Source organism: Cyprinodon tularosa, unplaced genomic scaffold (assembly GCF_016077235.1).
Source record: "Cyprinodon tularosa strain WSP-4 unplaced genomic scaffold, ASM1607723v1 ctg581, whole genome shotgun sequence".
NCBI lineage: Eukaryota > Metazoa > Chordata > Actinopteri > Cyprinodontiformes > Cyprinodontidae > Cyprinodon > Cyprinodon tularosa.
The window spans coordinates 8720-152898 of NW_024039320.1; the positions used below are offsets into that span (position 1 = coordinate 8720).

The following is a 144179-nucleotide window of genomic DNA, read 5'->3' on the forward strand; positions in this document are numbered from 1 at the left end:
CGCTATTTAGCACGTTTTAAAGACCAAATCCTTTTAGCACGCTGTTGATAGATCAGTTTGTACATTTTTTAGCGTGCGCAGTGAAATAGCTCACGTTTTAATACACGCAAACCTTTGATAGATCCGGCCCTAAATGTATTGCTCTGTCAGCTAAAGATCTGTTTTGGTCTCTATACTTTAATTAAATAAATCAATTCAAGCTAAAATGTAAGAGGCTATACCTGATCTCTTTGTATCAGAGATTTTGCATTTGTATAGATCACAGCATGTTCATTTACATGTTAAAGCCTCCCCTAGAATTCCATGGGGGGGAGGCATGGGGGGAACACTGCCTAAGAAATTCCACGTCAATTTCTGACAATTTACGGGAGTTTTCGGCGAAGCCTGCAAATTGCCGTAAACTGCCGCTAACCTGAAGTTCCACGACAATCTACAGTGCCGTATATTGACGAAAATCCCACTTTTCATGCAGTGATATTGGGAGTATACCCACAGCAGCGGACCCGGTGGCACAAACCACACACGTCAGGTCTCCTTGGCCTCCACCGCTGGCACCAGTAGTGAATTTTTGGAGTGGTGGAGGTGGGACAGCATTGGTGCCGCCTGTGAGCCAAAATGTGGGGGGTGCCGCTGCGGAAAATGCCAGCCTGGAGGAAAGGAGATGTCTCTCTGTGTCTTATTCAATGGGAGACCACCAGTGTGCCGAGGCCCAGGGGTGCAACTGCACATTTTTGAGGTTGATGCGAAAACACAAAATCGGCGGCCCCCCCACCCCCCGTACAGTAACCAATGTTGTTCAACTTTCTCTCCATTAGACAGTAAATGAAAACAGTATCCTTTGGAAAAACACCTCTTACTCTTCTCTGCTCTTGGATTTGGGCCATCAGAAACTTTCGGTGGGCCATTTTTGACCATGTACTGCCTAAATATGTCCCCCATTTTGTGTGGTAAAGGCCATTCAGATGGATCTTCTGAATAAAGCCTTGCGTCAGCACTCTCCTCTGCAGCTCTTCGCTCCTCTCCCTCTTCATCATCTGAACCTCTATGCTCCTCTCCCTCATCTGCACCTTTCTGTTCCACATTCTCCTTTGTGGTGATTGACTCACCATGTTTGCCTGCACCAATTTTCCCAAAAAAGAACACAATGAGAGATGGTCATCAGAAATTCAAACTATTATGGTATATAGGTTTTTGCTGCCTCCCAAATGTATTTATTCCTACCTGATGTCCTCACTTATCTCTTCTATCACCGACCTCATGTCTGTCTCCTTCACCCCTTGTCTGTGGCGTTCTCCACTAAGTCATATGGTCAAAAAGCATTATATATTAGTTGTAAAAATTACAGATCTTAATACAGTTTTTAAAAATAATGTTTAAACATTAACGATTGGGATTAGGTAGCTGTTCCCTCACTTCCACCTAATATTAGACAACCCGTCGCTTTCCCCTGTCTGTCCTGATTCTTCCTCTGTCATCTTCTCTTCTTTCTCTCCATCCTCACAGCTGAATAAATAAAATTTATGTTAATTAGGGTTAAAAATACAGCAGTCAAACCACAATAAAAATTAATCTTTAAATTTGAATGATCTTCTCGTTGGATAACAGTTACTGACTGGACACTGCATTTGATCTGACTTATCAGATACATCACAACACCAATGTAGTGACACTCACTGCATGAAAAGTGGGATTTTCGTCAATATGCGGCACTGTAGATTGTCGTGGAACTTCAGGTTAGCGGCAGTTTACGGCAATTTGCAGGCTTCGCCGAAAACTCCCGTAAATTGTCAGAAATTGACGTGGACTTACTTAGGCAGTGTTCCCCTCATGCCTCCCCCCAATGGAATTCTAGGGGAGGCTTTAACATGTAAATGAAAATGCTGTGAGCTATACAAATGCAAATCAGAGTTGCAGGGGGAGTTTTGCCCCAAGTGACATTTTTCTAAAAGGTAAGAAAATCTCTGATACAAAGAGATCAGGCTCAGTATAGCCTCTTACATTTTAGCTTGAATTGATTTATTTAATTAAAGTATAGAGACCAAAACAGATCTTTAGCTGACAGAGCAATACATTTAGAGCAGTAATTTTATTTATTTTTTATTTGCATTTAAGAGAAAAAATAAAATGTTGTCTGTCAATATGCTCAATTCACAATTACTTAAGTGGAAAAGTTTCAAGAAATGAGTCTGAGATGATTCACTTTATAACATGGCGCATTATCCTGTTGGAAGTAGCCATCAGAAGATTGGTACACTGTGGTCATAAGGTCCGGCCAGGTCAAGATCCGCAATTGCAATCGCACCAAACAGGAAAAAGAACATCGACAAATTCCGGTTCGTCAAATTATAATATAGCAGCAACAGATCGGTGACTGGAAATTATAGCACAATTCTTATATATATATAAAAAAAAAACTAACACCGTTTATTTAAATGATTAGATCCAAACTATTGGTTATTCACCAACGAGGAAGCAGATTTCTCACCTCCATCAAAATATTTATTTTATACCGAGGGACTTAAACTTTAATCAAATCCATTCAAAAGAAACTTCTTATTACAGGAATGTAAAGAGATGCTGAGTTTGGGAGTAGAGAACAAGTTCATTAAAAAAAAGCAGTTTTGAATTATCCTTATCCCCGTTACAAAAATCTACAAAAATATATATATATTTGGGCAGAAACTGAACATATGCTGGATGATGGTGGGATTTTTTTAATATGTCATATTAAATGAGTGACTCTAATTTAATGCTATTTTAATGCTATTAGAGATGATTTTAATGCCATCAACAAGAACCATGTACACAAGTTATTAGTGTACATGAAATATGAAGGAGCTGTAAGCACAGTTCCATGACTCCTGTATGTATGTAAACACACACACACACACACACATATATACGTATATATATATATCCTCTAGCTTTTTCTCCGCCTGGAGCTTCCTTTCCGAACATACGGCTTTATGATCAGTTCCACGCAAATTAATAGCGATATAATATATCTGACGAAATTGTTTTTATAAGCATTTTTTAATAAAGAATTATAAATACTTCGATAAACATATTTAAATAATTTTAGTGCCAATTAAGGCCTTGATTAAAAAAAAAAAATGAATGAATTGTAAATATTTTTTATGATCCGCGGAAACCCTGGTTCATCTCGCGCATTCTCTCTACGATCTCCAAGAAACTCAGAGCGGAGCGCAGTCTGGAGCCACAGCGGAGTATGTATGCTTTGCTTTGTGCAGGCGGTCTGGAGCGGAGTATGTGGGATTTCGGGGTAAAACTCCTCTTGGACGCGATGGCGACTCTGCAGTCGAAAAAGACAAACTCAAAGAAGAGATGCTAGCGGTAAATATATGTTCGATTACTGCCTGCTAAGCTAAATCAAGCCTAGCGTAAGCTACGGCTAATAGCAGCCTAGCCTAAAGCCAAGGCTAATAGCAGCCTAGCCTAAAGCTACGGCTAATAACAGCCTAGCCTAAAGCTACGGCTAATAGTAGCCTTGCAAGAACAAGCTTTATTAAAGTGTATTTTTTGTGATTCACAGGAAGCAGTACGCCGTCTTCACAACTCGGAGACTAATTGCAGGCACTATGAACTGGAGCAAGGGTAAGATTTAAAGAATATGCTTTCATTCTGCGGTAAAAGGAAATGGATACGGATAGATACCGATCATAGCTGTACATTTTGTTTTCACAGACTACTGTCGCCTCACAATTAGGCGGTGACCTCCTATTTGCTCGGAGCAATATCAGCAAGTCCAGATTTGCACGATGTTGATAAAGACGACATTGTGTGTAAGTGACTTGTTTTAATGTTTTCTCCTTCCTTGTTACTGTGACTTGCGTTTGATTTTTTATTCATACCACTCTCATTTAATTGTTTTCCAGCTGCCTGTAAGACGTATTTTGAGACGGTACGCAGGAGCTTCAGATATACGCAGCCTGAGAACACGTTGCGTGCGGAGGCTGCCAAGCAATCTGCTCGGAGTCGGGCTAGAAGAAAGAGGGTAAGACTTTATTTGGTGACTATTTTTCAGGTGCGTTGATAGATGTGTTGTGTCCATACGCAGTGCGCTGATTCATTGTTTTTTTTCAGCTGCTGAAAGCGAGGCAGAGTGTGCTAGCAGATGAGGAAGTGGAACTCTGGAAGTCCGCCACCGTCGACCTCATGTCCGACGAAGAAGATGGCGTCGTTGGCGGTGTCTCTGGATGGATTGTACGGTTGCCGCCATTTCGTAGGCCGGATCTCACTGAACTCTGTGTTAAGCTGCAGTCCCGAAGCGATGCCGAAGTACAGGGCCACGCACAGTAGGCGTCTGCACATCGGACCTGCCTCGAAGGGAATGCTGCCAGTTACCTCAAACCCCGAGGAAGCAAACGGACCGTTCACAGACTTGTAATTTTTAGATACGCATGTGTTTGGATATGCGTTGTATATAGTTGTGTGTGTTTTAATAAAGCTGTTTCTTTGCATAAACAGCTTCCTGGCAAATGTTCATTTCCTGTATAAATTCATTCATGTCCTTGATGGTAGCCTAATAATTGTGTAGTAGTGTAGGATAACATAAATACACAGCATATGAATGAATAAATATATGAATGAATAAATATATATATATATTAGTGCTGTCAATCGATTAAATTTTTTTAATCGCAATTAATCGCATCAATGCCTGAGTTAACTCGCGATTAATCGCATTTTAATCGCACATTTTTTTCCTGATTGAAAATCATTTAAATACTCTCGATGACATACAAAAAAATACATACAGGCTAGGTTTGTGCCAATGTTCTTTTTTTAAAATGAAAACAGGTCACAGATACTGATTTATGCCAAAAAAAACAAATATGTAGCCAAAAAAAAGGCCCTGAAAACAGGCTGATGTAAAAGACAGTCTTTACAGTTAATACAGTCTTTTGAACAAAGACAAGCATTTTACCCTACTGCTATAAAATTTAGTAGAGTTAACATTAGATGTTAATTAACCAAGATAATAATGAACAATTTTCAATCCATCAAAATCAATAGACCGACATCACTAGATGGAGGTAGTCTATGCTCTAGAAAGTTACTTTTCAGCCTCTTAACAAAAATGAGAACACACACACACAAGCACCCACCCACCCACACACACACACACACACACACGATACCGACCTGTGGGGTACACAGACAGCAAAAGTGCCGTAGCAGATTCCATTTCACCTTAGTCATCTGTTTTCTCAGCGTATTTCAGGTTGCTACTAGTTACCAGACACTCATCTTGTTTGTTGGTGGTGGGGCTTAAAGAAAAGGCACTAGCGCTACCCAGTGTATGAGCGTCTTTTTCCCTTGAGGAGGTCCGCTCTCGAAGCCTATGAGAAATGCATAGACTGGGGGAAAATAGCCCCGCCTTCCCGCAGGCTGCAGCGGGATGTACTTGGAAAATTGTACCATAAAACCACATAGCGTTAATCTCACGTTAAAAAAATTATCGCCGTTAAAATGGCCTCGCATTAACGCGATAATAACGCGATAATTTTGACAGCACTAATATATATATATATATATATATATATATATATATATATATATATATATATATATATATATGTGTAAATTTATATGTAAATATATATATATGCCAACCAATCACGAGTGACTTTACTTGTTTAAAAAGAAGTGGTTCCGTCCAATACTCAGTAAGAAAATTAAAGCCTGGCGTGGCCACGTGTGGTTTTGCTGCCAATCACGAGCGATTTCACTTGTTTGAGAATAGTGGTTTCAGCCAATACTGAGTAGGTTATTCAAGCCAGACCTGGCCAGCCGCGTGGGCTTGCTGCATTCATATGCTAATTAGGGCCATTAGTACAGCTGATCGCTCTCCACATACGTCAGAGTCCGTTTCCGACAATTTGTGGCACGACAAACGCGGACAAGCGCGGGTTGCAAATTGTCGGAAACTGACGAAAATCAGGGAGATCTGCGGGAGTTTACGGGGACGAAAATCTCACTTTTCATGCAGTGACTGAATAAAACATTTAAACTCAAGTGTCCCCCTGCCAAAAAGGTTGGTAACATGGGTCACCGAGTCTAAGGGCTATAGTGACACTGCATTAATGTGTCTGACACACATAAACCTGTACAACTCATCTTTCATTAAAAAAAAATCAATAATAAGAAATGTACAATTGCAGCTAAGCATTGGACCATAGCTGGGCACTGGCCAAGACATTTTAGCTTTCCTGTGTTAATATTTCACAAGTTTCATTTTCGTCATTCTTACACTTAGTGTGTGGATATGTGTGTGTTACAGGCGTATGTATCAGATAGTCCCAGAAATACGGAACAAATCGCGTTCCTTATCGCTTCAAAAGGGGAAGCAACATTTAATAGCCAAATATGGGACGACTCTGTATTAGGTTAGCTTTATCTAACCTGAATATTTACAACCCTGCTGTCCTGTTGTCGATACACTGACAGAACTTACCTACTGTCTTTCAACCACATTGAAAGGCTTTTTTTCATCCCGCCAACAACTTTATCCTTCTCCCTTTTTCTTTTGCTGTTTTGCGCCCCGGATAGTTTGTTTTTCTGGCGCTCCATCTTGCTGTTAAGTGTGCACCACGAGTGGTAGTCGAAGATAAAAAAAAAAAAAAAAGGTGCCTGAGTGCGTCTCTTAGGGGTGCGTGCACAAGCCACCTGTGTGGGAAGGTAGAGCGACAGGAGGGGAGGTGAAGGGGGCGCATAATCAGTGGGGGCGCATCAGAGGGGCGCATAATCAGTGCTGTCTCTCTGTTATTGATCGTTTTATGCTATTAAATATAGAAAATGACAACTAGAAAAAATTATTTTCTAGAGGGGTACTTTGACGCCCCCTGGAGTGCAACGCCCCTATGCGTTGCATGCACTGCATACCCAGTTTTTGCGCCACTACTTGTGGAGATGTACAAGTAGTGATTATTACAAAACAACGTTCCTCTATATCGAGAAGTAGGCCTGTTTCTTTGTCCCATTGAAGGTAGGAAAGCTTATGGGTCATTTCATTTTGAAGTTGTCATTGCGAAAGAGCATTGACTCTGAAATGAGGGCAAACACAGAGACAAAGAATTGATAAAGACAGTTTATTTAAAAAGAGCATGGATGGACCAGAGAAGCAAGCCAGCCCACTGGATCGCCTCTTTTCTGAAGAACAAAACGAGGATACTGATGAAAACAAACAGGAGCCGACGAGCGATGAGGACAGGGAGAATTAAACTGAATCCGAGTTGCACTAGTTTATAACACTAGTGCCTTGAAGTCCTGGGTTAAATTCCTGGCTTAGGATCTTTACGCATGGAGTTTGCATGGTCTCCCTTTTCATGTGTGGGTTCTCTCTGGGTACACCCACAGACTTCTGAATATAGCCAGCAGCCCCACCATGACCCGATGGGTATGCGGAAGAACATTGATGAATTGAATTGAACGACATTTTATCTTTCTGCCAAACAGGTGTTGCTAGTGCTTTCTGCAAGGATCTTTTTTTTTTAAGTTCTGCTTCAGCAGTCATACTCCCAATAGAGCAAAGCAGTTTTTAAACTTAATGGTGGGAATTTAATCATAAACCAGCCTGTGTTGTGTCTGTATGAGCAGAGATGTTCAAATCCAAGGTAACAACCAACAAATATTTTAGTAACTGAGTAAAAACAGCTTCTTGGTTCAAGCACCTTTCTTTGTACAGTTTGAACTATTAAGTTAATCACAGAGAGTCTAAATCCGCTGTTCCAAAGAAAAATCTGTGTAAATTGGAGCTTGAGTTTTAAATACTAAAAATAATGCAAATTAGTGGTGCCAATAATTGTCAGGTTGACATTTTGGTTGTTTTTATTCTGCATTTTTTTTTTTAATCAAAAAGCTTAAACATTATCTGTGCACAGCTTATAGCTGCACAAATGCACAGGTGCAGAGTAGCAAACAAACTTTAAAATCTTAAACACTCTTCCTCCTTAAAAGAAAAATTTGAAAGAGCTTATGGAAAATATTTACATCCGTGAAAGAAAAATATGTAAATAGAAAAGCAGCATGTATTGTTTAAATAAAGTGCAGCTTGTGCCAGAGCATCTCTAAAATTGTCGGCGGTCTATTTGATTTTCAGCATGGGTGTTTATTTGTAAGTTATAAATGTAATATATTTATATGTGACCATGTTATGCATGTCTGAGCTGCGTTTTTGTGTCTGTGTGAAGGTGAGTGTCATTTTCACTTTGGATGTCAGAGAAATAGTCCATTGCCCTGAACAGAATTGAAACCATTTTGTTGTGCAAATCTGATATGTATTTTAATAAATTATCACTTATTTTGCATCATTATTGAACAAATATCTGGAAAAGTCCCTGCAGGCTGCATACAACAAGTCTAACTCTTTCCTTCTGCACCATTAACTAATGCACCCTCATGTTTCAAACATTTCTTTGATTCATCAACCCAGATTCAGGCAGTTGCAGTTTTTGTATGAGAGCCAGCTAATCAACCATCAGCTGGAATCAGGTGTGCTGATGCTGGGAAACTTGTAAGACATGCAGGCCATTATGTCTCGAGGATGAGGGTGGAAAAACCCTGTAAACAATATAACTTTTTAGATTATTCCTTTATCAATGCAGTGTCTTAGTGTGAGCATTGTCATGGGGTCAGCTGAGGATTTAGAAAGTAGAGCCAGGATCACTGTCAATCATGGCATCCTAAACTGTCCTTAGGCGTGAGTGTGTGTGCATGGTTGTGTGTTTTTTTTTTTTTTTGTGTTCCTGTGTTGCCCTCCAATAGACAACAGATTGGCGACCTGTCCAATGCGTACTCCCCTTTCACCCAGAGACTGCTGGATGGCCCCACCATGACCCGATCGATAAGCAGAAGGAAATGGATGGATGAGTAGATGAATGCATTGATAGACATTTTGTCTTACTGGCAAACAGGTTTCCAATGCTTTCTGGAAGGATCTTTATCTTGTTCCATCCAGGAAACTTTCAGTTCAAAACGTCTGGATTAGCGCTGAGTTCCAGGCTTTATAGAGACCCTAACAAAGCTTCCTGTATTGGAAACGGAATTATTTTTTTTTTTTACCTTTTAAACTTTTTTGGAATGACTTTGACCTGGATGGCTGATAATCTTCACCAGCATATGAAGAGGAGAGAAATTAAATGAAAAGATGATAAAAAGAAGCTACTCCAGCAATGCTGAAAAATTGAGAGAGAAGGAGGAAAGCAGGGATCTACATTTGGAGGTACCAGAAATTATTAGCTTCAATTTTGCAGCAGCTAGCTGGCTAAAAGAGGAAACCATTATGTCAACACATGTTAGTGAGAGTCCGTCATGTGGAGATGTAGAAGTAGTGAGTATCAAAAGACAATTCCCCATATTGATAAGTAGGCCTGTTTATTTGTCCCATTAAAGGAATAGTACACCCAAAACATGATTAGCCTTCATTTTCTACTCACCTCCATGCTGAACAACACTCTGGAGTACTTTTTTGATATCTCAAATGCATCTGGAGATCTGGGAGGCTTCTTGCTGTCTGCTGACATTCAAATAATGGAGGTCCATGGCGCCCGAGACAGAAAGGTCCATAAAAGTCCACAAAAACGTGTCAATATTCCTCCATACTGCTCGTCCAATGTAATCCAAGTGTCCTGAGTGGGTAGCATCCAGAATTTACTCGAAACGAAGTCATTTAGAATGTTTTTAGAGCATAAACAGTAGTGTATAGGATTTCCTAATAGCGCCCCCATGCGCGCTCACGATTCTACAGAAGCCGGCAGACCAAACCGGAAGAAAGTGCGCATTCAGCGTCTGGTCTGCCGATAATGCAAGCGTAGAAGAAGAAATGTGCTGTTTACCTGTGCAAAGAAAGAAACAACGAAAGAAAAATGTCTGAGGACTTCAGTGTTGAGGAAGAGCATGAGTTCTTTGCCGAGCTGAATGCGCTGGTTTGGTCTGCCGGCTTCCGTAGAATCGTGAGCGCGCATGGGGGCGCTATTAGGAAATCCTATACACTACTGTTTAGGCTCTAAAAACATTCTAAATGACTTCGTTTCGAGTAAATTCTGGATGCTACCCACTCAGGACACTTGGATTACATTGGACGAGCAGTATGGAGGAATATTGACAAGTTTTTGTGGACTTTTGTGGACCTTTCTGTCTCGGGCGCCATAGACCTCCATTATTTGAATGTCAGCAGACAGCAAGAAGCCTCCCAGATCTCCAGATGCATTTGAGATATCAAAAAAGTACTCCAGAGTTTTGTTCAGCATGGGGGTGAGTAGAAAATGAAGGCTAATCATGTTTTGGGTGTACTATTCCTTTAAGTACAGGAAAGCTTATGGGAAATTTTGAAGTAATCTTTGAATTTTGTCATTTTTTATTGCAGAGGATGAAAAAAATTATAATTTAGACATTTTTAAATTGTTGTTTTTTGTGTTAAATTTCCTGCAAAACCACATGCTTTGGGGGTTCTTTCTTTGGGGTGATTAAATTAGTGAATATGAATCTCTCCTAATTTTCCAAGTTGAAGTCTCACAAAAAAGATTTCAGGGACAAAAAGGAAAAAATTCAATGAGTAAGAAAAAGAAAAAAAGAGGAAAAAATAAAAACAGGAGAAGAAAAAATGACTAAAGTTCAAACAAATAATGCTTGTGTTTTCTGTAAAGATGTCTGTGACCTGCTGTTTTTTGTGTTTTCTTCTCGTCCCATGCCTGCTTTTGCCTTGGGCCTCAAATTTCTAACATCCATCACTGGACATTGTGTGCAGACCTGAACGAACTTATCAAGCACAGTGTAGTATATTGCTCTCGGGAGCAGGATATCTATTTGTCATTATTAGCATGCAGCACGTGCTCATTTTCTGCGACCTCTCCCGCTTCACTGTCCAGTCTAGACCCGAAAGTTGCTGCTCAGTGTGACGTAATTAAGGCTAGGCGCCTGACTACAGCCAAATAGGCAATCAGAAAAGTTCATCCGAGGAGCCCGCGTGTGTGTGAATAATACACAGACAGGTAGTAAGTTTAAGTTATTGTAGTCAAACGTATATTTTTACATATATTTACGAAGGTACTCAATATTTATATTTTCCTATAAGTGTAAACAATAAACACAAGGAAGATGAGAAAAAATAAACCCTGACAACACCCAAGATTTTTTGTTCTCTTCTTCAAGTCCGTTCTTTTTCTTTGCAGAGTGATTAACGTAACAACTACAACTAAACATTCATAAGAAAAATAGCTATATTCCATATGTCATGGCTTTTTTATGTTTGACCCACATGCAGATTACAATCAGGAGGCAGAAAACGGTTTAAGATGCTTATTTAGGAACGGGCGACTGAATGGAGAACAGGCTGACAGAGACGCAGGAGCGGGACCGATCGCACTGTGGATAAAGAAGAGCTGATAAGAGGAAGATCAGTTAGCTCAGACAACGATCCGCTCCAGCTGACAGAGCCTTTATTAATGCCTCAGCACGGAGCCACCGAACGAGCCACAGGTGCTCACCATGCCCACCTGTCAAACTGCAATCACCTGTGAGAGGGGGAGAGAAGAGAGCAGAATCCTGACACCATATAGTATTTCTCAGGAATTACTAAAGTTAATCACATTAATATTAAAGATCAAGTAACAGATTCAGTAAAGTCAGATATCAAAGTAAAGTGCACTTTTAAGTTCTATCCAAGTTTAATTAAAATTTATAGTCAATTAAACTTAATTTACTTAAATACTGTTTCAAGAAACATTGAATTGGTTTCTAATTTTGTTGCGCAACTCCAAAGAAATGAACCGATTCCAGAGTTTTATTGGCCATTCACAAAATCAATGAAAAGTAACTAAAGTATCCTTAAAAGAAGCATTTACAAAAATCAAAAGGCTTATTTAATACATGGAGGACATATCTTCAATTTTGCCTCAAAATTAACAAAAAGAGAATGATCTTTTCGTCTACAAGACCATTTTAAAATAAAAATGTCACTTGAAAACATTGGAATGTTTTTTAAGAGCTTTTCTTGTGGAAAAAACACGATCTGGTGGACTGCTTTGCTTTGTGGTGCGGAAAGAATCATCTGGTCCTTAATGTGAACAAAACAGGGGAGACTACTGTAGATTTCCAAAGTAACAGGAACAAGTTAAAACCTATTAAAATCATGGGAGAAGTGCAGGAATATAAATACCTTGGTCTTCACCTGGAAAACAAACTGGAATAGACTTGACTACAAGAAGGGACATAGCAAATTGCACTTCCTAAGGAAGCTTAGTTTCGTCTGCATTTGCAGTCAGCTGTTACATATCTTCTATAAGTCTGTCGTATGTAGTTTTTTTTTTCTTTTTTCGCCAACCATCATCTGCTGGAATAACAGGATCAGAGCAAATGACTTAAGGAAGATCAACAAGCTCATAGATAAGGCCCGCTCTGTTCTAGGAAATCCTCTAGAACCTCTCTAGTTGATTTCACTAAGAAGAATTATTCATAAAGTTAAGATCATTATGGACAACAGTGAGCCTCCTCCTAAGACTATTAAACAACAGAATTCTTCAGTTCTGGTGCACGACAGACCACAAAATAAATCTGTCCTTCCTACAGCTATTAACATCTACTAAAATTCTAAAATAAGTACTAATACGTTCTTCACCATTTAATTAAACTGATTCTGGGCTACACGGTGGCACAGTCCATCACACTAGTGCCTTGCAGTAAGAAGGTCCAGGGTTCAATTAATGGCCCAGGATCTTTGTGCATGGAGTTTGCATGTTCTCCCTCTCCTTGTGTGGGTTCTCTCTGGGCACCCATGCTACCTCCCTCAGTTCAGAAAACATGACTGTTAATTCATGTCTTTAAATTTTCCTTAGGCATGTGTTTCTCAGCGTCTCTGTGTTGTGTCTGTGTCACAGACTGGCGATATGTCAAGGGCGTACCCACCGGTTACCCACAGACAGCTGGATATAGCCAGCAGCCCCACCATGACTCGATGGATATGCGGAAGAACATTGATGAATTGAATTGAAAGACATTTTATCTTCCTGCCAAACAGGTGTTTCTAGTGCTTTCTGCAAGGATCTTTTTTTTTTTTTTTTTCTACATTAGCAGTCATGGTCCCATTAGAGCAAAGCAGTTTTTAAACTTAATGGTGGGGATTTAATCATCAACCAGCCTGTGTTGTGTCTGTATCAGCAGGGATGTTTAAATCCAAGGTAACAACCAACAAATATTTCAGTAACTGAGTAAAAACAGTTTCTTACTTCAAGCACCTTTCTTGTTACAGTTTGAACTATTATGTTAATCACAGAGAATCTAAATCAGCTGTTCCAAAGACAAATCCATGTAAATTAGAGCCTGAGATTTAAATACTAAATATAATGCAAATTAGTGGTGCCAATAATTGTCAGTTTGACATTTTGGTTGTTTTATTCTGGGTTGTGAAAAATCAAAAAGCTTTAACATTATCTGTGCACAGGTCTCATATTAGTTTGTTCTTCTCAGCTGCTCACCATAAACCCTTTAGATAAAATACTCCACTGCTTTTTAAATAGTTCAACTTGTGCCAAAGAAACTCTGAAATGGACAGGAGGTATATTTGATTTTTAGCATGGGTGTTTATTTTTAAGTTATAAGTGTAATAAATTTGTCTATGATAGTGTTATGCACGTCTGGGCTGTGTGTCTCTGTGAAGGTGAGATGGGATGTTTATCCTGTGTCATTTTCCTGTTGTATGTAGGACAAATCATCCATTGCTCTGAACAGAATCGAAACCATTTTGTTGTGCAAATCTGATATGAATTTTGGCAAATGATCACTTTTATTGCATTATTATTGATAAAATATCTGGAAAAATCCATGCAGGTTGCAGACAACAGGTCTAACTCTTTCCCCCTAATGCATTGTTATTCAACTCTGCTTCTCAAACATTTCCTTGATTCATCAACCCAGATTCAGTTGCAGATTCGGTTGCAGTTTTTGTATCAGAGCCAGTTAATCAATCATCGGTGGAAATCAGGTGTGCCGATGCTGGGAAACATGTAAAACATGCAGGACATTGTGGGTGGATGAGGGCGGAAGAGCCCTGTAAACAATATAACTTTATAGATTATTCCTTTATCAATGCAGTGTCTCAGTGTGAACATTGTCTCGGGGTCAGCTGGGGATTTAGAAAGTAGAGCCAGGATCACTGTCATGGCCTTAGTCATGATCATCCTACACTAACAGTTATTGTCCACAACAGTGCACTACCTCTTCCTTTGGGGACTACAGGGACACAATAACTGAGCATGTATTCCTGAGAAAGTAGTTTTCAAACAAGTGTTTGACCACTTACACCATAAAGATCTTTTTGAAGAGTTTCAGTCTGTCATTAGAGCTCCTGATAGCACTGAAACAGTTCTGGTGAAAGTCAGTAATGATATTCTCATGGCTTTAGATAATGGACTTGTATCTGTGCTTGTCCTCTTAGATCTCAGTGTTGCATTTGATACAGCTGATCATAGTATTATTTTAGAAAGATTGGAATATTTGTTTTTAGAAATTAAAGGAACAGCACTAGACTGGTTTAAATCTTGTCTACAGTATCTGACCCATTTCAGTTTGTTCACATTAATGATAAATCTACCTCATGCTTCAGGGTTACCTATGGAGTACCACAGGGATCAGTGCTAGGGCCAATTCTCTTTACTATATATATTCTCTCCTATCATATCTCTCCTATTCTTGCTTCTCTTCATTGACTTTCTGTTAAACCAAGAATAGAATTTAAAATCCTCCTTCTCACATATAAAGTCTTAAATGGCCAAGCTCCATCTTATATCAGAGGTCTGATTGTTCCTCATGTTACTAAAAGAGCACTTTGCTCTCATTCTGCTGGTTTACTATTGGTTCCTACAATTTCCAAAAGTAGAATGGGAGGCAGATCTTTTAGTTATCAGGCTCCTCTCCTGTGGAACCAACTACGAGTTTTAGTCCATGAAGCAGAGACCCTTTTTGATAAAACTTGGAGTGGCACAGGTTATCCTGAGCTATCTCTATATTTATGCTGCTATAAGCTTAGATTTCTGGAGGACATAGGGATTCTTTTTCATCATTCTGCTTCATTCTATCTCTATTCTCCTTCTCTGTGGAATCTGTTAGTTTAATCTGGAAAAAGCAGAGAGAACGTTATGCTCTCTCTGCTTTTTCTCATAGTAGCTTCCCCTCATCTGTTCCTGTTTGGCTGTGACACCATCTTAGAGAGAAATATCAGCTGTGCTGCTGCCATCAACACTTTTGTTTATACAAGTTGGAGAATGGCCTTTTTTTCAGTGTATTCCTGTTTCTCTGACTGTGACTGGCTGGATGTGCTCTCCTCATCCTCTGACAGTCTGGCTGTGTGTTTCCTGGAAGGGGGCCACCTTTTACAGTTGTCTTTTGTATTTCTGCTTCTTTCTGTATCTCTGCTTCTGTCTCCTTGAACCCCAGTCGGCCTCAGCAGATGGCCACTCACACTGAGCCTGGTTCTGCTGGAGGTTTCTTCCTGTTAAAAAGGAGTTTTCCTCTCCACTGTCACTACAAGCATGCTTAGTGTGAGGTGTTGCCTTTGAGTCAATAAGCTGATGCAATCAATTGGTTTTCCTTAGATAGAGAACTTTTAAGCAATTTGACTGGATGATGTGGTGAACTGTAAAACTGCCTGTAGATGACATGTGTTGTGAATTGGCGCCTTATAACTAAACTGAATTGAATTATATCCCACAGAATATAACAGGATTGTGTTTTTTATTTATTTATTTATTTTTTTTAAGTATGTAAAGTTATAAGAGAATAATGAAGCTCAAACCTTTTGTTAAATATGTTAGCATTGTCCTATAACAGCTTATAAGCTCAGGCCCTTGGAAAATGAATTAAATAAGTTTTAACACCGAGTGACAAAATTCCTCTCCTCTGTTACATTCCTGAATGGCACTGCTGATTTAAAATTTTTGCTGAGTAGAGCAGCGCGGTGCTTGAGATGACATGCTTTGTGAACTGGTGCTATATAAATGAACCGAAATTAATTGAATTGCACAGTTCCTTTCATGCCTTCTAAAACTTTCATAAAACTTTTTGTATTTTATGTTGGATATTTTCAGCCCATGTATTGAATTTAGTGCACTAGTTGATCTTGTCTCGACTTCACAGTAAGCACAGCAGAATATGGCCTTTTTTGACCTGCTGTATATCAGCCAGTCCCTAACTATTTTTTCCCTTCCATCGTGGGAGGTAGAATAGGAATTCTCTGCCCTCTGAATCTGCTGGCAGTTCATTTGCCATCTATAGAGAAGGAAAGGGTGGGAAGACATACAGCAGAAATGGTCTGCTTTTACCACTTTACCGACTTTACAGTGAAGCCACCTTTGATTCCGTGTTATTTTGCAATCTGACAGGTTTCTTGCTTACAGCTGTCACGTTGAAGTGCCCTTAGGAAAATACCTGCAGCCCTGAGGGAACAATTTGCATTTTGGTTTTTATAATATTCAAACACAGACAATTTAAAGATGTTGTCAGTGTCAGATGTCACAGTAGTAAACTTCTAAAGCGCTGCAATGCGCACCACTAAAGAAAAACTGTGCATGTGACCTTAACTAAACACAGGAGATTAAAAGGAGCCTTATTAAGTGATATAACCACAAAATACAACAAAATGCTTAATAAAATAAACAGTATATTTCAATAACTAAATTCTAATCAGATATATATTGTAGAGATAAACATAATTACTATATGCTCTTACAATTATCTAACAATGTCTCATTTTATGGATACTAATGCAGTGATGGTGACTTAGGGACGTGACGTTAGCTCACGATTGGAAAACGTTTTTCTTAGAAGAGTGATTTTTCTCTGACCTCTTTTCTAAATGGTTGAAAATGTACAGAAGATGCAGCTATATCTGTCTATAAATGTCTATTTTAAAAACATCATCATTATTTTTTTCTTGCAGGTAGACTGCACTATTTATGGTTGATGCAGGATAATATATTTCTATTTGATAACTAAGAATAAAATTGTAATTGTCCATCCATCCATCCATCCATCCATCCATCCTGATGCCTATCTCCAGCGGTCAATGGGCGAAAGGCGGGGTACACCCTGGACATGTCGCCAGTCCATCGTGGGATTTTTTCTTGATTTTAATTGAAATTGGTCTGCAGGTAGACTGCACTATTTATGGTTGAAGCAGGATAATATATTTCTATTTGATAACTAAGAATCAAATTGTAATTGTCTTCAAAAATTATTTATCTCCTCAACATGTTTTATTTTATATTGTTCTCCTAGATCCATTGTCTGCACAGTCCCTAAAACCTTGGGGTAACGTTCGAAAAAATCAGATTGTGCAACCTTTGTGTTGCAGCTCATAATTTAGAGAGACATTAAACATACTTACGTGTCACATTACAGTCAGTGGCTAGACCAGTTTGCATGGACTGCTGTTGGTTTTCAGTAAATGGGAATAGCTTTATCTAAACAGCAAGAAGTGAAGCATGCATTTCCTCTTTTTGAGTTAGCTAAGAATCCAAAAGGATTGGCATAGCTCACGAGTGTCAAGGGATTTTACAGTATTTGGCTATCACCCTTTTAGTGGCCCCACTGATCAAAGGGCAGCTGCACTCTTTTAGTCAGAATCAACAGAGGGGTGATTGCAATAAGCAAATCTTAAAAATTCAACATTGTTTAATGTTCTGCTTCTTTCATGTGATGTTTTTAAGATTCAATCATGACATTGTGTCTTCTCAGGAGAGCTCTCCTTGCAGCCTTGACATTTGTATGCTTATTATTCCACGTTTAAAAAGACCACAAAGAACCCTTAACTATTTTCAACGCTTCTGTACTAAATTTTTAATAAAGGTCAGACTCTGACTAATCAAATTAACCTAATGCAAACTTCAAGTTAATCTTTCATGCTCATAGTTAAACCTTTTCTGCTGATATCTATCTATGAGTATCTTATTTCCCATAATCTTGTTGGATTAGGTGATGTTAAAGTCAGATTATTATAAATGCCGATTAGATTTAGTTTTAAACGAATCCAACTAATCCTCATTTTGGTCTGAAACTGAATATGAACTTTTTAAATATAGGATGCTTCCAGGATTACATAGCCTTGGTTTCATTGGATCTTTTAAGTAGAGCCCAGAACTTATTTGGCATTTACTGTTTTTTTTTATCTCAGTGATGACAGAAACCATTAGAGAAGGAATGGTGGGTAGACATACAGCAGAGATGGTCTGGTTTTTCCACTTTACTAGCTTTCCAGTGAAGCCACCTGTGATTGCGTGAGATTTACAGTTGAGGTTCACCGCTTACTGCTGTCACGTAGAAGTGCCCTCAGGAAAATACCTGCCGCCCAGTGTGCAAAAAGTTTTTCATGAAATTCAAACCACAGTTTAAAGATGTCACAGTAGGCACGTTATGCTCTGAGAAAACCTGAAGAAAATTCCCTCCGCAATGCAGTATGATGTCGGATTAGTTCAAATCTGTTAAAGTATTCTCTCACTTAAACCTTTGCCTCCCTGTTATTTGCTTTGGCTAAAACTGTGTGATAACTCAAAGATTGTAACTCAAGGAGAATTTTCCCACACAGTTGAACAAGGCTATAAGAAACCATATTCTGCTGATAGGTAACAGCGCTTCCTTAAAAAACCACTGAAAAGAGAGCCATGATCTATAGTTACCAATGTCACCAGCAGGTTCTCATTCATTAACTATTAGCAATCTGAAGGATCTTTCCTTATTTGGGGTCAGACACCAAAAGGCTAATAAACTCATGAAAAACTAAGAAAAGATTTTTTGCATATGTTCTCAGCATGATGTAAAACAGGACAAAGGATTCAACCCATCAGGCTAATTTTACTAGCTTCAAGAAATTTCAGAAATTTGCTGCAAGAGGTGAGGCTAGAGCGCTAGCTTTGAGGCAAACAAAAACGGGTTAATTTAGTAATTTCTTTCTAAACGGTTGGGTTTAAATGCCACAAAGCAACACATTTGAAAGCTTTGGTTAAATCATGACAGTGATTTACACTGAAGTATAATAAAAAGGCGAAAGCAAGAAAGGTTGTTTGAGATTTTAAACAGCATTTAAAAAACACACTTAAACACATTATCAGGGATCTTAAATGTTTTAATAGATAAAATAATTAGATTTAAACATTACAGATGGAAGCTTTTAACAATCACAACAGGCTTCACAGAGAATACAAAAACACTTTATCCTCAGTTTCCTGTATTCTCATATCAAAAATAAACAGAAGAAAAGCAATTCCTCCTTCAGGGGTTTTAAGTTCATCAGTGAAAATACCAGAATAAAACTGGAATAATTCTAATTGGGCAATAGCTCATCTGTCTTAAACTTTTGCATACAATAATGTAAAAAAATATATATATGTTCATGAAGTGCAAAGGCTTTTTTCTGTATATACACACAAGATAGATACATTAAGGTTTATTTTCCTCACTCTCTTCTAATCAGGTTTTACTATAAGAAGTAGAAAAAAGTGCTTGGTCATTCAAGCTTAGTGTTTTTCATATCATTTGATTTAATCAGCTTGGCTGATAGGACCGAAACCTTTGTGTCAAAGTTAAACCTTTCAAGGAAATTAGCTAAAATTTCTTAGAATTACTGATAAAATAAATTTTTATTAAGGAGTTTATTACACAAATTACACTGTAGTTGGCTGTAGTACTCTTGTATAAATAAGTAACTGTTCTGCGTTTAAAACCACATCTGATCAAATGTAGGATTTAAGTCAGATAGCGCAGCAATAATCCAACCTCTGACAGACTACTGCAGACGGATTAAGGAATAAGCAGCAGGAACTTAAACACCTTTAAGGTTACTCAAGTTTATCACTTAGTTTTGATAAAGATAATCAAGTTATTGTAGCAATATTATCTAACAATGTCTCATTTTATGAATACTAATGCAGTGATGTTGACTTGGGTACGTGACGTTAGCTCACGTTTGGAAAACGGTTTTCTTCGAAGAGTGATTTTTCTCTCACCTCTCCTCTAAATGTTTGAAAATGTACAGAAGATCCAGATAATGTGCTGTGAATATAGTCTAACAGGCTGTGTCCAGTTAAAGCACAGAGGCCAGTAAACAGCCCTAACACAACCAAATATAAAAACAAAAAAAGACAGAAGTTAACTGTTCGTGTCAGCTGACAGATTTTATATTAAGGCTGGAAATCTGAACACAAAAAAAACAAAAGAAGTGTGCTCATTGGCTCAGAGCACAAAGCGCTGCCATCTCTGCCAGCTGTCAGTGACCGTTGATGATGCTCTGAGACGTGGATGCGGCTGATGATGGAGAGACTGGAGACGAGTTGGTGGTGCTGGTGAAGAAGTTGTCCTCTTTCAGTTTGCTGTTCTCTGGGAGATCCAGCATAACCTTGGCCTGCTCAATGTCACTGTTGATGGCTGCAATTAGGTCCTCTGATGGCACCGGTGAAAAGGCAGCAGAAGAAAAAAGGGAGTTGAATTATTTGGATTCTTCTACATAACTAGAGTAAAAATGTCTAAAGAAAACCTCTGAGTCAGATAAGCGTACCAAGTGAGGGATAGCTCTTCTCTGAGCGGATGTAGCCCACCATAACCACACTCAGCATCTCTCCATAGAAGTCTTCTTTAAACTTATGAATGATGTGCGTCTCCTAGAATCCAAAAAAATATAAAACATTTTGGTGACAAAATCTATGGAACTACTTCATCGTGTAAAGCTGTTTAGGGAAGTGCTCTCTGAGACTGCAATGCCTTCTCTGTGTGGTTAGTGGGAATAACAAACTAGAGGCCAAAAAAAACACTACTTGGCAATAAAGCCTATTCTTTTCAATGTAATAAAAAAGAAAAAGGCGTCTAAATAAACAAGAATGTGCATACCCAAGTTTTTAGTTTCTTTTCTTGTCCAGTTTTTAGTTTCTTATCCCCTCATTGATATTTTAATGCAAAACTGATCTTAGCAGTTTTTTAGTTCCCCATTAAACAAGCATAAAAATCTTAGCAAGAAGGTTCTTGGGAAACCCATCGTACAAACAGAAACCTAGTCCCTCTCCTTGGTGCACTTTGTCAGCCTTATGAAGGAAAACCCTCCTAACATGAGGATTATTTAAAATTACAAAGACAAACCACAGAATCTTCAGTACTTATGGGTAGCTTTTCATAATTTTGGCCACCGTAAAATATTTGACACCACCTTAAGTGCACAATGACCTCTTCCCTGCATGCTTTTCTGATATATTTTTTATCCATGTAACCGATGAGATCTACAGTAGGCCTTTATCCCCATTGTTACAGTCAGCTTTGCACCTACTCCTCCATCTTTTAAGGAAGATTTATTTTGTAATGCATCAGTCCTGCTGAATGCTTCTGTGAAAATGAAAATAAAACCTAGACATTTTTATTAATCGCTTAATCTCTCCCAGAAAAATAAATAAACAAAGAAAATAAACTTTACTAACTGTCCTCTAGCCTAAGTTTTTCATGTATCAATATTTATTATTATCTTTGTTTTGATGCAGAATAAAGCTTAACTTAAAAATCTGTTTTCTAATTAAAACAGTTTTTAAAGGCAACATATACACACACACACACACACATATATATATATATTAAATGTTTTATTTTCATTTGGTTTACTCTGAGAAATACTGTTCTAAATGGAATGGAACGGAGAAGTGAATTATACAACTGTGGATGGAGATATGTCTAATGACCACTGGAACGCCATCAGTTTAAAAAAGAAGAAATACCACATTCCATCTAGCAACTGCAAAACGGTTTTAAAGTGAGGGTGGTTTCTTTATGATCTTAACGTCTTGGATAAAAGCCAACCAAAGTTCTTCCTACCATGGATTTCTTTGTATTTTTGTAGTAAGGGTTCCAGCCGATGCTCATCACCATTTTGTAAACATCGCCATTCCCGACACAAGCCCAGCCATAATATATTCCTGTGCTAATATCTGCTGGAAGATTGTCCACCACCGAATCTGGGAAGTTGGCTGGAGATACGAGAGAAGGGACAGAGGGAGGGAAGAGGAATAAAAACAAAATAAAAGGCAGAGGTAAGCAAGCAGATTAACAATGTGGCTTATAAAAAGGTTGAATTTAGGCGTTTCTGCAGGGGAACAAGTATATTTCTAATTAAAACCAGAGTTAATCTAGAAAAGATGCTGTTTGCAAGTCTGTGTTATTTGGTTTGCTTTAGATCTATTGTGACCCAGCAGTGATAAAAAGCGTGCTTTACAAAGATATTCTACTATATTATGGAAAATAAGACAAGAGAAACCTCTGAGCTCAAGAAAAATAAATTGCAACTGTCTCTTGTTCTGCTCATTTTTGTTACTAAACAATTTAACATGCAGTGGTTACAAGTTTTTGAACCAACTTTTATAGCCTGACTTTATGGCTGTACATGTAGGCTGATAATAACTAATAAAGTATAATGAGAAAACTGAATCACTGACAAGAGTCATCGAATTTTGATCAGTGTGAAGTTAACTGAGTAAATAAGGCACCAGGATTTATCTGGAGAAGCTGGCTGCCCTGAATAACTTGCGTGTTACCGCTTTGGTTAAACTGACGCCCATCTTTACCAGAATATCTGTAAAATCCCTGCTTTATCTGCTTACTTGGTTTTGTGAAAACAGCCCTCAAATATCCCGAACATCATGTAGTAATATATGCCTTTAACAACAACAAAAATAGTCTTAAATACCTTGGGAAATATACAACTTGATGTTTTCAACTTCTATTGTGTTCAAAGCTACGGCCTCTGGATCCTTTAATTATTGTTCGATATTTGGGAACTTATGTTAAATCCTGTAAATGCTTTATTGTGTAAAGATGAATTTGTTCCTGTTTTCAGAGACTAGGGCAGTCCTAGAGAGAGCTAACTGGTATGAAGAAAAAAATTAAAACGTATCACAGAGAAGAAAAATAACTATTGTTAGAAAAAGAAAAAATGTTAAACTTATACAATGATCATGAAGAGCATTATCTATAAGGTGACCAGAGTTCTTCACTCTAATCTGGGGACATTTCCAGCTCATAGATAAAAATAAATATATTTTATGAAAATTAAAATAGGAAATGGGGATGGTGATGTTTTCATCCATTTTTACAAATTTATTTATATTTAAATATAACGTTAAATAAATAATAATAATAAACAGGTGTGAAATGCAGAAATGTTCCATTTCTTAAGATAAATAATATTAATCAATCAATAGTGTTTATTAGTGACATTCAGTGTTCTCTGTCTTCTTCCCTTGTGTGCAACAGAACATTGTGTTCAGAGACAGGAAAGTTTGCATTAATACAGTCTGTGGGAATTTTTTCATTCCAAAAAATTTAAATGAAACTTATATATATATATATATATATATATATACATACACAAATTGAAAAACATATATATTTTTTCCAACAAAATGATAACTATAAAATGAAATGGCTTCTAGTAGTTTCTACTGTATCCTGGACAGCTGGATGGGGTAGCCTCTAGCAGCCTGGATTTAAATCTGTGTCACTATTAAAAAAGTGATGTTCGATTGTTATTTTCAGATTAAATTACAACAATGAAATCATCTATAAATCTGGATCATTCTTATGAGCCGCTTGAAGCAGCCCCACCAAAAAGTTCTGTCCTTTAATAAATTTATAGTGAAATCTAACAGGAATATATTTTCACAATCCTTTTTTCTATTCACAGATACAGCTCTGCTTTTTTTTTTTTTTTTTGTTAAATAAACTGTTATTATTTTTGATAGGATGTAAATGTAAAGATGATATAGTCCTAGTTATCCCTGTTACAAAAATCCATAACAAAAAGAACATATTTGGGCAGAAGGTGGTTTTCCAGCTGCCGTCACCAGTTGATCTCCTCCCCAGTTGATCTGTCACACCTGTGACCTGTAACGTTTAACTTGTGTCTGAGATCTCTGCGTCACGTAAGCGTTGCAGATGATGTCACTGACCCCGTGACAGGGACCGCAGGAGAAGTCTCATGGTGCTTTTAGGTGCTGTGAGAAATAAAATGAATAAAAAGCACGGATTTATGTTTGAAATATGACGCTGACTTCTTTTTCTTCGTTTCTGAACCTGATGAAACGGGTTCCAATACGTGTGTATTGGAGAGATGAGTGGCTGTCTCTGAACCATTTTTAATAAAAGTTATTAGGTTTCCACATTGGTTATATCGCTGCACCGTGACGCCACCTCGTGGAGTGAAAATGAACTGGTTTGAGAGAACAGGTAATTGTAAATAAAGTTCTGTCAAGCTTCACTACAGTATACATCGCTAAATCAAGCAAATATGCACATGCTAATAAGTAAAAATATGATAAAATAGCTCCTTGTTTTGGCCGTTTTACACACCTTTACCAACATCATGCTTACAAAGCAGTATAATTAACAGTGCTGAAATGCATTTTATAATTACATAGACTGTAATAAAAGTAGCTTTGCATACTGCAGTTGGTTCTATTTCCCGTTCAGACTGTACTATAATAAAACCAGTACAATATTTCTTCTTCTGCTTATTCATTCATTCATTATTGTTTGAAATGTTTCAGTTGAGTTGTTGCCTCTGCATTTTCCCCCCAAAGCATGACTGGTTGCCAATACTACCCATTTACTTTGCGAAAATTAATGGGACTCATAATCTTAATTTGAGTCTTACATTGAATCTAATCTGACAGCTTAAAAAAATAAATTGACACATTGTCTTAAAGCCAGTCAATCCATCTAAAACTGTAGTCTGAGGTGGCTGATGACGAGGGTGCAATCATTTATATATATGTATATACATATGTATACATATATATGTAAATATATGTATATATAACTATATATGGAATAGAATAGAGTATCCCTTTACTGTCCCACAATGAGGAAATTCTGGTGTTACAACAGGAAACAAATGTAGATCACTTAAAAGTGTAATAGTGAGGAGTAAAAAAATAAACACATAAAAATACTGTACTGTTTTATAGCTGCTGGGAGGAAGGGTCTGTGATAACGCTTCCTGGAGCATGTAGGGTGCAGCAGTGTGTCACTGAAGGAGCTCTCCAGTTCTGCAACAGCTTCTTCCATGGTGTGGGAGACATTATCCAACAGAGATGTTATTTTTAGTAAGGATCCTTTTGGTTCCCACCTCCTGCACTGAGACCAGAGGGCATCCGATCACAGATCTGGCCTTCCTATATATACATATATATATATATATATATATATATATATATATATATATATATATATATATATATATATATATATATATATATATATATATATATATATATATATATATATATATATATGTATACATATACATAGATCGGTCGAGGCAAGGTCTGCTGTTTTATAAGTATGACTGTGTCTAAAGCATACAAGACAGGGGGTCCCAAGAACCTAAAGAGCTAGATGATACGGAGGAGGACTGGGAAAACGGTGATGCAGTTTGATTGGATAAAAAAGAGTTTTATTTTATTTTTTTATCTTAACTTAAGTATTTGGAAGAAGGATAACTATAATACCAATGCAATCCTTCCTTCCTTCCTTCCTTCCTTCCTTCCTTCCTTCCTTCCTTCCTTCCTTCCTTCCTTCCTTCCTTCCTTCCTTCCTTCCTTCCTTCCTTCCTTCCTTCCTTCCTTCCTTCCTTCCTTCCGAAGTAATGAAACCCAGGCTTTTATTTGCATCTGTCACTTCGCTGTGCAAAACTAGATTTTTCTTGTATTTTTCATTTATATGCAGTTGATTCTGTTCCCCATAGCATGAAAAAAGCTCAGAGGTTTGGTGCGTGTATCTTTTATGTTAGAGTTGGGTTTGGCCTGAACAAGTCTCCAGTCCATATAGGGCTATTTTGATGATGACGATTCGTATAAAGTCATGTCACATACTATCTAACTAACTATACAAAAAAAAAAAAAAAAAGATTTTTTGGCATTTAAGGAAGTGGTTAGATCATTGCGCTTGGGTTCCTCAGGTCACGAGCTCAACTCCCGCAGAGGGCCACGCACCCTGAGCAAGACCCTTATAACCTCACTCTGCTCCCTGGGCGCCGCACCCTGACAGCCCACCGCTCCCCAAAGGGATGGGTTAAATGCAAAAGTGAGTTTCTCCATTGTGAGATCAATAAAGTTCCTAAATGTAGGCCTAATATGTCCTTTAAAATTAAAAGCACTATACAAAAGAAAATGGACATATACATATTTCTGACTACTGCACCATTGTATGAACCACACACTTTTAGCAGCTTTCAATGATAGGCCTATACACAATGATGGCTGCTAGAGCTTGGAATCCTGAGGTTCTGGGTTCGAGCCCCACTCCCAGAGTCTGCCACTCTGGGTCCCTGAGCAACACCCTTAATCCCGGGGCGCGAAAGGATGGCAGCCCTCTGCTCCCCAAGGAAATGGGTTAAATGCAGAGGTCAATTTCTCTAATGGGACATCAATAAAGTTCAGTTATTATTATATGATTTAAACTGTTGCAGAGTCAACTTCAAACGATGATGCTCACAGGATAAACATGTTTTATTCCTCCTGTTAATCTGATCATTTTGGCACACTTTTAACCAGCGCTGTGTGATCACTAGAGGCACACTGCTTCTTCTCATTCTGCAAATAGGGAAGTGACAGAGATGGTGTGAGAAGCGCGCAGGTAAGAGGCACGTTTGTCTTTAGCGGATAATAAAAACAAAATAACAATTATAATATATTAGGTTTGATGATGATCTCTCTAAAAGATTTATGAAGGTAATGTCAAGATCTGAACTCTTGTCATTGCGCAAAAAGTTTTGGAGCATTTTTCATCCTTGCTCAGACTTTAAATAACTTTTATGATGCAAATAAATAGCTGTACTTTTCACGCCAATATTACATCATATAATGCTGCACATTTCTGTGGCATAAATCCAACGCTCACGCGTTTAGTTAGTTTGCCCCACGCCGGATTTGCTGTTAAAACTATTCTTTTTGGTTTAATCTCTTATTTATGAGAGATGATGTCGACATGTGGGAAACTGCCCCGTATTTAGAAACACAAGTATGCATCTAATTAAATTAAGGTTCAAGTCAGATGTTTACAAAAATATTTTCGCAAAAAAAAAAAGAAGAAAGAAATTAAAGAAAAAAAAATGTTGGCACAGTAGAAGAACGTTTAAGATGTGTCCGTTATTTATTTTTAAAGGAACTGTTGACCCTGAAACGACTGATTTAGGTAAAGTTAGAAAGGTATTCACAGATTCGGCTTTTCCGGATTAATAATCCAGGAACATTGCCTCTGGATTGTCCTCTATATGCGGAGATCACGGCTTTTCAAATGCGCAGGTCTTCAAATGAAAACACCACAAAAATAATATAATAGAGTATTTATTATAATCGCAATATGTGGCTGTAGGCGATATGGTCTCAAATCTACTACAGGATTGGAAAATAGGTTTATTCGAGGTATTTTGCACACCTGACTTTTGGAAAATGTATTGGGTTATAGGTCTATACAAATATTTTGTGTGTGTGTGATATTCTTTCCCCCCCCCTTTTTTTTCTTTTATTTGATTATATTTTTTCCCCTTCATTGGAATCAATAATACACTGGGATTAACTGCATACCGTAATGCCGTCAAACTTGCAGTGCACCGTAAGCACCTCATCCAACTGTTACTTTGGGAATGTTAAGAGTTTTCTATCCTAAACTACTGTAAACACCTGAATCAACCCCGATTATCGTTTTGGCCCCGAATGTGCACAGGGGCCCAATGGCCACAAGGACCCCTCTTTCCTGGGGTCCATCACATTCTCCTTTATTTTATATTATTTTGCAAAGCGAACCCACTGGACAAAACGCGCTACCTCTCTATGACGCCTGGAATTGAGCGGAAATGTACGAAGAACTGAAAGCAAATTGTCATCTGAGAATAAAATGAAAACTGTTTTACAATCAGAAAGAGGACGGAAAATTGTACGCATCTCTGAGTTTAACGGTCTAAAAGGGCAGAGTTGGATTATTTGTTGTAGTTTAGGGAAGCGAATAATTTAATCAAAAAGGAATTCATATTCATATAAGCATTTTCCCCCCCTGGTAAATGTGTTATTGGATTGAATGAAAGTTTAGCTAAAATCATTCTGAAGAAGTCTGGCGGATGCAGAGCGCTCGTTGTTGATCAAAAGTAGATTCTCCAATGATTTTTATAACCTTGGAGCTCAGTGCCACGGACAGACCCGATCATTATCTCCAGAGCTTCATCTCTAAGGGAAGCTGAAAGGGCTGCCATGCAGATATCAGCTCTTCTGCAAAAAGTTGGTTTTACCAAAAATTCTGATCAAATTAATATGTAATTTAATCTCCTGCTTTAGGCTACATGTAGTTTAGTCCCCTGCTTTAGATTACATGTAATTTAATCACCTGCTTTAGGCTACATGTAGTTTAATCCCCTGCTTTAGACTGCATGTAATTTAATCCCCTGCTTTAGGCTGTGGGTAGTTTAAGCCCCTGCTTTAGACTACATGTAGTTTGATCCCCTGCTTTAGGCAAGATGTATTTTAATCCCCTGCTTTAGGCAAGATGTGTTTTAATCCCCTGCTTTAGGCTACATGTTGTTTAATCCCCTGCTTTAGGCAAGATATATTTTAATCCACCTGCTTTAGACTACATGTAATTTAATCCCCTGCTTTAGGCTACATGTTTTTTAATCCCCTGCTTTAGGCTACATGCAATTTAATTCACTCCTTTAGGCAGGATGTATTTTAATCCCCTGCTTTAGGCAAGATGTGATTTAATCCCCTGCTTTAGGCTACATGTAGTTTAATCCCCTGCTTTAGACTACATGTAATTTAATCCCCTGCTTTAGGCTACATGTTTTTTAATCCCCTGCTTTAGGCTACATGCAATTTTATCCACTCCTTTAGGCAAGATGTAATTTAATCCCCTGCTTTAGGCTACATGTAGTTTAATCCCCTGCTTTAGACTACATGTAGTTTGATCCCCTGCTTTAGGCAAGATGTATTTTAATCCCCTGCTTTAGGTTACATGCAATTTAATCCACTCCTTTAGGCAGGGTGTATTTTAATCCCCTGCTTTAGGCTACATGTTGTTTAATCCCCTGCTATAGGCTACATGTTGTTTAATCCCCTGCTATAGGCTACATGTTTTTTAATCCACTCCTTTAGGCAGGATGTATTTTAATCCCCTGCTTTAGGCAAGATGTGATTTAATCCCCTGCTTTAGGCTACATGTAGTTTAATCCCCTGCTTTAGACTACATGTCATTTAATCCCCTGCTTTAGGCTACATGTTTTTTAATCCCCTGCTTTAGGGTACAGTACATGCAATTTAATCCACTCGTTTAGGCAGGATGTATTTTAATCCCCTGCTTAAGGCTTGATGCTGTTTAATCCCCTGCTTTAGGCTACATGTAATTTAATCCCCAGTTTTAGGCAAGATGTATTTAGTCTAAAAAATAATTTAGGTTCTGTATTTTGTTCCCAACTCTGCAAGTTTAAATGTGATTATAAGGGAGTTACGCAGAGGAGCTCCAAATTCCTAAATACAGGTTTATAATAGGATTTTATTTTGGATTTATTTTGAGATGGAAAACATTAAAAGCCTAAGAATAAAATGCTTAGGTTAAAAGATTAAGTAAAATAATTTGTATTTTATAATGAGTTATTGAATGTTCCCCTTTTGGACAATCATCAGTAATTTTGATTGATGGTACGACAAAATGCTCAAATGGGTATACAAGGAAAAAAAGGCTGGGAACCGCTGTTCTAGAAGATAACAGATTTCAGTTTTGTTAAGTTCTGCCATCAGAGTTGGCAGAGTGTTATCAATTTGAATCCACTGCAGCCTAACAGCTACGGTCTAAACTGAAAGGAATTTCAACACCATTCAGCGTTGCTTCACATTACAAATAATCAGCAGCTTCTTCAAGTCAAAAACAAACCTCTGGATTCATTTTACAATTACCGTACCAACCATGGCTGCCTCTCAGTGCTTTTATATTGTTATCTTCCTTTGGAAATGGTTGTAAGAAAAGTTTAGCAGCATCTTTGAAGAGAAAACTTAAAGCAAGATAGATAGTATCTTATTATTCTCCTTATGAATACAAAGCATGCAATAAAAACCTTGTCATTTAACAGCCCGGCCATTCCTGTGCACCAGGCAAACATTGGTTTGGACATGTTTAATTTGTGCTGGCAGAAAATAAAAGTGTCAAGGCTTTCTTTGAATAGCACTTTTCTTGGTTAACGGGTTAGTCCACAAAATGAACTTACTCTGCAATGAAGCAAATCAAACAGTGAAATGAAAGTAAGTTGAAATGGAAAAACGTTAACTACACATGGGCTCAGTTAAGTGAATTTGAATCAGGTTCATTAATTAATGGAAGTATTTTGTTACCGTTATGCAGGTAAAAAAGTCTTATCAGCTTTATGTTTCAGGTTTGAGAAATCACTTTATGGGTGGTAAGTAGTTGTGGATGAAGTATTCACTTTAGTACTTCTGTAAATATATTGATACTCTTGGTCAAATATTACTCAACTACAAGAAAAGCTGCTCGGTCAAAAATCTACATAAGTACTGAAATACTCATGTTTGAAAATATTTAAGTATTCAAAAGTACAAATTACATTTCCTAATATCAGTACATTTTTGTGTTATTTTTAGAATACCTTTACCGAACCTCATACCTTTCAGAAACCACCTGATTTATTGACATGTAGAACCATTCTGCGTTAAAATTCTACACCACCTGTAAAGATCTCCAGCAAAAGCAGATTTCAAAGCTAAGCTGAGCCAAAAGGAAGGAGTGACAACTATCAGCTTTCTAGAAAGGATATTGGAGTAGAAACTAAAATATTTGACTTTTAAGTGTAATGGAGTGAAAGTTATAAGTAAGTAAATAATCAAGTAAATGTACTCAATTACTTGAAACCACTGATGGTAAACTGCGAACATATGCGAAAGAAGTACAAAATCACATGTTTACATAAGTGCAACATAAATCTAAAAGCATGGTAAATACCTAAAATCTAGCCTAGTAAACTAGCCCCATCCGCCAGCGACCTAAATCTTTTTTGCCTGCGATTGGTCAACCCTCGATCAATGCCCAAGGCCCTAGAACATCACCACACAGAGATGTGTTCTGGATGCAAAGCAGGCAGGGTTTTGAGGGCGTGACGACAAAGCTGAACAACCCTGGAGAAAGCACAACAAGGAAGATGGCAACAACTATTGAACAGTTCTCATTTGACTCAGCTTTGGAAGGATTAGACTTGGGGTTTTCCTTGAAATGTGACCAGGAAGGTTGTTTACATCATGTAGATGCTCTCTTTGTCCATTTATTTGTGATGATCAGCCATCAGGGAGTTATAGCAGTCACTTTTGCAACAGTTCGTCTGAGGAGTTGAAGCAGGGTGGGACTTAAACTTTTCAATATTTCCCAGCCTATCATCCATTTTCTATGCCCTACCACATTCTCCTTTCAGTCCTTTTGGAGAGTTAGTTCCTGTCTTAAGCTGCTATTGTATGAAATACAGGGAGTAGTTAGGGCAAGTTGCTACTTCATAGCATGAAATGTTGTTTTTTATACAACCCTTCTTTTCCAGTAAAACTGGAACTAATTAGTTATGCACTTTTTATTTCCCTGGGTGGGAAATTAGTTATGCTTAAATTCTCTCTAAAGTTTTCATTTGGTTTTTGTTTGTCGTTTTACAGCCTGACCAGGGATTCGGCCCATAAGTCAGCCTTATAACAGTAGATCAAGGGCGACTGATGGGTGCAGTTATAAAAATTTAACATAAATCTATTCCGTTTAGATCACTTGATAATCTGTCTGTCAGCTTTCAAAAATAATTTAGACACTAGTCCCTATGAAAGAAATCAGTTTAAATGTACAATTATCATTAAATGGGTTATTAAACAATTTTTATGAAACAAAGTGTAGAGTCTTGTTAGATTTATGTGGCAACTGTCAAGATAACTAAGAGGCATTTGGCTGTTTACCAGACATAGCTATATAAAATGTTTTTAGATTTTAAACCCATGTTTTCACTTTGGAAAAAAGTATACTTATTTATAATTTTGTTTTTAGTAATAGTATAACATACACTGTACAGTTAAAATTTAAAACCAATATTAGAAACGGCACAGCTTCTATTGCTAGTTCAGCAGTATGGCGGCGGAGTGGTTAGGGCAATGTGCTTTGAAACCAGAGGTTCTGAGTTAAAGCCCCACTCCCACAGATTGCCACTCTGGGTCACTGAGCAAAGACCCTTAACCCCACACTGCTCCTTGGTGCCGCACGATGGCAGCCCACTGCTACAAAAGGGGATTAATAAAGAGTTCATTTTGTTGCTCAGTTCTTGTGACGGTGTAATGACAACGAAGTTTAATTCTATTCTAGTATAGCAGAGACGAAATAGTAGAATTCGTTCAGCATTCTATCTTTGTATAGTGTTTTCAGTTTGCAAAAATTTGACCTGCTAGAAAAAATTTAATCGTTAATTAATGAAAAGCGACACAGATTTTCTTGTTTTTTTTTTCTCTCTTCTCTGTTATTTTAATTTTACTCTTCTTTGTAAGAAGAGTTTTTCAAATTTGACACCATATCCTGTTTTATTGCTGCCTTAATTTTGCTTGTCTGCTGTACAGTCAGGTGAAGAGAATGAATTTAAGAAGATGATTTTTTTTACAATCAGACTATAATGTATGTATTGTCGAATGCAACTCTGTTATCAGTCCTGTAGGCTGTTAAACCGTAAACCTAATCTGGCCTCTGTGGCTGCCCCTTTAGTCAGAAATATGTTGGCCTGCAATAGATAAGAATATGCCCAAAATAATCTACAGGATCTGAATATCAGCTTTATTGAATCCAGTAAATGGTTTAGGTTACACATTTTACAGTACACTACAAAGAATGGTATTACGTGCTGTAAATATATTTATCAGTGAACACTGGTCACTTGTGAGTAAATTACATTTTATAATGTGATGCGCCTGAAGTCACAATCAATAATATTATGAGTAATCTTTTATTCCTTAACAGTCCTATCAGTAACAAGTAAATCTCTGAGAGGACCTTTTATCCTGTATTGTGTCCTGGTAGATGAGGAGTTATAAACCCAACTCCCCACCTCTAGATTGTCTAGTGTGTTGTCCACACTTTGCTTCATCTTCTGGCACAAGTTTACTCTGCATACCCAGAACCAAACATGGAGAAATAGCATTCAGTTCTTTATACTTAATAATCTTGAATAAGCTCTAAGAAAACAAGGATGCTGAGAACCTAAGCTGCTTTGAATCAAGGTTTAAAAGTAATTATAGTGGCCTTTGGCTTGGCTAATTAAACTATTGGATTATACACCTTGTATTTTAGTTTGGATATGCTTTATCTTTTCTCAGGTTTTGTTTATGTATTAAATTTAGATTTATCTTTTTACTGAATATGTGCTACTGGCCTCACCTTTTACACACAAAATAAGCTTAACGGCTTACAGGACTGATAACAAAGTTGCATTAGTGTGTTGTGCAACTTGAATGTATTTATAGCCCAACCCAGTAGGGGTGGTAAATATGTCATATAATCAGATCATATTCAGACTGTCATATATTGTTTATGAACACACGCGCTACCGGCTGTGTGTTAGATCCGTCATGGTTTGGTGGGGGTTTTTGAGGACCCAAATGCAGAGACCAGGAGGCTGAGGGGGAGTCTTTAATGAAGCAGAAATCCAAAATATATAAAATACAGAAAGCCAGGTTCTAGGTAACATCAGGGAAATCACACATAATGAGCCAGGGAAAGATGAGGAAGCAGCACAGACGAACTGCACAGGGAGAGTATATATGGGAGACAGAACAAAGACTGGACTGTGGATGGAAGCAACTAGAAGGAACCCAAGGGGAAAGGAAACAAACACAAAGGGGCAACTGAGAGTAACTCAAGAAATAGAAGAATAATCAAAAATATAACCAAAAACAACTAGAATAACACAAAATGCAAATAATCCAACAGACTAGAAAACACAGAAAGACAAGAATAAAAAGCATAATTGAAAACTCAAAAAGAAAACTTAAATAAAACCAAAAAGTGCTGAGTCATTACAAGAACAGCAAGTGAAAGTGTGAGTGGAGCTCAAATCATGCTCAGGTAACTCTGCACATATATGGAATAAATTCACTACAACTTCCATTCATAATATAAGAGTAATTAACAATAATCTTTCAGCTCCAAGTCAAACTTACTTCAGTTGAAAACACTTGACTGAAAACTAGTGAAACTCAACTAAACTAAGCTACTATGAACAGAGAAGAAGGAAAAACATGACATTTCGGCATGGATTTTATGTTTGAGGATCAAAGTTTATCTTGAAGAATTTGGTATGTAATCAAATTAGCTTTTAACTCATTTAGAGAAACTGAAATGTTTTCAAACAAATTCCCAATGCAAATCCAAGAGGTGATCAAAACAATAATTTGGCCAGATATTTTATTTAATAAGTTACTTAATCAGGAAACAAGAACCTTTAGGATTCCATTAAATGTCTTTTCGTCACAACTTGGTAATCAATGTAATGTGTAAATGATGAAACAGCAAATGATGACTAATTTGAGAAAAAACTTCTTACAAGAATCCGTCTTTATTTGGTGATTAACTAATAGATTCTACTTAAATGGGATTTTAGCAAAGATAAAAATATAAACTGCACATTTTCCAAAATGAAAAGAAGATTTGAAGACCTAAAAAGACCTAACTCTGTCTGCCCCAGTAAACAATCAGATATAGCGTTTTTATTACTGTACTGTCAATCTGCCATTGCAAAATGACTGAAAGGAGAACGTGGTAGGGCATAGAAAACGGATGACAGTCCCCCTGAAGGCGATTACACCTCGGAACGTCCCCTCCGGTTCTTTTCCTGGGAGCAAGCTACTTTGTATAATTATTTTTAACTCAAAACTGGGTAAAACTATATAAAAAGAGTTTATTCCATTTCGGATCAGAGAACAGTTACTGGACAGAGAAATTGCTTGGAGTCAGCACAGCTGTGCCATCCATACCCTGACCTTTGTGCCTCTTGCCTCTATGCCTCAGGATTACAGATAGCTCTTCTCTGTCAGTCTGGCTACAGTAAAGGATGTATCCTTAGCCTGTGTTTGTTCTACAGACAAAAAGACTGTCTTCATTAGATGGCCTCTGTATACACAATGGGATCCACCGTGTGAAGGAAGGCCGTCCACCCCATCTAATCTGGCTAGCAGATTACTAATACACATGACTAATAAAGAATAAACCTAACAGTGGAAAAATATTTCTACTCTGCTTCAACTCCTCAGACGACCTGTTGCAAAGGTAACTGCTATAACTCCCTGAGGGCTGATCATCACAAATAAATAGACAAAGAGTGCATTTACATGATGTAAACAACCTTATTTTTCCTGCAAATCGGTTTCATGCAAATCCAAGGACTTGATAGGTATCTCTATTCATCTTAGTCTCCACCCTTTGCATCAGGGTGACTATGTCTTCCGTCTTCACAGTAGTGTCTTCAGTAGGAGAGGTGAGTAGCCCAAATTATAATCTTGATCCAGTCATTAAAGGTAGAGTGATTATATTTAAAACTTTAATTTTCTCCTCTTTTATAGATAAACTCTCATAATTCCAGGCAATGTTGGGAATAATGCTGTTTTTCTTATTAAAAGTAGAGTAGTATGTTTCTACATATACATAGAGACGAGACACCATCTATGACAATTGGTTAACGTGTGTGTGTGTGTCGGTGTGTGTATGTGTGAACAAGAAAAAATTTGGTTGATGGTGAAACTCAGAAATGTTGATAAAATTCGGCTACTTTCTCTGAGTTAAGGGTTGAAGTGTGGGTGTAAAAATCCGATTGTTTCTTTGTGCGTGAGGTGTTCAAGAAAGTAGAGAGATGCTCCATTTAATGGAAAAGTTTCTGTTAGCAGGTCAAAGAATGGTCTTAAGACATTTTAAAGCTTGATTAGCGACAGTAAACTCATTTAGGAAATGCTGCACAAAGGCACATTGTTATTATGACGCTGGAAAAGGATATAGGAGCAGAAGGGAGATTAGGGTCATAACTGGACCACAAAGGTCATACATTTTTATGGGGGTCATAAATATAGCAGTTGACATAAGATGTCTACTTTATGTGGTATTTTAGAAATTTATCTTAGAAACATTAAACAATGGTACAATCCTGTATAGCTTTTCCCGACACCGGTGGTGATAACTTTGCTCTTGCTGTCTGTACATTGTAATACTGCAATTCTAAATTAACATTAGTTGGTGACATGATTCATTTGTTCCCTGCAGATTGTTTTCAAACATAAAAGCATCAAGCATGTCTTTAAATAGCACTTTTCTTGGAGTCCACATATAAGCAGTAATAGATTCCATGGCCACAATGACCTCTGCATTCAAAAAAACAAACAAAAAAAAGGTCCCAATTATCATTAACCCTTTATCCTTATCTTATTTTATTCTTAGATTTTATTTTACACTGTTTTCTTTAATGGGAAGGGTGTAATTTTACTGTGTCGGCTATAATTTGACCTACTTTAGTCTGTCTTATTATATTTTATTTAGCTCTATTGTACTTACAATCTTATTTTTCTCTATTCTGTAAACGGATGCACTGCAAGAAAATAATTTCCCACAAGGGATTAATATGATTATATGGCACACATTGAAATAATTTGAAAATCCAAATTTTAAGCCCAGAATGTTATTGGAGGACAGTTACTTTTGTAACACTCAACAATAATGTATTTTTGATTGCAAAATTAAGGCCAATGTACAAGAAATGCCGACTTGCCCTAATATATTAAGAAAAAAAAAATAATAAAAGTGCTTCAATAAGAAATTCATGACAAACACAGAGTGAAAAAAACACATTTTGTTACAACATCACCTTAGTGCTTTAACGCTGATACAAGCAGTTACATCTTTTACTTTTCGAACTTCTCTTATTAACTTTATTATCTTAACTTTTTAATTAGGTATTTAACTTTTTTAACTTAGCATTTTAGTTTAACTTATTGACTTTTTTCAACTTAATTTACAGTAGGTAATAAATCATTCAAGGCCTGGTCTAAGGGGTATGCACATCATTCAAAAACGGTAACTTTCACTATAAAGGATTAAATTTTCACAGTTAAAATGGAACAATAGATCCTTCAGAGGTAAAGTAAATATTTCAAAGAAGTATCTTTTTCATTTGCTCATAGCACTTTTCTTGGTTAAACTGAATCCATAAAAGGAATTAATTACAGTGAAATGAAGAAAATTGAACATTATTAAGACGAAAGTAAGTTGAAATGGACAAAAATGAACTCCACAGTGGCTCAGTTAAATGAAACTGATTCAACAGATTCCATATTTTTTCTAATTATGATGTCAATTTAACGCAGCTAAAAATGTCTAAACAGCTTTGGTTTTTCAGGTTTCAGTAAATCACTTTATGGTTGTAAGTTAGTTGTAAACATGTGCAAAGTTAAAATACATCGATGTTCACATCAATGAAACCTAAAAATAAACCTATATTAACTAAATAACTAAAATACACCACGAGACAACTTACTTTAGTATCCTTGGCATTAAATACTTCAAGGGGACAGTGGATCAAGGACATACCCTATAAAATCGGATTAGTGTTTTAATGTCTAAGTTCAAAGTTTTAGTATAGTGTGTTTTATGTACCGTAACTTGTTTTTCAGTACAAAAGAGGTATAAGGAGTTAGAAAAGTGGATAAAATATGTTCAGATTCAGCTGTGTTAATTATTGAATTCACTTGGCTTTATTTAAACATGTTTCCACTTGTCTGATACAGAACTGTGGAAAGCTGTGGTAATTGTTCTCTCGGAAAATTACAGCTCTACCTCTTCTCATCACTCTAAAGAAATGCATCAATATAAAATTTTATACCTACACTTTTGCTGAAAGGACAATATAAACAGCAGAGCAAACAATGCGTTTTATTGCCAGGAAAAGTGACTAGGAGGTGTAAAGTCAACCCTTAGTGCCAATAAAGCATCATCATCTCCATTACAAAAGATTATCGACATTTTAAAAAGTTATGCGTATTATAAGTATTATACGTATCATACACAAAAAATACTTGCAGAAAATATTACGCACCCTTAGAAGAAGATGTGTCACATAAATGTGCAATAACCCTATATAATAATCCTACTGAAAATAAAATGTGGACATACTGTATATACTGTAAATGTCCCATGCACCTTTTTCTTTCCTTGGCACCTTTTTCTTCTCCTTTGACTATTTGAGTTGATGTAAAGAGTAAATTTCTCCACCGTGAGAAAAAAAATAAAGTCAATAAATCAATCAATAAGTGTAGTCAATCAGGCCAAGAAATCGTCTGATCTTAAGTTTGATAGTTGATAGGATGTGTGCGTTAGGATTATTTTAATTGATGATGTGTAAGTCTGTTAAACACTAATATCTGCCTGTTGTGTCAAAACTAATGTTTTCCTAAGTAGTTTAATTAGGACAGTCCCTCTGTCAGGATAAAAAGTCCTTTTAGTATGTATTTGGCAAAGATTTGGGAACGGAATAAGAGCGGTGTCCTTGTCTAAAATAAGGCTGGAGCCATGCATGTGTCCTGCTGATGATATGGCAGACTGGAGTTGTATAAAATGCTTCTCTAACTTTGAATTGTGGCCACTTCATGAGAAGTGAGCCCGGTTGGTAAGCACTACCTTCTGTAACTCAAAGCAACTTCTCTGATCTGAATAAGCTTAAAATGTCTGTCAAAATCTGTTGTCCATTCTCATGGTTTTTAAATTACACATACAACATTAAGCGTTATTTTAAGAGTTTGTCCCGAATGATCTCTTCGCAGGAAAAGAACTGAAGAGAGAAAGCTTCAAGGTGTAAACACAAAGCTTTCCATTACAAGTGTCTGTTCCTTAAAAAAAATTCAAGTTTTACTAAAGATGTTGTGATTTTATCGATCTTAAGTTTATCTTCAACAGGTGGCACTATAAACTCTATATAACTCTGCCGGTTTCCTTGCAGGAGTCTTCCTTTTGAAACCATGCCGCTGTGCAAAAAAAGCTCAAGGCAACTGCTGTTGAAGCTCAGCATTGCGCTGGGATCTGTATGGATGCTTTTTCTGGTCCTTCAGCCGGACATATCCCCTACCTCTGAGCTGGTTCAGAGTAACAACTGGTTGGTGTACAGGGATTATGATTTTGGCCCAGAGAGAGTGTGCGACTGCTCAGCAATCAGACGGGGACAGTGGGAGGCACTAAAGCAAGCAAAATTATTAAGCATCACAAGAGACTTTCGGAAGAGTATCCAGGTCCCTGATGAGTATTACATTAATGAAACCCGGGACTGCAGGTGTGTTGCTTTAATCCACAGTGCCTTGCAGAAATAATCACAACCCTCTAACTTTCACCGCTGGGTCAGTTTACAACCACAATCATACATTTATTTAGTTAGGGTTTTATGTGAAGGACCGACACAATCTGCTTGAAAAGCAAGTTTATCTACACCCTTTTATGGCTTTTGAGAACAGAACAATTTATATCGAGAAAAGGTTGGGCTCTTTAGGGGACTTCCAAAAGCAACAGATTGGAGATGATTTTATTTAATGGTGTCAGAAAACTTGCTTGTTTTCAAGCTTATATATATAAATATTTGATTGTGTTGAACTTAACTCAAATGCACCATTTTGCTTTTATCTCTATCACAAAAAAAGAAATAAAATCTATGATAAAATGCATTATGGCTTGTGGTTGTTAGGTAATAAAATGTGAAAAGTTATATATCAATAATATTGCAAGGCACTGTATCTATTTAAGTAGATAAATAGTTTGAATGATACTTACCAACATACAACAATGTTACAGGAATTACAAAACAAGGAGGAAATACATTACATTTCCTTTAAGCAAAGAAGAGGAAGAGTTTCCTCTGGCTTACTCCATCGTTGTTCATCACAAGGTAAAAACATTTTAACATCTATATGAAAGTGCATTTTAGATTAAAACACTTAATATTTGGTTTGAATAAATGTCTTCTGTATCAGATTTTACTTTGGAATCACCCATCCTCACATATATTTATGTTTTTTAGAAACAAATATCTATACTCTGAATTCTTTTTTTACACAATGCAGGTGCAGAACTTTGAAAGACTGCTCCGAGCCATCTATGCACCTCAGAATTTTTATTGTGTTCATGTGGACAACAAATCCCAGCCCTCCATAAAAGCAGCCATTGAGGGAATTGTTTCCTGTTTCCCTAATGTTTTCATGGTTAGTCAGCCTGTGACTGTGGTCTATGCTGCTTGGCCAAGGGTCCAAGCAGACATTAACTGCATGGCTGACCTGTATAAAGTCAGTGCAGAGTGGAAATACTTCATCAACCTTTGCGGGCAGGACTTCCCTCTGAAAACCAACTTGGAAATGGTAAGGGTGCTGCGCTCGCTGAAGGGCGCCAACAGCATGGAGTCAGAAAACATGCCTGAGGGGAAGAAGTGGAGGGTGTCAAATGCTCATGAAATTGTTAATGGAGAAATCAAGGTAAATTTAAGAACAAATGTTTGTGTTGAAGCTGGCATTAATTATCTTTCTTGTCACATTTTTATTTTTTTTCATTTGTTTTTTTTTTTTAGTCAACAGGAAAGTCAAAGAGTCCACCACCCTTCAACCTGCAGATTAAATCAGGAAATGCCTACATTGTGGTAACTCGGGGCTACGTCCGCAGTGTTTTGAAAGACACCAGAGTAAAAACTCTTATTGAGTGGAGCAAAGACACCTATAGTCCTGATGAGTTTCTGTGGGCGACCATTCAGCGAATGGCTGGCGTACCGGGGTCATCGAGACCCCACTCCAAGTATGATCAGACGGACATTAATTCCATTGCAAGGCTGGTGAAGTGGGCGTATCATGAGGGATCAGAGCATTCAGCTGTATATCCTGAGTGTCATGGCAACCATGTAAGAGCCGTATGTGTATATGGAGCTGGGGACCTACAGTGGTTACTAGAGAACCACCACCTCTTTGCAAACAAGTTTGACACATACAGCGATCCCATTCCAGTGTACTGCTTAGAGAAACATCTCAGGCAGAAAGCTCTGATAGAATCAGAAATTGAAGATACCTTTTTGTTTACATAGACCACATACAAAATAAGTGCTGAAGGTACTTACCTGTGTCCCACTGTAATACTCCTCTCCCTGCTTGTCAAAACTGATCATGTATCAAATCATTTTATCCACATTAATAAAGGAATCTATTAGATAATTTTTGTTTAAGATCAGATTGATGGATTTTTAATATACCTTGGCAGGAGGTCCCTAGATTAATCCCCTTGGTAAAGGTCTTAAATACTTATCAAAATTGATACTTTTTGGTTTAGTTGAGCCAATTAGTGTTCAGGCTATTAACCCTTAAAGATTTGAAAATAACAGGTTGGGGGATATGAATGATTTACTAAATTCCTGATGTTTGTGATTTGGCCTAGAATTCTTGACATGCTGAAGTGGGACAACACACCTGGTGTGGCAGACAGAGATTATGGACAACTTACTCTCTGATCTCAGATTTTTAACAAAAGGCACAACAAACCCCATATTTGAATTGCAATGACCATGTTTTGATTTTCATTTCATAGGAAACAGGAGCACCGCTGTCCAGTGACCATTGTTTGAAAGAAGACATATGCTCAACAGTTCGTTAGACTAGGCTAAATGGGTAAAATATTTTAGAAGATGGAAAATTCTGTCCTTGTATATGAATATGTGCTTCTTTTTTTTTTCTATTCCAAGAAACAACAAAAGAAATCCACCTAAAAGATTCAGCTAGTCAATAAGCTTTCTTTTAGACTTAAACAACTTTTAAAGTAATTTTGTATACACAGTGTATAAAAAAAGAAATTTAATTTTGAACAGCTCTCGAGACATTTTCATTTCAGCAGTAATTATGGTACAACGGTACTATTAAGGTACGGTGTATTTTACTAAGGTAAACATCCAAAACCCTTTTGTTTGATCAACAACTATTTACTGTCACAAACTCCCTTCGCAATGAAATTAAAATAGTTCCTTTAATTAATAGAAATATTTCAAGTTTAATTTATTGCAAAAAAAGCAAAACAAATAGTCAAATATTAAAAGAAGGAAATCTGTTTTTTATTTTTAAATTGAATTCCTAATTTTCTTTTCATAAAATTTTATTTTTCTGCCATGCAACACTTTCAGCAAAACCCAGTAAACTGAAGGTTCTGGAGCGGCCATTTAAGTCCACATTTCAACATATCACGGAGAAACTTTTAGGGGGAACATTGATGCAGCCAAGCCCATTTATTTAATAGTTTTTTTTTTTTACGAAAAAGAACAGGAAGTTTTGTGATCAAAGAAAATGATTTCCTTTGTCCATAGCTCACCAGACTAAGCTCCCATTCATCTTCAAGTGGTAATACATGTTAACCTTTCGTCGGGGTCAAGGAAGTTTTATAATATCCATCATCGTATGTATGAAAAGCTTAAACAAAATTGTTTTATAATACCCTGCTTCACCCAGCCTTTAAGAATGGACAAATATGTTGCATAACTTCTACTCTCTGAAGAAGGGCAAAAAAAAAAAAGAGATTAAGATATTATATACTATCAACATTACAAGAAAACTTAAGAAGGGGGATGAGTTTCCTGCACTAAAATTGATTTTGCCTGATTTCATATTATAGAAAAAACGTCAATGCCTTCCGATAGTCACAATAATTTTCAAACCTCGACAATGTGGCAGAAATTTTAAAAAAGGGTTAAGAAAAACCCACAGCGAGATATAGCAAAAGTATTTATTAGCCACTATTTAATTTGCTCCTCTTGCCATTGGTAATTTGAAAATGATACATCATTTAGATAATTTTAAACAAATAAAAACACTGCCTTTTTCCTATTGTGTTTGCTATAATCAGCAACTATAAATATATTCAGGTTCATTATTTTAAAATATATAATGTCAAAAAGAATTGCAAATACAATAATCAATGATCTAAGGTAAGTTTGAACATTCAAAAAGACTTGGTGCTCAAAACACAAATATAGAGAAGCAAAAGACTGCTGGTTGGGAGGAAAGGCATTTAATGATGTGCACAATCGTATGACCTCTACAACAAATGAATAGAAAGAGTTAGCTACATATTAACATGTACAAGTAAAAGCACACATGACTCAACCTCCACTGTGGTTGCTAGTTTGTATAGCGTAAAATGAAAACACTTTCTGTCGCACATTAGTGTTTGAATTATGCACACATTTCACATTTACCATAGCAGTGGCACCAGTTGTGAAGCCCCGTCCCCTTTGGTTTCCAAGAAAACATGCAACATATTTGAAACAAGGAAAAAAAAAATCGAATTTGTTGTTCTCAGAGGCTTTTGTTTCGCAACACTCATTTTTGCAGACTCAAGTGTCATTGGCAGGTTTTCACAGTGACCGGGTGGTGTTGGATGAACGGCTCTGTTAATAAGTGTTCATTTACAGGTGGGCACTGAAAAAAAAAAAGTTAAATTCTCACTCAACACAACCTCTCTGTTATGAAGGCAACCAGTCTTGACTTTCATATCAAGCAAGTGCTGATTACACTGCTAATAAAATAACACCAATTTACTGTTTTATCCACAAGCTGATCAACTGAAATTAGAAAAAAAAAGGTTAAATGTCTCCTTAGAGAGCTACATCAGCACAACATCAAAGCATATTAAGTCTGAATTCCAATCGTGGCGTCAGAAACTACACAAGAGTATAAAAACTGTATTGTATAGCTGTAAACATGTGAATTGTATTTAAATTAACTGAAAAAGATGGTGAACACAGGTGATTTGTAAACAGTACAAAGTCCCTCCCTTTCAGCACAGTGACAGTCTCAGCCATCTAGGTAGGCTACCAGACAACCCTCTCCCAAAACTGAGCGTGCTCAGAAGCTCTCCATAAAGAGGATGTTACGTTGTTATTCTGGCACACTCCTTTCTAAATCGCACTTAGTTGTTCTGCAACAGCCATGTGCTGTACTCCTCATGCTGCAAGCTTTTATACTCCAACATGCTGTGGCAGACGGTACAGCAAAATGCAGGGAGAAAAGAGGCAGCGTCCAAGTGTCTTCTCACACTGTGGATTTCCCTTTGTCCACTCTGCAGGAAACAGAGGACAAGAAAGAACTGAATTTACTGCAAGGAAATTATTTGCTTTAAACGGTGAGACAAAGGATCAAGTAAGAAAAAGAAGGTGTTCCCCTCACTAAAAACAAACGTGTTGGTTTCAGTTTAATGTAAAGGTATGAATGAAGACCAGCCCTCTCCACTTAAAAAAAAAAAAAAGCACTTGCACAACCCTGTACCTGTTCCAGAGAGTGAATGCGTATTAAACTCATGCAAGAGCCCATTTCTCCTCGGACACGCTCTATTTAAAAGTTGCAGTTTGCATCACTCATGCAAGCGTACTTAATTCCAAAAGAAGATTGAAAATTTTTCCACAATGTCAGAATCCCCCCCGGTAAGTGGAAATGGTGATGAGCACAGAGGATGTGCCTTACGTAAACATATCACCAGAATAAAATCCTTTGGTAATTCTTACACTGATTTAAATTTTGGTTAAAGGTAAAGCCAATATCAGTAAACATAAAATTATGGCTTTAAATTAAAGTTATTGTAAATAGAGAAAACTAAATCTTCTAAAACGTACTTTTAACCAGTGTATATACAAGCTAGATCAGCCTAACCCAAATATATTGGAATGTAACCCATTTTTTATTGGATAGAAGCATTTGTATAATTAGTATTAGTAGTACTATAAGGACTTAAGAATACAACCATTTTAGTCACATTTAGGCACAAAAAATAATTTGTGGCACTTCAAAATGTATGGAGGTGAAATTTCAAAGGATTTTCCTTTATGTTTATCAGTAAATAATATTTATTGTCCATTTTCTGTGATGTGTATCCCTGCTGGGGCCATGAGGCTTGCTGGTGCCTATCTCCAGCAGGTCTACGGGCAATAAGCAGGGTAAACCCTGGACAGGTCGCCAGTCCATCACAGCACAACACAGAGACAAACAACCATTCATTCACGCACTCACACCTAAGGAGAATTTAAAGAAGCCAATTAATCTAACAGTCATGTTTTTGGACTGTGAGAGGAAGCAGTTTACCTCGAGAGAACCCACGCATGCTCGGGGAGAACATGCAAACTCCATGCAGAAAGATCCTGGGCAGGAATAGAACCCAGAATGTAGCACTGCTGCCTTGCAGGAAGAATGTTCTGGGTTTGATTCCTGCCGGGGGTCTTTCTGCATGGAGTTTGCATGTTCTCCCTGAGCATGCGTGGGTTCTCTCCGGGTACTCCGGCTTCCTCCTGTTAGGTTAATTGGCTTCTCTACAGTCCCCTTAGGTGTGAGTGTGTGTGTGAATGGCTGTTTGTCTCTTTGTCGCCCTGCGATGGACTGGCGACCTGTCCAGGGTGTACCCTGCCTCTCGCCCATTGACAACTGGAGATAGGCACCAGCACCCTTCGTGACCCCTCTCGGGATAAGCGTGCTAGAAAATGGATGGATGGATTGATGGATGAAGAAATTGTAAAGAGTCAGACAGAAGTAGATGCTTAGGGGGGAAAACAGATCAACAAATATACTTCCTGTGTTTATATTTTACTGTACTGAAAATCTAATGGCTGTTAAAACATTTACACAGTAGGTATTGTATTTATATTATTATATTTATTGTATTAAATTGTTTCAATGCTATTAAAGAAATTCAAGATTTTAAAGAAGGCATTTTGTTTAATCTCTCAAACACTGGTCTAATGATTTACAGTTTCGATGCAGGAAAGCAAAATACAAAACAGAGGAATTAAACTTAATAAATGGCAGTAAAGGAAAATTCGTATTGAATCAAAGCAATATGTTTTGCGAAATTAGAAAAAACAAGAGAAAAATATGCCTATTTATTTCCACACAGATCAGATTGATTTGCATTCGGTGAGGAAAGAATAATGGGAGGAAACAAAGGATACTGATAAATCAGTTACCTCTTCCACTACTTCTGTGCTTAGGTCATATGGTTGCAGCTTCCCCCATCAGAGAGGTTAATTCTGACATTTAAGAAGTTGTTGTGTCCTAAAAAATACTCTTAAGTACAGTCTACCTGTAGCAGCAGCGCAGGGACATCTATCCAATTTGGTTTCACAAGCAGCCAAAACTGGGGACACATTCCCCCAAGTACCCAAATTATTCCAGCTATGACTGCACAAAGAATAATCCATTCATGTTAACCCAGAGGTTATCTCTTTAGCTGCAAGAAGCAACCACGTTCCTACCTAGTACCATTGGGTTGAGTACAGGGATCAGCACAAGACTAGTAAATGTTTTTAACTACAGTTTTATTTTGAAGCAATCTGTCTTAATCTTTTAGGTTTAAATATTTCACTCAAAGAGTAGAAACAAACATACAAACAAATATAAACATAAACGAATGGGTGCAGGATCTTAGATGGAGAAACAGGAGATCATTTGGAAAACCCGATAAGATTCTGGACATTGTCTTGTTATATAATATTATATAATATTGGATTCTATTTAGTCTCATACAATGATTCGTGTGTAAGATGCATTTACCCCAACACAGGGAACACCTTAAATATTTCCAGATTTTAGAGGATTGGTCAGTAATTTGCTTATAGGAATGAAGCCTTGCAGTAAGAAACAGGTTTCTGTTTTAAATTGGTCCCAAAAATAATCGTTCTCTTTATGAATAACTTCCCCTTCACTGTTATCGCCCAATGCAGCTAAAACATGAGGAAATAAAGGCAGATAGTTGGAACTCACTTAAAACCACAGCAGATTTAATAAACTGTTGTTTTTTTTGTTTTAACAGGAAAGATTTCAATAGAAAGATAAATATAAACATATGAGAAGTCTTTTTGTTTCTTATTGAAATGACTCTCATAGAGCTGCCAGGGTTTACCATTTCATTAAAAGAGCTGCCACAACCTGAACTGTGTGTCAGTGAACCCGGTGCTCTTGTTCACACTTCTTCCTTGCTTTTTTACTTTCAATATAGACTTGTTTTAATGATATTGTTCTAACTTTTCAAAAAAAACCTTTTGGCAGAGGAAAACTTCATTCTCAAATGCATAAAAAGAGGCAGTGGGTTTTTGCCGTTTTACTATGAAAAAGTATTTGTTGTCTCAATTAATTTCTGTAAAATTTTAAAACAGCTGTGTGAAATACACAAAATTGTAACAAGTTAAAAGACTAAGCAGAAGTAAAATATCACTTTTTCTACACTGTGGTAGAATTTCAAAGTGAGTTTTCTTTCTCTGTTTGGATTTCATTTTCCCAGGGACAGCTTTGAAGTTCCACAGAAACCCATGGAAATCCTTGCTTTGTATATGATGATGACTGTTTCCAGTTATGGGAAACAATATGAGGCTTGTTTGAATTCGGAGGGAGTTTTGTAAATAAGGCACGATCAAAGCTAGTGGACTGAGAACCATAAACATAAAAAGAGGGCGTATTTGGTGATGCATTAAGGAACTTGGAAAGCTTATCCTTTTAAAGAGGTTACATATTAAAATCTCTACATGCAATTGTCAAATAGTTTATCAAAAAATAAATCCAGTGATTGATGATCTATCATTAATGTTTACAGATAAGGACTGCCAGATGGGAGTGTGAGGAAATAATTTACCTTTCAAATTATTCAAAGTGGTTATCAGAGTTGACTTATCTATTTTTGACACAGACTCACTTCATGATGCTGGGAGGAATGTGAACGTATTCCATTGGGATTATTTCTCCTAGCTCCTGCAGGCTGTGGACATACTTGATCTTACTGCTGAACTTTGAACTGCAAAAAACAAATACCATAACAATTAGTTAGTGTAGGTCTTCATCCAGCACTGTGTGATGCTTCTGTCTATTCAGTATTTGATGCTTTTTATGCGTATAGGGTACAGTAGTAAACTGTAACCTTATGAAGGGTCGAGTCAGTCCCAGCAGAGTCCGAATAAACCAGGAAGGATGAACAATGATGAACATCTTCAGGTTTTTCTTCAGTCTGTAACAGAAGGAGGGAGAAAAGTAAAAAAGGATTTAAGTGATTTTGATCAATAAAAAAAGGAGTAAAACAGAGGGTTGAAAAGGAAGTGTTAGGGCAAAATGTTTCAACAGCATCTATCTGTTACATAATAATTTAATGTTATGAATTTCAATGTAAATAAGAAAAAAATCCACAGAGAAGCACAGAGATGCTGCTGTTTGGCAGGTTTTTAATTTTGACTATCAAATGTTTGGGACAAAGCCAGGCCTTTTCTAGTGTGAACTTTAACTTCTTTCTGCTGGTTACTTCAAAATGTCCTCATCTAGTCCACACTACTATTTTCCTGTAGGAGGCTAGTAGGGTTGTCAAAAGTATCGATACTCAAAAAAGTATTGATACTGAAACGTTGTATCCGGATACAATACTCGTTTTTAAAAGTATCGATACAGTGCCACCACCAGTGGCACCTAAACAGTCATTCATCTAAAGTGCAGAATATAGGTCAATGCACTTTCAGGACACTGTTTGATTCAATAATCCTTTGCACTTTTCAGTTTCAGACTTTTTTTTTTGTAACAGGTGCAGCTGCTGAGAATTATTTTTGTTTTTTAACTGGTTTGGCTAGTGTCATTGTTATGTGTGCAAAGCATAGCCAAGGAAGGAACACTTAATTTTAATTTTGTAAGTTTTTTATCAAGTTTGCTTAATATTGTGCACAGCAAACAACCTCAAAATATTGTTCTTATTGTTTATTGTATTTATTTATTGTATTTTATTTATTAATGAAAATATTTCTGTAGAATTTTGGAGTCTTTTCTTTTATCCTTGTGGTATCGAAAATGGTATTGAGTATCGAATATTTTCCTTAGTATCGGTATCGAGTATCTGTCTCCTTGAACCCCAGTCTGCCTCAGCAGATGGCCGCTCACACTGAGCCTGGTTCTGCTGGAGGTTTCTTCCTGTTAAAAGGGAGTTTTTCCTCTCCACTGTCGCTACAAGCATGCTTAGTGTGAGGGATTGTATTTGAGTCAATGAGTCAATGCAATCAACTGGTTTTCCTTAGATAGAAAACTTTGTATCAATTTGACTGTATGATCTGGTTGAACTGTAAAGTGCCTTGAGATGACATGTGTTGTGAATTTGGCGCTATATAAATAAACTGAATTGAAATTGAATTGAGTTGAAATGTTTAGTATCGTGACAACCCTAGAGGCTAGCAGATTGTCTATAATGTATTAATCCTGCAAAGCATTAATTAAGGATTTGCTCTCAGTGAGTTTGTTTCTGTGCGCTCCAGCTTCTGATCCATTGCCTTCATCCTCTAGCCGTAGCTCCTTTGCAAGATGCTTTACAGCTTCAGACTGAGAACCTGCTCCTTATCATTTCATTTGCTTCACTTTATTGGCTTAGAATAAACATTAGTAAAGATTTTGGTCATCTCCATTCTGTCTGTTGCTGCTCCAGAGCCAGAGGAGTAACAATGAAGAAGTTTTTTATATGGCTCCAAACACCTGAGAAGGTTTTTTGTTTACTGAACTTAAACTAGTTTAATTGATGAATATACTCTAACTTTGTGAGCATAGCAATTCAGATAACTTTATAGATTACTCTTAAATGAGCAACTGGTAATACTGATTGAGAAATGCACCAATATCTGAATGTGATTCTGTACTTCATTCAGTGAAATAACAGCATGCTTTAATACTCAAGTGCCTTGATCATCCATTAAAATAAACAATTCGGGTTCTTTCATAACTTCCAAAGCCAGAGGTGTATAAACACAGATGAAAGAAAGACACAAGTGGAATACTTTGTGGTGAAATATCCTCACCACAAAGTATTCCACTGTTAGTGCCAGTATAACAAGGACAGACTGACTAGCAACAACAACAGTAATTTGGACACAAAGTGAAATGTCATGTAAAATCCCAGAGGACAGGGTTTATAGTGGCCCGTATGGACAGGTTAGCAAGTTTATGTAAAGCCAGTAACTAAAGACCTCCAAACTTCATGTGACTTTCAGAAAAGACAAGGTTGTTACATAGCTGGGCCATCTTGTCCAGCATCAAAGTTTGATCTCAAAAATACTCTCCTGGAATAATGGGCAGATATTCCTATTAACATACGTCTAAACTAGAGCAGGGAATATTAGCCCGAACCCGACGGGACCCGAGAGGTCCTGCCGGGTTCGGGCTGTACTTTTTATTATTTCATTCGGGCCGGGCCGGGCTCGGGCTTTAAACCGTTATATGCGCGGCAAATAAATGATCATGTGATAACGTTCGATCTATACGCGATGAATGCAAATGAATGCAAAATGGATGTTACAGAAGTGAAACGGAGATTAGCCCTTAATGCGCACAATTGAAAAATGTCGGGCTGCAAACGGGTCGGGCTCTACGAAGCTGTCAATCATAATGGGTCGGGCACGGGCCTGGTTCTTTCGGACTCGGGTCGGTTTCGGGCTGACTTTCAAGGCCCGTTTCAGGCTCTAGTCTAAACCCTCTAGACTTTAAGGGTTAACGTTGTTTTAACAGCAAAGAGTCCAGCAACTCCATATCTAATCCTGTGTGTTAAACATGTTTGTCATTTTTTAAAATAATATATTGGTAATGGAATGCAAAAATAGGCAGGAGTTGTTAGAAACCTCTGGACGAGCCGCTGCTTGGTACCTGTCTTTCGAAGGGTATCTACAGTATAAGCATTTATGACAGTCATGGTATTTTCTACAACCTATTCATAGTTTCCATAGAGAAACTATGGCTTTGTGACTGCGATACATTTTAGATGCCACTCATAATTCCTGTGGTTTGGTCAGGCTCAGACACTGTTATTAGAAAGCAAGCATTTGTGTAATGATTACCTTCGATCTATCATCTGGTAGCACCTTTTCATCCAGGAAAAGCCTGGCATTCTCCTTCGAGGGGTGGCTCCATTTAGGTACACAATCATATAATCCTCTGCCACCATTAGCTCTAATGTACTAATTACATACCTACAAGAAAAGGCAAATTAAAAAACTTTAATTGTATTTACTCAAAAACATTGTTTTGTCCAGTTTTCTAATTAATTAAATCCAACAGTTTACTCTGAGCTAACATTTGATCTTGTTATTCTGATCTTGGTATAATTTTGTTATTATTTTGACATTTAAAATAAGATAAATGCTTATAAAGTCAAAATACATCCCAAGAAATCAGGGCTATTTCAAGAAATGGTCAAATTTAGAATCCCAATCTTCTAAAGCTGAAGCAACGATGAATATTTTGTTGACATGGTGGCTAATCTGAACATTTAAATAAAATTGGGGATAATGGAAAACTTAACTTACAGAAAAAGGTTTTCCATGACATAGTTATAATTATCACAGTCGCTGTCTGGTAGGAAACAAGCAGCAAACACGATGATGGCATTTTTTTCAGCATAATAACCTGAAAAACAAACAGAGAATTTTGGTAAAATAACTTCCTCTCTATTTCCTCATTTTGTCAGGCATTGTAATGAAAGGGAAGTTCAGGGAGCTGAACTTTTTAGCAGACATGAATAACTCTTAAACCTCACTTAAAAAGGCAGAGCAGAACCAGGCAACACAGAAGAGTCTCTGATAAGCAAATTTAAAAAAGCCTCCTTAGTGTCACTGAATAATCAAATAAATATACCTTCCTAAAATAAATAAATACATGGAAATAACATAATCAGACATTGGTTAATTTAAATCAACAGAATCCCTATGCTACACTGGTGGAATTTTTTTAAAGGGACAAATTAACAGAACCAACAAGTCTTACAACTAGTGTCAATATTTTTGTTTCCATACCTCCATGAGAAATGACTCTCTTGTATGGCTGGATACACTTCATATCAATGCGATGCTCCTGCTCTCCAATCACCACACTCCTCCACAGCCGGCCGTCTCCTTTTTCCTCTGCTCGATGCTTTGCTGCACCCTCACCTGCAGCTGCTTCTGCACCCAAACCGGTCTCCTCTGACTCTGTTGTTTGTGATGTTAATCACACAAGAGACAAATCAGTTTAGCATAAAACAATCCCCAATATTATTCTTATTTTGTTGTAATGAAAGATAATTTTCTGTCCCTTAACTTTTTTTTTCTTTACAGTAAATACTGAAAGTAAAAGTAGGGTGTATGCAATTTAGGTTTCCACTCTATTTAATTCAAAATACCATTAGATAGCTGATCAAATAGTCAAGTAAAGATTTGTTGCATCCCTATAAGGGCTTAATTATATCCTAACAAATGTAAAGCTAAACACCTATTTGGGATATCAGACATAATGCATCAGAGTAACAGAAAATTATTGATTAAAATAGTCTCCAGAATTACATTAAAGCTACAGTGTGTAATTTTTAGCGACATCTAACATCCAGACTGCAGAACGCAGCAACATGAACATCTCCCCCCCAACAGTACGGCGAGCGTTACGGGACAAAATGTCTTCCACGACGTCCGCATCACCTACCTTCTCAAGTGATGAGGTTTGTTTACATAGATAATTTTACAGATAGTATTCTCAGGCATAATACTGCCATCTATTGTTCAGTACCGTCTCAGTTCATCTCTCTCAACTTGCCGTAGTTACTTTCGAGCGTAATGGGCGATCTCGCAATCGCTAGTTTGTTGGCTCTGCGCTGCCGTAGCGCAAAGATGTCTGCCTCCATGGCTGCGAGACCCGCTCCTATGTAATTATAAATAACGAATTCTAAGGCAACGCAAATATTAAGGTTAAGAGGCTGAGCTCGTAGATGATGATAAATAACATAGTTATGTATAATATATTAAATTTCTGACTGTATATCCCTGTAATTATTACACACTGTAGCTTTAAAAAAAATTTCATAAAGAAATTGCTGCCACTTGAGCTTCTTAACCAGTCATACTCTGTGAGACTGGTTATCTGCGTCAGGGTTTATTCACATTTATCTACCGCGATTTTCAAAGGACACTTTCAATGCATTAAACCTTTATCTAATTGACTAGTGCTTATTTCAGCAGTGTTTAGTGCCTGCCTAGTTATTACAGTAGATGTAATAATACTATGATAGGGATTATTAGCTAATAAGGTATTATTGTATTTTGACCCTTGGTCATTTGTGGTTATCTTATACGGGGAACGATTTATCAGGCCAGATTCACTCTTCCTTGAAAAATATCTCAGTCCAACCTTGCAAATTGCAGTTATAATCATTCAACTGATAACATTTTATTGGTTTTACCACCGATTTCAATGACCTATTAATTAGCTATAACTTCCTGTTCTATTTATTTAATATATTCATAAACTTCTGATAACCTAGCTCAACACTTGTTGCACAATGAGAAATTTAGAACCGACAAGTTCATAATTCTGTATGCTCTTCTCCATGCTTGCTTTAAATCCTTAGACTTATATCTTACCATGGATATATATTTCAAGTGAGTCTGCCTCATCAGGTGTTTCCATCCCATCAACATCAAGGTCATCCCCGGTATCCAAGGTATCATCATCTGTGTCCAGAGCATCCTCTGACAGAAGAGACCCCTCACTGTGTTCCAGTGACAAGTTCAGTGGCGGTGCTGAAAGCTTCCTCCTTTGGTTGGACCCAGCTGATGTATCTGCTGATGAGGAGGGGTCTGTACAAAGATTTGACAGATATTGAGCATCTCCACAAATAATGATCAAAAGATGTTAAAAACCCACAGATAGTTATATGATAGTTATATGAGCTTCTATGTCTAGCTGTTCCAAGTCTATGTGATAGAGTAAAAAGAGTACATTGGTTGTCATCCAACCACTGTCAACATAGCTATGATGCTTCTGAAAAATTTTACAGAACATTTTAGCAAAATTTCAATTAAAAAAAATCTACAAAGAACTAAGAAAATTATGTTCTAGGCTTCCAAAAATGCCACCTGGTCATGCATATTGAAAACTTAGCTTGAATGACTGCAGAAGAACATATTTTCCTGTGTGGGACCTTAGAGTTTTAGTAAATGATATCCATCACTGGAACTGAAGATTATGTGACAAGCCTGTTACCGCGGTGACCAAGAAGTGGATGTGGTTCAACACAGATACTTTAGTCCTGAATAATGCTGAGTAGTTTTTACTAAAATGACTGTGTGGCATCATGTGGAGCTCTGCCACAGAGCCTCATATTTCCCAGATTATTCAACTAAAGGTCACCTTCCTTTTTGGTCACTAGCTGGTGACTTAAGTAGGAGGTTGTTCTTGCAAAGAATTTGGTGCTCTATGCATTGTGAGAAGTTGGACACTGTCCACAATGTTTATCCACATCGGTTTAAGGAAATAGCCTTTGCTTAAGGGAAGATGTCAAAAATCAAATAAATCAGAGAATCAGATTATTTTTCTTCAAATGTTCCTTTCCATCTGTTTGGGACAATCACGTTGGACTCTTGAGTGTGCAGATAAGTGTAGCAACTGGAGTTTGTGTGATAAATATTGTCTATTAATTCTGCAGACATGTCCACTGCAAACTGAGATGCTAGACTAGCTCTTACATAGTTAGATTGTGCTATATGCTGGTGGATGCTCACACGTTTTAGTCTCTCTAAACTCTATGCTGGGGTTTTAGAGCAAAGGATATTCAATTCAAATTCCTGCAACATTTGACTTTCTTGGTAATATTTACATTAAAAATGTATGTAATCCTGAGGTGACTATTACTTTGCACTTTTGCATTTTCTGATGCAAAATTTCATCATGCAGAAAAAAGCTCTTTTTCAAATATTTTTTATGCTAAAAAATGGTTCAAACTGATCACAAATCAAATAGATATTTAATGTGTTTTTCATTAATCTGCTCATCATCTACAATAAAAAAAATATGATTATGTGACTCCTATTTGTCTAACTCCATAACATTAATTGTTAGTTATGTTATGGAGTTAACATAAATACCCCCCCCCCCCCCCAAAAAAAAAAAAAAAAAAAACAACTACAAACATAAACAATTCATCCCTGTTAAGAGTTTCTTTTATGGCACAATGCTTGTTTACAGAGTAACATATAAACCAAAACACATGCAAACAAAAAAATGTCAGTTTTGTTTTCTGTTTAATTACCTTCTCTGTTTTCCTGCTCCTCTGCTGCTTCTTCATTGGGGTTTATCTTCTTCATCATCGCTGCGTCATCCTCTCCCTGCTGGGAGTTTCTGCTCAGAGGCACAAAAATACAATAATGAACCATAACATAAACTATCATTGCTATGGTCAGTGCTACCAGAGGCACAACCACACACAGCAAAGGGCCAAACAAGGCAAAGACAACCATCTATCTCCAAAGCAAATAACAGTTCCCATGACATTAAATGAAAGAGTTTAAAATCTTTTCATGCGACTCAAGATGAGAAGGATTGCTGACGTGACAAAGAACATGGAGAGAAACTGACCCACTGCTTTATTCGCAGGCTGCACATGTGGGCAGAGGACACAATGCTGTGCAGTGTTACCACCTCCCTCCAACTATAGCTGCTCTAATAGATTCTGATTAGCATACAGACATCTAACAATGAAGAAAAGCACTACAGACACACGACTACAGACATAAAGACACATGCACAGAGATTCTTTCCTACGACAAAAATGTTCAATGGTTACCTTTTTGTCATCACTGCTTCCTCTGGACCAGACTATCCACCATGGGTCACATGACTGTTTAATTATGCAAAGGCCATTGTGTTCGTATGCAAATACACACACATACACACTCAAGGAGTAATTAACAGGGGGAGTTCATGCATCTCTAGGAAGGGGCGGGTCATCGGGATTCCACAGTGGGACAGAATGAGCACAGTACTGCCACTGCTAATGGGAACACTACGACCAGTTCAAATGCTGATTCAGAAAACATGAATATTGAACTGTCTATTCAGAATAAAAATATGGATTTTTTTAGCAGAGGCATATTAGTATATTAGTATCGTATTTGTCTTTTTTAGGTTGTTTTGATTTTTCATAATTTTCACTTCAACAGAAAGCTTTGAGAGCTTTGGTAAGCTGCAAAGTCCTACACATATTTATGAATATAGGAATATACATATACATATATATACATGTACGAGGAGGAAAATATTAAAATATTAAGCCTCTCAATGTCTCAAGATCAAGCAGGTTTGGTGCATAAAAGCTTAAATAGGGCTAAGGTTACAACTCCTCATAAAATCCTGACATAACACCTTTAAGATTAATTGGTTTGCCTACAGTGTGAACTGGGCATCCTCATCCCAAAGACCATCCTCTGAAAGGAAGGGGAAAACTACTTTATATAAAAACTTCCCTAATATATATTAAAAGCCATTTTCAAATAGTTAAAGCTGATATGGCTGCAAATATCACTAAACTTAATGTGAGTCTGTGGGAAAACAAGCATATGTTTTAGAAATGGAGTGCGGAAATGATGTGAATCCAACCTTCCCTGAACCAGGAGAATATTGGAGGCTGTGTGGTTCATGATATGAGATTTATTTAAAGATAGATACTGGAAAGAACAAGATCCTCTTGTTCTTCCAGTTCAGAGCATGTGATGCGGGTTGCCAAATCAAGACAGGAAATTCAAAATGATGAGTGAAAATGATTCACCTACCGTACATTAAGTTGTTGTTCAAATACTTTCTAAGGACCTCTTGTGTATTGCTTAGACTCTTTTGGAGCCTATTTTCTTGATAGTTTCAATGATGTCTCCTATGATTGGCTCATGAACCAGGAAGTAAATCTGGGCTGTGAAACTGAATCTCGTACTCGTACTCGTACTCGTCGTCTCCCGCTTTATCCGGAACCGGGTCGCGGGGGCAGCAGACTAAGCAGAGACTCCCAGACTTCCCTCTCCGCAGACACCTCCTCCAGCTCTGCTGGGGGAAGCCCTAGGCGCCCCCAGGCCAGCCGAGAGACGTAGTCTCTCCAACGTGTCCTGGGTCGTCCCCTGGGCCTCCTCCCAGTGGGACGTGCCTGGAACACCTCCCGAGGGAGGCGTCCAGGGGGCATCCGAAGAAGATGTCCGAGCCACCTCAACTGACTCCTCTCGATGTGGAGGAGAACCGGCTCTACACTGAGCCTCTCCCGAATGACCGAGCTCCTCACCCTATCTCTAAGGGAGAGCCCAGCCACCCTGCGGAGGAAGCTCATTTCAGCCGCTTGTATCCGGGATCTCGTTCTTTCGGTCATGATCCAAATTTCATGACCATAGGTGAGGGTAGGAACGTAGACCGAACGGTAAACTGAGAGCTTTGCCTTTTCGCTCAGCTCTCTCTTCACCACGACAGACCGGTGCAGCGTCCGCATTATTGCAGCAGCCGCACCGATCCGTCTATCAATCTCCCGCTCCATTCTTCCCTCACTCGTGAACAGGACCCCAAGATACTTGAACTCCTCCACTTGAGGCAGGGACTCTCCTCCAACCTGAAGAAACTGAATCTGTGAAACTGAAATATTTCCAGACCATACCTCTAGATTTGAACTTGTTGAAGACATTACTGATGGAGAGGACCAGTTTTTTATAGGGAGTTTCGGCAAAGGTGACATAAACTGGTTAAGAAAATACCGAGAGTAAAAGTTATTTTCTCATCCGTATTTGTATTTGAAGAGGAATGCATAGATATAGGATCCAAACGAGTAGATCGGCTGATCATTATCACTTTATCAAAAGATGCAATATTGTAAAGCAGTATCACATCCTGCTCAGATGTGATATATACTATGCCCTTATGTCTCGATATGTACATTAAATAAGACTGTAGGCCTCTGGGTTAGTCTTATTTAGACCCTTTTTCAAATTTTCTCAATGTCTTTTGAAATATAAACTCTTTTAATTTTTGACCCTTTTCAACCTGCAACATAATCATATTGGATAAGTTAGAAAAGAGGAAATCATTCAGGAAATCTTAATCGTTTTACTGGTGCAACTCACCTTGACAGGAGAACGTGAACATATCCCTCTGCAGAGTGTCCAGCAGCTTCGTGCTGAGAATACTGGAATTCAGACGTGCTCATAGGCTCTTCCACATATGTGTTATCAGTAAAGTACTGATAATTCAAATGGGCATGATCCAGGTGCTGGCTTTGCTTGGGTCTGAGGTATTCAGTCTGGGCACTGGTTGTGAACTCAGCGTATACGTCTGAGGCGCTCTGCTGACATTCAGGCTTGGCGTCCATGCAGGGTGGGTGAGAACACTGGTTTTCAGTTCTTTGGTCGATGTGGTGGTAGTTGTAGCCGTACTTGCTTTGACCCTGAGTGGTGTTCAAACTTCCTGTCCATTCAGATGCAGCATTTTCATTGGTTGGCTGAGATGAGAGCTGGGACATTTCATCTTGGGGTTTTCTGTTACTGGAATACAAGGATCTGGGATCAGTGCAAACACATATGGAGCCAAGTGACACTCATTACGCAGTACGTCACTTTATTTAGAGGTAACACATTTTTTATTCAAAAGACGATTTGGAAGCCCTTATTTAAAGCTACAGTGTGTAACTTTTAGCGACATCTAGCGGTCAGACTGCAGACTGCAGCAACATGAACATCCCCCCCCCCCCCCCCCCCCACCGCTTCTCCCCCCCAACAGTACGGCGAGCGTTACGGGACAAAATGTCTTCCACGACGTCCGCATCACCTACCTTCTCAAGTGATGAGGTTTGTTTACATAGATAATTTTACAGATAGTATTTCATTAGTCTGAGTAGGGTATAGATTTCATGTAGACTTAAGATTATAAATATACCCGTTATTTTTTCTACATCGTTGTGACGTTTTGGCGATCTCGCAATCGCTAGTTTGTTGGCTCTGCGCTGCCGTAGCGCAAAGATGTCTGCCTCCATGGCTGCGAGACCCGCTCCTATGTAATTAAAAATAACAAATTCTAAGGCAACGCAAATATTAAGGTTAAGAGGCTGAGCTCGTAGATGATGATAAATAACATAGTTATGTATAATATATTACATTTCTGACTGTATATCCCTGTAATTATTACACACTGTAGCTTTAACTAATTGATTAGTAGTTGTGGTATCAGTTTTATATGTAAAATGCTTTGTATGAGTAAATGACCTGTTTTTTTTTGTAAGTGGCTACCCATTTGTTCTTCGCAAATGCTGAAAATATACATGGAAAACCTGCCATAATTTTATTACTCTGTAGATGGCAGTGATGTACTGGGAAAAAAAAAACAATCATTCACAGAGATGTCTTAGGGAGAGATGTAGGCATACAATTATCAGGAGTGGCTTAATTCTTGAGGTTCTGTTGAAGGGAGAGGAGCAAAACCTTCTGATGGATACAGTAGGGGTTAGTATGATCAGGGGTTGTTTTTTTGTTTTGCAAATAATGAAGTGAGCAAAATATTAATGCTGTAATGTTTAAATTAAAAAGTAATGTTATCACTTGAATCTTTATCTTAAGCATTTATGGATAAAATGAGCTGTATCAGATTCGCATTTTTACAGAATGCTTTAAAGGGAAACTAGTTAAATTTATCACTGACCTCAGATACTCCTCCCTTGTGTCTTTAGATTTTCTCCTGTACAGAGATGAAATAGAAACCACCCATCTGTCTAAAATATGAAGATTTGGATCCTTAAGGAGAGGTTACACTCTTTTGAGGAGTGTTCATATATGGTTTGAGAGAGTGGTAAAGGAATTTATTTACATCAAAGGGGGGAAAGAAAACCATTCTAAACAGAGGAGGAGCCATTAGATCTCAGCTTTAAAAAAAGTTTATAATTAATCCTTATGTCAAGTCATTTCCCAGACAATTTCTCACCTATTATGCATGTGAGGAAAACATATTTCCAGAAACAGGGCTAAAAAATTTACTAACAGAAGTCTGCTGTTAAATACCTGGAACCTTTTCAAAGAAAAGAAAAACAGTTGCTTTTTGTTCTTTACTTAAAGGGACGAGTATGAAACTTCTGTCCTATTTAAAGTTTAAAATTTTAACTTCTCCTTTTTGTTGCCACATACGTAGTTGAATCTATATTTCCTCTAATGAAGCTATTTGCAGAGGAAATATGGACATAGTAAAATACTAGAGCGAAAGTTGCTACAAAATAATAATACATGTATTGCATCATGTGATCAAAGAATTAGGTGAAAATTGTAAATCTTAATTAGAAGAAAATATAAGATGGAAATTGCATTACTTTTTTGCATTGGATTATATTAGAAGAATAATGCAACAGGTGAAAATATGAGTGTTTAAATCATATTTGGCAGTGAACAAATCATTTCCTCATTGTGCATCTCTTACATCACTAAGCCCACAATATTCTCTGAGCTTCAGAATCAAATGAATTTGCTTAATTTCACCTTAAGTATCCATGTCTTTTGATTGACCAAATTTATCAATGCATTACATAAATCCAATATTTACTGACAGTCACATGCTTATTTATGATCCTCTGCTGTTTTCTGTGTTGAAGAGAAACTACCGCTACTTTGGAGCCGTATTTATCAGAGATGGGTGGATTTTCCTTTCCATTACAGAATATAGACAAAAATTGATTTCTTGAATAATGTTGACATTTTAAGAACATTTTTAAATATTAAGAAATAAATCAAAGTTTTTGGTTTGTGCATGAATCAAAGTAATGAGGTTAAAATAATAATATATTGAAGAGAATGTGGGTTGTTGAAACTACGGTCTTCTCTTTGAAGTAGTTTGTGTGCTTATATAACCGAGAAATAACATAGTTATCAAATCTTATTCTTAACTTCTCGGCTCCAAGGTTATTTACAGGATTCAAGGCTGTCAGTTTTGAGCTTCTTCACATTTCATAATTCCATCATATCTAGTACTTCTGTCTTTAACCTAAATAGGGGGACCAACTTTTTTTTTTTGGCTAATGCAAAGTCAAACCACACGGACAAGGTATTCTCTGATGCACATTATATTACATATGCAAATACTCCCTTATAAAGCTGCATATACACATATGCCAACACCTTGTTAGAAAGCAAGGGGAGTCATTTCCATAAGCAATGGAGGGGCTCCAGCTGTAATGAGGCATGTAATGCATATTAAATGAGGCATAAAATGATTTGTAAAAAAAACAAAACAAAACATACACACACACACACACACACACACAGGTGCATATCAACCTCACAGCTAAACACACATCTGATGCACTCTGATACATATGCGCAGGTCTTTATCTCTTCACACCGATACAGAGATATAAACTTGTCCCACCACACCGCTGATGTAGCCCTCATTTTTTACTCATCCATCCAACACCTACACACACTCTCACACACACAAACACTTCCTTATATCGATATTCTAGGGAGAACTGTCCATCTGAATTAGGACAGGTTTCTCAGTGATGCTAATATTTTCTGACAGACTCAGGTTAGAAAACCAAACAAAACCCTCCGGAAAACTGAAAGAATGAGATGGATTAACCTATGTGAAACATGTGCATAAAGTTACAGAGGCATCATTCCTGATGTCTCAACATCACACCAATTTAAAACATCAGTAGCTCATTGCGTGTTTAGTGAGCTTACCTCAAAACATGTGAAAGAAGGTCTCCAGAAGCTTCCTGAACTGTAAGCTGATTCCCATCAGTCCTTACAGGCTGCGAGTCATAGTAGTCTTCTCTTTTAAATGGAAGCTCAGCGCTCTTTGGTTCAATATAATTTAAATGTGTTTGTTGAAACATTGGAGTTTCAATAAGTTCCTCAGTAAAACTCAAAAGATCAGGAGGTTTGAACTCTTGTTTTTCTCTACGTTCAGCTTGTTCTTTGTTGCTACTATTTGGAAGGCCAGAACACTCTGTATCATCATCTTCATGTTCCTCTTCCATTAAATCTCCAGAGAATGGTAAGCCAAGCTGTTTTTCAGTGGAAAAACACAATTCATTCAATGGGGAACAAATAGGAGAGCTGCTTTGAGAGACTGAACTGTTAGTGAGTGCAGGGGACTGAGCTTCAGATGTTGCTTCAGGTACGTCCCGACAGACTAACTGACCTCCCCAAAGTTTTAAGTCAGCCAAAGAAGCTGCGCTGGGTGGAGGTGCTGGTGGTGAATGCTCACCTTCATCTGAGTCCTCCATTGAGATCTGTGAATGGACATAAACTTCCTCTCTGGTCTTCAGGAAGTGATCTGATGGATATCTTAAGGAAGGAGACATGCTTCTGGCCACAGAGCCAGACATATTTTCAGGGCTCTCTTCTTTTGCTGTTTCAAAATTTGACTTTTGCAAAGCTTCATAACTGTTTTGTAACTGGTCAGAAATGCTGATTCCTGGTAGAAGGTGATTATCAGCAGTATTATCAAGGTTGGATTGGAAAGGTTTTGTTATTTCAGATGGTGCCGTTTTGGTTTCTGCTCCTCTGGTGTGTTGCTGGCAGGTTTGTTGACTAATATCCAGGTGTTCATCATATGCAGTTTTGGCACGAGATCCCAGTGCAGCAACAGCATACGAGAGCATACTGAATGTCTCCATGGGTTTATGTTTTCCTTTAGAAGGCTTGTTATCTTGTGTAATACTATCACTTGATTCACAGTTAGTTTCCTTTTTTGTGCCAGGCATGACAACGTACCCTATTTGTACCGTTGAATCAGAACTACACTCATTGTTAATCTTATGACCTGATTGAAGTTTGTTGGGGCTGCTTGGCGTCTCTCTTTCTTCTGTGGAGTGACAGCTTAAATATGTACCTTGTGCTATTTTGTCTCCTACATTTGAATCATTTTCTTTTTGTTCCAGATCTTGGTTTTTAGCTCGAGACCTGTCCTCTACAGTGTTGCCCATTTTGCTGTCTAGGTCTATTGATGAGGATGAGTCATCATATCTGTTTGGTGAAGGATAGTCTCCCCCCATGTACATTAGGGATAGTGATTTGTGAGTTTTTACTTGAATTTCAGAATCTTCTCTCTGTATTTCTGACACTTCAAGAGAGGCTGTAGAGTTATCTACCAAAAGAAATGGAGAATAGTCGCTAGATTGATCAGTCCAATCAAAATCGTCTAAGTTGTCACTGCCTATCATTTTGGACTTATATTTAACTGGACTTTCTTTACTACCTGTTAGGTCAGCCAACTCTTTGTCAAAAACAAACACATGGTTTGCCATCTGGTCTCTGTCTGGATCTGCTTGTGTTTCTCCCAGAGGTTCAGCTGTCTGATGTTGCTTCTGAACATGTCTGGGTATAGCTATAAAAGGGCTAGATTGCTCCTCTATCTGTATAAGATCAACTACAGGGCTAGCACTGTCACCAGGTGTGGATGCAAGGCTAAATCCCCCGTCTCCAACGTTGTCATATTCAGAGGTGGATGTGACCATACCCTGAACAGGTAATCCCCACAAGTCAGTGCTTCCATGTGGTAAAGGCTCAAAATCTGAATATATAGAAACTAAGTTCTCATTTCCAGTCTCGGAAGACTCATTCTGAAAACCCTGCATAGGATTACCATCTATTTCTTCCCCCTGTGATTCTCTGTCAGCTGTTTCTATCACTATTTTCACATTGTGCTCAACACCCCTCCAGTGATCTTGTGGTGTAGGGTCACACTTTTCTTCTGTCTCAGCAGAATCATTTGACACCAAGGATCTACCACACCTCAGATCTTTTTCATGTTCAGGTCCTTCTGGGGTTGTTGTTGCAGAAGAGCTTTCTTCCTGAATGGTGGTGTTCCACATTGCCATACCACCATCAGAGTATCCAAGTGGACTTTCTAGTGATGTGTCTTTCTCCATAATAGTGTTTCGCCCACAGAAGGAAGCTAAGCTTTCAGACAGATTGTCAGGGGTAGTCAGAGGTGAAATACTGTCGTCCCTGATTGTCATATTCCACATATCTAGAGACTCAGGGTAGGAGGTGGTGATTCTGCTATCTGATTTCAGAAATCCCTTTTGAGCTGAGTAAGTCCAAAAGTCTAAGTGTTCAGTATGTTGGTCTCGTCTTTTAACTTCATCTTCTTTGAGTGTCAAAGTGTTTGGGATGGGTTTCTTTCCCAATGCAGAGTGTGTTGTTTGTTTTTCTACAGTAATGGCAGCTTTGGATTTCAAAGACACTCTATCTTCTGGTGGTGTTAAGTGGAGATCAGCCAAAGTTGCAGGTTCCCACTGATCCTTGAATACATAGTCTGGATTCCAGGTTTCACTTGTTTCAGTCGGCTCAGTACTTAAACTAAGCTGAGGTTCAAGTGTTTTTACTCTCTGATGGGCAGCGTCCAGCTTTGATATCTGGTCTCCACTATCTCTTTCACTCATGTAACCTGCTAGGTCTTTAACTTCACTTACAACAGTCTGGGGACTGCCTGAGTTTCGGAGCTTATTCAATGCACTAATATCAGTGGAGGAAACTGTTCCTTGAGTCTCACTGCTGAGGTCATCCCAAGTTTCTGATAAGGAAGATGACACACTGTCTTTGTGCTGTAGGCCGTTGATCCTCTCAACTACATCTTCTGGGAAAAACCGGACACCACAACTGCTGGGAGGACGGCTACCAACCAGACTGTTCACAGGGGTTGGAGGAATCATTGTGTCCATCATGTCATTCGCATACATCTGACCATGATGATCAATAGAAGAATTTCTACTTTCAAGGCCGCCAATGGAGTTTGGAGCAGAGAAATCAAGCAGGCTCATCTCATCAAGTTCTGATAAGCTTGAGCTTCCAGCTCTTCTTTCACCTTCATATATTCCCTCTAAAGCATCCACTAATTCTCCTTCTGCCGGAAGTCGCTGGTCCCTGCTATGAAGTGGGTCAAAACTGAAATTATCTGTCTTGCTTTTGCCAGAGCGGTGCTTCCTCCTCTCAGGTGGGACAGGGGGGGAGAGAGATGAAAAGCCCAGAGGAGAGGAGTTCCTTAGAAAGAGCACCCCTGGGCCTCCAGGTGGACCTTCACCACCTGGACTGTCATCACTAAGGAACACAGAACTCTCCTTGGAGGACCGGCTGCTGCGGATGGTGGTCATACCGCTGTCAGGACTCAACTGCTCCCCACCAGCACAAACTCCAACAGTTCCTGTCTCGTCTTTAACCTCTGCAGTAGTCCTGTTGTAAAAAATAAAGTTAAGTAGGGAGTGTATTCAGTTAATCATAAGAAAATCAATCGGATCAGATTCAATTGTGCTATTTTTACTGCACTGGATCTCAGCTGTATCTTCTAACATGTAACAATGTTAACATTCCAATCCTGAGTCCTCAAATGGACATTTCTCAGGACTCTGTCTACATATTCACTTTCTAAAGCTCACTTTAGTAACAGTCCTTATGAGACAGTCTCAAGGAATTCCAACTGGATAATTCTGTCTACAGTATTTCAAATATTTATTTTGCTGAAACTGATTGGTTGATGGCATGATTGGTTTTTCTGAAATTTTGTGTTACACGCTTCAACATTAAAGCAAAAATATGAAGGTTTGGAGCATAAGCTATATGGTGTTTCTGTTGGGATCTGGAGATCTGCCACCTGTCTCCAGCAGAGAGCGCTATGGGTCTCCTGAGCTGGAGCCTCTTGCACACCATCATGACAGTTTCAAAAATGTATACATCTTGATGAAAAGAAAATGAACTCTAAAGCGTGATGCTTTCCCCGCCAAATATTCCTTTTGAAAAAAAATGGCCCAAACATTTTGTTTTGTATCAGATTAACAATGTCAGATGAAACATAAGCCTGGCCTTGAGGTTTTTTTTATTGCTTAAGACTCATACCCCAAAAGTATGGGGATAATACAGAGAATTTTAATCATACTAGAATAACAACCAAAGCTAGAAAAATAACTTATAGTTTTTTCCTTATTGAGAAAATTTAGCTGATTTTATTCCTTTGGAATCTCTAATGCAAGTGAGGACATGGCAGAAAAATCTTGAGTGGATATTACCATTAATCAGATTATATGTAATTGATTTTAATTGTGTGCAAAAAAACCGAGAAACACTGTAACTGAGGGGAAAAAATAATTCAATAATTTATTAGTCTTAGGAGCTGTATAACCTGGTTATTACTTATTATTTCTTATTTGTGTACAGCTTTCTGAAAAGAGACTTATTTTCCTGCTCACCTGAACAGCTTATATGCCGCATTAAGGCTAAAAAACAATAGAAATAATAATAAATAAATAAAAAGACCTATTATAAAAATGTATAATTGCCTACTTTTTCCTAATAATAAAAACCTTGCATTTTTACTGGGGGGTATACTGGTTTGAAATTAAATGCACTTTATACCTTGCCTCTGCTGCGACATCTCCATTGCCTCCATCAGCCCTCTCCGTGTCAGATCCGTCCATGTCGTTGATGCCGGATGATCCCTGGGAAAACTCCACGCTGCCCGCTACTCCTTCTGTAGAGGAGGTCCTGCTGCTGGGGTGGCAGCCCAGCACTGAGCTATGCTGGTTAACAAAGTCCTTTAGGATGCCTCGGATGTCTTGCAGCAGCAGAGGAAGTGTGCTAGAAGATGCGGATGTGCTTACTGGAATGTGGTAGACCTGAAGATCCTCCTTTTCTTCTAGTTCACCAGAAAAAGACCACCTGCAGGAAACTTCCAACTCAGCACAGACCTGTAGCCACAAAATGTTAGCATTCTGATAGTAATTCTTATTTCATTTGTTTTTCTTTTTTGTTAAACTGCAATAAAGCAGAAGTCATGGGAGAAAATAAACAGTGTGACATGTTTAACATTAAAGGTATAGTGAAGGATTTTGGCAAAAGTTTGAAAAGACCTACCCTCTTCTCTTTAAAAAATAAAAGCACATGTACGTAAAAGCACATAAAATTACCTGCCAGAAGATTTGGTAAGTAAAAATGGGGACGAGCATGTAGGACTTACATAAAAATATCGCCGGAATGATTGAAAATTGGGAGGACCACTTATTTTGATAATCCACCTGGAAAAAGAAAATCCTCCACTATACCTTTAACCTTCTAATATTACAGCATATAGAGTAATTTTTGCAAATGTTTTCTTTAGAAAATAAGAAGCTAGTGGAAAAAGATTTTATTATAAGAGAACCTGAAACAAAAGTCCTGTCTTGCAAAGATAATAGAAATAGAAATTACCTGGTTTAAGATATCTGTGTTGCTTGAGTAGACAGCCACCTGCTGGCGGGGATGATGAACTGTATCATTGATGGACAAGACCACTACAAGACCATCATAGTCATTCTGGTGACACAACAATTTCAGGTCATCTCTGTATTCATGCCAGTCCTGGATGTTAGAGAGGGGAAAAAATGACTCCATTACAAATGTATCTTTTTTTTTTTTTTTTCCAAGCATTTTACTTACATCTGTTCCTAACATTGTTAGACTTTGTAACTTTTATTGCACATATGATTCAGTTTTATTTAGTAAAAGTATTTTCAAGTGTGTCTTCATCTGTAGTAATGAGAGACGAAGCTGTCAAAGTGCACAGAGGGGTAGAAAGACACTTTGTGATTTATTGTCTGGAAATTAACTGTTTGCTCTTAAAACAGCTACCATGCACAGATTATGGTAATTCACTGACATTCTCTCTGATTGATGTATAGAAAGTTGCATTAATTAATTGTTTTGTTTGTCAAGGGAACATGTTTTTTCTCACTCCCTCTGAAATGATTAACAACAGTGATACTGCAATCATAATTTGCCACGCAGGGATATCCATAAAGTGTACAAAGTGATACTTTTGAAAACATATTTGCTTGATTTATCTACATTTGCTGTATAACTGTTTGCTTAGGGAAGTTTTGGAAATTGTTGTTGTGTTTATTTAAGTTGAACTTTTACATAAAGAGAGATATTTATAGTAAACTAATGCAGCTGTTGAGACGTTCATGTCAGTTTCCTGACATTTCCAAAGAGTCAGAGGATATTAGAACGTGTTTGTATCATGTTATTAGAAAATGTGTGTGGTCCTTCTCATTACTTTAGACCGAGTCTGTGTGCGTGTTTGTATGCGTCCACTGAGGGTGATTGATGAGTGCTTAAGGCGCTGTGTCTGCCCAGGCTGTGTCAATATTAACCTGCGAGGATGAGGGGGCTGCAGTCCTCCTCCCGCTGCTCACGCCTCCATCCCTCCCTTCTCCTTTCCACAATATGGCTACTGTCAGATTTAGGAACATCAATCCTTGCACACACAAACACACACAACTGTCACTTTACTGACACCGCCATCCCTCAACGCCGATATCCTGATGAGTGCAATGAAGCCTCCAGAGATTCAACAAAATACACATATTCACTCACATGGGTATACAACGCACAAGTAAGGACACACTCAACTTCCACAACCTGCAGCTACACAGATTAATCCACCTGCAGTTATCTACTGTAACTCGACTTTATGAGCAAACATGTGCCCATAAAATCTCTATTACAGCCACAAAGGCGCCACCGTTTACAGCCCATTCTGCCCAAAATACTGAGATGATGCCTGTATCGCAAAGCTACAACGCAACTGCGCGCATAGGCACACAAAACTACACAAAGGAGAAGGAGAACAGAGTCAGAAAACGAGCAGAGTGCGAAGCTCTGTGATAACACGCAGGGCGACAGTCTGTCTGCCATTTGGTTCTTAACTGAGTAAATTACTACTCATATTGCTGCCCCTCCTCCTCCTCCCTCTGCCACCCCCAGACACACAGATTGCCTTTTCTTATAAATTATCAACATGTTAGATTTAAAATCCACTTGCTAACCGTCTCTAGGAATATTTAGATGCACGCACAGCAACCAGCATTTCTTATGCCAAGTTTTACTGAGATATTGCATTTCTTCTGCTTAACACCCAAAGTTTTTTTTCCCCAAATGTTTAACTGTTGCTCAAATTGTACACAATACTTTCAAAAGTTTTTTTTTTTTTTTTTTTTACATGTTCAAGTTCAAAGTTAAGTTTAAATGCGTCAGTTATATTAATGGCCACAAGTGTATAAAATCCAGAAATTATGCACAACAGAATGAGCCAAGATGAAAAGCTCTGTGAACTTAAGCTTGGTATTAATAATGCTAAATATTTTAACTTTAATTGGACACTGTAACTTTTAAATGTCATATCTATTCTGTTGCCTAACAACAACTTTTATCTTACATAGCTCTAATCTTCCGACTGCCATAAAGTGGTGCTCTGGTTCACATGACCCATTCAGTGATGGATCTGACCAGCTCACGGCAGATCAGTTTTTGACAAGGACAGACCGCAGGAAGCATCAATATGAGCCAAGAGCCATAACAAGAAAAGCAATAAAGCAGTGGGCCACGTTCAAAAGTTCATGTTGAAGTCAACAACTTTCAACACACTGAACAGCTATAACCCCTTTTAATCTACATATCTTTAGATTATCTCAGGAACAGTGTGTGGGGTGACACAGATCCGCTATTTATGACTCTAAAAGTTTAATGCAAAGCCTCAAATAAAGTGGTGCAAAATCTACCGCTACTGTACTGGAGCAATGGAGATCTCTAGGGTGTTAAATCATTCCCCTATGTATGGAAACTTGATGGACAGATTTTGCCATGGAGATATTTTCAGCCGTTAGCAGCTCTACTGCAGTGTACAAAGACATATTGGACAATTTCATGCTATTATTCTTAATCAATGATTTGTCTCCTTCCAGTTTCCTTCCTGTTGGTCCTTTATAGAGTGAGCAAATACTTTATATCTTCATACTGGTGTTCAAATTTCAACAAAAACTTTTTATTTTTTCCATTTGATCAGATCTTCTGAGTAAAGAACATTCTACCTGCCTACCTGTTTCTCTGTCACACTTTGCCTATTCACATCCTCCTATCACAGTTTGCGGCTTCATCTTTTCTCCCACATGGGCCTCGACAACATAACGGCATACATGCACACACTCCCACACACACTTCCTCCCTCTCTCATTGGTTGCCTCCACTCCACAGGTGGCAAGTCTTTAGCGGCTGCGTGCAGCTCTCCCAACCTGCCGTCATTATGCACAATAGCCTTAGGTACAAAACTCAGGCCTCATAACTCACACCCTGCGTGCGTAAATTCCCGTGCAAACACAGTCAAAGCAAAAACACATTTCCTGCTGTCGCCAACATCTCTGGCAAAGAATTAATCAAGCGTTCATCCATTTAGGCTCTTTGCATACCCTTTCTGTCAGAACACAGAATGCTAAGAGACTTGCGAGTTCTTCTCAGGCGATCGTTTCGCCACCCTGATGAATCCATCAAGCGAGGTTTGATTTATACATCTGTCTGTGATCACAGCGGTACAGCTACAGTAAATGGGGTGGCAAGGAGCGAGCTGACACCACCCTGCTCAAACACTCGCACACATGCAAATGTGCACACACATGTGCGCCATATACCATTACACACACACTCCCATACTAACAGTCATCACCTCCTGTTCACACTCAGGCTCGCACAAGAATATTACTGCTTATGAAGTTTTCGGAGAGGAAGACAGAAGAGGGGAGGGTGGCATTAAAGTTTGCAGGCAGGAACCCAAATGTTTCTCCGTCTATCTCATATGGGCCCTCTCCACATGCTTCATTCGCTCAGCTTTAAGTGTAGAGATTTGGGGGCCAAGATCTAAGCACTGATTCTATAAATGTTTTGTTTTGTTATTTGTTTGCCCTCAAAACCCATGGAAACCACAGGGGGAGAACAAAAATGGGAGAAAAGAAGAAGTCAAAAGATCTTGTTTTCTTCCTTTAAAATGAGAATATAGAAAAAAAACATCAGCACAAGAAGCAGAGGATGCAGAGAAATGACTTGTGCTGTTTAGTGGTTCTCCAAATTTGTTTAAATAAATGGTTTGTCTTTCTCTAATGTGTTATTTTATCAGTAAAATGCTAATCTTAGAAGGGAGCCAGGAAATTTCTGAGAAAACTGGTACTTGGTCCATAGCTGTTGGCTCAGAGGTTAGTTTCAGCATCAGGTAAGGCGGCTAAAACAAGGTACAACTTTTAGTAACAGAAAAAACAAGCCTGTGTCTCTAGCACATTAGTGTTTTGTGTGTCCAAAACAAGATCAGGGTTCTTTATGTACAGTTAAAGCATTATCTTAGGCCTTGCATATAAAAAAAACATCAAGTCATAGACATTAGTTTAAAACCAACTGGGTACATATGATTCTGAGGAACAAAAACATGCAGATAATCGTTTCCAAGTGGCCTGATAATAATATTTTTTTCAATCTTTAAGTCTTATTTTAAAAGTCAATCCTATCTGTTCTTTTAGCTTTGGTTTTGCGGTATTAACTTTGTTGAACCAACTTCTTATGCTTAAATAATACTGTATTTCACTGTTACTGTGGAAAAGTTTTATTGTGAAAATTCCGGTGAGTTTTGCTATTAACAGCCGTTAATAGCAAATAGTAAACAACAACGGCCAATTTTCAAAAACTGGTGCAGATCCTGCCATAGTTTTGAGTCGCATGCTTTAATGATCTGCTGTGGCACAAAAGAAGCCTCTAATATTGTACAGTTTGTTTCTTCCTGATTTTGGAAATCGGTCATTGCTGTGCAATTGAAACTATTTACTGTGCTTAAATCACACAATATTCTACTATACAATGATAGATATTATTATATATAAATGCCAGAATCAGACTAATAGCATAGCTGCAATACAAAAGTGATTCTTCTATTCGAAATTATCAGTGGGTTTTTCTGTTCAAAGAAACTTGCAGTTGCACTCTCTGCCTCCTTGCTTTGATATGGCAGACCACAGTGAAGTGCTTCAGTGGATTTCTTGCAACAGAAGCAAATGGCAATTGAATTAACTAGTTAAGAATATGAAATATTTATTTCAAATAAAAATTTTTGAATCACTCCCTAGTGTATAATGACAATTGAAAATGTCTGTGTTGTAATTTCCTAAATTACAACACTGCAGCACAAGAAACAAGAAGAAATTAAAGGAATATTTGGTCGAGAGCTAGATAAATGGAAAGACGAAGGTGGGGGAGACACCCTGGCTTCTTGGTCTTCAATCTTAGTCCCTAGGAGGGCCACCCTGCACCTGCTGTCTCCCAGTGCTTCTCATCAGAAAGGCATTTACCGAGTGCAGTGGCTGCGGGCCCCTTCATTAGCAAGCATAATTATTTGTGCAAGTGGTGTAGGGCAAAACCGGCCCTGCATAAACAAACAGAAGGGCCGGAGGACTATGAACAAACAACACATTAGAGACAATCAATGTTGCCAAAATAAAACCAAAAACTAAGCTGATAGGGGAATGGACACCCATAACTAGATCATCAGTCCTGTTAGAGTTTTCACTACTTCTGTTAAAGCTTCAAAATGCTGTTTGGGGGCGACCCAGAAGAAATAAATCCCTCAGAGATCTCAGAGTTTTCTCTCTGCATATGATGTGATTCAGTTATCCCCAGAAAACAAAGAGATGATATGAGGGATGAAACTGTTAGGATGACAGATTCTCTTCAGACCCCCATGTAAGACTGATGCTCCTCTCAGACAGTTATGGATGCCAATCATCACCAAAACTTTTGCCAAACGTTGGTGAGGTGGAGGCATTAGAGGATGCAGCCCACATAGACAGACCTTAGCTGTCAATGGAGGCCATCCTTGGTATGAATCCGGCCCCATAAATCACCTTTTCAGGCGGCCTGAAGCAATAAAAAGCTGGGTTTTATTAGTTAAAGTACTTTACTGGCATCTATAGGTAAGTTATGGGTATGACGGTAAACAGCAATGTGCACTTGATGTTCCATAATAAAAGTCATCTCTTTTTTTCTTTCCTGTGAAGACTTTTTCCCCAGTTTTTGCAAAGGTTACAGAAAGAAAATAGAAAGTAAAAAATAAGCATTAAAAAATTATATATTTTTAAATTGTAGAATTTAAATTTTGGTATGAAAAACATCAATAAAAGAAGAAAACTGAAAGCAAGGTAGCATTTTGGAGCCAGATCCCTATTAAAAAAAAACATGAAACACAGAGGCAAAGTGAAATCAGAAGAAAGCAGAATTTGAAGCATTCTTACATCTTTTTAGGTTCAAATAATACATTTTGATACATTTTGTTTGGATTCCATATGGTGGACTGACACAAAGCATAATGTAATATTGAAGGAAAAGATTAAACAGACAGGATTTTAATATATATAAAAAAAGCCCCCCTTATTCTGATACCCTAAAGACAATCTGGTGAAATTAAAAGGAAGGAGGTTTGTTCGAGAACATTAGTGAATAAACAGCATCATGAAGAACAATGAACACAAGAGAATGGTAAGAGACAAAGTTACTGAACAGGATAAAGCCGAATTAGGTTATAAAGTAATATAATAAACTCCTGATAAACCCACCATCTGAAAACAGAGGGAGCTTAGCACTTCTACATGCCTACAAGACACTGATATCCACTAAAACTAACAAGTTGGCAAAAAGTGCATTTTAGAGATTAAAGATGAAACCAAAATTTAACTTTTTGATAAACATGCCAAATGATATCTATATTAAAGCTTGTGGTTGCAACATATGATAATGTAAAAAAGTTTAAGGGAAATAGAAACTTTTAAAGAGAATGATTATGCTGCAGATGCTTAAACTTGCAGCTAGCAGAAAAATAGTGGACTAAGAAACTAACATGTAGACAAATAGACACACAATGGTCAGACTCACACAGAACTAAAGATGACTGAATCTGTTTACCACAAGGCAGAAACCAACATAATTAAATCCATTACTATATCTTATACAAACAGTTGGTAAGTGTGTATAAGTGTAAATCAAACTAAAAAGAGAAACTTTATATGAGAATGGGTTTAAAAAAAAGAAAGAAAACAAAGAACTGTGGGAACATATTGCCTTTCTTGGATGTCCATGTTAATGTAAGGAAAAACACATTATTCTCATGTTTGGGAATCTGTGTGTGTCTGAGGGCTCCTGTCCTTCCCACAGTTCATCAACCCCACAGCATGACGACTCTTCATCCAACTGCAGCCTCATCTGCCAGCGCTAATTTTTTGGGCTGTGAAAAGCTTCGACACACATCCTCTGACACGACTGTGGGAAGATTGTGTTTTTGTTGCAATCTGCATTCATTAATTCAAACTCTGCCTATCTGAGCATAAAAAAACCTTTTAGAGCAACAAAAAAAGACATGTTAAGCTTGGTGTGCACAAACTTGTGCCTCTAACTTTCATCTCTTTTACACCCAACTGATTCAACATCTATTGTCTATTGTATTAATTCTTTTTAGTAAAAAAAGGTCAGCAAATCACTGCGGCCACAAATATAACAGCTCAATCTGGACAATAAAACACTAATATAAACCAATGTTTTGGTTGTAACGATAATGACTAAATATTGAACAATACAGACTGTGTACTTTTGCGATGACATTATTACTAAGAGGTCTGTGCATTGTCCAATAACAGCAGGGTATACAATCACTATTGCTATTATATTGAGTATTTTCTTGGTATAAATGTTTATTAAGAATTGAGACATGCCATTTCATTCAATCATTCTAATAGATTTAATGCAGAACCAGCGCATAGAACCAGCATGGAGTTGATGCCAGCATCAAGAGGCAGCGAAAAACATGTCCAACTATCATCTGCATTTACAGATGAAGCATAGAAACTCCTGCAGTAAATGTAGCTAAGTGATGATGCTGTAGCTCCCGGTGGCATTAATAATCTAAATCTATACTAAAAAACTATCCAGAAATACCTACAAAGTAGTTGGTATTAACAAAAGATAAATAAAATTATAACTTTGAGCAGACCAAACAAAATACTGTGTAAGATGTTTCTCAATGTTCCATTCTTAAGTCGCTTTATTTAATTAAAAATCTGTGGTCTAATTTTGTACAGTGTTTCTTAACATAATGTTTTCCTGATAACGCAAACACACTCCTCTACATTTTGCCTGTGTTTGGCTGCAAATCCCTTGAAGAAAGCAAATGACTGACAGCATCATTATTATGTGGAACAATGGGATCTTCCTCAAGTTCTGTGTTTAAAAAAAGGGGGGGGGTTTCTGAAACAGATTGAAACTCTCGATTGTACATAAAAAAAAAATACATATATTAAAAAAAAAAATACATGTCATTATGGCCTTTTTCTAGTCAAGACAGAGTCAGAATTTCATATACAAGATGATATGTAAAACAAACTTCTATTAGGGCTAATGATTTATTAAGATTTAGTTTGAAAAAAGAAGAAAAAGTCTATTTTTTTACTGATCCCTCCTTGAGCTTCCATACCTCAGAGTGAAACCATTTCATCACTTTTGCTTCGTAGATGTTAATTATAAAGGGCTGCAACTAACAATTATTTTACAAATCAATTAATCTCTCAATAATTTTTCAGTTATTTAATTAATAATTGGATAGTCTACTTTAAAGAAGACTTTTAACCAAATCAAAGAAGGTGAAACTCAAAGTTTCAAACTTGAGTTCTTTTTTTTTTTTTACAATTTGGTACAATTACTGGGTCGCTCTGTTAGCTAAATGCCTGTTTTAGAGTCTCTACACTCCAGTTAACGATTAGTCGATTACTAAATAATCTATTAATCATGATTATTCCAAATAAAAAGACTTAGACAACTTTTATTGCTATTTTGTATACATAGAGTGTATACAAAACTGAAATTCATTTTGTACAGTTTTTCATGACATTTCCATTTCTTAAAGTGCAGCAGAGATCAAATGTAAATAGTGTGGGAGAAAGAAAAAAAAATGGTGCAAAAAAATCGCATTATATTGAAGTTCAGAGCATTAATATAAATGGTGCAAATATGCAGTATTTTGGTTTAGTGTTGTCAGTGTGATGCAGAGTCTTGTGACATGATTTAGAGTTTTCTCAACAGTTCAGCTGTTTGATGGCAGTGAGAAAGAAACTGTTTCAGAATCTGCGGTGAAGCCTCTTCCCAGAGGTCAGCAGGGAGAACAGTCCATGGTGGAGGTGTGAGGGGTCATTGATGATGTTACAGGCTCGGGACATGCAGCGCCGGGGTGAAATTATTGTTTCAGCGCTAGAATCATACCTCATAAACTAGCTCACTGTGTGATACTCCTAGCTTGAAACAATTAGTGGGTTTTTGTTTTCATTGTTTGTTGTGCAATATGATTTTTTAACAGCAATTTTCACAGCTTGCCTTTTTTTTTTATTGTAGAAAGGCAGTTCAATTAAGAGCTTCACCTTTAACCTCTTTTCTTTCCTTATAAAAAAAAGTCAGCGATCTGCCTAAATTGCTGCACTTTACAGCCTTTTTGTCCATCTCCTGCTCCGTCCTTCTATCACTCATCACCAAGACCCCGGAGATTGATATTCTCCACTGGAGGCAAAAACGCTTTCCAATGGAGAATCGTTGCCACAGTGGTTCCCTCAAAGCTGCTTCGCGATTGCCTGCAAACTTTTACTGTCAATAAAGATAGTTATTCAAGGATGCCGAAAAACGCAATCGAATTCAAAAAAGACAAGATAAAACTCTGTGGTACCCAAAACAGACAACCCTTTCTTCCTAATTAAGCCTTTAAATTCTGTCACTGAGCACCAAAAACAGGGAGGCCTGGTAGAGTTCAACTCTCCCTATGAACAAACCTGACAGTGTGCCAGGGAAGGACCATCGCTGACTCTTTGGGTCAACCAGGATAGCATCATGGTTAAAAACCAAAACCAAAACATTCAACTCTTTTAGCGCCCCACCCCACCCCCCCAGCTCACACATATTACTTCTAAAAGTAATACTGAAGCTCTTTTCATTTGCACTGCCATTACTGAGCAGCAGCGAGGCTGACTAATGTATGTTTGTACAGTAAGCAAAAATACATTAGTCAGTGTACATGAAATGTCCATATTGTTATCCCACACCACAATCCTTCCCTTTGCTAACTAGGCAATCACTGCCATCAAAACCTCCAACTCAGTCCCCTGTAAGTGCTGTCAAAAAACACACAGACACTGAAGTCTCTCTGACAAACACACAGCACATAAACCATTAAAGACTAATTGAATCTAATTTATTTAGTTTTCTGGAAAGAATCATTTAAGGCAGAACTTCCCTAAAACCCCTCAATAAATGACTCTCATACCGTTTTACTCTCTTTTCAAACACAATTAAAAAATAATATATAAATATATACACATTGCAAATGACATGCATATGAGGAGTTCATTTTGGAGCCCGATCTCAGGTCATTAGTAACCCACCATGACGCTGTGGAGTTGGGGTCCGCTGGCGACATGCAGGCCCCTGGCCATTTATTCTATATTAAGTCTTTAATGGGCCCCCTCTCTCTCTCCCTCTTTTGGTTCTTCTCTATCTCTCCCTCCTGACACGCAGCATGTAGGCACAGCGCTGGTAAAATATGCACAGAAAGTCCGGTGCGCACACACAAGCAAAGCCATTCAAATGAATGGTTATTTATTCGCTAAACGAGGATCTGGGTGTTTAATGTTCCTTGGACGTTAGGTAGTTTTCTGGGGGAGGAAGAGCCATACCCCTACGGCTACAGACATCATTTATTTTACACATAGCCTAATACCGCACACTAGGCAGCCGCTGAGAAAAATGGGCTTTGAGAAGGAAAATATAAAAGAAATAATGAATGATTTTTTTTTTTTTTTTTTTTTTTTGGAGGGTGGGGTGAACACATTAGAGGTTGTTGCAGGGAGAGAAGCACTGGGTAGACTTAAAAGCTTAAACCCTACTTTGTTTTGTGTTTGTGCGTCTGCGCTCACAACAGCAACCTCCAAGAAGCACGGCAAAGCCGACAGTGAAAAAAAGATGGCAAATGGCAAAATGTGTGCGAATACGAAAGCCCGCTTCGGTGTTCTTGTTGGATTTTTGAATATCAGCAGGGAGGATGGTGATACATCACTGTGGGTGAGGCTTTCAGGCCTCCATCTACATCTCATCAAAAAGCGGAGGAATTAAACTTCAGAGAGGCTCCGCCGTTATACAAAAAACACCTCCAAAGAGTGACACAAAGCAGGTGAAACGAAACCAAAACATTTAGATCGCCCAAAAGTAACTTCTTGATGCATGAATGAAAAATAAATTATCATTTGTTATCAGTGTTCTTTTCATTTTTTTTGCACCCATCTATCATTTAGAAGACAGCAGATCATTAGAAGCCTCTATGAAAAAGTGGATGGTATAAAATCTGAGTTTAATCAGCATCATTCGTCCAGAAGGAGTTATAAACTCTAATAACTCTAGAAATAATCAAAATACAACATAAAAAAGTGTATTTTGGGGGGTTTTAAGAACTTATATGTTAGAGTTCAGCAATTTAACAGAATCACTTACTAATCATAAATAAAATCATCCAACTGAAATACCGCAAAGCAGCTTGAGTTTGACCTTTAACCCACAAGAGGTGCTTTTCTTCAGGTAACTTCAAAACAAAAATCCTCAACAGACATATCTTTGACTACAATCTGAAGAACTGGTGCGCTAGAATCTCTGAATATGAAGGTTTTTATGATTTCAATATGCCGCATTAAGTTTTATCCAAATGTCTGGCAAAGTTTCTTAAAGTTTTGCTTAAATGATAAAAAAAACCTATTTAGCCATTTTTGAAACCAAGAAAGCTTTAAAATATGTTTTTATTAGTTGTAACTTTTAATCTTAAATGTCAAGCCTCCTGAATCAAGAGATATTATTTGGTATAGAGTAATGGACCATAAACATTAATGGTCTCTCTCTTCCCTTACAAAAGTGATGGTTTCTAAATTAAAAAATAAGAATCCATCGTTATGTCCAATATAAGAGAGTTCTCCACTAAGATGCTTCTGATTGTTGAGCTACTGACTGCTGTGTTAAATTCAGTTGTATTAATTCATTTTTTTGTCTGAATTTGCTACATTTATCTAACTTTCTGAAGTTCCTCTTAGTTTTCCAGTTCCTGCTGAATTTGTTTTTTATTTTTCCTCCATGTGTCCTCTGGATCCCTCCTGACTTTCTTTAGGAGTCTTTTTTTGTTGGATTAATCCTGAATCATCATCCAGAGTAACAAATCTCCAGACTTCTAGTGGAGGAATAGAACACCTCGCCTGTTTCCAAATCATTTATGCACTATAAATACAAAGTTAACAATTGCATAACTCCTGGTCTCTTCTTAACTTAGAAATGTTAATCATGTTTTAAAAATACAATGTACAATATTCTGAATGTAATTGTATAATGTAATGTATATTTTAATATTGGAAACCTGCTCAGGGGCTGCAGATGGATTTTAGCAATAGCTAAATCTGTAAACTCGTCTCTTCTTTGAAGAAATAATGTACTTTGAACTTTTCCCCTGCCAAATAAACTAATAAACTAAACAAATGTGGGGAAACCAGAACCATAGTTAGAGGAGAATTTAATTTTCAACCTAGCAGAGAAAAGAGGCGGTAAGGAAAACCACTTAACCAGAAGGTTGATTGATCATAAAATTGCACAGGATAAATTCTAGCAGGTGCACCTAAGCCCTACATCCCCAAAAGGTGTACCTACAAGGTATTTTTGCTGACACACACAAAAAGCTAATTTCCTTGATGAAACACACCTGAGCCCACAATTATGAGGACAATACTGCCCTCCACACTCACAAATGTAACCATGCATAGTCTATATAAAGCAATGCATGAATGTCAGTCTGTTTTTAAATGACCCAGCTGGTTCGCTAGCTACCCCACAGTGGTTAAAAGCTTTAATAAATGAAACAAAAAATATAAAATAATTATTATAAATAAAATATGGAAGTTTCCTATTTTATGTATGGATATGTGAATTATTTTGGCTCTGTAATAAACTGCAGTCTGTAGCAGTGTTTTTTTGAGCATACAGTATTTAATTTACTTATATAAACTAGAATATTTAATGTAGATAAAATTTTATAAATATATATATATATATATATATATATATATATTTTTTTTTTTGTACATTGGAATTGTACGCGCTGACCTACAGATAAGGAGGATGCTGAAGGTTCGGTGGGTTGGCCTCAGCAAACTGAACCTCATTTAACAAATAATAATAATTATTATTATGGGCCAGGAAACCTTGGGTGAATCCTGAAACCTGGATTCCCTCCTACAGTAAGTCTCCCATTTTTAACATCCTCCAGCAGAGCAGCTTCCATCAAGCACCACTGAGTCACAGTGGTATTGAAATGTTTAGAGTAATCGTTCTGAATGCCTCGCAACTGTTTAAATCTATGTGTATTGATCTGCAGTAGGACTCGCAGTCTCGCACTGAAACTGGGATAAGAATATAATGATGAAAAAACATTTAAATAATTGTGTAAATTTGATTAACAATTTGAGCTGCTTATAGGCCTTTTTCAAAATTATTTTACGGTACGAAAGTATAGCTATGGTTCGCCAATTTATGGCGAACCATAGCTGTAATTTCCCTCTGGGATTATTAAAATATGTCTGATTCTGATTTGAACATGAATTACACCACAATATTTGAATGTTTATAATGACACTGATTAACATTGAGTAATGTTTATTTATATAAAGTTATGTCTCAGAGGACCTTAATGACTTAAACCTTAGAGCAGATACATGTATATTGTGAAGTTTTATTATTTGCTTGTTGCCCAAATAAAACTCAGCATTGGTCTAAATAAGAAAAAGAAAATAGGAACAATGGATTGCGGATAATCCTGCAATGAATGCAGATTTTTAAAGTAAAGTTGTAATTTAATTTGTCGTTTTGATTTGAGCAGAGTTGCATTTAACAACAATGTATGAAATCTGCAGCTTTAACAAAGAATAAGAAACAAACCTCCTTGTCTGTGGTCAGTGACGTGATTGCAAGAGTCATCTCTCCATCCGTAATCTCCTTCAGCTCCATCATCAGCAGCTGCATTAACTCTACATCCAGTCAGTACACACAAACAGACTAACAGTTATATAAAAAACACAAAATGATACAAAACAGTTTCACAACAGACAGAGAAAAACACAAGAATGAATATCTTAATCAGAAGCAGAAGTTATCCAGCCAGATGAGGATGATGGTCTGGATCAGAAACTCAAAACCAAATATTCAGAAAACCTACCTAATGAGGACTTTGATAATGCATTCAGAGACAGATTCCAATTTAACCTTCCTTTTTATTGTTAGTGTGGCTTAGTTCCAGTTTATTTTATCTCTATAACTGATAACTAAAATACTATTTGTGTGTTTCGAGGCTGAGAGGTTTGGATTGAGAAGAGGAAAATGCTTATTAAAGGTTAGTAAGATTTTATTATTGGAAGTAAATATGTGAAATGCATGCAGAATGAGTAGTCAGCGTCCTAATGATAGCAGTCAGCACAGTTTAAGGAATAAAACCTGAATTTTCATTCAGAAGTTAAGCAACTCAGAGCAGGAGGCATTCAAAGGGGAAATTATATTAAATAGTTTCAGACACCGCAGTGGCTTTAAACAGTTATTTACAAAGTCTGTGTTTCTATGGTTCATTGAAAAAAATACAATGTTGTGAACTACATAGGGCCAAGTTACTAAAAAAGAAATAGAACCATTTCAAATTAAAGATTTCAGTCACACAGTTAGAAGACCAATTTGAAAAGATTTGCATTTGACATTTTAAAAAGAATTATTGATGTTGAATTGTAAATTGTAGCTATTAATCCATTATCAAATACTGCAATTTAAAAATGTATTTTTAAATCCTATTTCTGAAAAGGGATTTAGAAACAACAAGTCATGTTTATAAATACCATTCCTTATCAAGGTGCGTTTTCTTTTTAGTCTACTTTCTGTATTTAAGTTTTTGCCTGACCTTCTGGTCCATGTGCACACTTACAGTAAAACAAAGGTAAACCAATCCCAGTGACTGTCTTTGAAAATGGCCTAGAGTTGTAAGAGAAAAAGTGACTACGAAGTGAAAAGAAAGGCCTCGGAAGAGGCAGATATATCCCAGAATGCTTTGCACGGATATCTCTCCTTACAAAGCAGTATGGGATTTGCTGTCACAGCGGCCTGCTGTCAGGCAGTTGCTCCTCGACAGCGGCACCTAATAACAAAGACGGCCCAGGCACCACACGGTGGATCAAAGGGGAAGTGATCATCTGTCCGAAAAGAAAGTTGGCTGATTTACTATATAGTCCCCGCTCTATATAGTGATTGAGGGATTTAGGGGTTAGGGCGGACGTTCGGACAAAGTAAGCTTGTATGAGCTATGAATACAGCAACTTTAAAACAGAGCGTGCACGAGGAGAAATGGGCTCGTGCATGCTCTCACATGCACATTATTTTTTTAAAGTGGTGAGGGTGGGTCTTTTAGAAAATTCAAGAAAACCCTCCACAATACCTTTTAATCACTGTGGCTAACTGTGTCAACAGGGCAGGTGCTGATGATGCAAGTGCTTTGAAGGAGATTTCTGAGATAAACCTAAAAGCATCCATCCAGCACTTAGATAGGTTTCTATCAAATTCAATGAGATTGAACTATTCAAATTGGAGATGCCAATGAGTTTCTATTCCAGTTCTGACCCGGTCGCTGGTCTGCCAGCTCTATAAACCAGTCAGATGGCGCAGTGGTTCTGACCCAGTCAGTGGTCTGCCAGCTCTATAAACCAGTCAGATGGCGCAGTGGTTCTGACCCAGTCAGTGGTCTGCCAGCTCTATAAACCAGTCAGATGGCGCATTGGTTCCTACCCAGTCAGTGGTCTGCCAGCTCTATAAACCAGTCAGACGGCGCAGTGGTTCCTACCCAGTCTGTGGTCTGCCAGCTCTATAAACCAGTCAGACGGCGCACTGGTTCCTACCCAGTCAGTGGTCTGCCAGCTCTATAAACCAGTCAGATGGTGCAGTGGTTCTGACCTGGTGAGTGGTCCACCCACACCACTACTGGTCAACAGGATCATACTGGAACTAACTGGTTGATGTGGTTTCAGCTGGTCAGTGAAACTTTCACTAGAGATGGAACAGTTTATCTGAGAAGATGCTGAAGACTATAAGGACAAGTCATCATGGCGCCTTAAGTGAGTCTGCTCTCACAGACTCACTTAAGGCTTTATGTTTAGAAACGGATGTTAAGTTGACAACAAGTGCAGAACTGATCACTTTGTAACTGCGGAATCAGTACTTCCTGTTGTGATCCAAGTGTGACTGACAAACCAATGAGAGAGCTGGTTGGATCCACGGAGCAACTCAGATAGCGCAAAAAGAAAATAGGAATGAAAAACTGTTAAGAGAATTCACAGGAACCAGAAGAGTCACAGAAACTGTATAATGAGAGGGTGAAGTAAAAAGAAATCCTGACTGCAAAAAAGGATTTGAAAAATGCAAAGTCAAAAAAGATAATGAGAGTGAAAACAGGAAGTATAATTTTAAACATCTGATAAGGAAAAATATTAATAATCAATTCAATTTGAAAACATGTTTTCAAATTGCAGTATTTGATAACAGATTAATAACTCCAGTTTGCAATTCATCTTTGGTGTCTTGACCTTTTTGGGTCTCCAAACTGGAGTCATCCATCACTGTCTTGCTCATAGGTTCCCTTTAAAAGAAGTTAACTTTCTTTTTGAAATGTGCCCATAGCTGAACTGATAAATAAAGGCTACTGAGTTTGATAACACTGCCATAGCTTTTCTAATCATCTTGCTAATACGACTCCACCATTTTTCAGAGATGGTCATAATTCCACTTTATCACAGCGGGGTAGTTATTAAAAACTTCCTGAAAAGTGATCACTGCATATATCTTCTTTAGATCTAAGGCCCTTTACCATAAAAAGAATCAGGAACCTTCTAGGTGTACTGGTCACTGACACTGGTTTTTCTTTTACTGCACCTTTTTGCTTCACTTTATCTGGCAGATTAACTGTGGCATCATCCCACTGCTCCAATGATCTTAAAACGTCCTCCAGTTCTTCTGGACCATGGCCACGTTTGATCCATAAAGCTTCTTTAAGTAGCGGCAAGGCATCTGGAGACGAACAAGACAAGCATGCAAAAAAGAAAAACTCCAATCAATAAGTAGAGAACAGTTCATGTTTGTGTAATTTGAAAATATGCTGACTTGACATCCGTCTGTAAAAGAAGTATCTCTAAAATTGTGGCGTAGGCACCTACTGAATGGGTGCCTACGAATCAATTTTACAAGGCAACAACATGTAGCAAATAAATTTCCTCTAGTATGATGTAAATTTCTCTGGGCACAAGCAATTTGGCTCATCTAATATGTTATAAACCGGAATATTGTACAAAGATCTGTTATAAAGACATATGACATGGATAACTCAGCATAATTTATTCTCCGGCTCAATTCCTTTGCCTGTTTTATTTCAACTGCTGTGGTTTACCCATTTTAGTAAGAGCTTTAATTCCAGACTCTTGACTGAAGAGAAGAAAACCAGCAGAGTACAGTATAAAGATGTTTTTTACATCAGCTCTGTGACACTGTTTTAATTGTTTTAAAGATAAAACAAATTTAATTTGTAATTTCAATTTTTTAAAACTTGCATTGATACTCTTTAAAGATGAAGCATTTGCATGTTTGCCATTACTCGCATATGAACTGGAATAACCAGCTCACGCTGAATCCTTGGAGTACAATATAATGTCAAATTCAAGTGCTCTAGGAGAGCTTTCTGCCTGATTATTGAGTCATTTTTAAATGGATTTTAGGCATTCATCTATAGATCCAACCAGAACCAAATCTATATCCATAGATCCAACCAGAACCAAAAGCTAATTCATCCAAAATATCTTCCAGGAACCTCCTCCACTGACCTTGACGGTGGCTGATAATTATAATAGTTTAACTTTATTGATCTCACATTGGAGAAATTTACCTCTGCGTTTAACGCATTCCTTGGGGAGCAGTGGGCTGCCATCGTGGTGCACCGGGGGAGCAGTGAGGGGGTTAATGGCCTTGCTCAGGATCCCCGAGTGGCATTCTGTGGGAGTTGGACTCGAACTCAGAACCTCAGGATTCAAAGCTCTATGCTCTAATCACTAGGTCACCACTCCCCTGATCTTAAAATAAAATAAAGATGATTTTATTTAACTTCCCATTTTGGGGCTGAAATGCTGTCGCAGCTTGGAAAACTAGTGGGTGGCCAAAGAACTCATAGGAACACCTGAAGTCAGTAGTTTGACGGGTTGATCACTGCATACCTTGAATTTCTTTGTTGTTTGGGTCGGGAAAAATAAAAAACTTGAAGAAAAGAACAAATCTGAACAACTGCTGAAGTTGAAAGAAGTTAGATTTTGGGTCTCTATGTTCCGTTCTATGTTTTCTTTTTACCCATACTCACCAACCCTTATCGCACTTTCCCCCCGATCTTTCCTGGTGGGTGTTAAGCGAGTCATGTAAGGGGATTTGTGTGTGTCCTCCTTCATCGCCCCATTACTCCCTCCAGGGGGGGTTGCCTTTGCCTCTCTCACCTCTGAGAAGCTCCCTCAGCGGTGCTCTGCTCTGCTCCGCTGCTTCTTGAAGAATCTCTCTTGCAACTGTTGTCAGCGCGGACAGTGCCCCATCATCCACTGCGTCCCGCTGCCCATCCTGATGGACAACTCGCAGGATGCTGGACTCCAAAGTGTGGTACTCAGAGCTAGGAAGAATAAAGAGATTTACAAGAGGGGTGAAGGGGGTATGGAGTGCTGCAGGGCAAGAAGTTATGATTGTGAGCCATTTGAGCAATTGCAATTTTCCTTAGGGTCATAAGAGGACCACATAGAGGCCCGTAATGCACACAGATTCTTATCTAAATTGTATTTTCACAAGCCTTTGAAAACACAAACAAGACATAAAAATCTTAAAAAGACATTTGAGTACCAAAGGGCAACCATTAATTACTGTATTTTCATTTAGTGCAACAACTCTCAGGTGAAATTTAAAAGGTAAAGTTTTTAAGCTAAATAAACTCACTTCAGCTCAGGAGTGTTGGTATGATTTACATTTTCTCACCTCTCCAGCACTCCGTCTCTCAGCAGACTGAGCAAAAGCTTTCCAGCTTGGTGGAGATTCATAAGGTCTACATCCTCCCTCCAGAACAACAAGCTCTCACTAATTTTCACTCTTTGTAGATATCTGACGGTCTCCTCCGGCAACTCTTTGCTGCACCGCTTCCTGCACAGCAAGGGTACACATACTCCACCTGAGGGTTGCATCTAGATCACAAAGAAACACACAGAGAGCAAAAACTAAATCAGCTTGGAATTAAATGTTCCTATAGACCATGTAAAGTACAGTTTGATACAGTTATGCCTCTTAAATGAAGACCATTGCTCTGCTACCCAAAACCTACCTGCTAACTTTCCCAAAAAGGCTCAAGCATGTTATACTACATCACCTAAAGGCACAATGAATAAAAAAAACAGATATTTACTAGTGTTGCACCGATACCGAATATAATGGTGGTATCGGTATCGGCGAGTACCAACAAATAGGGCACCGATACCATTTTGAGAGCCAAAAGTTTCTTCAACTATTGTCACCCATTCCAGGTAGACAATAAAAAGTTCTACTGGATTCACTTTGTATTTGATTTTTTCCTGCTTCACAAAGGTAGGCAGCAGCTTGACAAAGCCATGATGGCAATTATTTTACATTATTATGGTATCGGTATCGGCCGATACTGCACAGCGAGGTATCGGGGCCAAAAAATGGCAACGGCGCAACACTAATATTTACTGATCTGGACCAGAAGTGTACCAAATCAGTCCTTGAGGGCCAGAGTCTAGCAGCTTCTAGAAGTTTCCGTGCTTTAAAGAAGCTGATTCAGATCAGAGAGGCTAAAGAGGAGAGCTTTGCCGGTGGAAGACCAAGAAAGTCAGGTTTCTAGAGGATCCAGTACTTAGGCAGCACTGCTTGGCAATCCATTAAAAAAATACAGGCTGCTCTGTGACAGACCCAATACTTTTGGTAATTATTTTACAACTTACACAACTAATACAAAAAAATGGTACTGATTAAGATTTTTTACAGCATTTCATAGTTCTGCCGTTAGCCATGTGAAATGTATTTTTTTAGATCCTTTTTCAATCATGTTCAGTCGACTCATATGTAAAATTTATAAATGTTAATGTTTTGTTTATATGATCAAAGACAAGTAAAGCAACCTAATTTTAATTTTCTACCACCATACTCCGCTAACATCTAAGAAGATGCTAGCACGAGTGGATAACTTGCCTCTCAGTGCTGATGCTCTGTGCATAACCCTTACACTTTGAAATGTTGCCCATTGTAGCCAATGGAGTTATCAGAACTTTTCTATTTAATGGCTCTGATTGAGATGAGGAAATCAGGTGTGACGAAGCAGGGAAACATTTCACACAAGCAGGACACTCGCCCCTCGAGGAATGACTTTGGACGATAATAGTATTGTCTCAAATTGAGTGTTTAACGATCTCTGTTTGATGAGGAAAAATCTAGATGACATCGGACCAGCTTGAATCTACAAGATGTTGAACTAGAGATGGACAAAAGCAGTCCAGACATTGTCTTATATTATATATATAAAATATAACCAAATCATTGTTACTAACCTAAAGGAAACTTCAGTATCATCGGGCATATGCAGTGTTTTTAATCAAAGAACCATTTGATTGACCAAATGAGCACTTGGGCAATAGTGCAGTCGTTAAGGGTGAAGTTAAGGATACATTTTTTTATGTTGTACCTGTTAATCTGTGATGCTCTGTGCAGAAAGCCATATTGCTCATAGGAAGCACCAAAACTGGTTGGATAAACAAAAGTTTCACATGTAGGAAGTAATTAAACTGTAGCAACTAGAAAAGCACGGAGAATACAGACCTCCTCCAAGTGGTGTATTTCCCGTTGCAATTGGACTTCCACCTTAAGTTAATAACTGTATTCACAGAGTCTTTCAGAATTTTCGTGTTTTCCGTTACGTGCAAATCAATGAAGTCATTGCCACAATATTTCAGGTATTTCCTACTTTTTTGTGGTTCATCGACTTGTTAAAGTGGTGTCAGTGCCGTTGGATGTAGGAGTTTGCCCTGAAATCAAAGGGTTGACGGTTCAAGCCCCGGCTCCGGCTTCAGTGTCGTTGTGTCATTGGGCGAGACACTTCACCCGCATTGCCTATGGTGGTCATTAGGCCAGTGGCGCCAGTGTACAAAGCCTTGCTTCTGTCAGTGCGCCCCAGGGCAGCTGTGGCTACAATGTAGTTTGTCACCATCAGTGTGTGGGTGAATTATTGAATGTAGTGTAAAGTCAAGTCTCCTGACTTGAAAAAGCGTTATATAAGTATAGGCCATTTACATTTGTTAGCTAGTGTGGTTTCTCTATAATGTGTGGGAATTAACAAAAGAAACTAAAGGTGGTATGCCTCTAATCCATCTCTGAACCACAATGGAGGTAAAACGGCATATATTTTGAAGGTAAAGTGCTTTTAAAGGAGCTTATTGTTAAAATATGTATCAGGGTTTTTTAAAGGGCTGTTGACATCACAGTACAGAGGCTGAGTGGCTACAGAACAAAGCGACATCCTACATCCATCCACCACTCCTCTACACAGAATAATCTGTGCTCGCAAATAAATTTTAACCCCTTTTAGAACTTGAATCATAAATGTACAGCAACTGATGCTGTTATTACCTGACTGAGATGTAGTGCTAAACACAGTGTTGCAGCCACAGTGTCCACATCAGGCTCTGGTCCTCCTAAGACAGCATGGACAGGACCTCCAGGTAAACCTGCCTGAAAACACACACAAAGAATCTCTGTCTTTGTTTCTCTGCATTTTATTTAACTCAATCAGCTATAGTCAGATGTACATTTGGAAAACATACTATTTGCTTTTACAGGGAACAGCTGATTATAGGCAACTATACATTATTAAATAGCTTAAACTTACATCCCCACATATTCTAAAGATCATTAAGCCAGTAGGTCCATATTGGATGGATGTAGCATCTAAAAAACCCACTTTATGAATTAATAATAAAAACCCCGGTTTCACATGATTCAGCTCAAGTTTGACAGGTAATGCTTTTAATCAGGGTTGGTGAAGGTGTCAGAAAATCACTTCTAACAGCCGAGCAACAGGAATGCCTTTCACCTCTCAGTGTCATGCCTTGTCAGAGCAGCGATTAGTTCCACTGGCTACATTTAACGATGAGGACAAAAACTCCCCATTTCGGGTAAATGGACATTAATGAGAGCTCCACTGCAAAGATTACGCATTCATTTCTGTGCAAGAAAGGCAGGAAATTAAGTCTCTCCCCTCATTTGTTGACTAGGATTCTTGGAATTGTCCTTGAAAGTGGGTGATAATTAATGATCTTCCAGCACAATCCAAATAGGTTTGAACACAGGGCAATAGTGTAAACAAACAAACATGAGGAAATTCAGAATATAATGTTTTTAAAATGTTAAAAATATCCCAAAATGAGCATATTTATAAACAATTTGAAAAATAAACAGAAATGTCCCAAATTAATTTTAGAAAGCATGAAAACAACCTAGGAGCGACTATGCACAGCATGTCTTGTTCTTTGTTGATCTATTCTGCCTTACCTCCCAACAGATAAGTCCAATCACCGCCTGCACAAGCCCTGCTGCAAGCCTGTAGCGTTAATTACGAGGCAAAATGCAGAAACAATGACTAGCCTTTCTATCTGGAAAAAAATCTTAATTGGTTTGTAAGATGTTGAAATGTCAAATAACGAAATAAACCAAAAAAAAGACCTATGCCAATCTTTTTATAATGTTCCCCCACATCTTCTCTAGAAAAATCTGAATGGCTTTTCATTCTTTTGTTATTTTAAAGAAGCTAAACAAAATGAAAGGCTGGTTTATTTCCTTAGTCAACATTTTTCCCTACAATGGTAGAAAAGTAGAATAGATCCATGTACAGTGCTGTAAAAACATATTCCCACAACTTACCTCTACATTTTCCAAACACAAGAATTTGATATGAATTCAAAATCTGAAAAGTGTGGCATGCATCCAATCTCAATCAAAACCATATTTTGGTGTAAGACTTTTAATGTAAGTTTCTAGCAGCTTTAAACTTTTAGACACTGATACATTTGCCAATTTATTCCAAAGTCCAGAGTGAGCATCTGTGAATCACAGTGGATTTTTTCCTGTCTGAGCCTCCAGAGGTTTTTTCTTATCACCTTTCAATTTCCATTTCAACTTCAAACCCAAAGAAAAACACCTCCAAAGCACAATACTGCTACCAACATACTTCTTTGCTTTGTAAACTTCTCTGCAATGTTCTCCCTGACATTACTTGTTTCAGTCTTATGTTTCAACACTGGTCAGCTGACTACCTTCTGTTGTTTATATCAAAAACAAGGATGAATTTCAGATTAAATATCAGACAGGCCTCATGTTTAATGTTCCCCACCAACCTGCACATGCCATCGTAGAAGTTTGCATTGGAAATTTGTACTTGAACTGAGATTAAAATACACAAAACTGGATTAGTCATTTAATGTCTGAAGGTAGTATGTTGGCAATAGATTTTATTTAAGAGAATAAAAGCAAAATGGGAGGCAACAAAAGCATGCAACATTTTCCAGAAAGTTTAATAACATAAAAAAAATAATAATAATTTTTCTGGGTCAGAATTATGTTGTGTCTATTATTTCTGTTCAGGTCCAGCACATAAACACAAATTAAGTTTGTGTTTATGTGTTTATGAAGTAAAAACATGTCAAAAAAGCTTGATGGATATAAAAAGGTTTATTCATTAGTGCACTCTTAACATGGTTAGTACACTTCAGTACCCCAGTCAGTCCTCCAACATAATTTTTTGTTTAATATGAGGGAGAATCTTAAGCCAACCAGCTTTTATGAACAAATGTTATCACTTGAACACTGGGTGACGTATTTAACTTCCAATGACTAGTTAAAGCTCAGTCGGCAGAGAAAAGGTTAGTGGCAGTCAGTTAGCCTGAGAGTGTGACTAGAAAACATCAGGTGAGATTGGATGAGGATTTAAAAAGACCTCAAAATGAAGAGCTGGGCTGAAAACAAATATGGTGGATCAGATATGTAGAAGATCAACTAGAAGTAATGTAACTTAATGGGTGAAAAAATATGCAAATCAGTGATAATCAGAGGTTAAAATCAGAAGGTACAGATCTAAGCAGAGGTGAAGAAGGCATTAGGAGAGGAACGTTAAGAGGAGAAGATGTGTGAGAGAAGATATGATGCAGTTCTTTCATAAGAGGGAGAGAGGGAAGATAAATCAATACTAGATAGGCAGCAGGGAGGAAGTGATGCATTAGCGGGAGAAAAGGCCAGTGTCCGTGCAACTGCAACAGGAAAATACTGGTGTGTGTATATGGGTGTCCACATGAGCATGTATTAGTCATCTGATATCTTTCAGCTGAAGTGCTCTGCTCTCTTCCTTTAAAACATTCCAGATCACTCTCCTTCTTTGGATGATGGTCAAGAATACCTGTTTTTTTCAGCAAGACAGTACTGCTACTGCTGCTCTACAGAAAACAATTTGATTTTTAACATTTTAAAAAAATGTTTTGCTATTAATTTCCCATTTTTATCTCTTCCGAGAGAAAGTTTATCTTTTGACAACACAACTTAAAAAAAAAACTTCAATGAAAACAAGCAGCATATTTCTGTTTCTCATAGATCTATTTTGCTCCAAGATAATGTACTAAAGTTGCTGGGGATTTTTTTAATAAAAAGCCCTCCTTCTGTGACCCAGTTCATAACCAAACAGAACCCCACCACCTGACATCCATAAGACAGAAATCAACTCTCAATCTAAGTTGGGCAGAATGAAATAGCATATTGTCCTTTATTGTCCAACGATGAAAAAATGTAGTTGCAGCGGCAGCATAATGAACCATTAATTGAAGTGTGCAGATATACACAAGGATACAAAATATAGCATAAACAAAAAAAAGATAAGAGTAGTAAGAGTAGGGGGGAAAACTGTATTTATTTAAAATTGAAGAGTCCAGGAACTGAGGTGTGGAACTGAGAAGGGTGATTTAAAAAAAAAAAAACACTGTAACAGTGCAGGTATATTCATGCATAAACAATCCAACAGGCTACTTACATGAACGACAAACTGTAAAAGTAAATGAAGGAGATAAAAACCAAACTTCCAGAGGAAAGCAGTGGTGGTTCTAAAACTGACCCTAGGGGAAAGGATCTGCAATAACTCTCCTTCGTGCACTTAGGGTGCAGTCTGTCACCGAAAGAGTTCCCAGCTCTGCTTGATCTGGCAGACACTGTCTAGTGGTGATGTTATTTTTGCCACAATTCTTTTTCTCCAAACCTACTCTTGATCAAGGGGACATCCTAGAACAGCCCTGGCCTTCCCATTAATTGTATCTTATTATTTCATCTGAAGATTAGGTCCTGCTCTAATATTCTACACCATAGAACATGACTGAGGCCTCCACAGAGTAAAAAAGGGTCTTCAGGCTGCAAATTACATAATGTGACTCCAGTACAACTTAAGCATCATCAGCCACATGGTGTAAAGCAGTATTTCCATACAGAGTCACCAAAACAAAGCTTAGAGGCAAAATAATTTACATAGAAATATAGATTTAAACACCACACATCCTGCCTGCTGTTGACTGGACATGAAAAGAAGCAGAAAACACAACAGATTTTCCTCCAACCTTTTGCCTCATGGCATCTCCTGAGACTGTGCTGCCCTATACAGAGAGTCATATTGCATGTCTGAAACACCTCCGGCCGTAGCAGATATGATTGGCATTAGATCCATTTTACATCTCCTCTTCACCTGTAAAACCCATGATTAAGTAGTTAATTTGGCCCATTCTGTGACCCAGTACTAATTTTCATGCTCATAGATATCATAGATATTCATAGATATCAGTATAATGTAAAACTAACAGCACCTCAGACACGCAGTTACAGTAGTTAATAAATAACATCTGACAGAATAAAAGTTTAAAAGCCCCTTCAAGTGTGTGGATGCTATAAGTAATCTGATCTTACAGTTTGAGCTCTTTGCAAAAAGATGATGAGCTGAAGAGCAAAGAACTAAGAAGAAGAGGAGATGGGTTCAGTAAGTATGGGTAGAGCCAATCCAATTAAAGGTATGGCTGTTCTGGATCAGGGCCATCTTTAAAGTGAGTGAAAAAAAAAACTCTTAGAGAATGGCAAAGATAATGAGAGGTATGCGAAAGTCTGAATCATCAAACTTTAGACTCGAGAGATTCTTTCAAGAGATTAAAAAAAATGTGCACAGTATGTGTGAATTCAAAAAAACTAAATGAGCATAAATATGTTGCACCTCGTCTGCAACTTCAAAGGCACTCACCGCTTTGCCTCTTTGACACCTGATTACCTCATGGTGCTCTGATTTGCAAATGTACATCGTTTCTTTTTTTGACAGCTTACACCGCATTCTACTGAAGCACTTTGAGGATAAAGGTTCCTGATTTTTCTTTAAAATGTCCTTCTAGGCAGGTGTGAGACACATTCATACACCTGTTTTCACGGCTTTCCAATGCATCTGCAATTTGTTCCCAAAAATGAAAATTTTTGTTACCTTATAACCACAAGTTTCAGTGCATTTCATTAGGATTTTATTTAATAAACTAATGCAAAGTAAAACAGATTTGGTCTTGAAAATGTTGCTGGCCATAATTGATAGGAAGATGGACAGAGCAAGACACTAAATGCAGGGCAATCCTAAAAGAAACCCTTTGGAGGCTTTATATTGGGGGCAGTGGCTCCTAAACCCAAACAAAAATGATCGGCAAGATTTCAAGTGCTCTACACAGATTCTCTCCCTGCAATATGTCTAAATTTAAGCTATTTTGCAAAGAGGAATGGCTTTATATATTTTTTTTATCTCCAAAGGTGCAAAGCTTATAGAGTAATACCGCAAGGTGTTTTTGCAAAAGAACAGATTCAGGGTTAAAACTCATATACATAACATTCACACTCTAAATGTTTATTCTGATATTTTACATTATGCAACTTGTTCTATGCATTTACAAAAAAAAAAAAAAAAATCCACTATGATTTGGTTTGTCTCCCACAGCCTAATAAAATGCATTTAGTGTATGTATTTGTAAAGCTTGTAAGCTTAGCAGCTTTGCATTGAGCTCTGCATCATCCATCTGTAAGCAGACTTCATTTATTCTTACCCATTGTTTGATTTGCTATGATGATTTTATCAACAAACAATAACCTGCAAAATGAATAGATTGGTTTTGTTTTTGCTGTTTTGCAGAATGATAGTTTTGGATTTTATCCTACAATTTAAACAATATCACTGCATCATCAGAGATCATGTGTATCTTGTGAAGACAGTGATTTATAAACTTGGGGTTATGGTTAAGGGTGTTCAATGGTGTTGAGGCAAATATTATCTGATCAATCATTGCAATTGTTGTAAGAAGTAAAACCTTTCTGGTGCTTTAACCCCTGACTAGTCTCAGAGAAATGACCCAAATTGCCTTCAACCTCTCCTCCTCACTGATCTTTTTACAAACCAGGAAATATTCACACAATCAACGTCTTTGTGTGCAGAGTAAATGAGTGACACTAAATGGTGATGCTGTGAAGATAAAACAAAAAGTGCATTAGGACCAGGAGAAGGTCTAATGGTTTCAATAACCTGCAGGCCAGCGCAGATTGGATGTTTACGGAAATATGCGGAAAGATAACAGCTTGCAGATATAAAAATGCTTCACATTGGTTCTGTCGGTCTCTTATTTGCATGAGGCTTTTGGAAAGGTTGCTTTAACACACTGAGCCCAACATCAAATGGAATTTAAGTCTGCTGAGGAAAGACAAGGAGTCTCAGGACAAACTTGTTGATGTCATGTCTTTTACGCACAAGATACCAGATCATCTTCTGGTTGAAATGCAAACCCTGGTGATCCTGTAAACGCAACATGCTGCTTGTTTGGACCCAATACGCGTCGATAGTCAAAATACTGGAGATCTACAGGTGCTTATTGGGGGGTGGGGGCTCTATGGGGGGGTGGGTCAAACCTTCTTTAGCTGTTCACTGTCTGAGCAACAGGAGCGCAGCTTGTAGCGCAGCAGAAGCTGCTTCCCCGTCACGATCTCATTCATCATCAGCGCAACTCACCCCGAGCCTGCTCTGGACCCTCCGCAAATACTCCTCCATGTCGGCCTGCGTCGCTATGGCGTCGCTGCAGATCTCTCCATAGACCAGGGCTCAGGATGGGGAATAAACCTGCAATGTTAACGTGTGTGTGTGTTTTTCTCTCTCCGCTTCCGAGTCTCCCGCTGAGCTCGTACTGCAGCAGTCTCCGCTGAGCTGTCGGTCCTCCCCCTTTTTTTTCTCTCCCACGGAGTGAACCTGCTTGGCGCGCGTGGGTGTGACGGCAGGAAGAGGAGATCCGACGGAGGCGCGCGCTCTGATTGAGGCGATTCAGCCGCGCTCCCTGCGGTACATCCCCCCCTCACAGACACCCATTCAGACCCACCGTGCCCGGCTGGCTGCTTGCCTCAGCTTCGGTCAATAACGTAATTAATTCAGGTGGTGAATGAGAAATTGTTGCTTTCCAGCACCCTGCATGTCACCCCTTCACTGCTAGTGACTGAGCTTTCACTCTTCTGGTGCACAGGGGGCAAAAATACCGCAATATGATCCAGACCACAGATGCAATCACTGCAAGACATCTGCAATACCCCTAACCGAGGGAGTGCTGAAGGAAACACTTCAATTAATCTCCAAAATTACTATCTATCTATCTATCTATCTATCTATCTATCTATCTATCTATCTATCTATCTATCTATCTATCTATCTATCTATCTATCTATCTATCTATCTATCTATCTATCTATCTATCTATCTATCTATCTATCTATCTGTAATTAGTTTTCCTTACAAGTGCTATATTTGTTTTTAAAATTAAAATACTGTAAAAATAAACCTGACATACCAGCAAAATAAAAGATGTTTTCTTTACAATTTATTTTTTATCTGAAATAAATAATCTTATCATTCTAAATGCCATTTCTTGTGAGGATATTAATATTTGATTTGACCACAAATGGCTAAAACTACCCAAAAGGGCATATAAATAGGAAAGAGATGTATTTGTTGTACTCCGGAGTGATTTGAGTTTTAAAGAACTGACCAAGCCTTTTCAAATGTATATATATATATATATATATATATATATATTAGTGTTGCGCCCGATAACTGGCTGTGCAGTATCGTCTGACCGATACCATACCCATACAATCTTTTTAAAATTGATGTGTGTGTGTTTGAACAACTGCAAACTACTTGGATGTTAAATAATTGCCATCGTGGCTTTGTCAAGCTGCTGCCTACCTTTGTGAAGCAGGACAAACACTAATACAAAGTGAATCCAGACAACCTTTTTATTGCCTACCTGGAATGGGTGACAATTGCTGAATAAACTTTTGGCTCTCGAAATGGTATCGGTGATCTATTTGATGGTAATCCCCGATACAGATACCACGATTTTAGTCCTGGATCGGGGCCCTGCCCAATACTGGTATTGGTATCGATGCAACACTAATATCTATCCATCTATCTGTCTGTCCATCCGTATATATATATATATATATATATATATATATATATATATATATATATATATATATATATATATATATATATATATATATATAGATATATATATATATAGATATAGCTATATATATAAGCAGTTTGGTAATTTGAAGCAGAAAGAAAAATGTACGTGTGTAAGTGTTGGACAATCAAAACAACTGCCAACATCCTCGACGTCTGGCTGGCTGAGCAAATTTACCTTAAAGGCTGACCGTAAGATGTTAAAAAGAGTCTTCAAAAATCCTAAAACCTCATCACAGGACCTACAGCAGATACTTGCTGATATGAAAGTGCATAACTTGATGGTATAATTTTAACATTTATGTGAGGTGTGCAAAGAAAAAACCCTTAGTATACATGTATAAAAAAAAAAGAGTGAAGGGCCGTAAAACTTTACCAGACAGAAAAAGAAAGACTCTGGCTTTAAAGCAATGTTGGTTTTTTTAGACTGAATCATATTTTGCTGGATACCAGAAGACATATTTAACAAAGGAAAACAAAATTACATCCCACAAGAAGAACCTCCTACCAGCTGTGAATCATGGAGGTTGAAGAGTCATGGTTTGGGGATGTTTTGCTGTAGCATGACACTTGCCACCTCACTATCAACCCTTCATGAAGTCTACTGAGCTCTAAAGATGATTTGTTTCTACACTGTAAAAAAAGTCAGTAAATTTACGGTAAAAAAAGGTAAAAAACCAACAGTTTTTGACCGTCGTATCCAAAAACATTGCATTACCGTAGAAATTACATGGAACTACCGTAAGTCGAAACTGCAAAGAAAGTCAGTAAATTTACGGTAAGAAATGGTAAAAGACCAACAGTTTTTGACCGTCGTATCCAAAAACATTGCATTACCGTAGAAATTACATGGAACTACCGTAAGTCGAAACTGCAAAGAAAGTCAGTAAATTTACGGTAAAAAAAGGTAAAAAACCAACAGTTTTTGACCGTCGTACCCAAAAACGTTGCATTACCGTAGAATTACATGGAACTACCGTAAGTCGAAACTGCAAAGAAAGTCAGTAAATTTACGGTAAGAAATGGTAAAAGACCAACAGTTTTTGACCGTCGTATCCAAAAACATTGCATTACCGTAGAAATTACATGGAACTACCGTAAGTCGAAACTGCAAAGAAAGTCAGTAAATTTACGGTAAGAAATGGTAAAAGACCAACAGTTTTTGACCGTCGTACCCAAAAACGTTGCATTACCGTAGAATTACATGAAACTACCGTAAGTCGAAACTGCAAAGAAAGTCAGTAAATTTACGGTAAAAAATTGTAAAATGCCAGCAGTTACTGACCAGAATATTCACAGCATTATACTGCCGTAGAAAATACATGGCATTATCATAACTGAATAAATATATATCCTAAATAATTGTGACAGTCACGAATGTAGAAAATACAGAAATATAGTGTAAAAATATAAGTAATTGTAAAGTTCTTAAAAAATTGTAATATTGCCAGCAGTTAATTACCCTAAACTTAACAGTAGCAATCAGCTAAAATTACAAATTTTGCTGATGTTTAGATCTACAATGTAAAAGCGTAAACAAGACTGCAAAAGAATTTTTTACAAAGAACAGAATGCTGGTGTGATATTCTGGTTTCTTTTTTAATAATGCCTTTAATACACCAAACTGAAATCTCAGCAGTAGACAAGGCATCGATCTGGCGATCCACCGATTGCAAAGCAAACTCCTACAGCCAACGCCACCATCACTTATGAGAGTATTTGATCATTAACATTAAGAGAACTGTATGTTAGCCCCTCTTGCTTGAATGAAGCTGAAGTTGGTTTCCAATTGCTGCTTCCAATTTGGGAAATGGCTAAAGGGCAATTCCACCTAATTTTTCACTACAATCAGCATCTTTAATTTACTCTAGCTAAAAAACTACAACACCTAGACTCTTCAAATCTGGACTAGATTATTCTCAACTCATATCAGAATATTTAAAACCAAGTGTGGGGTTTGTAAAACCTTTATCTGATTTGTGAAACTTCAATAAAGAACAATTCTAGTGTTATCCAAAATCATACAAGTTGTAAAGTCACCCATCATTGAAGTTTCACAAATCCCACACTTGGTTTTAAATATAGTGCTATTAGTAGAGAATAGTCTAGAGCAGGGGTCCCCAAACTTTTTCCTGCGAGGGCCACATAGCTGTTCCTTTCTCTGCTTGGGGGCCGGTCTTAGTTTTTGGAGAAAGATACCTTAGAAACTTATTGTCGGCGGGGGGGGGGGCTGTTCTGTCTTTGAAACTGTCGACGGGTGGTGGGGGGCTGACTACGCCACATCCGCGGTCGCTTTTAGATAGATTTTTACCCAGAATGGAAATGGAAAAAAAAAACCGTGAGTGAAACGGTTACTGGGACTGACTAGTATATATTTGAGGGAAAGTTAGTTTAACATCTGCTCAAGAGCCCCCTGGTGGTTGAAGAAAAATCCACAAACCAGAAAATACAATATATGAAAAAAATACACTGAATGCTCTCTGGTATGAGGAGGCAGGCCGGATCCAGCATTGCCAGACCAAATGACACAGGCTGTAGTTTGGGGACCCCTTGTCTAGAGAGTTTTTCATTTTGTTATTGTGATAAATAGCAGGGTTTACAGTAAATGGAGACTGTTATTTGTCATGTAAACAAATAATTATCTAGTTTGCATTGCTGCTTGATCCTTCAGCATCAGCAGCAAGATTCTTTTAACTCTGTTCCTGTAGTGGTGTCCTGAACTCAACACAGTAAAGTCACTGTGCTAACTAAGGTTGCTAACTAGGGTGCTGAGAGCCCAGTAGGCCTGGTCCTTGTCAAGATGCTGCTACTGTCTTTGAAATCAAATTTCTGCTATTTTTGCACGTTCAGGAGGAGAAGGGCAACACATCACAGGTGAGTCCCTTTCACGGTTTTAACTGAAGTTAGCTAACTTTAACCAACTGACAAAGAAATGTGTAGTTTCTGAGCCATGCTGTTTATGTATATGCACTGCAGCTATATATTTTTACTATACGGAACATTTAATCTTCACAGATGCAACACTTCCATTAATGTTTCTGTAGGAACGGCTGCATAGATTATATTTCTGGTCTACTTTAGACTACATGTGCTTAAAGTTATTGTTAATGGCAGAAGCAACTTTTTCCAAGTTTGGTTCAATAATTAATTTGAATTACTTTGAGTGTGAAATGTTCATGCATGCAAGTTAAATCTCTGAAGAACATGTTAGCTTTTGTTTCAATACTTTGGTAATACTTAGAAGTATAAAGCTTGGCATCAGAGATATTATTTAATATTTTCCTTTGACGTCTTGACTCTCACCCCCAAAATACTTGCACTAAAGTCACTGGGTCCATGACAGTTGAAGGATTTTAAAATAAGAGAATTTAAATATTAATATTTTACAGCTTTTCTCAGTTTGGGTGCATCTCTCAGAACAGAATTGAAATTCCTAAAACTACCTGTACAATCTTCAAATTACTGTGTCACTTCTGCACATCAAAAAATTAGTTTTGCTTTTGTACATCATGTAGCTGGTTATGTACACTTCTATGCTTTTATAATTGTAATTTGCTTTTATCGTCTTGATCAAAATATGTTAACCCTCCTGTTGTCCTCGGGTCAAAATGACCCGCCACTGTGTTAACCCCCCCCCCCCCCAAAATCCCCTAAATGTAATTTTTTTAACTTGAGATTTTAAGACTTTTCCTAGATTGGCCCAGACAATAGAAAAAGTTCAGTGTTGCTTTTAGTCTCATTTCCATGTAAGCTGTACAAAAAAAGGTACAAAGATGGTCTTCAGGTCAAAATGACCCGTGAGGCAAATGGAGTTGAAATCAAGGTCACAGAGTTATTTACAAACCATAAAATGTTACAAAGTTTTAGTTGTGTCTCAGATCAATCAGTAGCAGAAGTAAGCAGAGAGTGGAAGGCCAATTTTCCGAGCCACAATGCCACTCAAACTCTTTCACACCTACTCAAGACTGATGCGATTTGATGACCGTGAATCAAGACCAGCAAGATGTATGACAGACAAACTTGCAGCCATAAGAGAGGTATGGGACAAGTGGGTGGAGCGGTTACCCTACCTCTACAATCCAGAGCCTGATGTAACAGTGGATGAGCAACTGGTTCTATTTAGAGGTAATCTGTTTTCATATTTGTAATAAAAGTGATTTTCACTATTGATTTCTTTGACTGTTTTCTGTGACACTGATACTAATCACTGATGCTAATGTCTTTTGTCCAAAGGTTGTTGTCCTTTCCAGCAGTATATGCCCAGCAAGCCAGCAAAATATGGGATCAAGTCATGGGTGGCTTCCGAATCAAGCTATGCTTGGAAAATGCAAGTCTATACTGGGAAGTCAACCAGTGGATGCCCAGAGAAGAACCAGGGGTTGCGAGTTGTGCTTGATGTGACAGAGGGACTGAGGGGTCACAATGTGACATGTGACAATTTCTTCAACTCTTATGAACTCGGACAGCAGCTCCTGAAGAGGAAGATCACCATGGTTGGTACAGTTCGAAAGAACAAGCCTGAGCTCCCACCTGCACTGCTTGGGTCAAAGGAGAGAGAGGTCTTCTCCTCAAAGTTTGCCTTCACACCCACCACCACTCTAGTTTCCTACCTCCCAAAGAAAAACAAGAATGTAGTTCTTCTGAGCACACTGCACAAAGACGGCGACACTAGTGACCGTGAGGACAGGAAGCCAATCATTATCCTGGAATTCAACCGAAACAAAGGAGGTGTGGACAACCTAGATAAGGTGATTGGAGCATATAGCTGCAGAAGAATGACTGCCCGCTGGCCCCTGGTCATCTTCCACAACATCATTGATGTGTCCTCCTACAATGCCTTTGTGATTTGGATAGAGATCAACCCAACCTGGATGTCTCATAAGCACAACAAGAGGAGGGTGTTCCTGGAGCAGCTAGGAAAGGCACTTGTAACTCCACTCATTGAAAGAAGGAAGCATGTCCCCCGCACAGAAGCCTCAGCAGCAGTTGTGAAAGCTATTCAGAGTGCAGCAGCTCCTGATCAACCTGAGGATCCATCTACCACAGCCACTTCCCCAGCTAAGCCAAGTAAGAGGAAGAGATGTCAGTTCTGCCCTCAGACTGTAAAACACATACTGTGTGCTGCAGGTGTAAGAAATATATCTGCAAAGACTGTGCACTTGCATACTGCCCTACATGTGCCAATTAGTTGAATGGGTTATGTTATTTTTCATATTTTTGTATTGTACATCCTCTTGTTCACTGGAGAAAAGTAAAAGAAAATTAGTCACTGTGATGAATAAAAATGCATTCGAAACTAATTTTGCACATTTTTTTTCTTAAGCTATAGAAATTCAAGTGGAGAGGGAAAACTCAAGTATTCACACATTTTGTGGTGAGTGACAATATACAAGATAGAATTTGGTGTTTAAAATTCAATTAAGCTGCTTATATTGGGGGTTTAGTGAAGACGGGTCATTTTGACCCGGAGGATAAAGGGTGTATACAGAAAATGAGGACAACAGGACAACAACGTGTCTGTGTTGAATTCTCAACTTCCAAAATATCATCAGTTCATTGTGTAAGTCTTAACATGCATAAGTCTTAAAGTTGTCATAATGTGAATCATATATTAATTAATTTATATTCTATTATTTTCCAAATCTGTCCTGAATTGGTAAATTGCTCCCAAGTGAGTCCTGAGTTTCTCTAACAGGTCAGTGTATGAACCATTAGCTCAACCAACGATCAACCAGTTTTCTGAAACAGATTGGAGGTGCATCTTGTGAACCATCAGTTGGCAACATTATGCTCTATATAGTCAGAACACAACACAATGTTACATGTCTGAGAACTGATGAACAAGTATCTGGACAGAGTGAACAGCCAGAGAGAAGAAGAGGAGTGAGGCTGAGGAGGAAATAGTTGGGAGGAAAGCAGAAGAAGAGTCAGAAGAGGCTGAGGACATCTGCCAGTTTCCATCAGTCCAACATCAGGACATGGCTGAGACCCACAACATGACGCTGATGGAGGTCCTCCCACCCTACTGTTCATTCCTTAACCCCACTGAGGAAAAAAGATCCTCAGTGGAGTTAAGGAACAAAGTGACTATGGAAATTAAAATGTAATGTAATTTCTACAGCACTGTACAGTTTTCCTTGAGGAGATTGTCCTGTGGCTCCTTTTCTACTTTTTTTGTTCTCTGCATTTCTGTCTTTTTCTTTATGAATCACCAAGGCATGGTCCATGAATAAATTATAGCAAAAGCGTAAATCAGTGTTTCTCAATCCTGGTCTTCAGCGTCACCCTGTCCTGCAGGCTTAGGTATTTCCCTTCTGCCACACACCTGAATTGTATCTCTGGATGATTAACAAGCTTCTGCAGTACTTGATTGTCATCCAATCATTTGAATCAGCTGTTCTGGAGTAGAGGCACATCTAAAACATGCAGAGCAGGGGGTGGTGAGGAGCAGGGTTGAGAAACACTGGCGTAAATGATCCTTTTGTAGTCTCTTCTCATGACTAATCAATTTGACTGTCTTATCTGTACATAGAGAGACTATAACTTATTATTTTGAGTCACTGATATGTTAACAGACAGAATTTTAAGAGCTGAACTAAGGATTTTGAAAGCAAACAAATGCTATTTTTCCTGTTTCTACAAATTGTTTTGAGAAATGCGCTTACTGTTTTGTAAATGCCAACAATGACTTGAGAAATGCACCAAAAGTGACTGAGAAAAACTAACCTAGCATAAATTGTCTCAGCTGTATCAATTTGTTTGCCTGTATGAAAAGTGTTCACATTTACAGCTTTGTTTCTGCTAGCTTGCAGGAAATGTAACTTACATAAATGGTTGAAGACAACCTATTGGCCTTCATGAGACTCAGATAAATGGTGAGTATCTATTTCATAAATTGCCTAAAACAGTTATATTTGTTTTTATTTGTTTTTTGTTTGTGTATTTTGTCTGGTTGCAGACCAGAGGATCACACCTGTTGACAACAAACAAAGGTTTAACTACTGAATTTTCAGTCAGAAATGATCGCACCACCTGGTTGAAGTACCTGTGTCCATATGCAAGTCAACAAAGGTGAAACAAACATTTAAGCGAATAAGATGTTCATGTAGTGCATCTTTCTAACTTTTTCTTTTTGTTTTCCAGCAGAGAGGAAACACCCGATTGACAACATGCGAGTCTCAATTTCAACCTGTGACTGGGAAGACTACAACCATCCTGAGCAACGTCTGATCTCAGCGACTTGTGACTCTCAACCCAGAACAAGAATCCTTTTATCACCATTTTGTCTTCTACAATATGTTATCTCTTATGTGGACACATACTGTTTGTTTTGTTTCTGTTTTCCAGATCTCAGTAATACCGTGAGGAAACTGGACAGAAAATAGAATCAGTTCTTTTTTTAACTTGACTTTTTAAATAGAAATTGTTTCTTTAAGTGGATTACTCGTAATCTGTATTTTTGTTTAATTAGAAATTATTTTCTTTATAACTTTCTGTATAGAAATGCTTGACAAGTTACACTTCCTTGTGTGTTGTACTATAATTTGTATGGTAAAATTCTGGTAGGAACAGAGACCAGTAATTTACCATAAGTTTTTTTTGGGGGGGAGGGTTTACAATAAAATGTCAATATATCATCCAGTCTGGATGTGTTTTTCACTCATGGAGATATTATGCCTCAGTCAGCATGACCGTATTTACTACGGCAAAACCACATTTTATTTTTTTTTTAAATATTTTAGGAAGTACGGTATTTTACCGTATTTTAAAAATACGGTAGAATCCTGCATTTACAAAATACGGTAATAAACTGGCAGCTGTGGTTGCCAGAATTTTACCGTATATTAAAAATACGGTAAAATCCTGCATTTAGCAAATACGGTAAAAAACTGGCAGCTGTGGTTGCCAGAATTTTACCGTATTTTAAAAATACGGTAAAATCCTGCATTTAGCAAATACGGTAAAAAACTGGCAGCTGTGGTTGCCAGAATTTTACCGTATTTTAAAAATACGGTAAAATCCTGCATTTAGCAAATACGGTAAAAAACTGGCAGCTGTGGTTGCCAGAATTTTACCGTATTTTAAAAATACGGTAAAATCCTGCATTTAGCAAATACGGTAAAAAACTGGCAGCTGTGGTTGCCAGAATTTTACCGTATTTTAAAAATACGGTAAAATCCTGCATTTAGCAAATACGGTAAAAAACTGGCAGCTGTGGTTGCCAGAATTTTACCGTATATTAAAAATACGGTAAAATCCTGCATTTAGCAAATACGGTAAAAAACTGGCAGCTGTGGTTGCCAGAATTTTACCGTATTTTAGAAATACGGTAAAAAACTGGCAGCTTTGGTTGCCAGAATTTTACCGTATTTTAGAAATACGGTAAAAAACTGGCAGTTTTGGTTGCCAGAAGTTTACCGTATAAAGACGGTAAACTTCTGGCAACTCAGCTGCCAGTTTTTTACCGTAAAATGAGGCCGTTTTTTTTTACAGTGTAGCTAAAATGACAGAAGTTGTGTGCTGACTCTTTTGGTCCAACAGTAATTAACTTGATTTCCTTTTAATCCAGATGAAAAAAATGATGGTTAATCCACACAATTTTTGTTCTATTGATCTACCAATGCTTGGATTTTTTCCCCAGCTTTTTATTTTTATTACACTTTCACAAGTACAAAGCAACAAAATTTACTCTTTGCATTTAACCCAACCCTTTGGGGCTCTGAGGGCTGCCATTGTGCGGCATTCAGGCAGCAGTGTGGGGGTTAAAGGTCATACTCAGGGACCCAGAGTGTCTGTGGGAGTGGGACTTGAACTCAGAACCTCAGTATTCCAAGCTCTATGCCCTAACCACTAGGCTGCCACTTCCCAAAGTAGGCATCAGCATGAAAGGTCTTGCATAAGGACCCACACTGGCAGCTCATTCCTCCCAGCTGGGATAGAAACGCAGGCTTCCTGTTTGCAGGACAAGTGACTTACCGCTATAGCTATCCAGCCACTAGCTCAGTCGGATCTCTTGGTGACGTTGTAATATCTAGGTAACACTAATGATCTTGTTGTCAGTTATAATCCAAGCTAGTGGCAGCATGTAGAAACTGAGCCAGAAATCGATCAGATTGAACCTTGAGGAGGCTGCATGTAGTGTTTTCAACTCTACTGTAACATCACCCATTAACATAATTAAGTCATTGTCCTTCAAGTAGGACTCAAACAAGTCAGGCACTGTACCAGAAAAATAACGGCCGAGATCTTTGTTCACTCCAGTTCATAGATACTTCATGAATAAATTAACTAACTAGCTAGAAAAGAATAATTTATTGGGATAAAAAAGCCTTCTGGGTTAAGTTCAAATTACTACGTAAAATGTATTGAAAGCATACGTTGTGGTTTTGTGTAACCTCTGCTGTTTAGACACTAACATAATAGAAAACGTACATTAAGAAAAATGATACAGAAAATATAAATAGTTAAAGCTACAGTGTGTAACTTTTAGCGACATCTAGCGGTCAGACTGCAGACCGCAGCAACATGAACATCTCCCCCCCACCGCTTCTCCCCCCCAACAGTACGGCGAGCGTTACGGGACAAAATGTCTTCCACAACATCCGCATCACCTACCTTCTCAAGTGATGAGGTTTGTTTACATAGATAATTTTACAGATAGTATTTCATTAGTCTGTGTAGGGTTTAGATTTCATGTAGACTTAAGATAATAAATATACCCGTTATTTTTTCTACATCGTTGTGACGTTTTGACGATCTCGCAATCGCTAGTTTGTTGGCTCTGCACTGCCGTAGCGCAAAGATGTCTGCCTCCATTGCTGCGAGACCCGCTCCTATGTCATTATAAATAACGAATTCTAAGGCAACGCAAATATTAAGGTTAAGAGGCTGAGCTCGTAGATGATGATAAGTAACATAGTTATGTATAATATATTAGTTAATATATTAGTTGCAGTGTAGTGTATTTATTTAGGCTTTTTCTTAAAGAAATATATTTAATGCCAACCTAGGTTTCTGTATGTTAGCCTTAATAAGCTACAGCTTCTATCTTCAGTACACCTCCTTCTGGTTCCTGCTAAAAGTGTTTTAATGCTGATCAGCTTGCTGAAGTTTAAAGCTATCATTAGCATATTTGCTCTGTTTTAGAGGTTCTTAATGATAATCCAGCTTGCGATTTTTTGGCTAGATGCATGCAGATAAAAAAAACGTACCTGCGTGGTTCTCACAGGATAGATGGAGAGAAAATTTGCTTCTTGCATTCTCTATTTGGGAACACAATTATGACCTTTATAAATCATCTAAGGTTAATGCAGAAAAAGACAAACCTTTGTAGCGTCTGCAATACAACTTTGCTAGTTTTACTTGAAGAAGTTGCCTATGATTTTTAGTAATTTGCTGTGAAACAAAAGCTGTTGATACATTTAGTATATATTTAGCAGACCAAACGATCGATAGTTTCTATAAAGTTTGTTTTGCATGAAACATCATAAAAGAATCTTACAGTTCTTCAGAACAAGGTTTAGACCAGGGATCACCAACATGGTGATCTGCAGGCACCGGGGGGGGGGGGGGGGCGTTGGGGGTGGGGGGGCGGGGGTGCCCACAGCATCCTCTGAAAACAGTAGAACTCACCAGTGGCCTAAAACTGAAATTTTTATTTTATTCTGTTGCCCTTCTTTTTTAATCATTTATAGAGCATTTCATCATTTCAATCATACAGAGTATTTAAGAATTTAAAGAGATTTCAAAATGACAATATCAAGAAGAACATTAGGAGTTAAAAGAAACAATAAAAATGTGTTTAATATGTATGAAGTTAGGTTGAATGCTGATCCTTCCTTCCTTCCTTCCTTCCTTCCTTCCTTCCTTCCTTCCTTCCTTCCTTCCTTCCTTCCTTCCTTCCTTCCTTCCTTCCTTCCTTCCTTCCTTCCTTCCTTCCTTCCTTCTCAATAAAAATATGTTTATCATGTATGAAGTTAAGTTAAACGCTGATCCCTCTGGTTCAAAGGTCAGTATTGTTGGCCCTTCCTATGACTCAATATACATGAAGTACCCCTCAGCCTTAAAAAGATTTTACCTTAGACTTCAGCATTTAAGATTATTATTTCAATGCTTTCATGTTGGCAGTTAACATTTTTAATAAAGGTTTTAAATTCTCCCTTTTCTTCCCTTTTTAGCGGTGATCACCAAACACCTCACCTCCAAAAATGTGCAGAATTTATTTGGTTTACATATAGACTCATGTAAAGCCGAAATCAGACTGTCTTTTTATCCATAGATCATCCTGTCATCAGATATGCAAAGTTGATAAATTCCCTCTGCTACGTTTACATACGGTGTGTAAACTTAAAGAAAGACAAGTTACCTTAAACAAAAATGTAACATTCCTCTCCTGTTTTTGTGTCATTTGTTGTCATTATGTTTTAATCCTCAGCACGCACAGGTATGTTTGTAGATGGCTGAAGATTCTGGAAGAAATATTTGATTTTCACCAAGTATGGGCTCACCTTTAGGGCTTATTTAAAGCTGTAAAGACCAAGCTACCAACTAACTTTAAACATGGTGGTTAGCTTTTTTATCTGTCCATTAATTTTCTACTCCCACTTAATCCTCGCAGAGGGCTGGTGATCGTAACACCAGGACAAGCTACCATACATGCATGCATTTAGATCCAACAGCAATTATCATTGCATGCAACGTTTTTCATTATAATATATTTTCATAAGAGGGACGTAACAGTTTGATTGTGCTTTCCTGCAGTTGTACATGGTCAACAAAGCATGACAAAATCTCTCCATCATACTTGGTGTTTCCCATTCATCAGAAGGTTATAAATAAAGATGTTACATATTGTATTGTGAATACCACAGTAGAGTATTCTGAAATTTAACGGTAATGCAAAACATACCAGTAAATTCAGCTCAGACTGGTTGACCAAATATGGTAGCAAGTGGGTGATTGATATTAAATGCTCCTGAGTAAAGGAGAAAATATTTGCTTGATGTGCAAACTTCTAAGAGACATTTGAAATTGGTGTGGGATATTGAAAATTTGCTGTAGAAATTGATTAATATATGTCCATAAGTCAGGTTTTCAAAGAAAAGAAACTTAAAAAAAAATCTCTGGGCTACAAATTTGGTGCTATTTAGAAGACGGTGCTCTGGGGAGACATTTCAGTTTACAAATGTTTCTTAAAGAGGATAAAATGAAACTCCAGGAATCTGATTTTATGTGGGAACTTTATGTAGCTCAATTTAGTTTAATTCCTTGTTTGCTAGAACTATTTTGCTTTTGTTGTTTCCATATTTGTTGTTTTATTGAAGTGTGACATGATTTGCACATGCTGAGGTAGGTAAATTTGTATAAGGAAGGAAGGAAGGAAGCCAGCAAATGAAAGAATGAAAAAGAAGAGCTGAGCATGATCCAGATCTACCTGCAAGAGCACACATATACCTCACATAAAGGTTTCAAATCAAATACTAATATATATTTGTTGCTCTTTTGATCTTGATATTAAAACAGTGATTTAAATTATAGGCCATATGGCCGCTCTAGAGGAGCTGCAGAGACTCAAAACTCAGGTAGGACAACATGTTAACAGGACAGCTCCTGTTTGGGGAAGATTGACAAGAAAGCCAGTGTTGGGGGAAAAAAAAGATAAGTCTTCCCATTTAAAGCTTGATGGCACAAATTTGTGGCAATAGGAATTTTGTTCTGATTAGAGCATAAGTGACCCTTAACCTACAATGGCAATGTTTGTCAGAAAACTATGGCAATACTGCAAATCAAATGGAGGACAAACCGTTTCCTCTGACAGAACACAGTGCTTGCAGCATCATGTGCTATAAACCCTTTTCCTAGAAGAAAATCTGCTAGAAGCTGTATAGTACTCTGGTCCCACTCCATATGTACAAAAATAATGAATTGAAAAATAAAACCCAAAAGAAAGCAATACCATATCTACCAGTTGTATTTTTAAGGAATTATATCCAAAGACAGAGCATCCTGTCAACAATGTTATTTTGGTTTCAGGAGGTCAGTTATTGAGTCTACCGTGTCTTGTGTTTATTTCCTTTTTTATTCAACAAGTGGCTCAAGTGGGATGCAATTTTCTAAACCTAAAGGATGCAACATTTGCAGCTTATCATGAAAATCTAAATACAGGAATGGAAATATTTAAAAGTCCATCAGACAGCTGCAGCTAATCCAAAATGCTGCTGCCCGTGTTCTCACTAGAACTAAGAAAGTAGAGCACATCAGCCCGGTTCTGAACTCCATCCACTTGATCTTTGTAGCTCAGAGAATAGACTTTAAAATCCTTCTGTCAGTCCATAAATCACTGAATGGATCAGCACCTTAATACATGACAGACTTCTTGTCAATTTATCAACCTCCCAGACCACTCAGGTCTTCTAGGTCCAGCCTACTCTGTACACTCAGAACTGGAACCAAACATGGAGAAGCAGCATTTAGTTCCTACGATCCGCTTATCAAGAACAAACTACCAGATCTTTTTTAAGTCAAAGTTAAAAACCCATTTGTTTAGAACTGCCTTTGACTGTTGAAATTAAACTGGTAACTGAGGTATTATTGTGATCCAACTGTTTCATATGCTTTCTGTTATTTGCTATGTGCTTTTATTTTACTGATATTATATTGTTTTATGAATGTAAAGCACTTTGAATTGTCTTTGTACTGAATTGTGTTTTATACATAAAAAATATTTTCCTTAAACAAATTTCATTGAGCTACTATGAAGAAAGACCCAGCATTATAGGCATGATGTTCTAAACATTTATGACACATGTGACACATCACATTACCGAGACTCATAAAAACTGTTAAAAAAGCTTTTTAGTTTATCCAAAGTAAATCAGCTATGCATCCATCCGTTGCCTTTACCTGGTTTACAGAATCACACAGAGTTGTTGCACTGTATTAGGATGAACCAATCAACCCAGTGAAAGGGAAAAATAAACTAATATAAAAACAGATTGCAAATATTGTATCAAATGACTGATAAAAACCTAACCATCATGTTTAAAGTTAGTTGGGGAGGGGCGGCCTAGAGCATAGAGCTTGGAATCCTGAGGTTCTTCCAACCCCAGTCCACTCCAGAGAGTTAATTTCATTGTTCTGTACTTGTGACAGTGTAATGACAATAAAAGCAGGAAAAAAATAAAATAAATACACGAACCCCAAATAAAATTCAACCCAAACATGTTTGAAAGCTAAGGTCCCAGACCTACATCAGTATGCATTAACATCACAAGTCCTACTTTAATGTAGGAAAAAATTAATATTGGTATCTTTTCTTTTTTTTCCTTTTTTTTTTTGGTACCACCCAGGAGTAGTTACATAGTGAGAATATAATGTACAGAAATAAAATTAAATTAAGCAAAGTAAATAAACTTTCATGGCCATTGATAGGCTACCAATAAGAGTGCTTTTAAGTATATTTAACAAAAAACAAAGTCAAGCATATTTTTTTGGATGACTTTCAGCAGGCCTCTCCACCATCATAATAAAAAGGTCAGAACAATGCTACTCTCCAAGTGTCTGGGATCATTTTGCAGAATGCGGCATTTTTAGTGTAACAAAAATTCAGGAAAAATAGAATGATCAAATATTCAGCCACCAAGGAGAGTTTTCTTTTTTCTCCTAAGAACCCAGAAAACAGTCAACAGGCAGACACAATGGACAGCTTTCTCGCTGTTTTATGGGGAAAAAACGGGAAGATCTTTTCTTTTAAATAATACCTCATTGCACAAATAAGCCTCGCGGCGTTTGCTCTGTGCGGTCCTAAACCGGCTTAATTTTCCATTGAAAACAATAGGCCTCGCTAATTGATTTTAATGGCTCTCTCCGCGACGATGCGCCCCTTATGAGTTGGAGAGAAAGGTCTTTAAGATTATTATTATTAGTATAATTGCCATTACCCCCACATTTCCCTTCGCGAGTTGGAGACAGAGAACGGATATCTCTGCCCTTAAGCTGAGCAAATAATTATTAGAGGCTGGAAACAAACAAACGACCGTCGCTCACGCGCGCACCCGTTTGCACGCGCGCACACAAACGCGCACACACCTTTGGAGAGGATGCCCCCCTCTCCCCCCTTCCTTGCCACCCTCCTTCCCCCCGTCGCCCTCATTGTGCGGAGTGCCGCCTGTAATTTATGCAAAATTAATTGATACATCTTTTATAATTGATGTGCTGTAAACTTAATGAGTAATTTATGTAATTAGTCAATTAAGGATAATTCCAACATATGTTCCATATGCCCAGAAGGTGCGCTTTACACAACTAGTTATTTGTCCAGGAGTTTGGTGAGGCGCTGAAGAATGCGGCGGACTGCCTAATTAATTTTGTTATGCAGATTAGCCGCAGTGTCTATTTAACGGCCCCCTTTGCGAAAACAGATTTAATATTGATCTTTCCCGGGCGTTTTAAGGGATGCTTTTACCCACGTTGGCCTCCAAGGGCCTTTAGAGTTGCACTTCTCATTTTTTTTCTTTTTTCCCAGACGCCTGCAAAACAAAAAAACAATCCTTTTCTTTATTTATCAGTTCATCTGAAATATTCTCTTGTTTCTGTGGCGCTTAAAAGGTAATTTCCCTTGCAATTACCTGATGCCTTTAAAATATGCTCTCAGTTGACACGGATGACCTTTGGAGTGGGCTTTAAGGACCCAGACATTACAGGAGAGATGCACCGGCTAATTAATTGACACAGTTTTGAATATTCATACCTAATACAGCGAGCTTGCCCTTAATTACATTGTTGGACTTTTCTCCAAGGAGGCTAAATCACGGAAGGCTTAATTATTGTAATGTATTCGAAGGCCCGCAGGGGCACCGGGGAAGACAGGAGCCGTCAAGGACCCAGCCATGACACCTGGCCAGAGAGGAAAAAAAACACAGAAAGCAGCTTTTTGTTGTTCTCTCCGCCGAGCAGGATCCGGAGCAGGGGGATGAAGTTTGTTTACATCCTTGTAGGATTCACCAGAGAGTGTTTGAACAGACAGACAGCCGCCGGACTCCCCCTCTCAGCAATTAATCAACGCACAGCGCCTCTCTCCGCGCTGTGCGTTGTTTTTGTTGTGCGTTTTGTGTACCAAAGCAGTTCATGTGTGCGGGGGGAGCAGACGAAAAGCCCGCTGATTATTGTGCGCAAAGGAACACATGATTTATTGCTGGGAAAGTCTGAAAGTGCAATCGAGCAAATTTAACAAAGAAGCTGTATTTAAATGTGCCATATTTTCCTATTTGCTTCCTAGAGGAGGAATCAGACCGGTTTCTGTACAAATCCATTTATTTGGCCCCTTCAACAAGACAAGAAGGACATGTAGGAAGTAGGAAATGCTTGAGGCATACTTTTTCTGGTGCCTGCCACTTGGTGCCTACCTGTTCAACCTCATAATAAATGTTTTGTTTCATAGTTGGACCCAAAATGCATTAGCAACTTGTTTTATAAATAGCCAGCCACAGTGAACCTTAATTTTTCATGATCAAATTAAGGAACTAACACTTTAATTTTTAGGGCCCTATCAGCTTAATTTTCAAAAATAAACAACTTTTTTTAATACATACACAGTATTATAATATATAATCTACATTTATAACATATTCCATGAATATATATATATTTAAATATATATGCTTATTCTGAAAGACAAATGATTTAGAACCCTCATTTTTGAAAAAAACAAAAAAAAACCAAAATCCTTATTACAAAAACTTAAGCTATTTAATCTGAAGGGTGAATTTATTTCTATTTTGAAATTTAAAAAATCTGTTTTCATCAGAGTATGGCTATAACAGATATAAAAGTTTAAACTTTAAATATATGGCAACTTTTATTGGGGAAAAAAAGTACTAAAATAACAGGTAAGCAACTTTAACAACGCTTGACTGAAATATTAAATCGAATTTCTCCCTAGGTTAATCAGAAGGATTTCTGTCCAGATTCATTTATTTGGTCCTCTTCACCAAAGCAATAAAACATAAAAAAATTCTAAAAGACAAATTATATCTCTCTTAACACTTTGTTTTTATGCCATAAGCAAAGTTATGTTGCCCAGCTAAAGTTCAGTGCATAAGCTATTTATTGTTAAGCTCATGAATGGAAGCTTCTGTTCTTTAGATAATTACCGTCCTTTATTTCGTCCTATATTATCTCTGGTATTTATTTATGGATCATCAACATTCCTTTTTTTTAAATAAAAGACTAGTTATGTTAATCAGGTTTTCAATAGGACTCTAGAGAAGGTGACTGCATGCTGAGGAAGTTATTCAGCCATAAGATTCAGGTGTGTGGAAGCACACCTGAATCCTCTAAAGCAGTGGTTCCCAAAGAGTTTCTTCTGGGCCCCCCTTTGGATTACAATAAAATTTCCAGCTCCCTGAGAGTTTTTTCTTTGTACTTTAATCCTCACATCTTTTCAGTGGCTGTAGTGAGCCTGCTTGTTGCTGTAGATCTTCTCAAATCTGGGTTGCAGTGTCACAACTGTCCATTATGCTCAGTCAAGCAAGCGCTGTTTTTGTTTTTTGTTTTTTTTTTCTTCATTCATCCATACCGCTTCCCGCGCCCCCCCTGCAATGGCATTGCGCCCCCCCTAGGGGGCGCGCCCCACACTTTGGGAACCACTGCTCTAAAGGGTCGAGCACTGAAATGGAGAAATCCTATTATTATGGAGATTGAGCTTCTAATTTTTGAGTTTATAGTCAGTTTTTTTCTTTGGTTTTTCCTTTTCACTCACTGGTGTTTGGTTTTCAGATTATATCACATATCAGATTTTACAGTTTTATAAAACCCATGTCTACTTACTTCTATTGTTCACTTATCTCTGGGGTCAATAAGTCATTTGCTTCCATCTGCTCTTGTCTTATGTTATTTTTATCAAATCCACATTATTCTTTACACAGTTATCATCCTCTTCTTTTTAGTCCTATGCTATTTCCTCACGTCTTCTCTGTTAACTGATTGGTTCTGTTACTTTTTTCAACTTTCTCACAAGTGGTGACGAGTCCTTTGTGTTTCTCTACCCTACCCTCAGATATCATTATGATATTGATAATATTTTGAGACTGTCCTCCTTTCACAGGGTCTGGGTCCTCCATCACCAAAACGTGATAACAACTAATATGGATGCTTTTATATTCAAGGTTGTCTTTAGGCTTTTTTTTAAATAGCAAGCAAAACCATGACTGGTTTATTTCATTTAGCAGCATTGCACTCTTTGCAATAATCAGCTCTACTAAGTATTTTCTTGAAAGACCAACCTATCTTTCTAACATTATTCTTGTTGAACTGTTTATAAATCATAAACTGAAAAAATGAAAGAAAGTTTTAACCAACTGTAAAAGATTTGTGTAATTTGCTCCATCCATCCATCCATCCATCCATCCATCCATCCATCCATCCATCCATCCATCCATCCATCCATCCATCCATCCATCCATCCATCCATCCATCCATCCATCCATCCATCCATCCATCCATCCATCCATCCATCCATCCATCCATCCAATTATGTCTTTGTGATATTCACTCAAATTTAAGGCTAATTCAATTTACCCATTAATCTAACAGTCAGTCAGTTATCTGTCTAATTCATCTGCTCATGCATAACATCTTAACTCTCTATGCTTACGTCTTCCGCCAAAGGCCATAGTTCACATGTTACAAAAATGGCCCAATTGTTTCTTTTCAAAAATGATTTTAAAGTTGTTACTCTAAAATAAATTATTTTCCCCTTTTTTTCACGGCACTTGTTGAAAACACAACAAACAGAAACTAACTGGAACTGAGCCTGACTTGACTGAGCGGTTTCATCTAATATAACCAATATTTTTAAGGCTTATGTTCAAAGCAAACACTCACAGTTCGTGCAATGATTCCTACAAATGCAGTTCAAAACAGTACCTAAGGACAGAAAAATTAGTTATTTTCACCCAAGGCCAAAAAAAAAAAAAAAACAGCAGTTCTTACTGGCAAAACATTTTATGCTTTACTCACAACAAGTCTTTATATATGTGTGGGACTCCCACGGACTGCTACTCTTGGTCACTGAGCAAGACCCTTAACCTCACACTACTCCCCGGGTACCGCAAAATGGCACCCCACTGCTCCTCAAGGAGAGGGGTTAAATGCAGAGAGTTCATTTTGTTGCTTTGTACTTGTGAGAGTGTAATTACAATAAAGTTCAATTTTATTAATTCATATATCTTGTAAACAGCCACAAAGCAGCTTTTATAAAAAGAAAAAACATTCTAAGAAATGCCAAGAACAAGATGCACAAACTTCGAAACCAGGGGTGCAAAAACAAGAGAGACTAACTTTCTGCTAAAGTTTTACAATAGAATAGAATATAATAGAATTTATGGGTTATCTCAGTCAGTTGGTTAACATCTTGCTGATTTCTAATAAAAATAATGACATTATCAGCATAGGCAGATAAAACCAAACATTGGAAGCAGGGGTTCCAGGCAGAGCGCATAAACCATCCCGGACAGCATGCAGCCTTGCTGGACATCTCTACACACCCTGAAAGGAACACACAAATTACTGTTAATCTTCAGCACACTCTCAATGCTACTATACATCACCTTAATCTTGCCAATCAGGCTGGTGCCAAACCAAAACTACAGAAACGCTTTACAATCATGTCATCCTTGTGCAGGGGTAATGCTAATTTTCTCTATAATCTTGCATATGTCATTAGCTCACAAGCAAATAGCACTGCCACTTGCTTTAGGTTTGACAGACAAATGCAGCTGCAGCATCAAATCGCCTATCAATCTCACATTCCTTTCTCTACTTATTCGAGAACAAGACCCCAAGATACTCCTGCACTTAGTTGGAGTCAACTCCAACGTTGACTTGGGAAATCACAACTCTTTAATGCCCTATAAAAGACCCTGCTTTCCACAACGCCTGAATAGACCTTACCAGTGAGGATTAAGAGTGTGTAGTTGGAGCACAGCCTCTGGTCCCTTTCTAAATAGGGAAACCACCTCCCTGGTCTTCCAATCCAGTAAAACTGCCCCTGATATCCGCACAATATTGGAGAGTTATGTTAACCAACACAACCCCATAACATCCAGAGCCTTCAGGAACGCCAGGCGAATATTATTTTATTGTAATTAACAAACATTTCTGAGTCTTATTTCCTTTATACCACAGTTAGATTTTTATTCACAAACTTGCTAAATAGAATAATTATGTTTTGAACTTTGTTTCTAAAATTAGAACTTGAGAAATGAATCCTTCTTGAATCCGACAGTTAATAGCTGTAAGCTGGATGATAACCAGGAAATTCTAATGGTTGGGAAGTTAACCGCAAATACCATATATGGTTATTTTTTATGTTTTATACTTATGCATTAAATTTTATGCTTATGCATTAAAACAATTGTTCACTGTGGTTAATAAATACAGATTTTACAGTAGGGAGAAAAACAGTTGGAATTGCTAATGAGTAATTGCTCGATTATTATATGTCTACTTGTTACTGTTGCTCACAAGTAACTGAGCTTCAACTTAAGCTAACTAAGTTACAAAAAATTGAGATAATGCATTTGTATTTTATTCAATGTATTCCAGTGACACTGTTGAGATGTTGACTTCCACCAAGAAGGTCCTGGGCCAGAATCCCAGCTGGGTTCTTGCATGTAGCTACTCTGCTGGTGTTAATCAATGATTTTATCTTTTTTTATTATTTATTTTACATAATCATTTATTTGTAATTATTTACTTTTATTCTCTTTAATTGTGTTGCCTCGGTGCCACTACAATGTACTCTTATTCCCTTTTCTCATGTACAACACTTAGATTTCTCTTGGCACTAACATGTACTATATAAATAACTTTACCTTGCCTTGCCTTGTCTAGTTTCTCTCTTCCCCTGCTTCCTCCAGTAAATATATATTGTAGTAATTGTTTTTTTTTTTTTTTAAACTGGCTTTATCTATGACTGTGCATGTGTGAATTATTATATGTCCAGTGGGAGTTGTGAAGGACCTGCAGTGCTTCTGAGGTGTACCACACCTCTCACCAAGTCATTGCTGGAGAAAGGCGGCAAATTATATGGTAGTGATGGATGGGTGGATTAATGGATGGATGGATGGATGGATGGATGGATGGATGGATGGATGGATGGATGGATTAAATTTAATTTCAATTTAATTGAAATGGGTCCCTTTTAATGTCTGAAAATGCTAAATGTCAGAAAGTGATGATAGGGAAATAGTTTATAATAATGGTAATGGGGATCAGTGGCAGCTGGCCAATAGAGGGCGTTATGGCGCCACCCCATCAGCCCAATGACCTTTATTAAGACATAAAAAAAAAAAATAATAATTAAACTATAAAATGTATATTTTATAATTCATGATTATAAAATATTTCAAAATATGTTGATATATATTTTTTAGATGTGCAAGATAAATATTTAAGCTTTAATGACAAGTAAAGCGTCAATTCATTTTTCGTCTGATTGAAGACATATTTCCGCCCTAGGGCGCAAAAATGTTTCTCCATTGAGTCTTGTTAAAAGTTGTACATGCGCAGTTGCTCCTCTGCAATACACAAGTATAGGAGAGCTCTGGATGCACCAAGACAGGAACTGTCGTCACAGTTGTTGTGCATGTGATTAACAGGCCGAGTAGCGGAAGGGAAGCAAACTTACCAAGAGAAGCTGGAGGTGAAACCATTTGGACCAGATCAGCCGAACATCAAAATTAATCAGCAGTGCAAAAGACAGATGTACACTGTTTTTTTTTCCAGGACGTGGTTTAGCTACAAGGCTTGGCTAACTGCATGCAGCGAGGCTAATGCTTTATTCTGCTGCCTTGACTGCCTGCTTCCTTTTTCAAACATCAGGATCTAGCCCAGCATGGATAAAGACAGGTAGGACTGATTTAAAGCACTTTTTAGAAAAGGCAAAAAAGCATGAACAATCTGGGATTCACATGGAAAATAATATAATATAGTGTACTTTTTGTAGATGTTTGTTAATGTGCATAGTTGCTCTTAAATAAACACATTGTCAGAAAAGAAATCATTTTTATAGGCTTTATTCTTTTAGGTGTGTGACACCATGCAAAACACAGATTTGCCTTCACAAAGTCTCAGAAGGGCAAGCTTTATGCACAAATGTCTGTCTGTGTACGGGATAACTTGAAACGCTCTGGATGGAGTTTTATTAAATTCTTATCAGAGGTGTCTCTAGTGCCAAAGACAAACCTTTCAATTTTGGTGGTGATCCAGATCATAATCTGGATACAAGAATTAAAAAAAAGATTCTCTAACATTGTGAGATAGGGAACAAGCATTTCCTCACTAAACCAGCGGGTGGCAGCAGTGACAATATAGCCTCTGCATCTGACTCAAAATGTTGTATTTTACTAAAGACAAAAAGAAAAATGAATTGAACCTTGATGGTTTGTTAGCAAGATCAATTGAAAACCTCTGAAAAGATTTTATGGATTTTTTTTTTTTTTTTTACCAAAAGGTTTTCTAGTTCAAACTCTAACGTTACACTCTCTCTGCTTTTTTCATCATAGTAGCTTCATCTGGTCTGTTCCTGTTTGATTCTGACTCCATCCTGGCGAGAAATATCAGCTGTGTTGCTGACATCAACACCTTTGTTTATAGATGTAGATAGTTGGAGCTTGGCATGTTTTTCAGTGCAGTCCTGTTTCTCTTATAATGACTAACTTTATGTGCTCTCTTTCATACTCTGACATGGGAGCTGGCTCGGAGCTCGTCCGCCTGGCTGTGTTTCCTGGACGGTTGCCTTTTTGTATCTTTGCTTCTTTCTGTATGTCTGCTTCTGTCTCCTTGAACCCCAGTCAGTCTCTGCAGATGGCCGCTCACACTGAGCCTGGTTCTGCTGGAGGTTTCTTCCTTTTAAAAGGGAGTTTCCCTTTCCACTGTTGCAAACAAGTATCCTTAGTATGAGGGATTACCTTTGAATCAATGAGTCGATGCAATCAACTGGTTTTCCTTAGATAGGAAACTTTAAACCAGTATGACTGTATGATCTGGTTGATTTGTCTCTGTAAAGTGCCTTGAGATGACATCTGTTGTGAATTACCGCTATATAAATAAGCTAAATAGAAGATGAACTGAATAGAGGTGTGCCTCATGCCAAGGAACAATTCATTTCAATTTGGTAATGATCCAGATCATAAGCGAGTTGTAGCTCTAGGTCTAAGTCACAGAGTGTGCTGGTTAGCGGTGGTCTGAGCTCTCAGAGTGCTTTTCTAGTGTTTTGCTGTGGACTGTTTTATAATGCATTCATACTGTACATTTTGTTGTTGTTGTGTAAAAAGCCTGGAACTCAACTAATCCATTTTGAATTGAAAAACCTTCCTGGATGGGAGGTGAAATGTCTTCAAACTTTGAAAACAAGGTCCAGTGGTTTGTTTTTTAACTTTTTTGGAACAACTATGACCTGGATGACTCCAAATCTTCACCACCATGTTGTTGTCTAATTTATAAAGTATCACTCTAAATGTTTCCAAATTAAGTTTGTTGAAATCATCTTTTGAACAAATGATTTTCTAATAAAAACAAATCTTATTTTTTGAGAAAACAGAGGTCAAAGGTCAACGCCAATCAGAAAAGAATAGGTGGAATATTTTCTAAGAGTCAACACTTTAAACACAGTTATAATATATATATTTCACAATACATCTGTCTGGGTGTTTTACACTGGGTTCTGATTGGCAAACAGCAGATTAGAAGCAAGCGCGCCTACAGATCGCCCCTCCTCTCATGACTTTTCCTCTTATATTCACTGTCTCCTACCACCCTGCTTTCATAAACACTCACACACACACAGAGAGACTCGCGCATAACCCTCTGCTCGTGTCCCTTAAGTGTCTGGATCACAGATAATAGAGCATACGACCTGCGGGGGGCTTACAAAAACATAGCGCTGAGAGTGGGAGCTTCGCACATGAGGAGGAAAGGAGGAAAGAGGACCGGAGCCACACACACACCGCCCGGGCCAAACGAGGGGGGACGCACAGGACCTCTCAACTTTTACGCACGAAGACAGAGTTTTGCGCACAACTCTAAAGAGCGTCAATTTAGTGAATAGGCTGGCATAGAGAGTTATGTGTGGATGCCTGCACCCCTGGGGATTTTTTACTTGTCTGCTGCAGGCCTTCTGGTTGAAATAAAGAAATAATCTAAGTTGATGACTTAGAGTTTTGGAACCAATCAGTTGGATGGAGACGGACTTTCAATGAAGCAAACCCGAAGAATATAACTAAAAAAAGTTATTTACTTGAAGCTAATTATTTTTTGAAGATCAGTAATAGTTATGCCCCGTCCTGGGAAAAACTCCTACAGCGACCAGAAGCCTCCTTACTCCTACATTTCCCTGACAGCGATGGCCATCCAAAACTCCCCCGAGAAGATGCTGCCTCTGAGTGACATCTACAAGTTCATCATGGATCGCTTTCCATACTACCGAGAGAACACCCAGAGGTGGCAGAACTCCCTCCGACACAACCTCTCTTTCAACGATTGCTTCATCAAGATCCCCCGGCGGCCCGATCAACCCGGGAAGGGCAGTTTCTGGGCTCTCCACCCGGACTGCGGTGACATGTTTGAAAACGGCAGTTTCCTGAGGAGGAGGAAGCGCTTCAAAGTGCTGCGCGCTGAACACATGACCTGCAAGAGTTCCCCTATGATGCACTACTTCCACCATCACCATCACCACCACCCGGGCAGCAAGCTGGGCGCGCCACCGACTCACCCCGAACACCCGGCCGCCCCAGCAGGTGTGGCCCGGCTCCCTCATTTCCAGAGCTACGGTGGGATTACCTGCGCGCAGCCCGGCGGGTTCAAACACCCGTTTGCTATCGAGAACATCATAGGTAGAGACTATAAGGGGGTGGTGGCCGGAGGACTTCCTCTCACCTCTGTTATGCACCACCTGGGTTACCCGGTGCCCCCTCAGCTTAGCAGCGTGGTTAACTCCATGTGGCCGCACGTCGGCGTGCTGTCAGAGTCCATGAGCGGCGTGCCCATGCCCGCTCCATCCTCAGAGTATGCGCCCTTCAGTGTGTCCACAAAGGGCCTGTACCACAGCGCCGGCGGACCGAGCCTGCCCGCGGTCCCGGTCCCCATAAAGCCAACCCCATCTCTGGGTCCCATGCCGGGTCTCACGGGGCTGCAGACCGGTCCGACCCAGCTCTGCTCTCCCGGGTCGGTGATGGATAAGGGCGATCTGCTGGAAGGGAAAGGAGCCCCGCTGCACCCGGCTCTCCTGCTGTCCTAACCGGGTAAAACCGCGGCTTCATTTCAGCTCTTTTTCTGCTAAACAAATCAATACAGGCCTATCAGAGAAACCATCTCAGTATCAGCTGTTGTAAGATATAAAAAGTGTACCCTGTAAGTCATTTTTTCATTCAGACGTATGTTTATAAAAAAAAAAAATCTCAATTAATTTGCACACTTTGCAAGGGCATTTCTACCACTAATGTGGCGAATATAATCAGACAAGCAGAACCCAAAGAAAGCGTTCATTTAAAAGACTTTCCTAAATGCAAAATAACAAATGTGTCTATTTTTTTCTGTCCTTCTACTTGTTTTAATGTAAATCACTGCAAATCTGTTGGTTAAAGTAAACGTGGGCCTTTGTGCTTAAAAAATAATCAGGCCTTTGCACTTTTTTTGTCTGTTACTTAGTAGTTTATTCAATATGTTATGTCTGTATTATAATGCTATTTACCTGAAGATATTTATAAAGAATTTGGACCCATATCCCGACTTTTGGATTTTTTTCACCCACAGACTTTTGTTTTACATTTTTGCACTGAAGGATTTCACACACAATTAAAATAGGTTAGATTCCTCTAAAAAATATATTTTCTTTAAGATAAAGGAATATGTGTGACATTAAATGGGTTCTAAGGAAAGGTGTTTGTATTTTCATATAATAGCTCTGACTAAACTAGATTGACAATGTAGTCAAGAATGTGGTAAATGTTTAAAATATATTTTTTGAAGGGGTTTTGTTTGCTTAAATATTAGGTAAATTAAGTTAAATTAAAAACAAAGTGTTCTCTTTAATGTCAAATTTATCTGTAATTTAGCACCTGTATTTTGTAAGAACAGTTTTATTGCAGGTTTTCCTTTCTTAATAATAACAAAATCAATGAAGGAAAATAAAGGAGATAAAGGAAAATGAAGAAACATACAAGTGAAAGTTTAACTTAAAAAATAATCATGCATTTATTGAAATTGAAAAAAAAAACATCATATGTGATACATTTTTTAAAGCAAATTTCAGATTCTGAAACTATCTTTAAAAAAAGAAAACAAATAGAAAGAAGTCCTACTCTGTCAGTTAAACTTCTGTTTAAAATAAAATAAAACTTAACCTGAGTGAAATGATACCGCCAGCCTCAGTGTTCTCATAGGTGTGACCCCAGTCTGGGCATTTTGGGCTGTGAGAGCTACAGTATAAGATCCTGATCTGACTGAACTGAGGAGGCAGCGACACACTGCATCACAGCTCTACCATCTTCAAAAGCAGAAATGGTGGTGGTGGGGGGGTAGGATCAAGTTTGCTCTTTTGTTTGCTCTGTTTTAATGAAGCTTTGAAGCCTCTCCACTCCAGTAACACAAAGCCTCAGGTTCATCCCACTGAAAGTGACTTATATTTAACCTCCTGTCCTCCTGTTTAGCATCCCAAAGGCACCCACCGCCGACACTATTGTCACACCAGCCTCTGAACAAATAATTGAGATTCACCAGTGGAGGAGATGCGTAGGAGTGAAGATTTGTCAATCAAATTACGTTTAGAAAAAAATCTCTTTATTCCACTGATGCTTACGCTGGATTTATTTTTTACCTTCCATCTCTTCCTCAGGTTGAGTCTAATATGCATACAAACACACACACACATGTTCTCTGTAGGACGCTGGTAATTTCTAGTTAAAGGGAAGTGATATTTGAAAATGTGTGGGTGTGAAGATGTGTCTGCATGAGTGTATGTGTGTGTTTGAGTTTCTTTAATTCCCTGATCAGCAGGTCTCAGTGTCTTTAATAGCCCTCACTGCATTAGCACATAATTAAATGCCACTAATTAAGACACAATAAGAGGAGTAATAATGCAGCCATTACTACCCTCCATGATCTTCAGTCTTCACAACAGCAATGTCGTATGCTTCTGGAATCATAATATCACACAAGGTCTCCTGATGGGCACATGTGTTGACACGCAGGGTAACAGGAGCTGTTTATTGCATGCATAAATATAGGTCTCCTGAATTTACTGACTTAAAATCATATTGTTGAGCAGCCTCGGTGCTGCTTTTTTTGTTGCACTCTTTCACATACATAACTGTATGTTTTTAGATAGAAAAAATTATTGATTCCTATTTTCTTCCCTAAATAAGACATTTAATTTGTTAAAAGAACATTTGTTTGACATGTGTACTTCTCTATTCTCTGAGGCTAAGGCAGTCATTATGGGAGGCATGGGGCTCATGTTTCCCATTGATATGAACTATTTTGAAGTCATAGTGTAGATTTAAAAGAAAAAGCACCACTGTTTTATGTTAGTTGTTTTATTAAATAGTAAACAAAAGAAAAGAAAAGAAAGCAGTTTTTTTGATAAGGATCTAACAGTATGCACATTTCTTCTTCTTTGCTTTAATTTTTTTTCTTTATAATAAGAAATAACAGTACAAGTGTATGCTTTTTTTTTGTTCAACTGTGTAAAAAAGTTTTATTTAAACAATTCTTGAATAAAAGTATAGTTTATATTATTATAATTTTCACAACTATAATTATTATTATGGTTATTTTTATAAGTCGAGGTAATAAAATAACCATATAGTGGTAATATTTTTAATCATCTCATTCAATTTACTTGCATTTTCTGTCCAACCTAATCAGTATTTCTTCTTTTATTATAATCGATCCATCTTAGGTTATCCCGTTTCCTCGAACTTGTTTCTCAATAAGATTTCCTATATAATTAAAGCAAAAAAAAAAAAAAATAAAAAAAAAAATAAATATATATATATATATATATATACATACAAGGGTGTATAATATATACTTCTAGATTTACAGAAAAAATGTGGAAATCTTAGGACACTCAACTTTATTCCAGACAAGTAAACCAAGTATATCTTAGATTTATGCAAAAGTTATCTACTTTACTTTTCTACATCAATAATCTTCATCCACACCATTAAGAAAGGAAAAACACTTTTTACCCTACTTGCACAAAAATAATACCCCTGACAAAACAAACTGGTAATTAGCAAGCAGTTGTTTCCACAATAATTTATCAATTCACTCCTAAATTAATTCAGTGATCAACATTTTTAGAAATTTCAAATAATATTGGTAAAGGACTGGTAAATGCATAACATGCATAACATTCCTAAATGTTAAGTTTTTGTGTGTTTGCTTGTTAGTTTTATGAACTTATTTTGTAATAAAAGTGTTTATATCTATTGTTTTCTCTCAATATGGACTGCTGGTGAAAAGCAAACCCAAAATGCGCTCAGATACTAAAGTGTTAGTTTTGGACAGAACTGCTTCAATCACCTTACAAATGTTCAAATTTCAGACAAATATTACATATGTGTATTGGTCTAATTGTGGAGACTTGAGGGAAGTTGTGTCTCAGTTGATTTGCTATGTTTCTGTAGAAAAATAAGTCATTTAAAGAATCAAGTCTTTTATTATGATTATCTTAGCTGTTCTGAAAGCTAAACACAGACCATCGACTGATATGATTACACTTCTATAAGTCTGACAGGCTCATAGCAAACGATTCAGACAGATCAGATTGTTCTGAGGACCACAACTAGAAAGTAAGCTTACTTTGCATTAAATACAACATAGCAGACCTAACTGTAGGGGATTCTTATATTATTTCTTTTAGCTTGAATAATAATAATAAAAAAAACATTCAGAAAACCTTAACTATGAAGCCACAAATAAAACTGAGACTTGTTCTTGCAAGCATCTAGTTTCGTTATCATTGATCCCCACTTGGATCTAGGTGATTAACAATAATATAATATAATATAATATAATATAATATAATATAATATAATATAATATAATATAATATAATATAATATAATATAATATAATATAATATAATATAATAGAATAGAATAGAATAGAATAGAAAATCCCTTTATTGTCCAACAATGGGGGGAATTGTGGTATTACAGCAGCAAAATATTATAGTAGAAGTGGTCACACAATGTGCACTTTAGAAAAGTGTATAAAAATAACAAATAGAAAAATAAAACAAATTGTACTGTACGATGTTTTCACAATATAAATACTCTGTATCTGGAGAATTAAAAAAATCAGTAAAAGCTGTGGACATTTTTTACAGTAATGCATATGTGAAAAATTGCAGCAACACTAGAAATGTGCATGTTATTTAACTCACTAAGATAAAAACTGATAGAAAAGAGGAAGGATCTGTGATAATGCTTCCTAGTGCATTTAGGGTGCAGCAGTCTGTCACTGAAGAAAGATTTCCAGTTCAGCAACAGCTCCTACATGCGGTGGGACATTATCAAACAGAGATGTTAATATAGTTAGGATCCTTTTGTCAATAATAAAGAGAGATTTTTCTTGCTTTTTCAATGATTATTTTCATTTGGTTTTACTAAGTAGCATTGGAATTGTTTTAACCAACAACAGATTCATATCTAGTATGCTGATCTGATAAAACATCATCAGTGGAAGTAGCAGTCTAAAGGCTAATTGTTCAGCTCTTCCTGTTTCATTCTTTATAGCAATGAAAGACTATTCAATATGCTGATCTCTCCTTATAGACAGGTATGTAACACCTAATGCATGGTACCTTTAATATTGTTTTTTTTTTAAGATTCCGACCATTCTAACTAAAGGTTGTTGTGTTTCTCTAAAATGAGGCTTCATTGATTCAAAAAGCTGATTTAGTGTGGAGGAAAATATGTTTTATGGTAGTTAGAAAAGTTCATAAACTCCCTAGTTTGTGCAAGAACTGGTCCTTGCATATTTTCCAATGAAAATAATAAAGAAAAATGTTTTGATTTCTCATATGAAAATAAAGCTATCCCCTACAATGGATTTAGCACTTGTGCCACCAATTACCTGAAATTAATATGAACCAACTCATGGAAAAATACTCCATCATGTAAAATTAGGGCTTAAAATGAATAATATGAGGATTATAAATGAATAAAACATCTGTGTCAGAGGTTTCACTGTTCGCCCTCTGAAACATAATGCGATGGTCATGCATAGATGATGGTGCATTAGTGGTAATTACCCACCCTTCATAGGGGCCAGGGTGGCAAACTCTACATGCGTTTTTCCTAATGATCAGCAAGAGCTGGCCATCATGATGAGCAGCTTAATTCTTCTGATCCTATCTGCCGCTCACATCAATGCACGCCTGCAGTAGCACATATGCTTCAATATTATTCTTTTTTTTTGCCAGTTATTTGGACACATTTGGAGCGAAAAGTTTCTTAAACATAAAATTTACTAAATTTATTCAGACTTTCAAAAGATGCTTGAAAAATAATCTAAAAAGAAAACCATCTCACTTTTTTTACAGATAACAATTCTTTATAGATAACAGGTTGGAGCAAAGTAAAATTTAATTACAAATTGGTTTCTTAATAGATTGAATATATTAACAACTAGAAAAAGCTGTTTCGGAGAAACATCAAAGTGGGAATGCTTTTGCTGAATGAAAAAAGCTGAAATTACCTGAAAAACATATGAAAATTAGATAGGAAGTCATCAGAAACTTCAAACTGCAGAAAACAATTGAATCATCTGAAGATTTTGAAGGGTAGAATCATTTGGCAGTAAAATGGCAGAAACAAACTCATCTTAAAAGCTGCACAGCCAAACCATACATGATATCAAAAAATGTCTTGAATGTGGGCACTAGAAGGGTCTTAATATAATGTCTCCCAAGTTTCTAGAAAAATGTATAAAGAAATTTTGAAGGGGGGTTTACCTACTTTCCAGAAACATGTCAGGCGTGTTATGAATTAGCAGCAAACAGAAAAGCTTAATTCCTGTCCAGAAAAAGAGCAGAATGAAGCCAAAGTTCACAACATAGGCTGAAAAGTATGAAATTAGCTGAAGTAGAAAAGAAATTACAAAGAAAAACTTTAATCTTATCTGGTTGAAGAAAAAATTAGTAGCTTAAGGATGGGATGTAAAATGTTGAGGACGATGGTATTGAATAAGTATTAACATTTTAAAATCATATGTGGAAATGTCAAGACTTGGCAAAACAATTGGAAAATTATTTAAAATGTGTCGGTTGATCAGCATAAAGAAAACAGTGTTATCCTTAGAGGATTGAAAATCTACAAACCTATGTGCAAGACTTACCATGAGAAGCAGAGGAAGGACAGAGAGAGAAGCGTATAGAAAGAGAGCTAATACCACTTAAGAAGCTGAATTTATCAAAAAATTGAACCTGCATGTTATGAGCCGCTGTGGTGATGAAAGCACTGTTGGCAGGCTTAGGCTGCATGTTACAAGGTTAGCAGATGCTTTATTACAGTGTAAATCTTAGAACCTGATTAAGAAATATGCACTGAGGTGTGTCGTAAACAGGCCTTGGTAGTGTAATTTGAAGAAATTGGTTGACTTTGGGTCATAGCTACAAGCCACACGGCACAATGAATGAGTGTGCGTAAGGAAGAGGCTTTTATTTTGTAGGTTCCCTTTTATTTTGAAAGTCTATCATGGATGTGTGTCAAGGGAAGGGTCATGCCCAGCAGTGATATAGAATCCATTTCCAAGTATGAAATCACTGGTTTTCCATGTTATTGGGTGAATAGATGCTGTATTAGAGCATAAATGGGAGACTTTTATTGTGAAATTTGCTCTGGGGTATGTTTTGAAAAGGTCCCTAGAGTCTAATAGAAACAAGCTGGTAGAGTTTGGGTCATAATGCTGAGCCATTTGCATCAATTAATAGGCGAGTATAATATAGAGGCTTTTATTGTGTAGGGTCACTCTTATTTTGAAAGTCTAGCAGGGTTGTGTGTTGAGAAAAGGGTCAGACCCAGCAGTGATACTTGATGACTTTCCAATCATTAAATCACTCTTTTCCCTTGTTATTAGGGCAGTAGATAAAGTGGCAATGGGAGGCTTTTATTTTGAAATTTGCTGTGGGGTGTGTTTTGAAAACCCCCTAGAGTCTCATTTTTAAAAAAGTGGTTGAGTTTGGGTCATAATCTTGAGCCATATGCTGGGAAAAAAATATGAGTTTAATTTAGGGGCTTTTATTTTGAAGGGTCCCCGGAGTCTTATTTTGAAAGTCTATCAGGGTTGCGTGTGAAGGGAAGGGTCTTGGCCAGTAGTCATATTGTATCCACTTCCTAATGTTAAATCAGTGTTGTCTCCCTCCATTAGATTAAAATGTGCTGTTTAAAGTGGTGGAGGTAAAATCTCTTTGAAGCACGGTTACCTTGACGACGTTAACGAGCCTGTCAGTGAGAGAGAGAAACGCGCTTCACTTTCGTTCCTTAGTTCTCAGGCTTTTTTGAATGGGATTATCAGCTCCGAACAAACGAGTGCTGAAGACAAACCGTAAATGGTATCTAAAAAATTCTTTCAGTCTAAGCGACATCTATCCTTTGTCTCCAATTAGGGTAACTTTCATGGCTGTAGCTCATTCATAACCTTAATGGGAAGGAGGAATAAAAAGGTTTGAGAAATCCTGCTGGTCTCATTGAATAACATGGAGTTCCACGGTAGAGCAGAACTCTCAAAAGCAAAACTTTCCCTCCGAACAAACGAGCGGTGAGCCAAAACCGTAATAGGAATTCAAAAAATTCTTTCACCGTGAGCATCAGCCATCTTTGGACTACAACTGGTGTAACTTTCATATTTCTACAATATTTGGTCTAGGCGTGGTGACGATGTAAAAAAGTGTATAATTGTCAAAATCTTGATTTTGAGGTTCGGACAGATTTGTTACCCCCGAACAAACCTTTTTCCTAGCTAAACGATAAAAGATATCGACACACTTCCTTCAATGTGAGTGCTAGGAAGGTCTGAGGAACAACTTCAGCAAGGCTCATGTTGCTACATCGAACGGTGCCCAAATGGGAGCGATACGAAAAAGTCTGTTGTTTTGAATTTTCAGTTCGGATTTTCAGAGAGCTCTCATTGGATTTCTATTGGGGAAGTGTGGACTTCTTCGTGGTCTGGGCCAAACTGTCGGAAAACCGTAAATGCCACACAGATGAGAGTTACATTTCCTGAATCCTGACAAAAATCCCTACGTTTTGATGTTAAATTTATCTAGATAGAGTAAAAAATGAGCGAGTGAGTTGAAGCTGTTCGGCATGAGTGAAATGTTTGAAAACGCTAGAGTGGCACACTCTAGCTGCTGAACATTCCGTCCATAGACTTCCATTATAAATTTGAAAATCTGTAAAAATTGTTTAAAAGTTTGAAGCTTCACTGAAGCAAAACTGTAAAAGTTAGCTGAAAGCCGAGTTAAACAGTAATAGCAGAAAGATACGGAAACATTTTAAAAGTTGAATGGTGTTTCTAGCTGAAAGTATGCTGAAGTAGTTAAAGGGCAAAGTAGCTGAAGATTTAGTGGAATTTTTGAAGTTTTACATGTATTTCAATGGGCCAAAAAAAGTCATAAAAAGCTAAATATTTAAAAAAGTATAATAGCTGAAGTTACCAAAAGTCATAGCACACTAGCCCAGAAGAAGCTGAACGTTTTGATACCAAATTTGTTGAAATCGGATGAAGTATGAAGGAGTTGAAAGAGTCCGAAAAACGTACGGAAAGTGGAATAATAATAATAATAATAATAAAGAGAAACAGAAAAACAATAAGTGGGAATGCATAAGCATTCCCACTTGATAAAAAAGGAATGATACTATTATATAGTATCTAAATCTCTGTTTCTTTAAAGTAAAAAAGGGATGATGAAATTAATTAGTTCGCCATGTGCATGCAAGCGTTTTGCAAAGTGAAAAAGTGCCGCACTAATATAATCTTTGAACTCCAAAGCTGGAGCTCTCCACGTCAGAAACTGTGGGATTTTTCTCTTTAAAATTTCCTTAATTAAAAATAAAATTAAGGATACCTATATTTTTTAAATCAATTTAGGAAAACTTTCACATTAAAGAAAAAAAAGTAGTAGTGATTGAATTAGCCTGACTGTTACATTTTTAACAAATTGTATCTCGAACCAATTCTAGTTTCTCTTCTAATTCACATAAAATGCTAACAGCCAAAAGTGATGCAACTTTCAATGTTAATTGAACTGTGTTTGTTTTAAATCTTTAAGTTTTTGTTTTTAAAGTTTAAATATTGTTTAATTAATGCTTTGCAAACAAAATAAGGTAGAAGTTCTCAGTATTCGGGTAGAATCTATCGATTTGCTATACATCTTATTATTCATTAAACTGTATAACTTCAATTTTTTATGCAATATTTTATAATGCCACTTTTCTTTACAGTTATAACTATTACTAAAAAACAGCATGAAAAAGTATTAAACATATTTGTCCCCTATCATTATGTTAAGCATGTTATAAGCTGGGAAAAAAAGCAGTCCTCAAAATTACGAGTTCGTTTTTTTAGAAAGCTTAAGTGACATGATTTTATGTGGAACACGTAATCCCCCTTAAACGGCCATTTTTTTCAAGCATTCGAGATAACTGGCAATCAGTTTTTAAATCTCTGAAGAAGAATATGATCAAATATTGTTTGAAGAATTATTTTAAGTCACATTGGCTGATATTTGATCTGAAACAGCCTTCAGGCTGCAGCAGCTTGGCTCCTTGTCCTGCTGCGTAACTCAAGTGAGCTTTGGCTACAGGTCCCAAACTGATGACCAGACATTCTCCTTCAGGATTTTCTGCTAAAGAGCTGAATGGGAACAACAACTACTGCAAGTAGTCCGGGTTCAGGAAAACTCACCAACCACCAGCTTTGACGGTAAGTTTTATTCTGACATGCACACTTTCCACAAAAAAAATTACTTTTGTTTTTTAAGTCTACAGAATATTTAAGAAAACAGCCAGCAGTAACCTAAAGATCTTATCCACTGTGATCCAATGAAACCCAAAAGCCTTTGAAATGCTTTCTAGAGTGATTACTAGAGTCCACTTGTTTTCTTATATGTTTTAAAGCTTCTTCAGCTCAGAGCTGATGATTCATTTCAAGCTCTTTTAGCCTACATCGTTTTGTCAGAAAGGTTCTATGTAAGAGATTTGGCTAAAAATAAAAAACAAAAACATGGATAAATCAAGTTAATTTAGTTTTTAACAAGTTTAGCAATTTCACACAGAGCCATATCCATAGCTTTATTTCCTCTTAATAAAGTTTTTCTTTGAAATTGCATTTTGTATTTGATGTGGTTATCTTTGGTTTTACATATATTTGATTATGTTTATACATTTAATTTGGACAAAAAGAAAAAAAAAAGTTTAAGAAATGTTTAAAGCATGAGGAAAACACCTTTTCCTCCCTCTGGCTCCTGATAAACTCTTAAATTGGAAACAGGCCGCCAGTGCATCATTTCTTCAGTTCTTATCATGCTTTAAATTTTGCTGGTGGTCTTTGAATTGAAGGAAGTTAGTATTAACCAATGAGAAAGGTGCAAAAAATGAGGCTCGTTCTTCAGATTAGAAGCACTGTTTGAGAATTAACAGTTAATCTCACATTATTTGGTCTGATGTAATAGTATTCTGATCTTAAATGTTGTGCTCTCATTTGCTGTAACTGGGGAATCATCATAGACAATAAAAATAAAGGCAAGAAAGCATCATTTATTTGTTATATAAAGTGTTTCACAGATTACTGGAGTTGCAGAAATAAAAGTTTGGGTGAGTTCCTGATTTGTGAGGTGCAGATATATCTTATGAAAATTTGTAGAATTGCCACATTAGTAAGAGTTCCTCGGATTGGTGACTCCAGACAGGACTTTCCTATGACCTTTTTCGCTAACTTCTCTGCTTTTTTCTCCTACTCTGACTACTCTTCCACCGACAGGATCTATTGTGTGGAGAAACTCTCCCCCGTTTTCCTCCTTTATAATTTCACAGTGATTCACTGATCTTGGGTCAAAATGTATCCATCCCTGCGGCAGAGGACGGGGCAGAGACAATGCACTTTGCAGTAAGGTCCCCCAGATGGAGAACATATCATCTTCAATCTGCCACCAATCTTTATTGGCCCAAATCATTACACCTAATTAGCAATGATTACTCTTTTTGGTATCAATCAAATCAGGTCAGTGGTTCAGCCATGCTGGCCTCCTTCCCACTCTCTCTCCTCCATGACTTCCTCACTTTCTCTGTACAGTTCTGTGGTGTCGAGTTCAGCAGCCAAAAACACTACAGGAGTTTCAGCAGAGGTTAAGTGCTCTGTGAGAGAATAAATTTATCAGATTAAAATATAGCATCAGCAGTTCAACTGCAATGTTTGAGTTTTTTAAGTTTCTTTTTACACACCAAGTTGAAAGTTGAACTATTATTAACTAACAATGCTTTGAGTTGATAACATGGTTCATTTTGATCTCCTGTGTTTTGCTAACAACTCAGCTAAGTGCAGCATTTACTAAATATCTAAAATGTGTGTCTGTGTTAAATCTGAAAAAACTGTCAGATTATTTCTGTGGAATTGCAGGAGGAACCTTTAAATTGTTTAAAACATACATTTCTGTTTCCTCTGAAAGGCCTGACATCGGTTTAATAGTAAAGATGAAATATTTAAGTACACAAGACAGTTAAGATGTTACATGTGCATTCAATCCGGTGGTGAAATGACTTCAAATATTCACAGTTACCAATAAAAATGAAATAATAATTATTATTTTTAGTTGTCTGTTTTAATTAGGTTGAAGTGACTGCGCATGACAGCTTCTTAGTTACAAAGTGGGAGCTCATGAAACCACAGTAACAGGTCCCCGATTTTCTGCCGAACCCTTTGCTGCAGCCCCTCAAACTTGTCCTTCAGATTAAATTAGAGATTGGATTAGAGAGTTTCATTAAATGTGTTTCAATGGATAATCAGCTGTTTTCATGCCTTTCATCACTAAATGGTCAGATATGGTGTTGTGAAATACATGGACACAGGACTCTATAGTGGAGATGCCTTCTCTGGATTGACTGATCTTCTGTCCAGTAATCTGATAGATAACTCTGGGTTTAGCCATTCCCAGAACACCAGTCTAACTGCTCTTTGCCACACATAAAGTTTGGGGCAAAGGAGATTCTGGTGTGAGGCTGTTTCTAAGGAACGCTTCAGCATTTTTATGTTCTCTGCTTTTTAGAGACCCTTTAGAAACTTTTCCTTTATCTTCAAGATGATTAAACAGCAAGGTCTGTAACCACATGGATGTTGGGCTTGGGGTGAAAAATCAAACTTTATGGACGAATTTTGTGCAGAGATGCAAACCAAGGTGTCTTATTCATCGTCAGAGTCAGACCTCACAAATGAGCTCCTGGAAGAATGTTAGAAAATTCTCCTAAACCCGGTGGAAATCTTCTCAAGAGAGTGGAAGCTGTTATGGATGCAGTGGGTGGGCCAACATCCTATCAAACTCAAAGGATTAAGGATTGGAACTTAAATCTCAATGCACAAAGCTGGTAGTTGATTCGTTTTAAAACGGTCTGTGGGAGTATAAACAAAACAGAAATGTATGTTGCTGTTGTTTTTTTTTTTGTTTGTTTCATTCGGAATTCTAAGGTTGAAATAGGTATTTCTATTTCTGACACCAAACGGGGACCCATCTTCAAGCCTGTTATTGGTTTTAGATTTTCTTTCCAGTGGTGCTCATATTATCCATAATCCAGATCCTTCACAAACATGAATTACATTTTTTCAAAAAAGAATATTGTAGACTCATCTTTGTCTTAAACTATAAAGCTGTCCTAAGTCAGAAGCAAATATTACTATTTCTAACAGGTTATCTTACAGTTCTTTAATGGTCTCTTTAGAGACCATTCGTTTAAAAAAAATCTGTTCATCATAGCTTATAAAACATTATTTAAAATCATGATCAGCTTAACTTCAGCAGTGAAGAGAATATGTGTAAAACTTAGCAGAGTAACTGAGCTCAACGACAGAGAATACATTTATTTATTTTAGTATTTCTTTTTTTTTTTGGCCAGAGTTCATATTGAGCATTCTACCCTCGGAGGAAAAGGCCCCCATTTACATTTTTTAGTGATAAAAATAAAGTAAGGCTGATAGTTTAGGTTTTAGTCTGCAGATGAAGTTACAGCCTCTATAAAGTGAGACATACATTAGTTATAATGCATTTCAATACTGAAAAAAATGGCTTTTACATTATTAAATATATGTTTATCTTATCGTAAGGAGCTGATACCTCCCTGTAGTTTTTAACGATAGGTTTTAGCTGTGAGTCAACTGATTTATGCTCAAAGGATTTTTTTCAATAAGAGTTCAAAGTTGGGTTTGATGAGAGATTTCTCTTGTTATCTAGGACACCAAACCGATGAACAGTCACTAAAAACTGAAAAGATAAAAAGGATTACCACACAATGCAGCTCCCACAAAAACTCAGTTCAAAATAAAAAGGACTTACTGCTTCAAATTTAATAAACTCTAATTAAAATGGCTACAGCTGACTACTGTTTCACTATAACTAAATAACATCTATGTAAAAAAAAAATAAAAGCCCAAACTTCTTTAACATGGGCTGTTATAATCAATACTAAATCAATTATCTTGTCTAAATTAAATTAAATATAAAAACATTAATGAATCTTTGGACCTTGTAAATAAAATAGGAAGAAAATCTGAAAATTGACATATAAGTTTTTGATCTTAGCTTTTATATCTAAATTTGCATTTGTCAGGACAAAATAAAGTAGATTATTTAAGACAATATTACACAATCCAATTTAGCAAAATTAAAATTAAAATTTAGAAAGGCCATCAAGTTATTATCCTAAAAATGAAGACCTCAATCCTTGGCTGCCATGTACTGTTCTCTTGTTAGTGTTAATTGCAGCTTTGACAGCAGTTAAAGGCAAGGTCTTCCTCTGACTCCTAATCATTTATCTCTCCATTAGAGAGAGCACTTCAAGTTTTTATTAGCGTAATAAAGTTGATCTTCAGCACTACAAAAAGCCTCCTCACCCAATGATGCTTTGAGGTCTCAGAATGGATGTGCTTTTCATCTTTATACTCCTCATAAGTCTTACACACACTCTTCTCTCACACACACACCCACACACAAAAAATGAATCTTTAGATTGATTAAATTTGTTTTATGATGCTGTTTTTACTAAAAAAGCCTGTGATACACAACCATTGTTTCCTTTTCATGCTGATAATGTTTATTTTTGCTGCATGCAGCGATATGACAGGCAAAATGGCTTCTTTATGAAAGTTTAAATATTTGTATTTATTTTTTTTCAACTAACATAGCGTTTGATTATGTAATTCTAAGGCAAACTGAAAATCCCCCTCTTCGCCAGTGCCCTCTTGTGGACGAAGTATGACATTGCAGTAGAATAAGTTCCAGTTTTTAACTGTCTGTTAGTAGGTGTGGGGGACCACAATCAACAAGGGCAGAACATTTTCAAAGTAGGACATTTTTCAGTTTAATTCTTCCAAAAATAGTAAACAAAACAAAAAATTAATTCAAGAATAAATCAAAGGATAAATAACAAATCAACTGAGATTAACTGAACTCTAACTCAACACAAACAAAACTGACCTGCAAACAAAGATAAAAGCTGCTTAAATAGGGATGGAGTAAACCAAGTCTAGCACATGAGGGAGGCACAACATAACAAAAGAACTAATAAATGCAAAATTAACTAAAGCATTCTATGAAACAAATAAATCAAAGCTAACTTTTACTTAGTGAAAACAATAATAAGTGAGTATTTAAGTTACAAAATTAACTAATTAAAAACAACTTGAAACAAGTCTCCCTCATCAGTCTTTCAAAAAACAAATGGTATGCTCCAGGTTTCCTCCTCTAGCTGGTTTGTATCAGCAGCACCTCTAACAAAAAAAAAAGTGTAAATAAACCATTCAGACAGACATTAACTAAAGTGTGCAGTGTGCACCCGTTAGAAAATACCTGTCTAAATGAAATAACTTACCTAAACATATAAACTGTTATATAATATAAAGCAAGAAAAAAATACAAACACGATGTGGTGGTGGGAGGATCATCCACCACAGTAGGCATAAACATTATTTTGACAACATAATAAATCCCTATTATAGATGTATACGTTACCTTTGGGTTTCCAGGAGGGTATCAGCAATCTATTAAAACTAATAAAGTATCTACAGTCATTACAATATGTGATGTCATGATAAATTGAAGCAGTGATAAAATAAACATTAACATTTTTGACAAAGGAATAGAAAATGTCTGAATTGAACATAATATTAATGGGATAACAATGGTTTGGACCTTTCGCTGACATATGGCATTGCAGGGGAAGAAATATATTTCCTCACAACCCTGTCCTCTCTGACCACTTTTTAATAACCTTCAGGATTACTTGAACAGAATTCTCCTGCCCCAAAAGAAAGTTTCACTTTAGCACATCATTATCAGATAATGTAGTTATAAATTGTAACAAATCTGTTTAACTTTCTCCTCTGTGTTGCTGAGCAGCGCTGCAGAGGGTGAAATTTTAGCTTGTTTCCCTTCACAGGTTGATGATTTTGTTGCTAGTTCGCTACATACTGCCTTAGACAATGCAACCCCTTTGACAAAGAAAAATTGCATAACCTGAAGCAAAATGCCAGGAAACCTGGAGAGAAAATGGCCTACGGGAATCCTGCCTAGTTTGGAAAAATAGTTTACTGCTCTATAAAATGATCCTTCATAAACCAAGAGCAGCATATTTCTCCTCATTAATAGAGGAGAATAATAATAATCCTAGATATCTTTTTAATGCAGTTGCCAAACTCACCCAGAGCCATAGCTTAGTTGAACCGTCCATCGCACCTGCTCTTAGCAGTAATGATTTTATGGGATTCTTTATAATTAAGATTAATCCTATTAAAAATAAGATCATTAGAACTCCTCTATCCGTGATTGGTCTCTGGAGTGTGGGGCAGCATCTGAGGTAGTCATGGAATCTGATTTAGACTGCTTTGATCCAGTTGAACTTTCAGAGTTAGCAAAACTTGTCTTCATCCAAGCCTTCAACTTGTATGTTAGATGCAGTTCCACTCAGGTTATTTAAGGAAGTATTCCTTTTGATCACCTTCTTCAGTTTAGATGTGATTAATCTATCTCTGTTACAGAGATATGAACCAAAGGCTTCTAAGGTAGCTGTTATTAAACCTTTACTTGAGAAACCGTATCTTGACCCAGATGACTTGGTCAATAATTGACCTATATCCAATCTTCCTTTCTTATATAAAATTCTTAAGAAAGTAGTTGCCGAACAAGTGCGTGGCCACTTACACCAGCATGAACATTGTGAAGAGTTTGAGTCTGGCTTTAGAGCTCATCATAGCACTGAAACAGCTCTGGTGAAAGTTGCCAATGATATTCTCATGGCCTCAGATAATGGACTTGTATCTGTGCTCGTCCTGTTGGATCTCAGTGCTGCATTTGACACAGTTGATCATAATATTCTTTTAGAAAGACTTGAATGTTTGGTAGGAATTTAAGGAACAGCACTAGACTGGTTTATTTTATTTATCTGATCGATTTCGGTTTGTTCAAGTTATTCTCTTTACTATATATATGCTTCCAATTGGTAGAATTATTAAACAACATGGGATTAACTTTCACTGTTATGGCGACGTCTATATCTACTGTATCTACGAATCCAGATGAAGCTAACCCATTTCATTTATTAAAGGCATGTCTTGAAGACATTAAAAACCTGGATGACTCTTAGCTTTCTGCTTTTGAATGCAGACAAAACAGAAGTTATAGTCTTTAGACCTGAGTCTTTGCAAAAGAAGCTGATTAGTCAGTCATTATATTTAAATGGGATTAAACTGATCTGAGAAAATAAAATAAAAAATCATGTTGTTATTTTTGGTCAGGACTTGTTATCTAAATCCCATATCGGTACAGACCAGGACTGATACACGGCTAATGAGAAGGCTCACCCAAACCACACTGACAGGGACGGCACCAGAAGTACGATGCCAATGTGGCAAGATACGCAAGAACACCAGAGGGCTAAAGATCCATCAAGCCAAGACCAAGTGTGGAAAGGAGGCAATTCTGTTGCAGCGCAGAGTGGAGACACTAGGGGTGTAAATAATAATCGTTTTGTATCGATGCATCGATTCAACAGCCGAAGATTCGATGCATCAACACGTCCGCAAGATAATCGATTCATGTTTTTTTCCCCCTCTGGTCTATTTTTATCCATTTGCTCCTGGGCGTAATTCTCCCTCCCGTGCTGCGGTGTCGCTAAACCTATTTTGCCCTCCTACCTCGCTTCCTGGTTATACTCTTACAGCAGTGTGTTGCAGCAAGCTTGACACAGACATTTTTAAATTATGCTCAATATTGAAGCGTGGTCTGTGCTACACACTGTGGGTCTAGATACGGCCCAGGCGGCGAGGAAGTGGGGGCGAGTTTAGTCCGACGACGGAGGGACATGAGGGCCAAAAAGAGCGGAGATCCAGGTAGAAAAAGGGTCCCAGCGTTCTCGTGCACCTCGCACTTCTAGCGGGTCAAACTTCACGAGTTGTTTTCCGCTATTTCGGTCATAAAAACAAAACAAGCCGGCCTCCTGTCTGCGGCACTGTTTGCGGTCACCTACAATTTGGGAGAGGAGCAGCGGAGCCTCTCTCAAAGGGGCGGTGACGTCTGGAGCCGAGGTATTGCATTGAACTCATTGCACTGATATGTGCAGTATTTTTGCAGTATTTTTTGATGCAACTTTTCTACTTCTGTTATTTGCTGTTGTTTCTAAAAAAAAAAAATGCATAACGATATTACAGCTTTCGTTGATTTATTTCAAACTTGAAACTTTGTTTAGCCTGTAAGGTCTAAAAAAAATTTTTTTTTTAAATTAATCATTAATCGAATCGAATCGAATCGAATCGAATCATGGTGTATTCTTGAGTATCGAAAATAATCAAATCGTTGGGTCAGGAAATCGATACTGAATCGAATCGCCATGATGGGTGTGATTTACACCCCTAGGAGACACCTCGTCATATGCAGGAGAACCCCAGTCAGGAGGCACCCCACAGCACTGGAGATCTCTTGGCAACGGCTTTGCCTTTGAACCACACAGTGGTCAACTCTGATGCCTCCCAGCAACCTCAACCTCCAAAGGACAGAATAAAATGGCCGAAAATGAACAGCAACAAGGAGTGGCAGCAGCTGGATGAGGACCTCTGTAAGATTCTTGAAACTGCTCTGGTAGGGGCAGCAGAACAGAACATGGCAACGATGACGGCAAAGATCTATAATGTGGCTAAGGAGTGGTTTGGTGTCGAGGAAAGGAAGACCAGTACTCCTAATGTCCGGCAACCAAATCGGAGGGTAAAGGAGATGCAGAGCTTGCGGAGAGAGATAATGGCACTATCCAGGCAGTTTAAGAATGCCACCAAAGGGGAAAAAGAGGGAATTAGAGACCTAGCATCAGGGCTTTGTGAGCAGCTTCATAGGCTGAGAAGGGCAGAGTAGACACGGAAGCAGAGAAAGAAGAAGGGGGCAAAGAGGGCACAGTTCATAAAAGACCCTTATAGGTTTACTAAAACCTTTTTAGGAGAAGCAAGATCAGGATCACTCAGCAGCTCTAAGGAGGAGGTTGAAGAAGCTCTGAGGTTGACTCACTGTGACCCACAGAGGCATGAACTTCTTAGCAGCCACCCAAAGATCATCAGGGTGCCAACCCCCTCAGAACCTTTGGTGACCAGAGAACCAACCTGGAAGGAAGTGGAGGAGGTGGTTAAAAAGGCAAGGACAGCATCAGCCTCTGGACCAAGCGGGGTGCCCTACAAAGTGTACAAGAAGTGTCCACTTCTGCTACGTAGACTTTGGAAGCTCCACCGGACAATCTGGGCAAAGGGCAACATACCAGCTTCCTATAGTGTACTATTTTTGTTCTTCCGTGTCCAAGTAGATAATATAAATAGCAAGCAAATGTTTATTAACAGTTTGTCATGGATCAAGGCATCTGCATGAGGTGACCCTTGGAATATTCCACAGCATAATATTTTGCACTGACTCCTCTCCCCTTGCTCCTTTGTATATTGCTTCCTGTGGACATGGTTTATTATTAATGAAGCTTGTTTGCAGGGGGGACCAGTACTAGAACAACTTTATGGATTTATAGGTATGGGGTTAGACAGTGTTCTAAAAATCTCATATTTCAACACGCTTGGTGATTAATGGGAACTGTTGATAAGGTTACTATGTCAGGTATCGCTACAGTTTTGTTCTACTGGGTGGGACAGAAAGGTTCCAAATGGAGACTTAGATAACATTAACATGAATCAGTGTGCAGGCAAGATATACATTCAGTAATCTGTTGCACACCTAAATGTGTGGGTGTAGGCTTCAACAGACATACATTTCCCAATTTGTAGCTATAAGGAAATTTGCATGTTTCAAATGTTAAAATGATAAGTAATCAAAAGAACCCTTCATAAAAAATGCTTGATATATTGCTTAACAGTGCTGAAAATAACGCACAGCACACCTCTATGGAGACTTTATGGGTCAGATTATGTCATTCGTTGCTCTTCTACAAACTTTATCATACACCATAAATGTTCAGAATCTACTGTTATAATACCTGTTAGCTCTCCTTGTTTTAAGATTAGATTGGGGCTGTTTGTCTGAATGCAATGCCAGTCAAAAACAAAAGAGCATAAGCCAATAAGAGTGAGTGAAAATTATGCAAGTATAGCCAGTGTTTTCATCCAAAGTGTTAAATGTTCGTAAAAGTAGCAAGTGGGTAAAGTGAAAATGCTCCATGTGATAAAATTTCCTTTGTTTTTAGATGCACAAAAGGCATGAATGTAGGTTTCTCACAAAGACAGTCTTTGCTAAGGAATTTTTTTAAACACTGTTTATTTAGGGCCAAGCTCAGTATTTACAAATGCCCCTACAGTCTACAGAATGTCACAATAATTCACTCAAACAGCACTTCCCACACAGTGGTTCTTTTTTCTTATCACATCCTTTCAACCTCTGATAGGCTACCTGGTTGACACACTCAACACCTCTGTAAACACCATCTACATCACCAGGTCACAACGTACAACTTGTTTGTGGATACGTTAAAATAATGGTTGTACAAATTGATATAGATTTTTTAAAACATATTCTTTGCAAAAATACAAATTAGAATTACATCAGAAAACAATTACTTCATACTGGAAATGGCACTAATTTCTTGCAGTTATACCAGTTCTAAATGTTGAAAAACAAAAACATAATTTGTATGAAAATAGTTTTATTTAAATATACAAACAAATTTAAAGAAACGATCCCCCAATGTTTTTTCAGAAGGTCAGATTAGTGTCTCTTCAACCATCATTTTCTCCATGTGCAGAAAAGTAATTCCTAATGCAAGGCAGATTTTAAAATGCTGCTTTTGGGAATTTGGTCCCCATAATAGTTTTGAAGATTTCCCACCTCAGCACATTGGATGCAAATGTATGATTGATTCATCACTCAGATTCACCAAGGGCTGCTAATCAGTTCCCTATTTAAACCAGGTGTGCTGCAGGGGGAAATCAAGTCATCCAGATAATACTATTTGAGTCTGTAGGGGTGAGTTATATAATTTCTCTTTGTTTGCTTTTGTTTTTATTCTAACAATATCTATGACTTACTTATCAGATGTTGGTATTGATTGTTAAAGATGTCATTTCTTTGACATATTCACCTCCTAAAGTGATTTATTTAGACTTTTCCCTTGGACTGACTTTTATCTTTTGCCCTTTGAATGGTTTCAATTGATCAATCATATCAAATTGTTTTCACTTTGTTAATGCTCTCTGTGCTAATGTTTGAGTCTCCCCCTTTACAAGACTCAGGAAAAGTAGTTTAGTCTATCAGTTGGATTTTATTGTAGTTTGGTTCAGTGCTTTTTATGGCCTCCAAGTCCTAAACCTTGTCATGTCACTATCTACTGAAACTGTTGGCTGGACGTTATAACCATGGAGATTTACATTGCAAGTCAAGCCCTTTTTAGTCATTGTTACTCCTCCCACTAATGAAGTTACCTGGTTGCGGGGATAAAATATGCAGTCGACTCTCTGTTCTTCAAGAACTGAAAGACTCCTGAAGTGTTACAAGTGGCTAACATGTGAATTTTCTTCATAGAAGGGCTATACAGGAACTATTCATCACTTATCCTTCAACATCATTGAGTTTGTGGTGGCTGAAAAGCTGCTGTTGGGGGGGATAAGCCATGCTTGGAGAGATCCATGCAAATGTGATCACTGTGGCACTGGTCGTTTTGCTTCACTTGGGCACTATATGCAGGTATGGGTTTTTAAACATTTATTTTAAGTTAATCGTAGTCTGACTCTTAATGAATTTTCTTTAACTTTTAGAGCTGAAAATGACTTGTCATTGGTAAAGTTACCAGCGGGGGAGCAAACCTCAGGTGATGCAGAACTTGATACAAGCATTGCTGAGAGTATTTCTTACAGAATGAGAGGGTTTAAATGCTCCAACTAATATCTCCTAGATTATGTTTCCTGGTGTTTCTTCAGCCAGAATGGGAATCTGACTTGTAACTGGACAAGCAGCCATAGATCAGGTATTGTACATGATATAATGAACAATTCAAGAACGCTGATTTACTTTCTTTGAAAGCAATGCTGTTCATTTGATTTGATAAAATAAAGTTCAATGCTCTCTTCTAATCTAAAGAATGATTATGTCCTCTTTAGTGGTGTTCCAGTAGCCAACTTTTGTTTTTGTTTTTTTTCTCAATGGATTGTGTCCAGTTACTTTTCAAAAATATAATTCTTCTTTGTCCTTCTGGCAATCTGTTTTTACATTTAGCTCCCAGAAGTAGAAAACAGGAAATGACAAGCCATCCATTAGCAGTTGTGGGAAAGGTTTGCTTGGAGTTCTGGCATCTGGTCTCAGATGCATCCAGGAATGCTTCAGTTCGTGCTCTACTGAACAGCAGCTTGGGTCAGCTTGAGATCTGGACACCTCTTCCCCTCTCCAGAGATGGATGGCGACATGTGTCTGTGCCCCTTAATATCACTGAACAAGGCACTCAGGTGAAATGTTTCACATTTGCTAAATATAATTGCTTTGAAGTTGGAAATATTTAGTTGGTCTCTAATGAAATTTGTTCTACTAGGTCGTATTTGAAGCTTTCCATCCACTGACTGTAGACCAAAAAACCTTAAGACAAATTGGAGTAAGAAAAGGCTCTTGCAGTAAGTGTTGGTTACCTTCACCATAGTGTAAGTCAACCAATGATAAGTGATTTGTCAGACCCTTGACCTTAATTTTACTCCTGCAGGAGACCAGTGTGAATCAAATGCAGAGCTGTGGACTGATGACACAACACGTTGCCTCTGCTCAGGTTACCAATTCTTCTGTTTGCCTTCTCAGTGCCCTAAGGATCAAACCTGTGATCCTCTAGATGGACCCAGAAAAATTTCTCCTTCAGGTGTGTGTGC

General features: G+C 37.6%; 6 protein-coding genes and 1 non-coding gene across 16 annotated transcripts in view; 4 read left to right on the forward strand and 3 right to left on the reverse strand.

Annotated features, from left to right (window-relative positions):
• Window positions 1-19114: 19114 nt before the first annotated feature.
• On the reverse strand, window positions 19115-22059 carry LOC119797399 (riboflavin kinase-like; the record flags this gene model as incomplete). Its single annotated transcript, XM_038306470.1, has 3 exons — window positions 19115-20445; window positions 20561-20663; window positions 21856-22059. Coding segments are annotated over 3 exons (480 nt in total), but the record flags the coding sequence as incomplete, so codon positions are not given.
• Window positions 21794-41319, forward strand: LOC119797394 (beta-1,3-galactosyl-O-glycosyl-glycoprotein beta-1,6-N-acetylglucosaminyltransferase-like). Of its 2 annotated transcripts, none has more exons than XM_038306463.1 (5): window positions 21794-22070; window positions 39068-39394; window positions 39907-40000; window positions 40176-40580; window positions 40673-41319. In XM_038306463.1, exons 2-5 carry the CDS (start codon window positions 39087-39089, stop codon window positions 41174-41176), a joined length of 1311 nt encoding a protein of 436 aa, XP_038162391.1. In that variant the 5' UTR covers window positions 21794-22070; window positions 39068-39086; the 3' UTR covers window positions 41177-41319. The 2 variants fall into 2 exon arrangements, with proteins under 2 accessions (XP_038162391.1, XP_038162392.1); XM_038306464.1 differs by lacking the exon at window positions 21794-22070 and adding an exon at window positions 26650-26670.
• A 1805-nt stretch (window positions 41320-43124) lies between these two features.
• LOC119797393 lies at window positions 43125-95469 on the reverse strand. 2 transcript variants are annotated; one of them, XM_038306461.1, is made up of 18 exons: window positions 95025-95469; window positions 88553-88654; window positions 85898-86100; window positions 85375-85541; window positions 83777-83911; window positions 80756-80844; window positions 67112-67261; window positions 66281-66612; window positions 61607-65104; window positions 58013-58429; window positions 55174-55262; window positions 53507-53722; window positions 51911-52084; window positions 51425-51524; window positions 50957-51088; window positions 48025-48111; window positions 47803-47901; window positions 43125-44190 (listed from the first exon to the last, which is right to left on the reverse strand). In XM_038306461.1, the coding sequence occupies exons 1-18, from the start codon at window positions 95061-95063 to the stop codon at window positions 44163-44165; spliced, it is 6057 nt and encodes a 2018-aa protein (XP_038162389.1). In that variant the 5' UTR covers window positions 95064-95469; the 3' UTR covers window positions 43125-44162. The 2 variants fall into 2 exon arrangements, with proteins under 2 accessions (XP_038162389.1, XP_038162390.1); XM_038306462.1 differs by lacking the exons at window positions 85375-85541; window positions 85898-86100; window positions 88553-88654; window positions 95025-95469 and having other exon boundaries at window positions 80756-80872; window positions 83777-83895.
• A 3421-nt stretch (window positions 95470-98890) lies between these two features.
• LOC119797385 (piggyBac transposable element-derived protein 1-like) lies at window positions 98891-104429 on the forward strand. 8 transcript variants are annotated; one of them, XM_038306449.1, is made up of 5 exons: window positions 100655-101597; window positions 101854-101904; window positions 103336-103405; window positions 103544-103601; window positions 103674-104428. In XM_038306449.1, exons 1-3 carry the CDS (start codon window positions 100787-100789, stop codon window positions 103389-103391), a joined length of 918 nt encoding a protein of 305 aa, XP_038162377.1. In that variant the 5' UTR covers window positions 100655-100786; the 3' UTR covers window positions 103392-103405; window positions 103544-103601; window positions 103674-104428. The 8 variants fall into 8 exon arrangements, 7 of the variants coding, with proteins under 7 accessions (XP_038162377.1, XP_038162378.1, XP_038162375.1 ...); XM_038306450.1 differs by having other exon boundaries at window positions 103677-104428; XM_038306447.1 differs by having other exon boundaries at window positions 103489-103601; window positions 103674-104427.
• Window positions 104430-116169: 11740 nt separating this feature from the next.
• LOC119797400 lies at window positions 116170-116270 on the reverse strand. The gene has a single exon (XR_005282583.1). It is a non-coding gene; the product is annotated as a U6 spliceosomal RNA (small nuclear RNA).
• A 4099-nt stretch (window positions 116271-120369) lies between these two features.
• foxb2 (forkhead box B2) lies at window positions 120370-122306 on the forward strand. The gene has a single exon (XM_038306469.1). The coding sequence runs from the start codon at window positions 120865-120867 to the stop codon at window positions 121825-121827; it is 963 nt and encodes a 320-aa protein (XP_038162397.1). The 5' UTR covers window positions 120370-120864; the 3' UTR covers window positions 121828-122306.
• Window positions 122307-142765: 20459 nt separating this feature from the next.
• Window positions 142766-144179, forward strand: part of LOC119797389 (zonadhesin-like) — a 17319-nt gene continuing 15905 nt past the window's right edge. The window contains 6 exon segments of the mRNA XM_038306456.1: window positions 142766-143016; window positions 143088-143140; window positions 143225-143296; window positions 143545-143771; window positions 143855-143933; window positions 144020-144179. The exon segment at window positions 144020-144179 is cut by the window's right edge and continues 237 nt beyond it. The gene's annotated coding sequence lies outside the window, so the exon portion shown is untranslated.

Coding starts and splice junctions, on each gene's coding strand:
- LOC119797394 (XM_038306463.1), top strand. CDS start 39,087: ATGCCGCTGTGCAAAAAAAGCTCAAGGCAACTGCTGTTGAAGCTCAGC. Junction 39,395..39,906: donor AATGAAACCCGGGACTGCAG/GTGTGTTGCTTT, acceptor ACAATGTTACAG/GAATTACAAAACAAGGAGGA. Junction 40,581..40,672: donor TTGTTAATGGAGAAATCAAG/GTAAATTTAAGA, acceptor TTTTTTTTTTAG/TCAACAGGAAAGTCAAAGAG.
- LOC119797393 (XM_038306461.1), bottom strand. CDS start 95,063: ATGGAGGAGTATTTGCGGAGGGTCCAGAGCAGGCTCGGG. Junction 53,723..55,173: donor GGAGCAGGAAAACAGAGAAG/GTAATTAAACAG, acceptor ATCTTTGTACAG/ACCCCTCCTCATCAGCAGAT. Junction 44,191..47,802: donor ATTCCTCCCAGCATCATGAA/GTGAGTCTGTGT, acceptor TGTTTCCTGCAG/AGTGGACAAAGGGAAATCCA.
- LOC119797385 (XM_038306449.1), top strand. CDS start 100,787: ATGCCCAGCAAGCCAGCAAAATATGGGATCAAGTCATGGGTGGCTTCC. Junction 101,598..101,853: donor CACTTCCCCAGCTAAGCCAA/GTAAGAGGAAGA, acceptor TTTTTTCTTAAG/CTATAGAAATTCAAGTGGAG. Junction 101,905..103,335: donor AAGTATTCACACATTTTGTG/GTGAGTGACAAT, acceptor TGTTTCTGCTAG/CTTGCAGGAAATGTAACTTA.
- foxb2 (XM_038306469.1), top strand. CDS start 120,865: ATGCCCCGTCCTGGGAAAAACTCCTACAGCGACCAGAAGCCTCCTTAC.